Source organism: Heterocephalus glaber, unplaced genomic scaffold, assembly GCF_053883595.1.
Source record: "Heterocephalus glaber isolate CG9 unplaced genomic scaffold, H.glaber_assembly_v1.0 deba00001067, whole genome shotgun sequence".
NCBI lineage: Eukaryota > Metazoa > Chordata > Mammalia > Rodentia > Bathyergidae > Heterocephalus > Heterocephalus glaber.
Window position 1 is genome coordinate 2,597,073 of NW_028258187.1, and position 144,179 is coordinate 2,741,251.

At 44.7% G+C, this 144,179-nt stretch overlaps 1 protein-coding gene and 1 pseudogene across 4 annotated transcripts; one reads left to right on the plus strand and one right to left on the minus strand.

Annotated features, from left to right (window-relative positions):
• Window positions 1–1,892: 1,892 nt before the first annotated feature.
• On the minus strand, window positions 1,893–116,668 carry Mark1 (microtubule affinity regulating kinase 1). 4 transcript variants are annotated; one of them, XM_021246416.2, is made up of 19 exons: window positions 116,166–116,668; window positions 51,203–51,406; window positions 49,611–49,664; window positions 39,844–39,892; window positions 38,720–38,785; window positions 34,993–35,063; window positions 31,585–31,668; window positions 30,371–30,427; window positions 28,921–29,157; window positions 28,714–28,833; window positions 19,517–19,616; window positions 18,309–18,421; window positions 15,888–16,041; window positions 15,478–15,671; window positions 10,770–10,870; window positions 9,451–9,615; window positions 8,181–8,432; window positions 4,666–4,710; window positions 1,893–3,971 (listed from the first exon to the last, which is right to left on the minus strand). In XM_021246416.2, the coding sequence occupies exons 1-19, from the start codon at window positions 116,214–116,216 to the stop codon at window positions 3,617–3,619; spliced, it is 2,472 nt and encodes an 823-aa protein (XP_021102075.1). In that variant the 5' UTR covers window positions 116,217–116,668; the 3' UTR covers window positions 1,893–3,616. The 4 variants fall into 4 exon arrangements, with proteins under 4 accessions (XP_021102075.1, XP_021102073.1, XP_021102076.2 ...); XM_021246414.2 differs by lacking the exon at window positions 116,166–116,668 and adding an exon at window positions 84,662–88,136; XM_021246417.2 differs by lacking the exon at window positions 116,166–116,668 and adding an exon at window positions 52,757–53,268.
• Window positions 53,766–54,491, plus strand: LOC101712246 (small ribosomal subunit protein eS6 pseudogene; annotated as a pseudogene).
• Window positions 116,669–144,179: the final 27,511 nt, after the last annotated feature.

Here is a 144,179-nt window from a genome sequence, read left to right on the forward strand (position 1 = left end):
AGTATACTTCATTGTATATAAATACCACATTTTCTTTATCCACTCATTTATTGATGGGCATATGGGCTGTTCCCAGGATTTAGCTATTATAAATTGTGCTGCATAAACATGGGGTGTGCATATATCACCGTTGTATGATGTCTTTAATGCTTTTGGGAAGATACCTAGAAGGGGAATAACTGGGTCAAATGGAATTTCTAGTTGTAGTTTTTTGAGGAATTGCCATACTGATTTCTATAGTGGTTGTATCAATTTACACTCCCACCAATAGTGGAGGATTCCTTTTTCCCTACAGCCCCACCAGCATTTGTTATTGGTTGATTTCTTGATGATAGTCATTGTTTCTGGAGTGAGATGGAATCTCGGTATTTTAATTTGCATTTCTCAAATGACCAGTGATGCTGAACACTTTTTCATATATTTATTTGCTGTTTGTATTTCTTCATCTGAGAAGTGTCTGTTCATTTCAGAAGCCCAGATTCATCTTTTGAAATGCTTCTCAAACATACCCTTTCCAACTTGTGCTAACTACCTCTATCTGTGCTAAGATGCTTTACTGTTAATAACTTCTGAAAAGATCTCCCTGGCTTTAGTCTTCAAGCTTGCCTGAACATTATATCAGATCTAGATTTTCTTGTTACTGCTGTTTTCCCAAGAATTTAGAATCTGAAGTATATTTGTACTCAACAACTTTGCTAAATAAAAAAATTATAATTCTTTAACACAAATGTATTAGGCTCTTTCTTGGCTTAAAACATTTCTTTGCTCCCCTCTAAACACAGATGAAGTCAAAGCTGAAGCTGCTATTGGTGCTCCATATAATCCGCTATTACTCAGTCTACGTGAGCCCTGCCACACTCTAGAATATACAGTCCCTCTCTACACGTACATTATAGCTGTCACTACCTTTGAGTCTTCCCTCACATGTTCCTTCCACAAGGAGGGTCTTCTCCATTCTGCCTCATGGCCTTTCTGGTTCCTGTAAGAGGCATACTGTTCTCTGAGTTTCATAGTATCTCTTGCCTGTGTTTGAGGCTCACTCCCACTGTTTCCTATTTGTTTTCTCGGTGTGCACGTGCTTACATTTTGTCTTCCCAAATGGATCAGTGTCTTGATGAGACAGGAGCCATCTCTTACAATTCCTTATGTATACTGAGACACAGCAGGTACTCAACAGATATTTTTAAAATGAAGGCATAGATGATCTTGATTACATAGGCTAACAGAATCATGCACGATAAACTGATACCTCATTCATCACATGTTATTTTTGTTGCTCAAATTGAGAAAGGATACTTATGGTGAATATCACCTCATAATAAAGCCTTTTGGGTCTTAAATACCTAGCAGGTCAAGGTTCTGGAATTTATTTCCTCTGATTTTTATTTAGTAAATAAAAAACTGTGCCCCAGTTTCTACAGAATAATTAATTTAATGTAAGGGATGTCATAGCAAATGTATTTCCACAGAAGCCAAGGAAATCCTGCTATCACATAGCCAGTGAATATAAACTGGTATTTATTTATGCAAACATATTTAAAATTCTTTGAAGTCTTCAAAAGAATATTTATGCTGTCATGAACATATAAAATGGAAATATAAAGTGAATATCAAGATTTCATTTGTAGTTCATAAAAACTATTGAAGTAAAATTCCTTGCCACAAAACAGAAGAGCTGGCTAGCAGGAGAAGACATAAAAAACATCAGTTTCTACCTTGAAAAAAGCACGAAGTCTATTTTTTGAAAAGTATTTCAATGATAGGCATGCCTGTAAAAATGAAATTCTCTTGTCATAATGACATTTTGCCAACTAAATTTAGAACACATACCTCCCAACCCATACAGAACACTTTTTTTTTTTTTACTAGAAAACAGGTAATTCACATTCTGATAAAGAGCCAAAGACAAGTGCTTTATTATGAGAACAGCCCAAGTAATGCTGCAGGGTGCACCTGTGAAAGTGCGCCAGGCTGCGTCCATGTCCTGGATGAACAGTAGGTTAAAAAGGGGCTACACAGCTTTGTTCTGCTTTTTTCAAACACCACCCTTTGCTAAGGCAAGAGTACACTTCATTTCAGAACAGAACTGTTACAGAAGAAAGCTACAGCACAGCACGGCACACGACATAGAGTTCACCTTGGGTTGGAAGCCACTTGGCCACGCAGGTCCCCTGTGCTCGGAGCGTCCCACGCAGGGCAGGAGGACAGCATTTATCACAGCCTTATTATTCTTTAAACTGATAACACCTGAATACACTATTTCTCAGAAGTGGGCAGATGGGGTCCATATGCTGATATTACAGTAATTACACATTAAATAACATTGCACAGTCAACCTCCAGGGCTAATTCAGTATAAAATAACAAGTATTAAAATGCACCTTTACTAGTGTCTTCACATAGCATGTGTCACTGATTATGAAAGAAAAGTTGGCAAATGCCCCATTACAAAGCTGCACGTTATAGGCATAACAAGGTGGAATAAATACAAGAAATCTGGCAAAATACTTAGAACAAATGGATTACATGGGAACAAACTGAACAACCACGTACGCTTAAATCCATGATAAACTGTCACCAATGGCGTGTTCTGCTCGCGAGTCCCTCAGTGTCACAGACACGCAGAGGTGGGGTGGACCAAGAGGGCGAGGGCCTGGGGCCAGTGTTCCCAGGGGTGGTAATTCCTGAGGTGGCATTCTCTCTTAACTGACCACTGACCAGCACTGGAGCGAGGCGTCTGTGCCGTGAACAGTCCCGTATTACTGTACATCTGCAGTGACTGCGGGCATCGGAGGCAGCCAGCCTAAGCCATGGTTACAACGAGTCACCGGATGAAGTATCGATGCTTTTCAATTCCGCTGCTGCGATTACTGGGTCAGAAAACTCTTCAAAGTTCAAAGGAAACTTGGTATAGGTTTTAATTTTTTTTCTCCAGTACTTCCTAGTTAGCTCAAGGCAAAGCTATTATTTATTTTCATGTACTTTGTGTAGAAACTCTAAGTGCCAACGCTGTAAACATTTTGTATCTCCTCAATGAAACCTTGTTTCATGACAAGGCTAAGAGCAAAGATAAGCAGGAATAATTCTGTGTATAATAAACAGATCTATTTATCCGCTTCTGGTTGAAATTTAAATATGATTTTAAATAATTTTTTAAAAGTCCATGCTACAGTTGTAAAGACAAGTTCTGTGCACTTTTAATCCTGGACAGTTTTCAAAGTTGTATGATGGAGGTAAGAATTGTAAAAACCCACCAGGACGTAAGTAACAGGGAAAAACATTTCAAGACAGAGCATCAAACATACATTATGTGCAGAAATCTAGACAACTATACAAGTTTTTAAGCAACCATATTTTATTATACAACTCTATGAACAGAAAATGAACAGAAATACACAATATACTTACCTGTACATGTGAACCTACTGTATAAGCTACAGATATTTATTACAGCTCATACGGATTTTAATTGTACAGCTGGTAACTATGTATAACCTTATTGCATCAGGGCAGGTTCTACAGCGGGAGGTTCACAGCAGACCATGCCACCACGGCCAGTACAGTCAGCACTGCCCCGCAGACAGGTGTGTCTTCCCTGATCCGTCAGCATGGACATCTTACAGTTTAAGCTCGTTTGCTATTTTGGATGCGATGTTCTTAAAGGCAATGGACGTCCCCGATATTCGCTTGAAGCGGACGCCATTGAGCGACAGGCGTGGCAGTTTGCACACCTCCATCTCCCACTGCACAAGGCTGTCCTGCCGCGCATCCCCGTGGACACAGAAGAGCAGGAACCTCTCCTTCTGTTCGTAATCGCAGTTATTTGCATCCAGCACTTTGCGGATCTCGCGCATCATGTCGTTGGGGTCCATGGAGCTCGTGGTCTTCATGCTCCATGTGAACCGCAGGGACCGGGGCTTGGAGTCTTTGCTATCTTCCTTGTCTCTTTCTCTTGGTTCCCCAGACACACTTCTGCAAGAAGAGGGTGAAGGGAAAGAAGGAAAGCAAAATTTCGCTCAGAGAAGAGATCAAACACACACAGAAACCTCATGGTCATAGCTCCAGGTCTAGCAAAGCTACGCAGCATGCAGTCCGCCTGACAGGTACCATGCCTCGAGGCCGCTGTGAAGGCAAGACCCAAAGCCATAGGCAGGGCTTCCAGCATCCTCAATAGCACTCGGAGAATTTAGCATATTTCCCTAAACACATTTGTTCGTGGAAAACAAATTTGCAGCCGCAAGTGACAATTTAACACTTTTCCCCTAAGATACACCACTAGTACCACACCGTCCTGCACATGCAGCCCCTGGCAGCCTGTGTACCTGTCTGGTCTGACATAGGCCAGGTTTAGTTACAACCCACTAGTGAGAAAAGGATCAGAACATTTTGATCTATCAACACCTACCATGACGTGTCTTAGCAAACAGAAAGGCTATTCCTTTACCAAGTACGCAACTCCAAATAAGGTTAGGAAAACACAAACTTCAAGTTCATTAGCTTAAATGTCATTAAAGACAGGGCAACACCAGAAACCCACCCCAACGCAATACTTTACGGTGCACACGCTGGCTGGTTGCTAATATCACCACTACGAAGTGCTGATGAACAGGGAGGCCCCTGTGCATGCGTGGGGACCCAGCCTCGGAGAAGGGGCGGGCCTCCTTACCTGGACGGGTCTGTTCTTCCACTGGCTTCGCCTTCACTCGGATCCCTCAAAACAAAGTGAAAGTTGAGATTTTTAATGACAGACGTGAAAATTATACCAAGAAAGCCCACCTCTAAAATGATTTTCACATTAACTTGTTGAGCAGACTTCTACCACAACAGCTTTATTGCCAGTTGGTCTAATACCATTTCACATGATTTCCATTGTGACCCTGTGTGCCTGCCATTGATTGGGCGTGTACTGGGGTTTGTCAGGAGGAGATACCAAGGGAAAGTTTAAGCTTTATTTTTACATGATAGTCCAATTCCCAGCCACGATGTTAATGTCATGATTTACCTTTTGGATTAGTTCAGTATTCTCTGAATTTAAAACTCATACTTACAAACAGCAAGATTAAACTTCACATTGTTATATATGATTTCAGTAGTTGCTCGACTGAGAAAATATATAAATTAACCTTGTAATTAGAAATAAAGCTCAAGGGCTGGGGATTTAGCTCAGTGGTTCCGCTGCTTGCCTTGCAAATGCAAGGACCCGAGTTCAATCCCCAGTACCAAAAAAAAAAAAAAAAGAAAGAAAGCTCAACATGTAGGTATTTCTAACAATAAATATTAACTTTTAAATAAGCAACCAATGTATTTCAGAAGTTCTGCTGACAACCCATGCACAGCCTGTCAGAAAAGTTCAGTCTAAACCATAGATTCAGTCTTAAACACAAACACTGATCTTACCTGTGTATCCACCTGTGGAACGAAACCCAGAAAATGCTACCAGCTGTCCTCATGTTGAAGGTAACTGAAGTCCACCAACAGTTTAATCACTTTGTCATTTTTGAGAGTAATTAATTATCTAGCTAGGAGTATCGAGTTTACATTAATTTGAAACTAATAAGAAACAGCTTTTTTTTTGTAGCAGGGATGGAACTCAGGTCCTTGCGGTTGTGCAGCAGGCGGAAGAACCACTGAGCTAAATCCCCAGTCAAGACATGGCTTTTTGGCAGAGCCAAACACTTTTAAGTAGTGGGGAAAAACCACCAACTCGAACTCTTAGTTTAAAGCTGTCTTCCTGTTTTAAGCGTTCCAGAAAGAATGATAATTTTTTCTCTGTGGGCAGAGAGCTCTGGAAAGCATGAACGGCAGGCACAAAGCCCAGGGGCAGCGTCAAGACCGGAGGACACAACCAGGTGCCCAAGTGTCAGGTGAGGGGACAGCAGAGGAAGTGGGAGAAAAGGAAAGGGCAGCCAGACTCATGAAGGCCACCTCAAGGCCTCTGGACAGCACCCAAGCAAGAAGAACACGGGTGGTTTCTGCGTTTGCTTGTTTTTCGGCCCTGGGACTGAGCCCAGCACCTCACACACACTTGGGGGGCACTCGACTCAGCCCCACCCAGGGTGTACCCTGAGGAGGGACTTGCTCAGACTTCCCAGTACAAAAGTGCAGCCCGGGCAGCAGCAGCAGCAACATGGCGGACAAGTAGGTCCAGGAGTAGTTTCCGCTGCAAAGGCAGTGGTAGGGTGGTGGGAGCTGCTCAGGGCCGGAACTGCCGCAAGGGCGGAGCAAAGGGAGACGATGCGCTTCGGTAAGAGAGCACCCAGGACGAGGCCAAGGCTTTCCTCCTGAGCTGCAGGGACCGCGTCACCGCTTCCACAGGCCCAGAGGGCAGGGGACAGGGGTGGAAGGGCAGGAGGTGAAGTGCGACACATTCTGTTTGGGAGCAGCACAGGGCAGGCGAGGCTGCAGACCGGGGCCACAGACGCGCAACTGGAAGCTGTTACTGAGCAGATCATCCTAGTTTCTGCCTGGGGAGTTCGGCTGACTACTTAAGGCTATTTTTAAAGGCCAGCACTTTCTCAAGCTAAGCCAGCATTCAGCCAGTGAAGAAAAATAGGTTTTGCATTTACTGCTTACTTACGGGCGAGATGCAGCCCAAGACTGGGACCTGGGCATCCTGACATGCAGGGTCCAGGGCGAGGGGACTGAAAAGCACCAGCTGGAAAAACGGAGCTAAGAGAAGACAACAGCCCCGGGCCGAGTGTGCGAGTGTGGGCAGCGGGGTGACACAGCCCCCGGCGGACAGGCGGGGCCGGAGCAACCTCACAGGTGCCCGCGGCACCGGGCACGGTCCCCCGACTCAGGCGTGGAGCCTGTGACTGCCCTTCACCCACGACTCCCAGGCCGCCGGTGGCATCCCCGGCCCGGCCCTCCTGTCCGGGCACTCTTCCCCACCTTCCTCTTGGAGCTAATTCTCATCGAGAAGTAAAGAGAAGCATCTTCCATGAGGCACGATGCACAACCAGCAAGTAAGCATTACATGCCGTCTGCTTGCCTTCACTGGCTGAATGCTGGCTTAGCCTGAGAAAGTGCTGGCCTCTAAAACGGCCTTAAGTAGTCAGCCGAGCTCCCCAGGAGGAAACTAGGATGATCTGACCAGTGACCAGGTGACCAGGTGACTGAGCGGGGCCCGCGGACGGCCAGCAGCCCCCCACCCCCACCCCGACTTCCCGGCGGATGCCAGCTGAGCTTGCGAGGCCTCATGCTGCGCTCGGGACAAAAGTCTTTAACTGAGCCGGGTGGTTCTGGCCAAATGATCTCTGGGCAGATCTGCAAACAGCTCCAGCACAAGGCGGAGACTGGAGCGGCTGCTTCTCTTCCTGCCCACCCGAGACCCTAGGAGCTCTGACAGTGCTGACAGTTCACTCCCTCCAGCACACATGATGGCTTCCTACCCTACTGCAGGCCCAGCTCAACTGGCACGGAGGCCCGGAGCCCCACACCGAACAACTGGCCCCGGCCTGGTCAGCGGGCGGCTGCTGTTCAGCGCTGTCATTGCTTCTCCCAAGGCCGCCAAGCCCGAGGGCACGGGCGCCCCCCCCCCCCGTCGCCTTCACGGCCTAGTCTGTGCCTCCTGTAGGCTCCATGGGCGCCAGAGCAGCCTGCCGGTCACCCGGTCAGGCCCTCGCCCACTGCGCTCTGCGCGGCAGCTGCGTGCTCAGCACAGGGGCACTCGGACGCCGGTGTTTGGGAGAGACGGACAGCTGTACTACTGGATTATATTAGAAACTTATCACATGCGTTTTTGTTCTATTTTTACTGTGTTTTATGTAAAAATTTTCTGAGGCTAAATAAACCTATGTGATTCTAGTATACAGAATTTTTATACAAAGAGGGAAAAAAAGTAGACTACATGTATTACTGGCAGGCAATTTAAAAATATTTTTAAGGTAAGAAACACTATTTGAAAGACTCGTGTAAACTCATGTTTAATTTCTTTTCTTAAGAGCAAGGCTTTTAAGTATGAGTTCACCTTTTGATTGAAGCACATGCTCTTTTTTACCTTAAATTCTTGCTCCTTCCACCCTATTTTACACAATTCTAAAATTCTCATTCTGTCCCTTTTTCTATTACGGAAAAAGTACGTATTTCTCAATTTTTCCTTCCCATTCCTGCAGAAGAGCAGCTCTCAGGAAACCGCTTTGGAAGAAATCACCGAAAGGTGGAAGGCCGCCGGACACTGACCTGCGCACGAACTTGGACGTGAGCTTGCTGATGAGCCCGGTGGACGTGCCCCGCCGCGCGTGCGCGAACGCCCCGGGCTCGTGGGCCGGCGACGCGGGCGGCCCGTTGTGGGCGGCGCTGCGGCGCTCTCGGAGCTGCTCCCCGTGGAAGGTGCTGCGGCTGGAGCTGCCTCGGGGGAAGCGCGTGCGGTCTGGGGTGCTGGCGCTGATGCTGTGCGCAGACGGGGAGGCGGCGGGAGCTCTCGGGGCGGCCCTGCGGGCACAGGGGCGTGGGTCAGAACACACGACGCGCAAGACGCACCGCCCCGCGGAGGGGCTGGGGTTCAGTGCGAAACTGAACACGCGGTACAACAACTGGGGCCCGAAGACTGAGAAATTACTGGGACAGACACGAGGTCAAATGCTGGTCAGGATGGGACACACAGCCACCGTGCTGTGTGGATCTGTGTTTTACTGCAGGTTGCGTGCATTCTTTCACGCTGCCTCCATAATCGGAAAGTGTAAAATCCCAAATGCTCTAAATACAGCACTTTTTCAGTGCCGGATAGGACATCACAAATGGAAAATTCCAAACCTCCTGGACAAGTCACACTCAAAAGAACTCTAAGCTGAGTGTATAGGGCTGGCGGTAGGTGTAAGGTATACACCAAATACATATTCGCATTAATACATTTCACCTTTAGACCTGGTGCCCAAACCCAAGATATCTCATTATGCAAATATTTCAAAATCTGCAAAAGTTCAAAATCCAAAATGCATCTGATCCCAACATTTTCAGATAAGGGTTACTCAGTCTGCATTCTCTTATCCTGCTTAGGAATGTGAACGTGAATGTTGCTGTTCATCAAAAAGTATTTGAATCAAATCTCCTCCCACTTCCAATTTTAGGCCTCAGTGATACCACAAGGCTACACGGCACTAAGAATATGGCTAACAAAAATCTACTTATAAAAAGGTTAAAATGTTCTGAAATTTGAGAACTTCATAGAACAGCGACAGATATTCTTACACCTGCACAAAATCTTGGCGCTCAACCGTGTCATCGCTTCTGAGGGTTACGGAGGAGCCAGGTCTCAGGGCCTGCTGTGTTGTATGTTTCATTAGCAGAAAATTTCAGTTTACTTAAATGATAAATTAGCCAGTAACATTTTGCTTGAAGGACAGATTTGGAATTGTATTTTGCCATTGGATTCTTGCTGCTGTGTGCTGTGTGTTCAAACAGCACGGCAGTCTCTAAAACAACAGAGAAAACGGCTGGAGGAGGACGTTACCCGGGACGGTACGCTTCGGAGCCGTCTTTGATGGTTGGCAGCGTGACCTTGATAGGGTGTCCAGACGCTGACATGGACTTCTGGTGCCGCGGCCGGGCGGAGGGGACAGCAGAGGCCCCAGCGGAGCCCGCAGAGGAAATGCTACTCACAGACATCTCTGTGAGGCTTCATGGAGGCAGGTGAGGAGACACGGAAATGGAAGACAAGAGGCAAAGCAGAGAAAGCGCAGCTTACTAAAGGTGAAGAAATAGATTTTAAAATCTAAATTGACCAACATTTTTCAAGACTGAAACACTTCAAGGAACCTAACGAACATCAGTGGCACAGTTGGTGACTAATGAGACAATATTTGTAATAAAAGTATACAGGGAGCCAGGTGCAGCAGCACATGCCTGTAATCCCAGCTCCTTGGAGGCTCAGGCAGGGGGAGCCCAAGCTTGGGCAATTTAGTGAGACTTTGTCTTTAAATTGTACAAAGCTGGGGGTGGAGCTCAGTGGTAGAGCACTTGCCTAGCATGTCCAAGGCCTTGGATCCAATCTGTAGTACAAAAAGAAAAAGTGTACAGGGAAGATTTATCCCTATCTTCCACTCAGAAGATCTTACACACACTTGCTTGGTATTTCCGTGAGTCTAGAAAAGCAGAAATCGCTTCTGTGCATGTGTGATGTGTTTCTGTGCTGCATGTCCTAGATTATTCATCCGAATCCATCACCATCTCTGGGAACCTGGAAACACGGAGCCCTAGCTTGACTGCTCAGGCACTCAGTACAGGCAGAACTGCTGAGTCTGCCCGGAGTCAGTGTCTGGCTTCTGGCCTGAGGGATTTCCTGGCCAAAGAAGACACTCTGATCTTGGGCGCCTCACCGCACTGCTTCCTCTCAGCAACTCCAGCTGAGAAGGAAGACAGGTGAGATAGTCTAAGAAGTTTATCAGGATAGAGTCCAACCCGGATGTGAAGTTACATTTCTTGAAATAATAAAAATAATATGATTTATCATTATTTAAAATAAAACACTTGAAGATTTCATGGTTCTGACGGACCAGAAAGGATGGCCAATGAAAAGAAGCCACTGAGAAGCACGTGACGCAAGTCAGGAGGAGCAGGGCGGGTCGCAGACCGGCTGAGTTACAGGAAGGCTCTCCTCCCACATCCTATCAGAAATGCACCCGGTTAGGAGATTCACCTCCTGCTTCCCCGTGTCCTCCCACCCTCCATCCCGCTACGGTCTCAGTACTGGGTGCAGTGCCCTACCTATCTACAGGCCGCTCAGCAGGGCACGGAGCGCATCCCGCTCTGCCGCTGGCATGCAACACCCACCTGCTGTCTTTTCCGTTCTGCAGCGCCGCGTAGCGGTCTGTTGTTCTCTCGCAGACGTACGTGTTCCTCCTTGCCATGCTGCCTCCAGGATACACATTGTTCTTTAAGAAAAAGAGCAATTTTAAAATTCTAACTACATGCGTGGAAAGCCGACACGTGTTAGAGCTGTTCTGCTCGTGTAACTGGTTAGAATCTTGCATAAACGCGGCGGATCCTCACCCTTCTCCCTCGGTCTCCTCCTTCCTCCCCTCTTTTCTTCTACCATTTAGATTTGAGGACTGAAAACCACGGGACAGAAAACAGACTCGTCAGTCTTAGTTCACAACCCTGCAGCAGTCGCCAGCGCTCGTCTGGAAGCAACGAGGAAGCAGGGTCTCCCCTCTCCCTCCTCGTGGGTGAAGATGGGGAACTAGGGGAGACTCTGCTCCTGTCCAGCCCTGGCACTGACAGGGGCCTAGGGCAGCGAAGACGGCCCACCTTCCTGGCCTGCCGCTGCACCTGCTTGGGGCAATCAGGACACCAAAGCTCCGGACCGAAGTTGTGCCTGAGAGAGCCAGGCTGAGGGGTCCCGCTGGTCCCGGGGCGAGCCAGGAGGCAGGCCAGGCCCGGGGAGGGGAGGGACAAGGACAGCAGCAGAGAGGCGCTGGGCCTCCCCTACACAGCCCTTGCCCTCTGACCCTGCCCGCCAAGACTGCCTGCCACTTACAGCTAACACCACACAGGAAGGATTTTCAAAAGCCCTGAAATATTCTTCTGTCTCCCCCTGATCCAGCAGAAAAAGTCCCTACTTTTGGCTGATCTAGCTTTCACTATTCTTTAAAATAAATAATTATCCTAAAATTTGTTTAAGAAAGAGGGCTAGAAAGTTAATCGATATTTACTTGAAATCACTTGGAGAAGGAAAAAAATATTAACAAAATTGTGTGAGTGAAAATTTAAAATGTTTCAATAGTGCAGCTTCCTCGGTGGAAGGAGTTTTGTCACCAGTTGTAGGAAAAGCATAAATTAAAAACTGTAAAAGTATGGTAGGAAAGAGGCCAAGATTATTAAGGAGATTTTAGGTAAGACTTGTTCTGTCCCCTGAAGGCAAAAAGAATGACTGTGACTCGTTATGATGCCGACTTGCACCCATAATTCTCTCCAAATTAGAAGCGCCATCTGCATTTCATGGTTTGAAGCATGTTGTCTCACGACCTGCTTTCATTTAACCTGTCATCAACATATGTCCCCGTGAAGCGACAGAACAAGCTTATAGCCCAGAAGATAGGGCTGTGCAAATGAGCCACATTTTGTTGGGACCAGTAGAATCCTAATTTCTGAACATTTAAGTTATTTCTACTTTGCCTTATAAGGTATGAAGGAGGTTAAATCGTCTAGAAGCTTACTGGAAAATTAAAATCTAGAAGAAAAATTCTAGAAATAATAGAAAACAGGGGAAATCTTTGTAACTGACAACATCATTCTGCGAGTCATATGAATTGAACAAGCCGCCCATCTGCCATGCTGCTGTGCACCTGTGTGGTTTCCCAGGACAGGTGTCTCCTCCTCCCCATGTGCTGCTCTCCTGCCTGGACCCTCAGATGCCAGGGTCACCCAGGGTGGGTGGCCAGCCTACCTCACTGAGGTGCATGGTGCAGGGAGCTGAGTGTGTAGTTATTCAGAAGGAAGTGGCAGGAACAGGCGAGGCCCGACTCATCGAAGGTACACACACAAACCAGCTGTCACGGAGGCCGTGCCTCGGTCACAAAACCAGGCTCTGGTGCTTCCTAAGCAGAGAGAGGGGCTCTTCCTGCGGAGGGCTTGGGAACAGTAGAAATAATACTCGCCAGCCTCCTGAAGTCTACTTAGATTCATACCATGATACTGAGATACAGTACCTTGCAATCTCTGTAACATTTTAAATCTGTTTCAGTCTCTCAGAAAGAAGTAATCTGTCCTCTCATTTTTCAGAAAGTTTTTTTTTGGTGGTATTGAGACTCTCCCCACGCTGTCTACCAACTGTCAGCTAAGTATCATCTGTCAGTATCACGCATAGGTCGGTTGGACTGATGTTAAATACTAGTGGCAATGGAATCTTTTACTATCGACTGAAAAACAGTCCTGTTATTTTATAAAGATTAAAAGTATTACTAAACTAACAGGCTTGGTAGGCGCACCTGTAATTCCAGCACTCCTGAGGTAGGAGGGTCACAAGTTTGAGCCCAGCCTGAGCAACTTAGTGACTTAGTGAGACCCTGTCCCAAAATAAAAAATAAGAAAGGGCTGGGGATGCAGCCCAGTGTGAGGGCCCTGGGTTCAATGCTCAGTACTGGGGGAAAAAGTGCTATTAAACTATCACTTACTAAGCTATCTACACGTGCTATGGGTATTACTCTTCTTTTTTTGTGTGTGACAGGGTCTTGCTTTGTACATGTGTACACTGCAGGGACCCACAGCCAGCCGGCCAGGGCCACCCCCAAGAGTGCAGTGGGGTGGTGACCGAGTGGCACAGGGGGTGGGGGACAGCTCCCAGGGCAATGGTGCCACCTGGGTCGGTCCCCAACTCTGCAACGGGGGTGAAGTCAGCACAGAGCACAGCACATGGGCCTCTGAGGATGCACTGAAGAGAAACACACTTGCACCGGAAGTGCATGGGGCTGTGTATGCTGGGAAGTGGAAAATTCTGAGTGCCCCGTGAAGGAAGGCTGAATGGATCATGCGATGGCTGCCTGTGCCTACTAATAATGTGCAGTTACAAAGGCCTCCTGTTATGACCTCGCAGGACCCCGCGGTACCACAAGCAAGAAAAACAAAAATGCAATAGACAAAATATGACCTATTTTTTTTTTAAATCAAAAGCACAATGAAGGGCTGGGGATTTAGCCCAGTGGTTCCGTCACCTGCCTCGTAAGCGCAAGGACCCGAGTTTGATCCCCAGTACCAAAAAAAAAAGCACAATGAAATAATCCCGTAGGCTCACTTACGTTTTCTTTCATAAAGGAAACCTAAGAACTCAACCCAAATCGCTGGCACGAGTCATGTTAAGAGCTGAGAATGTTAGGTAGCAGATAGGAAAGAGGACACTACTAATTTTACTTTAGAAAGTTCTGAACTGCTGAACAAAATTAGTATTTTGTTTTCTCAAATTACCAAAATTAACAGTTAAATTAAAAAATCTAGTGGTTAAGAATAGAATTTCTCTGGACCCGGGGATTTAGCTCAGTGGTTTTGCCACCTGCTGCGCAAGTGCAAGGATCTGAGTTCGATCCCCGGTACCAAAAAAAAAAAAGAATTTCTCTATCAGAACCCTTTTATGTTTTTAAAGACATAACTGTGCATAACTGTGGCAGTGTTAACTGGATTTATCTAATGCTCAAGCACACCTGCTTGTTAGTCAGCAAACTCGTGCACTTTGGCACCAGTGCTTCTGAGTGGACAGAGCTACAGTTTTCATGGGGACCACAGGGTCAGAGCCCGGCAGCACTGAGCACCCCGAGCTGCACAGCAGAAGCAGCTGGGGGAAGGCAGGTGCAAGGGCACCAAATGCAGACAGGGCCGCGCATGTGCAGGGCAGGGTGAGACCTGGCTGAGTGGAAAGACAGGCAACACGGGGAGAGGGGAACACAGCAGCTAAGCCCATTCTTTCTGTTATGTGGGGTGACAGCACTGGACACTGTTCTTTGCCTGGCGGGAAAGTCACAGCTTGCTTAGGAAATCTATTTGTAAAAAGTTAAACCTTTGCATTTCCAAGCAGATAAGTCGGAAGGGAAGCAGTTATATCGAGCAACTTTTAAAGTTGTTGTGTGTCTATTTCAAAGGCTAGGAGGTGATAATCTAATCGCTACTGAAAGAAGGCTGGTTTCCCCTCACTAACGGAAGCAGTGGACCCGGGGAGTCTAACCCACCCACCGAGATGCAGATTTGCGAGGCTTTTTCGTGTGTTGTTCTGGGTCTGCCATTTAAAGCAGTCCCCCTTCCTTCCCACGGGCGTGATCAAGCTTTCCCCTTTCCTTCTCTTGGTCTAAAAGCTGTCACTGTATTTTTGTTCTTCGGTTGTTCACCGTAAGCTCCTGAGCTCTGGTTAGCTCATCACTGATTTCCACGCTTACTCCTCTCAGCTGCCACACAAGGCACACACCGCTCTTCCCCGACTTTCTACCCAGCCTCAGGCTTCCGAATTTTGGCTCTAACATCTACTCTGTATGTGTTAACTGTTGCCACACAGACCCTCACCCCAGTCTGCTTCCTAGATCCTCTTTATCCTCTCCTGTGGCCTCAGCCTCTCCTCTAGCACCCATGCACAACTTCTACAGTGTGCGTTTCCAGTGCGGGATTTGAGGCCACCTCACACGCTGGCTGCTAACTGAGCCCCCCCACACCAAGCCCATGGGGGATTTTATTTTTGCAGCGCTGGGGCTGCAGGTGCAGCAAGCACTCTGCCACTGGGCTGCACCTCGGCTCGGGTCAGTGCTCTGCAAATGCACCAGCATCGCAGGAAGTCACTGCTGCAAACGGGAAAATGAAGCAGGAGAGCTTTCCTTTTGTGATGAGGCTGTGACTCTGAGAGTCCTTTCTGTTGAAATAGTCTTTAAGAGAAGCTTCACCCTTTTTTCATGTCCTTCCCGTTGCGATTCACTTGGCCACATTTAAAGAGACAAAAGACAAAGATCTCAAGAAACGCTCCGGCCACAGGGCGGGCACAGCCTGCAGCAGGCCAGGGTGCACTCACGCCGGCGATGGTGGAGGACTTCCTCCTCTCGGGGCCCGCGACGGGGCTGGCCGTCTCCTCGCCCTTTGAGCCAACCGTGACGCTGCCCAGCTTCCGGGCCATGTCTCTGTCCCACTCTTCCTTCTGCTCGCTTTCCACGCTGTTGGCCTGGGGCCTCTTGGTGTAGGACACGGCGGGGGGGATGGATGGGCCGGCTGGAATTACATAACAGCACAGTGAGCTGAACAATCATGGATATGCTCTCTTCTACAACGAAAACCCTGCTAGAGAGAGCTGTTTGCCCGCTTCATGCTTTGCACTAAGATCCCATGGTCTGGTACAAGTCAGGTCAGCCCTGCCAATGCGGCCGGCTCTGCCCCGCAGCCTGCGGCTCTGGGGAGCTGGTGTGGACAGACCAGCCTGGCCCTCACCATGATCACTGAAGCGCCGCTGCTTCTGATTGGCGGAGATGCTCCGCTGGACCTTCAGGTGCGCGGGGGACTGCAGGGTGCTGTTGTTCAGGTCACTGCTGGGCCGGGACCTCTGACTCAGGTTCCCACTGGACAGCACCTCACCGCCTTCAAACTGCGTGAGAAGGAGACCAGTTTTAAAGCAGAAAAACCCATACACCAACAAAATGCACTCTTGACTTCTACACGACTCAAAACTATGCGAGGGATAACCAGCTCCAAAGGCCAGGTGGCTTTAGGTGGACAACTTCAAGATGGCACGAAGGAAGAGGGGCCTGGGCGAAGGAGCGAGAGAGCTTGTCACCATCTGCTACTCTGTACAAACCCTGCACCAGTTAATAGGGCAGGGCTGGCCCACGCTCTTCCTGTCTGTTACTTTGCTTAATCTTTACAACAAAGCTGCAATGTAGTCACCTGCACCTCACAGATGGGAAAACTGAGGTCAAGAATCAAGGGGCACTGCTGGGATTCAAATTTAGGACAAAAATCTAACACTTTAAACACATATTTATGTGTACAGTGTGTGTGTGTGCACATGCACATGAAAACACTACTAAAATATCTGTATTTCCACGCTTTACCTTTGGCCTGGATTAAACTACTTTATTTGGTTTTCTCCACATTTACAAAACAAAATGAGGCTTACTGGCTCTGATCAGGAAATGACATCTCTTTGAAACTAAGTATGGGAAGCAGAGGTCCATAGACCACCTCTCTTTGCAAGACGAAGTTGCCAAGGGCCAGGAGGGGGCAGCACTGCTGGCATCAGGAAGCAGCGAGAGCCCAGCACAGAAACAGCTGCCTGCCAGCAACTGCCCTAGGACCTTACGAGCGTCAGCAATACAACCCCTCAGCGACCCTAGGAGATAAGCACGACCATGTCCTCATTTTGCAGACAAGCAAACTGAGGCACAAAAAATTAAGTAGGTTGCCCAGGTCACCTGGTTAGAGGCTGTGCCAGGACAAGTGGGGCAGGGAACCCAGGCACAAAGGGCAGGCTCTGACTGACGATGGTGGCTTCATTCATGTATACCCAGTACAACCAGGTCCGTGCTGGGCTTTCTTACAAAATCAGAACTTCTTTTGTCTTTAATAGAAAGTTAAAGATCTCAGGAGTGAAACTTAGTAAATGTGAGCGGAAACAGTTAAAGGTTAGAAATAACCAGCTGCACTCTTGTCTTCTTCGGTACCCACCCAGGTCCCTTCCTCGCCTCTGGCGGTGCTTCGGGGGTCTCTCGGAGGACCGTGGGTCAGTGAGGCCTTAGTGCAGTCCTCGGAAGGGCTCCCAGACACGACTGCTTCGGGGAGGACTCGGCATCTGTTAGTTCTCTTCCCGTCTCTCCCGAGAGTCCTGATCTCGACACCCACACACCCACTGGTCAGCTTCCAGCCCACCCACCCAGGCTGACCTCCGTCACACTTACACATCGGGGTCCACAGGAATCGGAGGGGCTCGGGGCCTCACCCCAGAGGTCCCCAAGGAACACGACCTCACGTCTTGGGGGTCACACGGGCCAATCTGGAGCCCCCTGGCCTGCGGCAGGGCTTGTCCCTCAGCTCCCAAGGCGTCCTCAGGACCCCTGCACCTCGCTGGGGGTGGCTCATCTCCAACTGAGGCATCTGGAGGGACTCGCCTTCCAGGTTCTCCGTTCCCAGATTCACTCGGCCTGATTTCCCATAACACCAGCTGGGACGAGCTGCTTCTCGCAAGCCGCTAGTTATACTTGGGCTTTTCCATAAAGCGCTTCCCACTGATGTGTAATTCTCAACAGTCAGTGCCCAGCCTCCGTTCCTACTCTCCATTTATACCTTTGCTTTCCCAAAGTCCCCTTTACACCCAGGATCACCACTTGTACCCAGTGGTCCCCGGGCCTCTCCCTGTGGTGGCTCCACCGGCCCTGAGCTCACAAAGCCATCCAGCTCCCTACAAGGCAAAGCACACCCAAGCCACCCTCCCTGGGTTCCCCCTGTGGAGATCACGCCCCTCATTGTCTTAGATGCTGCCCTTCCCTGGGCTTCAGTCGCTGTCCTTCCTGCCCACCCGGAACGCTGCTACTGGCGTAGGTGGGGCTGCCACACTCAGATGCACATGCCGTGCACTGAACAACTCCGGACCACCATCTGAAGACGAGGCTGGGAAAGCTGCCTCTTGGGGCCGGGCAGGACAGTGACCTCTGCCCTGTCACACATCTCTCTTGGTACCTGAGATCACATTCGTTTATAACGTAGCACCTCGAGTTCTGAATTCTGATAGATAAGAATATTTGGATCCTTGCATTACTGTTGGCAAAGGACAGAACACATGTAGACAGAATGTGTTTACTTAGCTGTCACCACACTCAAGGAATACTTCACATTCACTTAAAAAGATGAACAACTTACTTCAGGAGGCTTTCTACCCAGAAGGATGTAAGTAGCCATAACTTCATCATACTTCTGATTTATTAAGGCATCATTTATTTCATCTCGGGCAAAGCCCATGGTGACCATAACATCTGAAAAAAAATGCAAATTTTCTCAAAGTGGGTTTATTTTAGTGAACACATCAGCAAAAGTGGGCACATTTCCCAGTACTGGATGTAAAACTTAAGTCCTAAAGCTTTAAAGTCTAGTCCTCATAGTTAAACCCATATGGTACATGTCCCGGATGAACCTGTACATGCTGAATGTCATAGATAACTGCAGCGTCACCTACATCAGGCGCACTCAGCTTCTTGGTTGCTCTTGCCTTACACACTGCCAGGCTGCCTTCCTTGTCCCCGAGGCCGCGTCTGTCTGGGGCTCACTGCCCTCTTCCGTGTCCCCTCTCTCCTCCCCACGCACCCTGGGCCATCAGACAGGCTGTCCTCTCTCCCCGCTTCCCCACGCCTGCTCCCCCTCTGGTCTCCAGCAGACTGAGCTCCTCTGGAAGACCTCAGCTCCACCTGTCCCTCGTGCTCTCCTTCCCTTCCAGTTGGGTGGGAGGAGCCCAGTGAGATGCGGGTGTGGATCAGGCAGAGGGCCAGAGACGGCGACGGGAACAGAGGCCTGGCTGAGGGCGGCAGTGTGAGCCAGGGAGATGCACAGTGCTAGAACATAGGAACGGGAGGAACACTGCAAGCGCTAGACCCCTGTAACTCAGTGATCCTGAGTTCTTGGTAAAAATGCATCGAGAGTTTGCTGATACTCCTCAGTCTGACCAATGCTGAGAGTCACAGGAGTCCTACTCTGGGGACCGGTTGTGGACAGGAGAGAATGCGCTACAACAGGGATAGAGCCGTGCAAGAGACAAGTGATGTACATTAAAGAGAGACATGGAAAGGAAAGAGTAAGAAAATTTCAATGTTTAATACTTATCATTAAGATGATAATGCAAAGCTTTATCAAATAAAAGCTGCTTCCTGTTCTATTTTTAATTTTATTTATTTATTTATTTATTTATTTTTAGGGTACCGGGGATCGAACTCAGGACCTTGCGCTTGCGAGGCAGGTGGCAGAACCACTGAGGTAACTCCCTGGGTCCTGTTCTACTTTTAAACACTGTTTTGGAAGCCTAAAGAGCTCATTCTTGTAGCCTGTGGCAGCACCTCTGCTGACGTTCGAATGCTCACCTATTCTTTTTGTATCATTGAAGTCCGGTTCAGGCTCAGTATATGGCTTTAGTTCTTCTTCTTCGTGACCTACATTCATCCATCGGTCTTTCATTATTTGCTAGGAAATAAAATCTATATTATGTTTGGTCAATCACAACATTCAACCACTTAGCTGTAGACTAGTGATGGTGAACCTTTTAGAGCTTTCAACCACACAAACAGCCCACTGTGGCATGTATGCTGGAGGTTCACTCCACTGCTCTGCAAGCACCTGTGAATGCACTGGCTCCCTCAGTGAGAGCCATGTGGCATTTTCAGATGAAGGGACTGTGGTCAGCAGCACAGCCAGAGGAGTAGGACTTGGGGACACAGCATCCTGTGACCTCTGTGCCCCCAACCCACGCCCTCACCAAATGTACCGACTCAAAGCACGGTCCTCCTATCTCCGTTTAAAAGGAGTATTTTCAAAGGTGAAAGATTTAACATAAGAACCTACTGATTTTAACCTTAGTTGCATATTTTTACATTTAAGATTAATTAAAAGATTCTATTTTTTCCTGTTGTTCAACCAAATACATGCATGCATTCAAAAATCACCACTTATTAAAATATTAGGAAAGAAGAGATTATGAGGAATGGAAAGCAGTAAACACAACTGGGAGCATATGGGAAGGGAAGATAGTTTAAAAATTAAGACTAGAGTAAGAAATAAGGTAAAAGCCAGGGTGGGAACAGCATTGACCTGAATTACCAGAGCCAGAGTTAGGCCGAGGCTGTGGAACAGGGAGGGCTGGGCCGATACCCTAAGACCACCCAGTGGGGTAAGCTAGGAGATAGGAAAATATACTTGCAAACCATACACTGTTTAAGGGTCAATCTCTAGAATATGCAAAGAACACCTACATCTCAGTAACATAAAGATTAACAGCCTGATTTTAAAATGAGCAAAGAAAGTAAACAGACATTTCTCCACAAAAGACACAACAAGGACCAACAGGTACATGAAAAGATGCTTACACGAAACCCTAATCATCAGAGAAAACCACGACTGCACAGAGATACCACCTCTTACCCATTAGGGTGGCTGCTACAAAAACCACTCAAAATAATAAGGGACCACAAGGATGAGGACAGATCAGAGCCCTTGTGCAATGTGAAACAGTGCGGCTTTCATGGAAAATAGTACAAAGTTTCCTCAAAAAATTAACAGAACAACCGCATCACCCAGTAATCCTGCTCCTGGGTATTTATTCAAAAGAACGGGAAACAGGAGATCCAAGAGAGAGCTGCATACCAGTGCTCACTGCAGCGTTCTTCACAATAGCCAAGAGGTAGAAGCAGCCTAAATGCCCACTGGTAGATGACTGGATAAAGAAAATGTCAAGGTCGTGAGTCACGTGGAACGCACCGCATCACCCTGCTGCAGACAGGCAGGTGTGCAGACGCTGTACCAGGTCACGCCGAATCAGCCCCTGCCCCAGCAGCAATCCACTGGACACCCCCCCCACACTCCTCTGGCCTCGTCTCTGTACAGCCACCTGGTTCCACACTACAAAGACGCAGAGGACACCGGACCACCAGACCACTGTACTGGGTAAGTTGGAGTCATCTTCACCTCTCATCAGGACCAGGACTATCTTCAGGGGAAGGGCAGCTGGAACCTGCAGTAGAACTTTGCAGAGTTCAACCCTGCAGGAGGACAGGGAGCTCAACTTGGGACTTGCAGCCCGAAATCTGCCTGAATCTCATGGGTCTGCGACTAGCTTGCTGAGACTCATTGACTTATTTCTGCACACTGCTACATGTTGTCTATTGTGACAGCAGAGACATACCCTGAAAGAGGCCCTTCATCTTCATGGTTATTTTTTATTCCCAAAATTAGTATTATTAGTTTGTTCTTTTTCTCTTTTCCTTTCTTTTGCTCCTCTTATCTTTATTTTTTTCCTACTCTTTGCAAATATGTTTTTCTCTCCTTTTTTTCTTTTCTTTTCTTTTTTCTTTTCTCTTTCCTTTCTCTCTCTCTCTTACACTCACTTTCTTGCTCTCCCACATTGTTCATCTTCCCTTTTTGTCCCTGTCTTGGTCCTCATTCGGAGTTCTTCTTTATTTTCCTAGTATTCTCTTTTTCCTTCTCACCTGTGTCCTCTGGCCACACTGCTACCCTTCCCCTATCCTTCTTCCCATCTGTCCCTCCCTCCCCAACCCCTTCTAACTCCCCATCCCAAAGGGTAAAGTTGTTATATTGAAGAGTTTATTCACTATATGTTGGGTTGGTCCTCAATCTTGATTTAATTCACACAGATAAAGGTGATAGATTAATAACTACCACAAAATGTCATTTTCGAAGATGTACTTGATGCAATGGTGTTGCTGATTGTATCACCTGGGCTAAGGTGTGGGTATTGATCTAGTCAATGAACCTTCCTAGTATAAGGAAAATGAGATAGCCTTAGAGTCATTAGAGACTCAAAACTTAAAGACCACTATATCGGGAAGACACCTCTGAGAAGCAGTCATTCCATAAGGGTTCTAATTACAAGCAACAAAGATACCTACAATAAGCAATTTCAAACTATCAACCCAGGAGTTAAACCAAGGACAGTACCAAAAACAAAACTGAGAAGACATTTAAGCAAGGCACAAACTCAGACTTCCACCCCACCAAGGGTAAATCCTGGGGGAAATGAGATGTAAAAGTCCCATAACCAACCACCTGGATACCCTGAACTGATAGCACAGGAAGTAACAAAACAGATGAATGAGGCTGTAGAAAAATTCAAAGCAGAAATAATCTCCCAGATATCTACAGAGATGGTGAGCAGAGTGAAAGACATGATTAGAGGATCTAGAACAGAAACAGATAAAAAAATAGATGAGCTCAGAAACATGCTGGAAGCCATGAATACCCAGCATAAGAAATAAATGGATAAAGAAAACGTGTTGCATGTATGTAACAGAATGCATCCACCCTTGTGCAGGAAATTCCACTCCAACCCGGAGGAACCCTGAGGACTATGCTGAGTGAAATGAGCCAACCTCAGAAAGGCAAATCGTGTGTGATTCCAATTCTATAAGGGCTCTCAAGTTGCCACAGAAACATAAAGCAGAAGGGTGGTTGAGGGAGGCAGAGGGCAGGAGGATGGGGAGTTGTTTAATGGGTCTAGTGTTTCATCACAAGATGCAGCAGCTCTGGAGAGCTAGTGTATAACAATGTGCATACAGTTAGCCACACCACAACACACACTTAAAAACCGTGAAGCGGGTAAATTTATGTTTGTGTCTTTACTTCCCTCAAAAGGGACAACCTGGTCAGGACATCAGTATAGTCATAGACAATGGAGGACTGGCACCCATGGATAAAGCTAGCATGCATGATGGAAGTCCTGAACTTTCACGTTGAAAGAGAAACATACTGGAATTTGAATAATTCTGCATTAATTACAAATTTTCAACTTTATTACTACAGAATTATACATGTTGTGCAATTGTTTTCTTTGTACTCTAAAGTACATCCTCCAGATCTACACCTTATCTGCCAAGAGTCAACTAATAAGAAAAATAACTTTCCATACACAGGTCTTTGGAAGGCTGACCTGTGACTGCCTGAGTACATTTCCTTCATTTATTAACCCAAAGTTAATCACTAGAAGACAAAACTCTAAGCTGATCTTGAACAACTAGATCTGTGAGAATGCTATAGCATTGGGTGGATGTTCCCAAAGCTCTCAGACCTGTGATAAAAGTTTCACTTAAAGTTTGTAGATAATTCATGTGTTGAAAAATACAACCATGCAGACATGGGCCTCTCAAAAAGATCACCAAGTTCATTTCTTATAACCACTCTGAGCAATGGCAATTTAGTACATTACCCAACTAATTTAAATGAAAGAAGACCAACTACAAATTGTAAAGTAATAATGCTACTGTGCAGTAAGACTTTAGTGATTATTTGTCAATAAAGATAAAGAAATGACAGGCTGAACATGCAGAGGAAAAATAAGGGCAGAGCAGAGCTGCCAATTCCCATCACACAGTTTTCCTCAAATTAAGACACTTCTGTTCTCCTCTGTCCCCTCTCAAACAGTCCATCTGATGACAGCCTATGAAGAATCAGGAACTAGCTCTGTAGAAGTGAATTTTTTTTGTTGGTAGAATTTCATAGGTTGGAAGATGAATACAATCTTTCTCCTTTACCTGTAGTTTTGCTTTCAAATGTGGTCAAACATGTGAAGCAGGAAACTGTGGGGGATCCCCAGACAGCACTCGAACACGGAGTTAGGAGCAAATCGGCTTTAAATGCCGGTGGCTCAGCATGTGACTCCTGACAATCTCAAGAGCTCTGAATAGAAGTTTGTTCTTCTTTATATACCTCTTTTTACATCTATGAGGCTTACTTTCATTGGCATTTTCCTGGGAATATAGCAAGCAGGATTTACACAAAGCAGAGCGGGGGTGGGTGGAGGGTGAGTTGAGTTCGGGCAAGAACTTAGTCCATTATGCTCCTTTGGTGACAGATTACAGAAGCTGTCATGGCTACTCAGGTGCATCATTATACAAAGAGCATAGTTACCTAATTAATCCATAGTTGCCCAATTCCGTACAGAGGGTGGTTTCCTCTCTCACATGGTCCAGCACTGCCACACTATCACCATCAGCCCTATAACCCAGGCAGCTGCTAAGTGCTCGGGGATGGGCAGTGTGTGCAAGGTGGGCACACAGACATCCCACCAGGACAGAAAAGACTGTGGGAGAGCTCAATGGGATTCACTCCACAGATCTCTGGGGGCTCGGTGGTGAGGGTGAAAGTCCCTCAGTGCTGCCTCCAACACCCCTGCCACCCCTTTTCCCCTGTCAGCATGAAGGTGCTGCATCTTCTGGCACCACCGTAAGATGTGTAAGCAGAGTGCAGGAAGATATTCTGCCAGACAGAAAGACAGAGCCCGTTCACGTAACATTTATTTCGGTATGCTACCAATGTTGTATTTTATTGTTGGTTATCATTGTTAACCTCTTACAGGACCTGGTTTACAGATTAAACTTTATCGTGGGTGTGTATGCACAGGAAAATCATGGCACACAGGGCTTGGTACCCCTGGGGGTTCCAGGTGCCCCCTGGGGGCCTTGGGATGTTTCCCCTGAGGATTAGGGGTGGTGACTGTGCCTAAGAGAACAGTTACCAGAGTAAGGGCCAATGCTGAGGACACTCCAGCCCTCCTGCATCACGTGGCCCTGGCCCCACACACGATACGAAATGTACAGTTAAAACAGTCCTTCCCAGGGCCACCGTCCCACACACGTCACCCCCGACAAGTACGGCTGCTCCTTCACCAACACACTAGCTGCTCGTGTGTGTCATTACCACCGTAACAAAAGAGAAGGCAAGGAGGCAAAATGACAAACAAGAGTTGGACAGAAATTTTCCAAGTTGTTCAAACCCACTCAAATTAGTCCTTGGACATTTTGGTGAATTTAAGATTATAATGTTAAGAGTATGAAAATAATAACTATGGAAGGAGACTTGTAAACAGTGGATCCTATGTGACAACTAGAGTTAGAAGGAAAAAGGAAAGGTTAGCAACAAAAGAAAGACTGGAAAGGAGGCAAAAGAAACTGCACTCCAGGAAGAGGAGATCCCAGGTATGAAGAGGCCCAAGGGCCTAACTGGAAAGACAGCCTGGGCCAGCACATTCGGCCTGCAAGTAGCACCTGAGACAGGAAGTGGGCAGGGGAGGCCACGGTTTCTTCCACAAGAGGGGCCATCTTAAAGGTGTGATTTTGAAAAGTCTCTCCTCCCAGTGTGTGGACAGCATATCGGAGGGCTGAAGATGAAAGGATCAGAAGTCAACTGAAGGGCCTTTTAGCTGTAATCTAATGACACTTTGAGTTAAAGGCAGGCAGCAGAAACATTTAAAGAAAGATGCTTTAATGATCTGGCCAGTAAAAATTAACAAAACGTCATGATTGGGTACAGGCAGAGAGGTGGAAAGGAGAAATGGAAGATGACACCCAGGTTTCTGGGTCAGACCAACCAATGGGCTTGGTGCCTACCATTCCTGGGGAGAGAATACGCTGTGCAGGACTCAGAGCTCCCAGAAACAGCTGAGACAGAGACATTGTGGGTTATGGCTCTGCACACTGGTGCGCAGCTCACGACCAGGCTGGCCGGGATCCGCCTTTATGAAGCACTGGCTTCCGGCTGATGATGGGGATGGGGTGGGAGAGACTCTCCAGGAAGAAGGAACAGACTCAGGAGCCCCAGAGGGCTCAGGGAATTAGGTGTTAAAAGTCAAAATTCAGTAAACACTTTTGGGGTGAGGGCCAAGGTGACCAAGAGGATAAGGAGGGGCTATACTTCAGGCTCAAGTTGTGCGGTATTCTGAGGAGTAATACAGCCCCTCTTTGCTAAGAACTGAACTAAAAGGGGCTAGGGAGGCAGGTGAGAGTTGGTGTGCCTGACCTGCAGGCCTGAGGCCCTGGTCCAACCCCTGGCCCTGCCTTGGTAAAGAAAAACAAACAAATTGGAAAAATGAAAGAATATATACTCAAAGAGGAAAAGTAGCAAAGCCTCTCATTTTTTTCCAATAAAAAAAATCTAGACATGCTAATAAATGAGAGGAAAATCCCAATATACCACATAAAACATGAATCCACTCAAAAGCCTGTGTCACCCACCAGCCCCCGACACTATTAGAGCAACTAGGAGCTGACAGCATTCGCGCTGGAACCTGAAGCATTCAGGAAGATGGAGGAGCCCCGCTCATGTCAGCCTGTGCACTGTGAACCTGCGATGCCTGGTAATGTTTCCAATGTGAACTCATGGTTTGGGGTTGAAAAACTTCATCTTGAAAGTCGGAATCGAAGGTTCCGGACTACACTCACTCACGTCAGCCTGAGCTCATGAAGATCAAGCGTCTTCTCAGTAAAGACTGACTTCTGACTCCCACTCAGAGAACTCTAACACTTTTGTACTCAGCCCTTCAATGCTAAGGATGAAAGATGCAATAGTTGGCTACTGAAAATTAATCATCTTTAAGACAAAAGCACATCTTACCTGCTCACGGACATTTGTAAGATGTTCTCCCAAAATAACTTTCGTTTGTTCTTTGTTCTCTGCTTGTTAGTGGAGCTGCTGCCTCTACTCTAGGCATTTGTCACCTGACCATCAGGTAAAGTGCTCCTACGGTAAAACTGGGGCACATAGCCGGATGCGAGAGATCTGTCCTCTACAGCTCTGGACTTTTGGAACTGACAGGAGAGTCAACAACTCTATTCCACATAATTCTCCATGAATAATGGTTGAAAGTTTTGAAAGGCAATGATATATAAACAGGCTCTTAACTATACCTTCTCTACTAAAATATTATTAAAACAATCTTTTACTCCCAAAGGAAAAAGCACTAACATCTTAAGCTTAGAAATAATCACACTTAAACAATGATTCAATAGAAATACCTGCGAATTGACTCACTGGTAGAAAGCATTTAAAGTAATCTCCCAGGGGAACATCACATCCCTTAGCTTCCACCAGACGTGGCATCTTTCATGAATTCTTGGGGGAGTAGAATTCCAAAGGCTGACTAAACTGGGAGCTCCATACAGAAGGAGGATCGAGGTAAGGCCACCTCCTAATCCTGAAAATCCCTCTGCCCTGCTAAAAAGGTACAGTTTCAATGAGGTTAATTCTCTCAATTTTCTACCTTCCTAACTAAGGCAAATAAGGAATATTTTAAAAAGCACGGTATTTGCAAAAGCAAATATTTAAAAAAGCATAAGCATGCTGAACCTCTGAAATTACCTCACCTCAGGCCAAAATATCATTCTTAAAAACAGGTGGACAACACTGTTATGAAATAAGTTATTCTTATTGTCATGCCGGAAGGAAAAAAGAATAGGCATCTGAGGCATCTGACTATGCGAAGCTCCAGCATAACATAGGTGAACCATGCCCATTGGTATGTGTGGAATGTATGCAGGCAACATGACAGCGTGTTAAGAAATGAAAACATTTATTTCCAGTGTGTTCTGTTTGCATATTTGTAAAGTTTTTGTACTGATGTTGAGAGACTTCCATTAAATTTTTTCATATCAGATTCTAATTCCAGATATAGCCTGGATTAGAATTTTCAAGATCTTTTTTTATGCCTGAAATAGTGGTTGAATCTTTACTAAAAAGCAAATTTTTTGTTCTGACCAATTGGTTTTCCTCTTTCTTCATCTAGAAGTCAATTTTACCTCTATCTTCCATTTTAATTTAATCCTTCACTGAAGAGCTAAGAAGTAACTGTGTTTAGACAGAAACCTCTCTTGACAGATTCTGAATAAAGATCAGGCCACTTTTCTTTCCGTAAGTAAAAGGCAAATTAGGGGATCTGGCAATTTTTCCTTGGAAAACACAGGGGAATGAATGGACTTCAGTTCCTAGAGTATCTTTTCTTTTCTTAGTAACTCACATTCTTTAATTCACAAAACAATCCTTTTTAAACACCATTTATAGAAGATAAACTTGAAAAGATCAAGCAAGTTTGCCCAGCTCAGAAGTGCAAGGGTAGAGCTCGAACCTGTGACTCGGGCACCGGCCCTAGGAACACGCCACCTCCTCCTAACATTAGTCTAACTAGGGGAGGAAAGGAAGCTGAATATAATACGCATGTATCTGCTGTCTGGACATCTTGGCTGAATTAAAGCTCAAACTGAACTCCGACACTTGTCCTTAAATCACTGCCATGAAGTATACTTTTATATATATTATGTGTTGAAACTTTAATGTATTTTTTTCTCCCCTCCCGCTGGTACCAGGAATCGAACTTGGGACCTTGCACTTGCCAGGCAGGCGCAGTGGCACTGAGCTACATCCCCGGCTTATCTTCACTATAGTTTTAAAAAAGAAAAACAAAACAAAACAAAACCTCTAAGTATATTTTCCAAGTATATTTTTACTTATAGCATCAAACATGTATTTTTATCCTACCATCAAGCATTCCAGATTGCCTACTATTATCCTGATAGTATTGTGCTTATTCTATGCCAAGAACATCCTGAGTTGATTTTCTCTTTTTACAAGTTAGAGGAATACAGTAAGAAAGGAAATCATTGTGTTTATTTTTTTTCAAAGATAAAAAGAAAACCATTGTATATGCTATCGAACTTCCTCCCTGTTCCTGGAATATCTTAAGCGTTAAACTTTAAATCTGGAAGACCAAAAGATGACCACTCACTTCCAGGCTGCCTCTCTTGACCGGGTTCAGCACCAGCAGCTTCTTGAGCAAGTTCTCGCAGTCCGTGGACATGTAGAAGGGGATGCGGTACTTCCCCCGCAAGACTCGCTCCCGCAGTTCCTTGACAAAGCAGACGAAAGCGCTTACGACTGGCTTCTGAGACCAGCGCGTCTGGGGTGGCAACGCGAGCGTCCCACTGAGCGGTACCTTCAGATTCTGGCCGTCAAAGGGCAAGGAGCCGCTGACCAGCGTGTAGAGAATGACGCCGAGACTCCACACGTCCACCTCGGGCCCCGCGTACTTCTTCCCTTGGAAGAGCTCGGGCGCGGCGTACGGAGGGCTTCCACAAAATGTGTCCAATTTGTTCCCCACTGTGAACTCGTTACTAAAACCAAAGTCAGCAATTTTAATATTCATATCAGCATCAAGGAGAAGGTTTTCAGCCTAAGAGGAAAATAATAAAAAGGACAATGTAAAAAGCATACATAAAATAATCTTTGTTTGCACTTGCTTCAGACCCCTAGCATATATTTTGTCTCTTTTTTTAAAGGAATATCAAATTTAGAAGTCCACTCTGGTACTTCAGCGTGTAACTGCTCAACATGACATCTGTGTGAGGCTGAATTTCATACATGTACGCGGCTGTCACAAAAGGTTACTGAAAACCTGTTTTCTTCTGCAGTTGATCTGAACCTCCTTTCTCTCTTCATGGCAAGGCACATCTTGGAACTATTCCTAACAGGGCCTAGTCTACAGAATGAAGTCAGCACAGTCATCTTCTCCCTCCGATGTGAGCCACACTTGTCCAGAGGGAGCTGACGCAGCAGCCTCAGGGGACGCATCATCTACCCGGCTTCCTCACCCGCGTCCTCCTTCCCCAACAGAGGACTGTGTACGTGGAAGTTAGACGTGTCTCTTTTCAGCTCCTTTCGATGTTCTGAACCTAGTGTTCTCCTGGAGACGCGTTATGTAGAAAGCAGGGAGTTGCCCCTGTGTCTGGAGAGGCTGATTTCCTAATACCCTAAAACAGAATCGTTCAAGGCCAGATCTTAGACAGATTGCTTACATCTTGCGCAGTTCCAAAGAGGGTGCACTCTTGTGCGCATTTGGTTTCTAACTCTGTTCCAACTGATGAACAGACCAAAAAGTCATGGGCTACTTTGTGGAGGTGCAGGCTCCAACAAGGAGTAAAACTTGACCAAAATGAAAACCATCACATCTTTTATTCAGAAGCATGCTGGTTTATACCAGTCTCATGCATTTAATGTTCATAAGCACAGTGAAAATCTTTTGCTACTGTGAGCTCCAAGGTGGAGAATGGATGCTGGCTCTTCCACCTGGCTGACGTGGATTTGTGCCTCTATCTTGCTTCTGTCTGAATGGGACCTTGCACATTTTTATTTGGGGATAAAATTCCACCTTTTTCTATTTGAAACAAGTTAAGTAATGGTGACTCAAGCCTGCTAGTGCTTGCTGCTAGACTGACTTCTCCCCATGTTGTCTTCATTTCCTCAGTGGGCGTGGTCTTTTGTAAAGTTACTGTGAGAATCACATAAAAACTACTTGTCTCGAACAGGTAGGCGACCAAACAGACAGCTCTGACTTTATCGTGAAATGTACATCATTGAGCTTGTCTGTTACGAAGTCAGCAACTTACCTTAAGATCACGGTGAACAATGCATTTTTGATGGCAATACTGCACAGCAGATACAATCTGGAATAAATATTTGGATAAAAGAATCAAAGTTATTTCATAGTAAAAACACTGATTTTCCCACAACCATCAACTCCAATTTAAATAAATTACTCATTTGGATTTCAAAGCAACATTTAGTAATTTCCTTATTTCTTTAGTTCAGAAAACTGTACCTATTCGGGAGGAAACTTTTGCTCTTATACATAGAAACTGTGGCAAAGTGACCCTAAAACACACCAGTATGTCCCCTTGTCTGTGGAGATTTGTGTGGATCATTATGTTTCCCTGTTGCAGGACTGAAAATGTGTCAGGTGTAGTTTTGGTCCAGTGGTGCACTGCAATGCTGAAACAGCTGCTTTGGCACAGGTGAGTTAGCGTTCTGGGATAAGGGCTACAGTTTAAAAAGTAAAACTGTACCCTAGGAACTACATCAGATGTGCTCAAGGCATACTTTCTCAATTTCTTAGGGGGTACACAGCAACACCTTATATTATCTGTCCAGATACAGAGAAATAGGAAATATTTTTAATCTTAAAGACACTCAATCATCAAAGAAAAAAGGGAAAAATGAAATTTAATTTTTGTCACTAATGCAGCTGGGCAAAGAATTCTATACCTGTAACCATGTCTTGCAGGCAGCCATAACTGTTAACCACTGCGTAGTGCTTTTTGAGGACAAGGACTAAACACAAGGAACTCAACAGTTTAAAGGCCAAGATAAAAATGGGAAATAGATTATTAAAAATCTCTCTAAGAGCTCTTTATTCGATACAAAAATGACAAGAATCTGACAGCAACAGATAAAAGTGCTACTTTGTACATTATATGACTAGATCTGATGGATAGGAGCATGACAACTTTAATACACACTATTCAGTTCTGTGGACTCAGCTAAATGTAAATACAGGTGGAATATTGAAGGCTGGTTAGTTATTTACAGATGGAGACAGAAGCAAGATTTTTACAAGATTAAAGATGATGCACAGTATGACCATGGAATACAGGAATATGAGTGGAAAGAAAACTTCAAAGCAGAACTGGTGTTTCAGCACTAAAAATTATTCTAATGCATATTACAATGGTTCAGAGACAGATGGTATGAACTGAAAACAAAATCAACACATAATGAGTAATGTATAATTCAATCAGATTCATTGATTCAGTTTATTGAGTACCTGCGATGTGCAAGAAAATGTGCTGGTGCTACGGGAGAACAAAAATGGACACTTCATGGACCCTGCCGTTCGGGAGTTTATAATCTGATTAAGAAGGGAAACACGTCTGTCATTAGAATTCAAGGCAGAATGACAAAAGCAGAGGTACAAAGAAGTGAGAGAATCACAAAAAATTATGATTTCACTAGGAAACACTTCCTGGAACAGGTGCTGATCTAAGCTGTCCTTGAAGGACGGGAATATCTTCAAATGTTGAGATTTTGAAGTGGGGGTGGGATGCGTTCATGAGGAGGGCACAATGTCTCTGGAAAGCCGATGGGACACCATGGCCCAGTGGGAGTGAAGCCTTGCTAGACAGGCGGGTACAAGACCCTGAGTCCCAAACAAGCAAATCCTGTGGAGCCTCTGAAGTCATGTATGAGGGTGTCTATGAGTGCTTAGGAACCTGCTGAAGTGCGTGACTCTAAAATAACAAATATTTGTGATGTTAGTTTTCTTACGCAATCTGTTTTGAAATTCTAACACTCAATTTTCACTAACTTAATGTTTGTTAGTCACAAGACGTGCACACTTATGTGCCTGTTTTAATGGAGATACTATACAGCTCATAGTGTGTGCGTACTACCAGGCTGCTCTGCACATGGACATGGGAATGCAACGATGGTGGGATGGCCTTTCACAAGTCACACACGTGTATGAGACAGGGGAGCCATGCTGGAGAACAATGTGGTCACCAAGGCAACGGGAGGCCACGTGCTTAAAGCAGACAGCGCTCTATTCCCTACGTCCCGGCCAAGAGCTGGACGGATGGAAAGGTAACGAAGCAGAACGCTCCCTGTGAGGTGTGACTCTCCACACAGTGAGCAAGGGCTCCGTGCTGGCACCGACACGGGGTACCTCACAGTATTTCCACACCTGTCAGCAGGGTGCACTTTCTGCCGCCAAACAGGTGAGAAGTTTTGGCTCCTGAAGCAACCCCGGAGTCCTATATGGCCACGTCTCACCGCGACACTCTGCCTGCAGCTAGGCTCTTGCAAGGACATAGGGGCTGCTCTGTGGCCTGCGCACCAGAGACCCGGGACACAGGATTTATGGGTGGCCCTGCGCTGACATGAGGGCTGCTCCTGCCTATTGTTTCTGGAAAGGGAAGCTGTCTGCTGCCTGGCAATTCCTCCTGAGGGGGCAGGAGTTACGTGCTTTAGTTGAGACTGAGATCAATGCTAAGAGGGCCAATGCAGCCCTCGGTCCCTAGAACACAGAGGCACCATGCAGGGATGGCTGCTCGGCCTTCTCCAGCTGCTGTGGTGCCTGCTGTCCCTAACAGGGGGTCAAGGACATGCATTTGTGTGCCCTTGCTAATGCAGAACATTCTCTCACTGTTAGAAAAAAATTCATAAAATACAGCGAAAACAAAGATGAACACTCAGGTACATGTATTACTTCTTTAAGAATTTAAACCCATAAAGAAAAATAAGCTCCTCAAAAATACTCTTTTTAGTTTTGGGGGAACACATATAAATATTAGGTGTATTTAATGTTTTCAATACATGAGTAATTATCCAGAAAACATTTCCCATTGTTTCACATTAAGTTAATGAGTTATTTTGAGCTGCAGATTGAACCCAGGGCCACTGCACTGAGCTACACTTCCAGTCCTTTGCTAAACTCCACCTTCTGACCCTTCCACCGCAGCCTCCCTGACCACTGGGATCGCAGGCACGCACCACCATGCTTGGCTAGTTTTACATTTTAAATAGCTTTAAGTGGACACTGAACTGCAACATGAAGAACGTCAATGTGAATTCAAAATAATTCATATGTTATTTGAGAAAAAAAGAAGTCCATGTTAGTAATTATTTGATCTACACAAATTTGTTTTCCGATCGGTGATGGGATCACACCAGGGTCCATGTATGCTGGTGAGGAAACACCTTTGCTCCAGCCTCCTGTCCTGTCCACCTGCAAAGGTGGCAAGCTCTTTACAACAGCAGGCTAAGTTCATAGAGCTCCAAGTACAGTACTCCACACTAAGTACGTTTCTGGTAAATAAGGAAAACTAGCAGACTAAAAAGAAAAAGGTTAAGTAGCAATAATCTCCAAAATATACATTAATTAAAATTCCAATGGAAATAATTAATGCCAATTGGAATCTTCTTGCTGGTGTGCTACAAACTCAAACCACTGCGACTAATACTGAAAAAAGACGTTTAAAGTGATGCCTGTAGCTCCCCACATAAGAGCAAGGGTGGACTTCTATGCCCGCAGAGGGAAGCATCTCCCAGCGAAGGGGCTGAACACAATTCAGTTTCTGAGTGTGGTTTTCGCATTACCCATTGCTTCTGAGTTCACAATTTTAATAGGAACCTTCTAGGAATCAAGCCCGAATAAAAGGGCTATGCATGTCTTTGCTATAAAGCATTTCACAAATTTTGTGTCAAAAAGTAAAAATTCTGTAAGACCTCAATAACAGACCTTACAAAACAGTCTCTCCACAATCCACTGGGAAAGTGCACTCTCAAGAAGCTAAACGAATGGCTCCCTCCCTTTCCTCTAGCCTGAGGGCTTCTCTGCTTAATGTGTTCACCTAGACAATTCCCTTAGAGGAAGGTTCTGGAGCCTCTCTAATCACCGAATGGAGGTGGGGAGCAATTTGTAAGGGAGAATTTTAAATTCATGCAGGGATAGTTTAGGATGTTATAAAGTTGTTTGCTGCACTTTACATTAATACATTTTATGAAAAATTTGTAATGAACTAATTAGTCATTTCTATAGTAATCTGAAGTAGGCTTATTTTCACTACTTCAGTCCTAAAAATTAAAAACCCCGGATGATTTAAATTATTTTTATTTTACCATTTCTACTGTCATACTGAAGTTTAATTGCAAATATCAGTAGCTTACCACAGTCTTCTGTCACATTTGCAAGATTCCTTGCCTGAGGCTAAAGTTATCTATATTCTCCAAATCTATAAAATGAGTTTTAATACCAATAGATATTGAATTATAAAAAAAAGTGGCACAATAACCTCTTTAAACAGTACACATGTATGCTTTACACATAACACTAACAATGCTGGATAACAATTATTGGACACAGATGTCCGAAGATTAAATATTTCTTTTCTCTCTTGGTCTGGTGTGTATTTCCAAGACCAGAGTTAACAAGGTGAGTCTCACTTACAGAAATTCATGGTTCCACCTTCTAACAAGAACCACCTGCAACTATTTAAAATTTAAATTCAGGAAAATAGATCTCTGTTTCCAGGAGTTTTCCAATCTTAAAAAGTATACGCAAGCAGGAATTTAACTTTCTAAAATGTTGCATGCTGTGGAAGCCGAGCTTGTGAGCCTGTCCATTGCGCATCACTAAACACAGCGGCAGAACAAAGTTGAAAACCACTTTCCGTACCTGCCTAAATTTTGCACGGGCCTCTTTCTCTTTCATCCTTCCGTGGGCAACTAAGTAATCAAACACTTCACCTGAATCAGAAAGGCAGAGCAGGGAGTAAAATATACACAGATTTTTGGTTAACAATATACACAATGTCAAGTTTTTGTCTCGTTTTTAGAGAAACTTTTGGCCCACAATTTTCTGCTATGTCTATACAAGTCACAAACCAAATACATGAATAGAAAAAAGAAAAAAAATTACACATGGAATTGAATATCTGCAGCAGTTTATGATTTAGCAAAACTCTTCAAACATGTCAGAAAAGCAGTACCAAGAAAACATGTTTTCTGCTTTCAAGTGTTACATACAAATACAGTCAACTCTTTATTATCCATTCTAATAAAGGGAAGCCACAGCACGGGAAATGAAGATCATACTTGGCTTTGTCTTTGGGCCTCCAGTAAAGAAAGACACACTCTCTTTCAGATTCTGCCACACATGGAGTCTTGGGCAATGCCATCTCACTACTGGACTGATTTCCTTCTTTTCCTTCCTATGCCGATGATGCTTAATCTCTCCCTACTTCTGTACTCTGGCAGTTAATACCAATTACCCAAAATTAAATCACACTTGTATACATCTGTTACCCCAAGTGAGCTGCAAACCACTTGCATATTGTCATGGTATCTGTACTTCATTTGTATACTCTTTATGACAGAACACAAGTGGATATGTAATAAATTCATTCAAAGAATTAAAAATAACTAAGTGTTGGAGAAAAAAAAATTTGTTGGTTTTTTGAGACAGGGTCTCACTTTGTAGTTCAGGCTGGCCCTGAACTCACTATGTAGCCCAGGCTGGCCTTGAATTCACAGTGATTCTCCTGCCTCAGCCTCCCAAGTGCTGGGATTGCAGGCGTGTGTCATCACACCTGGCTGAGAAAATTTTTTATTAGATTCATTTATTTACATATTTATGTTTTAAACTTTTCTCTGCTCAGTTTAGTAAAACAAATTAATCTTTAATTACAATATTAGAAATAAAATATCTCAGTATACTTATAATTTGCAACATACAGATATACATGTATATTAAAAACTTACAAAGTGGTTTTTAAAGAATTCCTGTTTAACACAGGAAAGCAATTAAAAACTCAGGCTTTAGGATCAGACCTATTTTGGTACGAATCCAGGTCCAGCCCTAAGCAGCGACTGGGAGATGATAAGAAGGTTTCTTAAATTCCATTAAGACTGAGTTTCTCCCTGCCGCCTGCTCGAGTGGCCACTGTAGGGAACACAGGGAGTAACGGATGTGCTCGGCAGTGACTGGCATACAGTGAGCACTCAATAAATGATACATTTGTACTAGGTGTATCGGTGTATTCCAGATACATCCACAATATCAACCCTAGGATGTAAGCAAAATATTAAAAGTCAAATATGCGATGGAAATACATCAGATGAAACTGATACACCTACATATTGTATCAAGCATACTGATGCGATTAAATGGGATGACGAGAATGGAGAAATGAATAGAAGTCCTAGTTGACTCATCTAAGCAGTTAATTTTAGATCTGTGTTAATAGTTGTTAATTTCTGTTAGCCCATCAGAGCCGCTAATTCCAGATTTGTGGGTTTAGGCTGGGAAAGATATATTTAGGACTTCAAAGATTTGGTTCTGCTCTTAGGTTACACCTAGAATGCTCAGACCCTGGACATGTACTGATCACGTGTGATTTGGTTCCCAACCAGCACGCCATCTCACTCACCCGTGTGCTCCTAGCTCCCAGGGTGCTGCCTGGGAAGCGTTTCATAAATGCTCTTTCCATGAAGGAAAGAAGGGTAAACACACCGTCCAGAGCAGACCGACACCTCCCTGTAATGGGCTCCTTGGATTAAACACAGTTCGAAATCATGAAGGTCTTCCCTGACTTGGGACGGATGAAGAAGACCTTCGCTCCACTGGGGACCAGAACCGACTAAGCAACCCCGGCAAAGGGAGCGCTGTTGGCCTCGGCCCTGCCACACTGGACGCCCAGTGTGCAGGCCGCACTCTACACCTGTATTTCCAACATGACCTTGCCATTTACGGATTGCAAAGGCAAGAAAGATTCCGGACTCGCCACAGGTCGGCTGACTGGCAAGATCCGAGGGAAATCTGTGCCGGGAATCAAAACTGAACAAGGAGGCGCCGGTTTGGGCTGACGGAGCTGCCTCTCCACGCCGCTTCCCGCTCCCCACTAGCCTTGCTGTGTCGGGAGGGCGGCAGCGTCCCCACTGCTGGCCTGGCCACTGCTCCCTTTATTGGCACCAATAGAGAGTTGACTGCACATGCCATCAACACGTCAATCTTCACGCGTGGCACTAGCACGGCCTCGCGGAGGGGCCGTGGCTCTCAGTGCCTAGGATTCCTCACACCTTTCTCTAAACTTTGGATCACTAGCAGGAAAGTAAAAAAAGAGTCAAAGTGAACTGAAAATAACCTTCAGGGTTCCCATGCTGACAGACTGATATGCAAATCTAAAGGACAGAAAAGTAAATAGTTCATTACGTGGTATTTGAAGGTTTATTAATTTTATTACAGACCTATATTTTATGCAAATGTGTCTGGATATTTAATTTTTAAAATCCTATAATAATAAACACTAATGAGCAAGGTTTTCAGATTAAGTTAAAAAAACTAAATTGAAATATTTTCAGGGTAAAAAACGTTTTTGCAAAAATCAAATCTACTAAAACATTTAATCCACATGAATAAAAAACCAGTTAAACATATTCAATGTTTATAATTTTTTGAAATGAGCGACTATATAAAAATATATAGTTTAGATGCTAGAGACTGAAATAAATCCTCTTTACTCCAGTTTTCATAAAATCTCCATCACATAAAAATCTATCAACTTTATTAGTTAAGAGCACTATATTAAGCTCCACACTGTTTTCCTATTGCTTAGCAGAAGGTTAATCAGCCAAATAATTTCAGCTGCCTTCTATTATTTCCAATTTCTTAAATTTGGGGGGCCTTTAAGTATCCTTCTTTACTTATTAAATTCTTTAACTCCAAAACTTTTAAATACCTTTCTGAGAAATACTAACAACAATAATTTTGAGTCAATTTGTCTCTCATTTGAGAGAAAACATGGGAGATAAAACTGATTTTTTTCTTGTATATAAGTTATTTAAGAAATATTTCTGACACTTTGAGAGCCAAAATATAAATTATAGTCTACAACAGAAGTGTCTTGCCATGTCCCTGCCAATTTAGTTCTCCAACTTAAAAAATATGCACATCAATTCTTGTTTACATTTGAACATCTTATGGATTACCTTGAAGATGTAAGTATCTTAAGAATCTGTCATATATGAACACTTAGTGCAACAGACATCTGACCTAGAACACTCTTTCTATGGACTTTATTAAATATATTCTGCATGCGAGATTACCTGCTTATAGCCAAGAGCTCCCAATCAAAATATCATGACATATGATGATTATTATTATATGTAAATAAGCAAACTGAAGTTTTCATAAGGTGACAGAACACATTTAGAGTTTCAAAAATCCCCCTAATTATTTTTTAAACAATCCAAAAGTTCTATTTATAATGGAAGGATCAAAAAGTCTTGAAAGCAAAAACACTGAATCTCCCTAAAGCTATGACGTAAAGGTGTTTTAATAAAATTATATGCATGCCACACAGAACTAGTATTATTAATTCTGCTTCCATCCTCTTCAGCCTTACCGCCACTTGCATATTCCATGATTAAATAGAGGGTCTTCTCTGTCTCAATGACTTCAAACAATTTCACTGGAAAAAGAAATTAGAGATAGAACTCTATAATTGTTAGCACAGAATGGGTGTGTTTTAAATAAACCTAAGGTAACACTAAAGCTAGTGAAAAACTGGAGTATTTGCTAAAAATGATAAATTGTAATCTTAAATTCAAAAAGTTTCTCAAGCATTATTACTCCTATAGAAGAAAAGTATTTCTACAAAGTGACTCAGAATTAAATTCTTGAGTTAAAAAGTTTCTGAGATTCGAAAACCATATATTTTCTAATCAGAATAAGAAAATAAAAAGAGAAATCCTAAAATCAGAGAAACAAAATTTTAAAATGCTTAAAAAGAGACTAGGCTATAATAACATATCATAAAATGTTAAATAATCTTTGATATTAAAGCAAAATATCTCTATATACTATTACAAAAGTTTCCGGTAAAAACAAAATTAGATTCATATAGTTGAAATTATTTACTACTCATAATCACACTAATAGCTATAAACAGACAAAAATTTTAAATATGCAAGAAACAAGTATTTGAAAAAAAAACAGATTTTTAAAGAACTGTTTTTTACTACCAATCAAATGATTTTAAATAATAATGTATCTAATCAATAAATGTATTTGTAATGATGGGGGAAATTAGAAATTACTAAAATTCAACAAATCGAAATCCTCTCTGTTTTCTTTAAAAATGCAGGTAGTTATTTTGCTTATAAACTATGATCAAATTCGAGCACATATTATTAAAATATCTGGAATTCATTTTTTATAAATACCTAAATGAGTACATGCGTACTCTCTATAAGGAGAGATCTACAAGAAGATACAAAGCATTTGAATGCATTAACTCCTAGTTTTAACAATTATTTGGATTGTGAGCAAAATACAGCAAAGTGGTAGAAAACAGCAATTTGTAGCCTTCAGTGAAGTTCCTTATGATCTATTTTTAACCGAAGTGTCACTTACCCAATTTATCACTTTTCTTCTATTTATGCAAAGCATTCTTAAAAGTGTATCTTTTCAAATATCCTCAAATTATAGAAAATAATTCTTCACTAATCATGTATGTAAATTTCATACCTATATTAGGATGATTCAATATCTTCATTATTCGTACTTCTCGAAACAACTGTCAAAGAAAACAGGGAGACACATTTCCATTTAAAAGACAAGACCCAAGCAGAGAGCCACTGAAAGCATCCATATGCTTTAATCACCTGTGCAGAAGACGCAGCAAGATTCTGGCAATGAACTGAAATGAGGCTTGTTTCTCGGCCCCCAATCCATATAAAGATATTGACTTCACTGAGACTGAGTTTCTAGAAGAACCATAACTAGACTAACTCAAGTGGCTCTGTGCCCATGTGGGCTGTGAATGTGCTGATCGTCAGGGAACTGGCACTTTATTCAGTGACCCTTCCTGGCTTCCCGGCCTTTTGGCTAAAATCAAGTGTATTCAGTGACCCTCCATGAGTAGGAACAAAAGACAAACACCGTGGAAATGGAATTAAATGGCCCTCCCTGTGACCTTTACTCAAATGGCCTTCCCTGGGGGTCCAACTCCTTAAAGTCATCTCTTTTGTTTCATTTTCACGAGAGATGCAGGAGCACTGGACTCGTGGAACAGCAGTATGATCTGGCATTTCCCCCTCTATGTTGTCTTTGAGTATATGTCAGATTTGAAATCAAGCAATTTGTTCAAGAAAATAGAAGAACCAAGAGTTGATATTCCAAAAAGTCTATATTAAGACATGTGTTTTGTCAGAATAAAATTTAAAATTAGTGTTTCCAGAAATGATGTTTCTCCAAAGAATATCTATCAATGGCCAAAAAGAACAGGGGAAGATGCTTGACTGTACTGATGTTAGGGAAACACAAGTCAAATCCACAATGAGATACCCCTCGAACTCCGCTGGACGACTATTTTTTTTTAAGCCAGGCACACGACTGTAGTCCCAGCACGCTGCAAGGCTAAGGCCAGAGGGTGGCAAGTGAAAGGGCAGCCTGTGTAACTTAGTGGTTCAGTGAGACCCTGTGTCAAGAAAAAACAAAACAAAACAAAACAAAAAATAGAAGGGTCGGACACAGTGAAATTGGAACCCTTCTGCACTGTTGCTGGGAATGTCAAATGATGAAGCCTGTACTGAAAACCATATTCCTAAAACAGTTAAAAATAGACTTACCATACGACTTAGAAATTCTATTTCTGAGTCCAGTATATAGGGTACTGTCCAGGTTTAAAAAGGAAGGAAATCCTGACACACTGCAACATGAATGACCCTGGTGGACCATATGCTACGTGAAATAACGCAGTCACAGAAGGACAGGCGCTGACTGCCTTGCTATCTGAGGTCCCTGAACAGGGTAGCCAATCAGCTACTAACCAGCATTTAACTTCCTAGCCCCTCCAGGGCTGGGTGGGTGGGAGGGACTGCTTGGTGAGCACACAGCGTCAGCTGGGAAGGAGAGGAGTCTGGATCTGGACAGGCCCGCCTGCCACAGAGCACTCAGCCTCACTGAACTGGGCTTTAAAATGGGTGAAATGGTAAATGTCGTGTATATTTTATCGTACCCTTTAAAAAGATATAAAATATGCAAAAATACATCAATAAAACTCCATCCCAATGGAAAAATCTCCTTAAGGCTTAGCTGCAACAGAGAAGCTTGTCCTATCGGCCCTCAACAATGGCTCCATAAGATCCAGGAAGTACGTAAGTCTCTCTGTGTTTCACGTGCACACATCCATAGAAATACATTTTATGAAGACACAATAATTTAAAAACTGCATGCCAGTAAGAATATAAAAGGTAAGTTCATTCACGTTCAAGACAGCTCCTTCCTAGTCTAACTGTGAAGCGCACTCTTTGTTTAAATTTGGGAATCTCGGGGTGGCCACCCAGGAGTTTTCCCAGGCTCCAACAGCACATCTTCCCACGTGACTGCCCACGTCTTCCTCCCGGCCACAGCACTGCCATTCTGTCTTCTGCCAGATCCTTACCCTCTCCTCAGTGTTTAAACATGGACTTCCTCAGTGCTGAGGTTGTAGCCCCCTAATCTACCTGCTCTTCTTGGGGGCTTTATCATGGTGTCATGGTTTATATCTAAAATGCACCTTTAAAAGTCCCCTGTGTTCAGAGGTGGGGCTTTTGGAAGGTGACTGGATCATGGGGCACTATGCTCATCAGTGGACTCATGCACTGATGAGTTCATAGCTCAATGTGCTGTTAGGAGGTGGGGCCTGGTTGGAGGTGGGTCACGGGGATGTGACCTAGAAGGATGCATTCTTGCCCCTGGCTCCTCCCTTCTCTCTGCTTCCTGGCTGTCATGGATTGAATCTAGCATGGTGTTCCACCATGCTGTTTCTGTCTTGGAGCCAGCTGACCATAGACTAGATCCCCTGAAACATGAGCCAGATTAAACCTCTCCTTTAAGCTGTACTGTCAAGTACTGACACTTAGGGACAGGAAAGCTGACAGATACACAGGGTTTCTGCTGACTGAATCTTAACTCTTCATCCCAAACACGCTTTTATCCTAAAGTTTTGGTCTACGCATCTCCACCCTCTCCAATATTTTCACTTGGTTGTCTCTCAGGAATTCAAGCCCAACACATGATTCTTCATACCAAACTGGTGGTCTCCTTAGGCCACCAGAACAAAATCCATGATCTTTAGCGTGTGTGGCCAGCCCTGAGATCGAAGCCCTTTGCCTCCCTGGTCTGTCAGGATGCTCTTGTTCCTGGATGGACTGCACGCCAGCCGCTCAGCATCTCTCTCAGTCCTTAAACTCACTGAGCTCCTTCCCACCAGGGCCTGGGGTGAAATGTCCCTCTCAGGCTGGAATGAATGTTCTTTTCCCTACTGTAGGGTTATAAACTATTTCATACCAGTTGAAAAGTTTAAAAATCAATATAGCACCTCCGAATCTATCACTTTTAACAAATAATGTTAATATTCTGCTTTAAGTATTTACATTTGCATTTTTGTTTTTAAGAAAAACAATAAATGTTAATAATTGTATTTTCACGAAGTATCACTGGCATCAGCCATTACACTTGTAACGAGGACCTATCCCACCTCTCCCTTCCTTCTCGCCCCAGGCATAACCCTGACCTGAGGTTAGTACACACCATCCATCACACGTACTCCCATAATTTTTCTACACGTATAAGTATGTTACTCATTACTTTTTGTGTTTTAAACTTTAGATAAATGGAATCATGCTGAAAATCTCATTCTAACCCTCTTTTTCATTCGCTGCATCATGTCTGGAGATCCATCCTCATTTAGATAGAGATCTGGTCCATCTATTTTAATTGCAGTGTTCTGTTACATAATATAAAGAAACCATAGTTTATAACTATCCTACCGAGGGTGCTTAAACTTCTTCCACTAAAAACCACGTGACCCATGCTACAGTGAACATTTCTGATTTGCTTCCCTAAAGCAGGTATCCAGAAACTCCTGCTGGGTGGGGTGGTCACATCTGCAGTTCTGTTAGGTCTCGCCAAATTACCAGGCCTCCACCTCACCCTGCATTTGAAGGCCCGTGCAGAAGAAACACTGAGCACGTCCCACACCGCCCCAAGGGCCGCAGCCCTGTGGCTGAGTTGGAAGTCCCATCCCTGAGAGGGAGCCGGCCCTGGCTGTTCTGGACCCCTCACCTCCTAACCAGCCCCACAGGTTGGGAAAGCAACTATTAGCAGGCAGCTGGGCTCCATAGACTGTGAATACTTCAGCTGGAGGGCCGGCCAAGGCCTTCCTCAGGTACAGGAACCAGGGGTTGTTTTACACACACACACACACACACATGCACACACGAACACACACACGAGTACAGAGTTCCCATCTACCTGCTCACCTCTGCCAGACACGCACTGCCCACACCGTCAAAGCCCCAGGCCACAGTGGTGCTTTTGTGACAATCAGCGAACAGCACGGACTCACCGCCACCACAGGCGCCCAGAGCCAGCATCAGCATCGCTCCTGTGGGCATCTTCCACGCATTGGCACAAACGGATGATGACACAGCCACCACCTGCATCGTGCAGAACAGCTCCCACTGTGCTAGACACAGCTGCACACCACCTGCTTGCCCACGGTCCTGCCCCGGCCCCTGAACCACTCATGGTCCTAGCCTCTCCACAGCTCTGCTTTCCACCAGGCCACACACGTGGGCTAATACAGAGTGTGGCCTTCTCAGCTGGGCTTCTTCCGCTCAGGAAAATGCACTTCAGGTGCCTCTACATCTTTTCGTGGCTTGTGACCTCACCTCCTGTCAGGGCTGGGTAATATTCCACCGTTGGTACGCACCACATCTGTTCTCTGGAGGGCAGCCTGGTGGCTCCCAGGTCGTATCCACTAAGAATCATCTGGTATCAACATTTGTGCGCGGGTTTTGATATGGATGCACATTTTCAGCTCCTTTGGTGATGACTCAGGAGTGGGGCTGCCGGATCCCAGGGACTTGGGGTTCAGGGGAGCGGGAAGGAAGCCCATGGCTCCCGAGCCCGAAGGAGGCCCGCTGGTCCAGGCCTCACCTGCTCTGCCGGCGCCGAGGCGTGTCGTCCAGGGCACAAGGTCCCACGCGGTGTTTGTTCAGGTGCTTTGCTCCTGCTTTAGTCAGGTTTTTCAGTTTCAAAATCCTCAGAGTCGGTTTGCGAGGCGCCCGCCCTCACCCACCCGCCTAGCACGAGGGTCCCCGGCTGGCCCCCGCGTCCTCGGAAGCAGGGCGGCTGCCTCCCAGAGGCTGCCGAGGGCCACCAGCCGAGCCGAGCCGAGCCGCACCTCGCACTGTGGAGCCTCTGATTTCTTACTGGGGGGGCTGGGGATTCAGCTCAGTGGTTCCGCCGCCTGCCTCACAAGCAGAAGGACCCAAGTTCGATCCCTCATACCCGCCCCCCCCCAAAAAGTAACTTTGAATTTGGGGCCGGGGATATAGCTCAGTGGTTTCATCGCCTGCTGCCCAAGTGCAAGGACCGGAGTTGGTACCAAAAAAAAATAAAAATTTCAATGATTTCTTACTGGGGCCCAGGGAGTGGACAGCTGTCCGCCCCAGCCGCCTTCCTCCGGCGCCCTACAGGAGGCTCCAGGCGGGGTCTACAGTAGGCTGAGCGAGCCCGAGGGCCAGGGACACCCCGGAGAAGGGAGAGTGGGGATCTCGGAGCCGGCCTGGGCACAGCAAGAAAACAGGTGCCTTGGGCCCACACCAGCATTTGCGTCTCTGATTCTCACCTCCGTTTCTATTTTTCCTTTCGCAGTTTCTTTTCCCTCCCTCCTTCCCTCCCTCTCTCTCTTCCTTCCTTTTTTTTTTTGCGATACTGGGGATCGAACTCAGGACCTTGGGCTGGCCACCCACTGAGCTACATCCCCGGCCCCTCTTGCTCAGTTTCCAACCGGGATGGGGTGACAGTGCTTGCTTAATGTCCACAAGTTCCGTTACCGAGCCAAGTTCACCACCTCCTGCAAAATTGTCTCAGGCTCCTAGGAGCTGGAAATGAAGGCCAAAGTCCATTAAAACCGCGTGTTGCAGGAAGAAGGGAGAGCTGAGTGGAGGCAGGGGCTCTGCCATTTGCACTCGACAGCCCTCACCGCCTCCAGCCCCCACAGCCTCCTTCTTGGTTCTTGGCTCTGTTCCAGATAACTGAGGCTGGTAGGAAATCTTCAGGGGTTTTGTTTTGTTTTGTTTTGTTTTGTACCAGGGATAGAAATCAGATCCTTGCACTTGCAAGCCAGGCGCTGGAACCACTGAGCTGAACCCCCAGCCCCTGGAAATCTTCAGTTTTATGGGCAGTTGCTGTCCAATTTGGGCCTTCCTGGGTAGGAACGAGGTTAGGACTCACCACAGTCCATAGTGTCCATCACTGTGGAGTATTTGCCTTCTCTCCTCTCAACTACCATTTTGGTGGGGAAGTGCTTAACCAAAGTATTTGCCAGAGATTTTGTGACTGGCTTTGCATACTTGGCTCAGGGATATTTTTGCTGAGAGACCTTGAATTCTGAACATGGCGTCTGGGATTCCATTCTCCTCTCTATCTTAAGTGATCAAAGTTTTCCACACCACAGGGATTATTTTGTAGACATTCTGTCTGGCATTATTAGCTTACCAGAGATGTCTGGGCAGTATCTGAAAGCACAAAGTTTAGAAGGTTTGGGCCACTGATACTAGCACTAAAGGGATTATTTGTTCACTAAAATCTAATTTAAGATGTCAGTTGCCGAGTGTTTACACTCCTGCTTCAGCGGAATTGTGTCCTATCACATGGTCCGTAATGTCAGCGCCGGTTCTGTGCCATATAAGGACATAGTGCTGAGTAGTGGTCGGCGTGTCTGTTTTCATTTCACGCCGTCCCAGTTAGGAAATCTTCTGACTTCCGGGCCCCTACATCGTTCTGTAAACTGGGAATGTGGTGCAACCCCGTGAACAGGAGAAAACGCCAGTTGTAAACGATGCACAGGTAGAGAAGGTTCTGGCAGAGATGAAGTGACGCCCATAACGCTGAGGCCCACATGCGTGGCAACGCTGCCAGCTGTGTGTAAGCAGCTGCGTCCGTGTTCACGGGTAGAGGGATTCTGGGAAAAGAACTAATCTTACACTTGAAATTTCCAAGCTATGAGAAAACTGTGCAGTTGCTCTTCTTTCCCTCCATGTTATAGCCTGCTTACGAGAAGACCAAGGTGACTCAGATGGCCATGGACCATTCCCCAAAACCCGCAACATCTGAGCTAGGGCTCAGGCTTCAAGGAACAAGAAAACACAGCACCCACTTCCAACACGTCTAAGGAGCCATCCACGCTGCTGGTGGGAATGTAAACTAGCACAACCATCATGGGAATCAGTATGAGGCGCCTCCAAAAACTAGAACTAGAAATTCCATTCAACCCAGCTATTCTCCTTCCAGGTATCTTCCTGAAAGAGTTAGACATCGCATTACAGCGATCCATGCACATCCATGTTTATAGCAGCACGACTGACAATAGCTAAATCTCGGGAGCAGCCTACATGTCCATCAACAGATGAATGGATAAAGAAAATGTGGTATTTACACACCATGGAGTAGCACTCTGCTATAGAGAAGATTAAATTTGAGTCATTTGTAGGAAAATGGATGCACCTTGAGACCATAATGTGAAGTGAAATAAACCAAACATACAAGCTTAAGTTTTACATGGTTTCTCTTATATGAGAAACCCAAAGTATAAATAAGGAGCAAAATAAAAGACAGATGATCAGAAGGAGGGAGACGGATCTTTCTCAAAGGGGAAGGGACAGAGAGATGGAGGGGGGGTGGGCGGGGAGGGAGAGGGGTGGAATCCCTTATGGGCAGGCACCAGCTCCCCACAGGGAAGGTAATCATCACGTACGAGAACATGTACTAATAAAAATTAAGATTGAGAAAAAAAGCATCCAGGTGGTAAAAAAAAAAACTCATCCAATTGGATTCTATTTATTTAAAATATGCGATGCAAATATATGAGCATATTACGTGAACAGAATAATGTTGAAGATTCTTAGCGATTCCAAAGACAAAACTATTTTTAGAACTTTATATCTTAGTGGTTTTAAACAGTTGGCATCACAAATTTAGATTCTTTTATCTATCACTGATGTTGGTGTCCAGGGCAATATTTCCTGTGTTATACACAGAAGAGAATAAAAGAGTGGGATCAGCTTAAACAGATCAAAGCAGAATAAAATGTAACCAAAACCTTCTGAAAGGGGATTAAAATGAACTCTTAATATCCTATCATCGTGTCTTTAGTGGAAGCATATTTTGCTATTTTTATCTACTCCTTAATTTTCTTTTTCGGTACGGGAAATTAAACTCAAGACCTTACGCTTGCCAGGCAGGCGTGGCGCCACTGAGCTACCTCCACAGCCCTACTATTTTTATCTATAAAACTGAACTGATAATGCTCAGAAAAACAAATGAATTTCACTTCATTACAATTTTTATGCTCCTGACCCAATGGGGGAGCCCAGATGTCAAATGTTCCACCACGATAACCAGTCAAACTTCGATCTATTTCCCCCCAAAAAACCTTTTAAACAGAGAACGTATCTTATGAACATCAACGTAAATTATCTAAAAAACAACAACACATACAAAGCACTGGCTACATTTACTGAATCTGAGTCTTTCCTTTGCTTTTATTTTCATAGGTTACAGTACCATTCTTTATAGCCTGTTTGGAAAAGGCACATTTTGTCTGTGAAGATTAGCAGAATCTGTAACAGAAATTATTTATCAGCCACAAGCAAATCTTTCAGTCATTAAGATAAATGAAACAGGGCCGGGGATTTAGCTCAGTGGTTTTGCCACCTGCTGTGCAAGTGCAAGGACCCAAGTTCGATCCCTGGTACAAAAAAAAAAAGATAAATGAAGCAACACTTAGTGTCATTTCTCATCTCATAAGCAAAATTATGGCTGTGTGATGTCTGTGGCACCCTTGAGAAGGACACGGGTTGGGGTCACACTACTGGGGCCCAAGGGACAAGCTCTGGATGTCGTTAAAGCCACTCTTTCCCAGGTGATGCAGGGCTTAACTCAGGAAAAGCTGAAGCCGAGGTGGGTTGCAGGCAGTGCCCTGGGCACAGCTAGGCAGACTGTGGCTTTTGAAAGGGCTTCCAGCATACAGGAGCGCAAAATTCTGTCCCACTGTGGCTTCAGCCCAGTTTTTTTTTCTTTTTTTTAGGCATCTTTGAGTAATTCTGCAGTTCAGGGAGCATGGCTTTTCATCACTCACACAAATGCATCCCAATCAGCTGAAAGACTGGCTGTAGAACAGCCTTTCTCCAAAAAAGACTGTAATACATTATCTCAATTCACAGAAAAGGAAGAATCCAGAAAACCTGCCATGTCCTCACTGATCAGAAATACCAGGGCTAGGAAAAGTTATATTGGTTGTCAAATTTAAAAAGAATCCCGAGAAAGTACAAAGATCTCTAAAAAGAAATGTATAAAAATACACTGAGTTACCCAGCAGAGCCAAGTGAAAATGAAAGTTTTGATATCACCAACCTAAATTTTTAATCTAATGTTAGAACTATGGCAGATGTAGTTAAACACACCATACTAAAATTTTCTTATGAGATCTCCAGGTTAGGAGCCTGGCCCTTGATGTCACATTTACATACGTGACTGCGATCTCATTTTATTCTTATAAAATCAATGTATTTGTCACTATATAGAAACTTAGCATATATGGCCTAAACACTAAAAGATTTGCTTCATTTTTAAGGTGCTAAAATGTGTATCTGAGAACATTTTCTCATTGAAACAATGAAGTAGAAGGCTTTTGCTTTCTGTGACATTCAATCCTAACTTTCTGCTGTTTTACATTCTGACCTTTGATGAAACATTCCTATCTTTTATACTGAATTGTCTGACAGATGAGTTCTTGTGAAGAGAAGCCAAGAGAAGCAATGAAAGAAAACCCGCCTACGAACAATATTAATTCATAACTTGATTTTTCACTAAGAAGAATCCTGAATACTTCAAAATATTTGACACAAAGATTTATTCTACTTAACTAAAAGAGACAAACTTCTTTCGTATGGTGCATACATTCTAATATAGTCTATGAAAATGTTCCAAATTCCAAAAATCTCTGAAATCTCAAACACTTCTGGTCCCAAACATTTCGGGTAAGAGATACTCAGCCTATAGTAGATATTTTTCAAGCAACTATCTGATCAGTCATAAACAGTGTGTTTATGTCATCCCTAAATCAATATACTGATGAAATGCAGTACTATACCGATGGGAAAGTTTCATATGACTGACTTTATATAATATTAATATGAATAATAAACACATTCTAATTACTTATGAAAGTAATTAAATACCTTTTGTAGACTGGTAGGATTTAGCTGAGTTTTGTCTATTATTTTCACGGCAACCTAAAAAACAGAATCATTATAGTTGAGGCTATATATTTTAATGAATAAAAACCTAGAAAGAAAAATCTATGTTTCATTCCTAATGATATTCAATTTATTTGACCATTCACATACATAATTGGATGGTAAAGTTTTTTTTTGGTACCAGGGATCGAACTCGGGTCCTTGTGCTTGCACAGCAGGCAGTGAAACCACTTAGCTAAAACCCTGGCCCTGGATGGTAAAGTTTTGATAATTGGGCAGCCTCAGAGTATATCCCATTGACCTGTCTTTAACCTATTTGATCCCCAGTCAATAAAATTAACCCTTTGGTACTTCTGAGTTTCCCCTTGTAATGTAAAAATCATCCTGCATTTTGATCTTTTTACTCATGATCTTGATAAGGAGCAAATCTAGGGGAGAGTGGCTTATAAACTTACAATAATTTAAAAATTATGCTAATAAAATAATTACTACATGGGTAGAGCAATTGGATACCCAAACTTCCTTATTGCAAACTGACGATGGATTTGAATATCCTCAATGGTTTTGCTTAGGGTAGCTGTGTCCAAACAGCTCCTGAAGTCTGAATGGAGAAAGGGACTAAATTCAAGCAGAGATGACAATAACATCAGGTATAGACTAAAGAGAAAACATAGTAAAAAAGCATTTTATGGTTGAGATTTTTTAAATAATGCCCTAATCAGGTAAATAAGGCAAAATATTGAACATTTATTTAAATAAAGTCTTTAACTCCAACCCATGGACATAAGTATTCAATGCATGTACAGTAGTGCCTCGGTTCATGAACTTCATTCATTCCACGATTCTGGAAAAGACAGCAAAGTTTCTGTTTGTGTGGGAAAGATGGCTGTGCTCATGTTCATCATCTCATGTGGAGTTCACCAACAAAAAATTTGCAAAATGCTTGTGTTTGCAAACCAAATTGTTCATGAACAAAAGTGTTCATGAACCAAGGTACGTGTATATGTGATTATGTACATTTTTACTCTATAAATACAGATTATTTAAAACACATAGGATTTTAGAAATCCAATTCTCTTAGCACCTGAGAAAACCATCTGTATAGCAATGTGGTTGCTAAACAGATTAAAAATTGGTGAGCGATTTTTCTACATTTTTACACATACTTATACCTAACTTACCTGAGTAATAAATAACTTATCCTAGTGTTGTTCCTGAGACTGAGTAGCAAGGTAATGAGAAATGTTCACAGAAGCCAAATAATAAAACAGAAGCCCGAGGAAAGCTCTTTTTTTTGTACCGGGGATCGAACTCGGGTCCTTGTGCTTGAGAGGCAGGCGGTGGAATCACTAAGCTAAATACACGGCCAGAAAGCTCATTTTTAAGGAACACTAATGTGTTGAAATGATTCCTTCCTAAGTGTTGAAAGGCCAACTTTGATGTCATGAAATAGGCCCATCAGCACGCATCCCAGTGTTCACTGTGTGCACCTGTTGAACGTCAACTATGAGCAGAGCTTTCTCACAGAAAGTTTCTTGGAGAGGCCCAGGCCAAATGCGATCGTGAAAACTTACCTCCCGACCAGTGAGCACGTGTCTGGCCAACTTCACCTTGGCAAAGTTCCCCTTCCCTATTGTTTTCTGTAAACGGTAACTTCCAATGTGAGGCTGCTCGTCCGTTGCCGACGTGATGGAGCTTCTACACCGGGGGATGTTCTGTCTGCTACTTGATTTGGTAGGCGGGATGTGTGGCTCAGTGTATTCATCCACAGACGTATTCTAAGGATAAAGTTACATATTTACTCTTAGTTAAATTACACCTCAAAAAGACAATTGAAAAGACTAATAATTTTCATTAATGGTTCATCTTCAATGAAAGTTAATTGTCCAATACCATCTTAAAGTTTAGGTATTCCATTTATAATGTTTCTTGACTTCCACTCCCTTGACCATGAGGAACAATCATTTAAACTGAAATGTTCTCCATAGCTTTAGGCACACAGTATCTCAGTTCACAAACCTGATTCTCGCCACGATTCTGGTCGCAAACCGATGTGGATGAGAACCAAATCAAATTCAACTGTGAGGATCAGTGTTGACCTTGTGGGGAAATTTGATCCAGTTCTCATCCAGTTCAGTTTGTGACCAGAATCGTGGCGAGAATTGAGTTCGTGAACTGAGATGCCATATGCTTTGATTTTAAAGTGGAAATGAGTAGGCAGTCAGACATCCCGCTCTTCCTATATCCTTTTGGGTGAGAGACTGCACATCCAGGACTGATTCGTTAGAAGGACAGAGTCTTTACTGCTGAGGCAGCCTCCCGAGTACAGCTGGTCTCTCTGATCAGCCCGCCACCTGGGCTAGTACCTCATGTGCTCCTGTTTGCTGGGCACAGCACCTGACCAACAAGGCATCAGGTGCCCGCCTCCAGTGTACCTGAGGCCAGTTCTCGCCGATTCCCACCCGGTGCACCATGACCACGTGACCCTGGCCAGGTCCACGGCCCCGAATCCACTCCATTCCTGCCTGGTGCTATGCTGGAGGCAAAGATGCCACTGTGTCAGCCGCCTCACGGGAGCCTACAAGTGCAGCAAGCAACTTCCTGTTCCCGAGCTCAGGTCCAGCTGTAACCGACTCGGCCTCTCCAGCTGGCACCATTCCTGCCCTTCCAGCTTTGTCTGCATTCAGACAAGCGTAAACTTTCTAGCAGTTTTTGTAAAACAGAAAAGAAAAGGAACAAAATCTCATACAATAAACATAACATTCTTCTCCACCTTCATAAAAATCAGCTAAAGATGAGTAGAACCAATTAGCAAAGGAAAGGCTCTCCTTTATCCAGAAAGTAACTAATTCAAATTCATGTCGTCCTAACCTGTATAAGCAAAAGCCTGCCTACAATATCTTGAGCAGAAATTTCTTAAAGGCAACTTGAGAGATGATTCTATTTCCCAGTCCCATGCAAAGAATGATTTGTGCTCACTTTTCTATTTGTTGCCGCTTTCTGATATTTTATGATAATTTTTTTGCTTTAATTCAGCTCAGGATGAGGGAGGGGTTTTCTCATTCTGAGTTAGCTGCCCTGTCTGTGGAGTGCACACGTTCCGCGTCCCAGCACACACGTCTGCTCACCCGCCTCTGAGGGCAGGAGTGTGTCTCTCTTCCTGTGCTCCCCACCCTGCCACGTGCAGGTGCACAGCAAAGGGTAACGAGTCAGCAGTTCCCGCTCGGAGCATCACCTCCGGACCCGCATTGCCAGCATCCGCCGGGAGCGCGTCACAAACTTGAGGCCTCCAGGTGACAACAGGGCGTACCAAAGTTTGAGAACAATCGCGATGGGTACCAGAAGGAAGGAAGTGCAAAGTTACTCACGACTCGGACAACTGGGCACAAACAAGAGATGTTTAACTACATTCACTACGGCTACAGTATTTCCCACAAATAGGACTCTGAACCTTTCCTGCAGAGAATGCTGGCTCGGCCACCCTGTGGGATTTAATAGGACCCTCTCCTCCCCCACAAAGCATTCTATGTCTTCTCACAAAGCAGAACTGATTGCTTCTTTCTTCTACTGCAACCTTTATATCCCGCAAGCACTTTCGCTATTAGAGCTATCACACCATCTTCTAAATATTTGTCCATGGTCAGCTGCTATGTAGATCGGAAGCTCCTGAAAGCCCCATAACCCAATGAAATCTTTTGCATGAACAGGGAATTCAATGCAAATGAGCCAATGGAGGGAGACTGGAGACTCCTGGCGTGGCGCCTGTGCGGATGACGGATGATGAAGGCGCCAGGTCTGTGATGAGTGAGAGAACCATCCAGTCGCTGCCGGCTGCTCGGCAGGCGGCGCTGTGGGTCCCTCACCCAGCCTCCCTCCACCACACCCCCAGGCTTCCCCAGGCCTCACTCTTGGGGTGCGGCAGAGCACCCATTCTTCACGTTGTCATGGGGTTTTCTTTGGTCAGCAGAATGAGAGGAAAGCAGCAGGATGCGAGACCCGTGCACGTCTTCAGGAGGCCTGCGTGCTCCTGCCTGCTCTCTTAAGATCAGGCCCTGGCAGACAAGCACCATGTGCCCTGGGCTAAGTGGAAGTTGGGCTTCTTTCTCATGGCACTCGGGGACGATCAGTGGCCTCAGGATGACGCTGAACATCTCCTTCTCAGCCAATGGCTGCCAGAAACTCACTGAAGTGGACGATGAACGTGAACTTCATACTGTCTACAGAGGCGGGTGACCACAGAAGTGGCTGCTGACACTCTGGGTGAAGAATGGAAGGGTTCTGTGGTCCGAATCAGTGGTGGGAATGACAAACAGGGTTTCTGCATGAAGCAGGTATCTTCACTCAGGGCCCAGTGTGCCTGCTACCGAGTGAGGGGCGTTCCTGTTACAGACCGAGGAGAACTGGGGAGAGAAAGAGCAAATCTGTTCGGGTGGCATTGTGGATGCCAGTACTCTTACTTTGGTTACTGTAAAAAAAGGAGGGAAGGAAACTCCTGGTTTGACTGATACTACTGTGCCTCTCTGCCTGGGACTCAAAAGAGCGAGCAGAATCCGAAAACTTTTCAGTCTCTCTGAAGAAGATGATGTTACGTTGTCAGAAAGCCCTTAAACAAGAATGGCAAGAACCCAGGGCCCACGCACCTAAGATTCAGGGTCTTGTCACTCCTCCTGTCCTTCAACATAAGCGTGGCCACACTGCTCTAAGGAAGCACTGTGCTAACAAGGATGAGGCTACAGAGTGCGCTAAACTTCTGACCAGGAAAATGAAGGAAGCCCCAGAAAATGCCAGGAACAAATTCCCAAGAGACACAGGCTGTCCTCTCTGAGAGCTTCTACTTTCAAGTCTGAGTCCAGTCAAAAATAAGAAGGCTTAAATGACAAATAAATAAGATCTGACTGCAAAAATAATCTGGCCATGACCACGAGAAGAGCTTTCCCAGGATGACCCTAGAGGAGGATGAGAAAGACAAGGCAGAGCCACTCCCAGCTGAGCCCAGACCAGCTCCGAGGGCGACACTCTGACTCTTAAAAATAACAGGGGCTCTCACTGTGACCCCCAGTGTGGGGACGATTCTTACGCAGGATGTCAGTGGTACACAAGCTACTGTCTTTATGGATTTCGCGGTGCTGAGGAATCCAGCCCAGGGCCCGAGCACTTGAGGCAAGTGCTCTACCACTGAGCCACAGCCCAGCCCCTCTCTCCAGCATTTTTAAATAAAGATAAGCACACGGGCAGAGTTAGGGAAGCCGTTAGGAATGACAGACATTCTTCTCAGGCAAATTCAAATTCTAGCAGAGTCTGGGGGGAAGAAGAAGGCTTAGAATCAGTCACCACGGAGAAAGCCTCGAGTGTTGGTAACCTGCACGGGGCAGAAGACTTGCTTCTTTTATCCCCAGCACTAAGTGTGCTGTAACAGATTCTGGTCAGCAAAGATTCTGGAGTGCATGCTTCCCAGGGGTCCACAGACTGTCACTGGCCTGACCCTGAGGTAAAGCACTGAATTATGGGACAGAGAACTGAATTGTTTCTGGTTGATTTTTACTTTTAAAAAGCTCTAACTCTCAACATTAAGCAGCACCATATTCTCCAACTCATATCAATATATTAATTTGTTATTTAAAGTCATACAGAGCTGGGTGTGGGGCGCACACCTGTAAATGAAGCTCTCTGGAAGGCTGAGGCAGGAGGGTCACAATTTTGAGCCCAGCCCGGGCCACTCAGTGACTTAGTAAGACCCGGGGCGGGGCGGCTGGGGATGTAGCTCAACACAAAGCCCGGTTTCCCCAGTACTCCCCTGATTACAATACACAGTACATAGTATTTTAAGTTCAGATTGTAAGGCATTCATCAAAAGAAAACTTTCTAGCAAATTCTGCCTTTGCTTAGGACTGCACAGCAGAACTCAGGACCTCGTGAGCACTGCAGAGCCGTGCGGGAGAGCTGATCTCTCCTTCCTGACCCACAGCTTCACCCGCAAACAGGAGGCCTGCAAGAACTCTCAACCAGCTCATGCTAGATCCAATAGTGACTTGGCCTGAGGACACCCGCAGCCCAAGGCTGTCAGACACAGAAATTATGTTAGCTTAATTATAGCATTGCTCCGAGTTTAGTTTCCACCTCTAGCTGAAAGGAACAGATGTAAATCCTGTCGTTCCTTCCAGTCACACACGCTACCCAGCAGCTTGGCCTTTCTGGGTTCTTTCCACTCGGGCACCTGGCCCTGCACCCACACTGAGCTGCGGCACGGAGGAGTAACCAAGGTCAAGGAGAGGCTTAGCAGCTCCCCCAGGGCCACCCAAGGGCTACAGGCCTGCAGCTCCCGGGTGAGAACAGAATTCCTCCAGCCTGGAATCCCAACCCCACTATGCGGCCTCCGGCATCCTTAGCTTTCATGCTACTGCTTCTTTATCTGTGCAACAGAGCCAATAATAAAGCCCAGCTCTGCATCTCCATTCTGAGGATTGGATGAAGCAACTGAGGTACAGAAGCCATGTACACCATGTGCATTATGTGTAAGACTTAGTTAATTAAAACTACTGATGCAATTAAGAAACAACAAAAACAAAACCACCTTGCAGGCCAAATCACACAGCCCATTTCCCCTGCTGTCTGTCACTTCAACCACTCCTGGCTCCTATTTCTGTGTCAGTCAGGTTTATTGTCTGCAAGCAACAGAAACAAATCAGACCATCTCAAGCAGAAGACGAAGTTTTAAGTTTGTAAGTAGCTGAAAGAAATTCTAGGTATGAAACTAATTTTCTAGTGAAAAAAGACAACAATGTACAAGTAGCCAAAATAAGATTCTTAGAGTTAATAGTAAAGGCTAAGAGTTAAATAAAACCAGGTGCTGGGACAGAGTGGGTGGAGAGAAGGGTGCTGGACTGAGTCCCACACTACAAAGAAGTGATGGGAGACGTAACAGCAAAAGGACCCACAGATGACAAGGAGCAGACACATGGAGGAGGAGCACCCGGCTAGGGCAGACACAGCAAACAATGTACTTGGTAAGCTCTCCAGGAGCATGCAGAAGCAGATACTAAATTCAACGGGGTGTCTACCACAAAGGCTTACATATTACGGACCCAACTGTCCAAAAGGAGAAAACTACAAATTTATACCACTAGCATCCAAGCAGACTCCAGTTACACACAGACAGCGGTGCCTCGGTTCATGAATTTAATTCATTCCAGGATTCTGGGAAAGATTCTGGCAGGCGTGTTCATCACACAAAGCAGACTTCACAAACGGAAGCAAAATTGTGCAAATCAAACTGTTCACAAACAAAAGTGTTCGTGAACGGAGGTACCACTGTAAATCCCTGCATATTTGACCACACTAAGTCAGATTTAAGAGACCAAAGAAGGTCCGACCTTGCTAATAAATAGGCAAAAAATGAGAAAGTGAACTTAAGAACAAATCAATTAACAATCAACAGACAAGGAAGCACAAAGTCTATGTAAGACAAACCACACCTCCATCTCACTATCTACCACATTTCCCCCCAAAACGACGGGGTCTTATATTGATTTTTGCTCTAAAAGACAAAATAGGGTTCATTTTCAGAGGATGTCTTACTTCTTTGTGTACAACAATCTACATTTATTCATTTACTCATGTACAAGATACAGATACAGTCATGACATCTTCTGGGACATCAGCATAACTCTCCAAGCCCCAAATTCTGTCCTGAATTTCTTGTGACTCCATTTCCTGAAGAAGCACAGGTCCCAACGTCTCGTGGCCAGCCACAGAGCTCTACTTAAACGAGCACTTCTCCATGTAGCCCGCTCAGAGTGCACTGGCAACACAGCTGGCAGTGATTTTATCCCACAAATTCCTCACCCAAGTCATGATCTCTTGCAGACTGGGGTTCACAAAATTTCCATGAAACAGAGTGTTTACTGAAGACTTAAGAACCAGGAGTAGCAACCCAAACGATGACAGTTACGAAAGACGGTCCACACAAGAGCGACGAAAAGTTGCAGGCAGCAAAATTCAGGAAGCCTTTCTTTATTTCACACGAGTGTATTAAATGTGTCTGCCACAACGCACGACCAACCGAATTATGAAGATTCGTATTAGACACAACCACGTCCGTTCGTTATCAAGTGCGCATTATTTGTGCTTTGTGTTTGTGTTCCGATTGGTCATTTGGCAGTAAGCCTCCCATTCATCTGTTGACAGGGGGTTTACCTGTCATGCAAAGGTGCCTGCTTGGGTATTTACAATACTTAATTATAATTTCTATATCATTTACTTTAAGAATTAATGTCAATAATATTATCTACTTATATTTAATTATGTATTAATTCTACCACTTTATAATTCAATATGTTCATCATGTGTTACAACATATGTACTATATGCATCTGTCTGGCTGACCATCTTAACTGGGGATTACTTGGGGAGTAGCACTTATATTGTGAGCATCCTGAAAAATCATGCTAGGATTTGTTTTCTGGCTACAACTTATTTTCGGAAAAATACAGTAATTGTATCCTGGATGATTCCTCTCTCGCTTAAAAAAACTTTGACTAAGATTTCTGCTTTATAATCTTTTCTAGATGAGACCATAATGTTAAGTGAAATCAATCAGTCACACAAACTTAAATATCATGTGGTTTCTCTTATATGAGAAATCCAACCTATAAATAAAGGGCAAAGTAAAGATTGGTAGTAGGACACAGGAAGATAGACCTTACTCAAAAGGGAAAAGGACCAAGAGATGAAAGAAGGAATTAAAACATGTTATGTACCTGTGCCAACTCCACACAAGGAGCATAAACAGGTACTGCACACATGGACTAAAAAAATCAAAATAATCTTTAAACTAAAAAGGAACAGCAATATCCTAGTTATCAAGAAGGAAAACTGTAATAAAAATTACACATCTCCACATTTGTGCTAGGAGCTGTGTTTCGAGCTTTATGTGCATGCCCTCTTTAATCTCCACAGTACTCCACTGAGGAGTACATAGCAGCGATCCTCATTTTACCAAGGAGGAAAACACACCTCAGAGAGCTTCTGGACCAGCTCACACAGGCCCTGCATGAACACCGCTACCTCGCACATGGTGGTACCTGGGGCAGGTCCTGTTCCCCATGGGTTTACATGTCCATGTCCTGTCCTGGGTAAAAAAGTCCAAACCTCAAACTACCGGGCATAAGCAGCACAGAAGAAGGGGGTTAAAGGGCCGGGCAGCTGGGCGAGACCTGTCAAACACGAGCCCCTCTGCCTGGAATTCAGGACACGCGTGCAGAACACGCCCAAGCCCTGCACCTGATACCAATCAGGGAGTGCTGAGTTCTTCTGGCTCAGGATGTTCACAAGGTCGACTAGAGCCCTGCACCTGATACCGATCTTCCAGCATGAGGCCAAGCAGGCTTAGACCTGCTGTCAGAGCGGGGTGTAAAGACAGTGGTCCTTACGCTTGAGGCTGCTGTTCTAAACCTGCAATACCTGGAGTTACGACCTGATCACCTGTTACTAACCTCCGAGAAAAAACAAGTAGAGCTGGGCACAGAGCTAGAATTTTGAGGGAACGGAAATGGTGGTCCTGTTTTCTAAAAATCAGGGCAGATTATCCCAACAATGCAAGAAAAAAAGAGTGTACTCAGTGTTTTGTTTTGGTTGAAGCTGGTTCAGTGGATGACCTCTCTGGAATGTGTTTTTAAAGTCAGAAGGTAGCCTGAGGACTAAAGGTTTGGGGCAACTAAACCTTTACAAAGCTCACAAAATCAAAGAAAAACATACAAGCAACCAGGCCACGCTCCCATAGCTCTGCTCACCATATTCAGGTCTGGCGTGAATCCCACAAAATCAGGCCCCAACTGTAACTGCCAAAGTCCAGCCTCCCTGAGGACACATCGGACATAATCCTTGTAGGAACCAGCATTCTCTTGCACTCACTGCCTCAGGAGCATGGCTGAGGTTCATTTGTTTGTGTCTTTTCACTGCCCATTGATTGGTGCCACACCAGACAGTAGAGGAGCACGCTCCGTCCTTCCACATGCGGCTTGGGAGCGGCTTTGAACTGGGCGAGGTCCCCAGTGGCTCCTGTCCCCAGCACGGCTTCTCAGAGGCCCCCGGAGCTGCCTGCTGCATCCTATTTGCTTTCAGCTTTTATTTTTATTCGTGCATGTGTGCAGTACACGATGATCGCATTCCTCACAGGGAGTCGGTGCACGGACAGAACACACTTTCATTGGTTTTACTTCCACTCTCCCCATCTCTTCCTCCTTGAGAAAGATCTACCTCCCTCCTTCCTATTATCTGTCTTTTATTTTGCTCTTTATTTATACTTTGAGTTTCTCGTGTAAGAGAAACCGTGTGATATTTAAGTTTGTGGGCCTGATTTATTTCGCTTAACTAATGGTCTCAGGATGCCTCCATTTTCCTACAAATAACTTGAGCTTATCCTTCTTTATGGCAGAGCAGTGCTCCACGGCGTACAACACCACAGTTTCTTTATCCCTTCAGCTGTTGTTGGACATAGGCTGCTTCCAAGACGTAGCTGGTGTGAACGGTGCTGCTGCGAACATGTGTGGAGGGAACACACACTCCCTCCACCTCACATTCAGTGACCCCTTCCCATCCCATCAGCATAAATTCATGCTGACCTACTGTGTGCCTGGCACCGTCCTGCACAGCAGAGGAATGAGAGAAAGTGACACAGGAAAAGCCCCTGTCTTCACGAGGTTCACGTTTCCAAGAGGAAGGCGGAGGGAAGCAGGATGACAAGCTGTGGAGCCATGAGGGACAAAGTTACCACGCAAATCTGCAGTGCAGACTGAGCCCCGGGCAGTTGGGGCAAGAAGGCGCTGGAGGGGCAAACGCGTGTCCCAGAGGGTGAGGAAACCCACTACTTGCAAACTGAGAAAGCTCCTGGCCACTCTGCAACAGTGACACTGCCCAAAGGAGATACGAACCCAAGAAAGCAATCCTTCCCCGAGCGGCCCAGCCCTGAAGGGACACGGCTCGCCGCCCTGTCTGGCAGTGCTGGACACCAGCAACTCGAAGCTGCATCCGTTTACAGCAGCGACTCGGCTGGGGTGCAGCTGGTGATGGAGCACTTGCCCATTATGCATGAGGCATAAACACAGGAAAGGGACTCCGATACCCAAAGTAAGTCCTGACGTTTCTGGGCAGCCATGGAACCTGCTTAGGGACTGACGAGTCAAGTGTTCCTGAGAAATGCGATCAAGCAGTGTTGGCCCGAAGCCTCGCTGCCACACTCCGGCCCTGGCACGAGGCCTGGCGCCACTTCTGCATGTCGGCTACTCTTGGGTCAGAGGCCATCAGCACCAATGCCATCCCTGGCGACTGAGAGACAACCACCAAACACTCATTTCCCCAAGTCATTTTCATAAAGAGTAGGGAAGCTCTGCTTCCAATCACAGACAAATTGCTTGTATCTGACTAAAGCTGCCACCAGGTAGAATGTAATCTCTGGACAAAATATCAGAGACGATTACGCGAAGGCTCTGAAGAGCCACAAAGAGCAGGAAAACCTGGAGGAAGGTGAGGGTGTTAGAAGGAAAACGTCACCAGGTGACACGCCATTTCTGTGTGCATCTGGGGACAAACCCCAGTCCACTCTGCACCAGATAAATTCAATTCAGGAAGAAACCGACAGTTTAACTAGCTGGAGTCCAAGGATGGAGTTGAAGGCTAACAAAATGCCAGGAAAGTGAGAGAAAATCTTGATGAGATGAAGTCACAGAGAACTGTGGAAGTTCTGAATCAACTGTGGGTCCTCTGTTGAGCCTAAGTCTGAGCAAGAGGACCTCCAAGAAATGTGTCAAAAGCAGTAGCCAGATGTCTAAGGAAACTGAAGGATGTTCCACCTGCTTCACACCATCTGGAAGGCTGAATCTGAAGTCTGAAATAACAGTGCAACCCAAAAATTCTTTATCCAGTGAAAACAGTATTCAAACAAGGCAAACAATGACATGTTCTGATGAAGAAGAACTGAAAGAATCTGTTGCCAGTGGACATGCACTGTAAGAAATGATAAGAAAGTGACCACACGGGGTGAACTGAATCTGTATAAAGGAGTCAAGGGCTCAGGAGGAAGTGGGTATGGGGCAACACAGAGGGCACATCCTGCTGTCTCTAGCCTCTTTAACAGACATGTGACCATTGAAAGCAAAACATTATAACACCATACGGTACACTCATGGGCTGTAAATAAGTGTATGTGAAAACAACAGTCAGGAGTCACAAGACTCAATATTACCTCCAGGGAGACTATAACAAGATACGGAAGCACTGTGCAATCTCTAGGGCCCTGAAAAAATGCACAGGTATAGGTAAGAAGCTGGGAGAGGAATTAAAGTTGGACACTAAGAAAATGTTTGACTAACTCAAAAGCAGGCAAGAAAGGAAGTAGAGAAAAGATACCAGAGATAACAAGAGAACAAAAGAAAATCAAAAGAGCAAAGTTTCAGACATATAGCCAACCACTTCGAAAATTATATTCAATGTACACAGACTAAAAACTTCAAACCAGAGGTAAGCGGATTTTTAATAAAAGCCCCACTGTGTGCCGTCTCTGAAAGATGCACTTTCAGTGTGAAGACAAGACAGGCTGAAAGTGAAATGAGGGAGAAGGCATGCTCCGCAGACGTGAGTGCAGCAGAGCCAGGGATGCTGTGGGGCAGCAGCCAGCATGGGCTGCTCGGCAGCCAGGAGCACGGGTGAAAGGCATTCACACCACACCGAAGAGGAAACGATCCCACACATCACACCACGGAGCAGCGCTCCCCGCTTCCCCCATGTGATATTCCAAGGTGAATCTGCGCTTTACACAGCATAATGATGCCTGGGTCACTGACAATAGTAGCTGTATGAGTGTGAAAACTTTTGCACGACGGGAAATGAACGTTTACTGAAAACAGAAGAGGCAGGACTCTCCTGCTTTGTTCCTACAGAGCTCAGTATTGCTTTTCTGTGTACTTAAAACCTTCCAATACACCTGCGGTCACCATCTTTCTCTTTCCTTCGTGTGCTCTCATCCTCTTTTTAATACAGTCAAACTTCCAACTCAAAAGTACTGAGTTTACCTCCTATGACTTCTACAAGTTGAGTCGTGGGCAGCCGAGCAGCATATTATGATGCTTCATCAAACATTCTTTCATCACTTTCAGGTGGCATAACTACCACGCAACAGAAATCACCAAATTTAGATAGATAACCGGATGGAAGGTGGCAAACATGCTCAGGCATGAAGAACCACAAGTTAAGATGTAAAATGTTTCATCAACCCAAAAAGCCCTGAGTCCCTTTGCTGTTGCTGCAGCCTCTCAGGGACTTGCTTTCCATCATAATTTTTCCTTTCCTGGGATGAACCCACAGATGACACCAAAGATGGTACTTCGTAACTGGCTTCTTTCACCAGGCAGGGTGGGAGGATTCTAAGATTTGTTCATGTTGCCACATGGAGTTCACTCCTAGTTCACTCCTTCGTGGTACTAAGCAGCGTTCCATTGCGTGAATGGATCAGAATCTGTCCATTCTACCAGCTGGATTTTTCTTTGTGCTCCCCCATACCCCCAGCCCAGCACTGAGGCTTGAACTCGGGGCCCTAAGAGTGCCAGGTAAGGGCCTTGTCACTGAGACACATCTCTGACACACCCTGCCAACTGTTTACCATTATGTTTGTTTGTTTGTTTGTTTTTTGGTACTGGGGATTGAACTCAGGACCTTGCGCTTGCAAGGCAGGCACCGGAACCACTGAGCTAAATCCCTGGCTGTTTACCATTATGAATAAAGCTTCCGTGAGCATTTCAGAAGACATATATTTTCATTTTTATATTTGTGTGCACAAACATTTTCATTTCTCTTGGCTAAATATTAAGGTATGGAATTGCTGAATCATATGATAAATATATTTAATTTTTAAAATTTCCTCCTGAATGGAATAACGGTTTGCTTAGTTTTGTCCATATTTGCACCCAAAGCTTCATTCCGTGACCTCCGCTTTCCTTTATTCCTATGCTGGGCCCCATGTGATCTGACCAAATTCTGACCAATGGAATCTAAACATAATTGTTAACACGACTCTCCAGAAATCTTATTTAAAAAATCAGCTAACCCTCTTCTATTGTTTGTCTCTGTCTTTTTGTTACTTATTTTTGGGAGATTCCTCTCTGAGGATTATTTCCCAAAGCCTAGAAACAGTGTCTGACAAAAAAAGAACTCAAAAAATATTCCCAATTGGGGGTAACAAGAAAAAGGGTACCTTTAGGTTTAAAGTTCAAAATGCATATTAAATTTTAAGGATCACCAACAAAAGTACAGAAATTGAATATACAAATTCCAAATTAATAGAAGGAAAGAAACACAAACAAGGAAAATCAACCAAGACAACAAAAGGCAAAAGAATTGCCGAATAGGCTCAAGAACAGAAAAGGCATTTAGATACACAGAAACCACCAAATAACACGGCAGAAATAAATGTAAAAGATTACATGTACCATTTAAGAGTCAAGTATTTCCAAAATGAATTTTAAAAATACAGCCAAGCGTTGTTTAAAAGTGATATCTAAGACTGTCAGTAAACATTAGGGAAAATCTTTTATGAAAATAGATAAAAGACACAAACAGATGGTTGGCAGAAAGAGAGAGTATGGATGAAACCCGGACATGCAAGAAGTTCCAGAAACTGAGAAAAACACAGTGAGAAACTAGTTTTGCTCTGTTAGATCAGTGAGGCTCAAACACTGATGCACGGTGGACAGCGTTTGCCAGGGATGCACAGAATCCAGCGGCCAAAGGACCCATACGAAAACAAAGCCCAGCGTTCAGCTTTCCCCGAAGGAGAGCAACAGGCACAAACTTTAAAATCTTTTAACCCTCCCCAATAATCAGGGAAAATATTAAATGGATAATATTTTTTGCCCTATCAGACATAAAGCTAAAAATTGCAACAATATCAAACATTTTAGTGTAAGTTTTAGGAGCATAATGTTTATGCACTGTTAGCAGGAATGTTAATTCATAGCCATTTTGTGAGGTGACTGCGGGTAAAGGTGAAAATGCACATCTCAGAAGACGCGGGAGCTTCCGGGCTAGAGATAGGCGCTCACACACAGGGTAACACGCCCATCAGCAGTCATGCTGTACCCTTGTAAGAGTCAAAGCTGGTGGAGTGATGAATAGCACCAATTCGGGCTCTCTGAGATTTGGAATCCAGATACCGGTAAATAACAACTTGAGGAAGAGGGGCTCGGGGGAGAGACGGAGACAGAGAGAGACAGAGGGAGGCAGAGACGGAGAGAGAGGGAGAGACAGAGAGAGACGGACAGAGAGAGGCAGAGACGGAGACAGAGGGAGAGACAGAGACAGAGACAGAGATAGAGACCAAGACAGAGAGACAGAGACGGAGAGAGGCAGAGATAGAGCCCGAGACAGAGACAGAGACAGGAGAGAGCCAAAGAGAGAGAGAGAGTCGGAAGAAGAGAGGCAGAGAGACTGAGACAGAGACTATGACTGCGAGTGAATTCCCAGAACCGAGAAGGACCTGACAGACACAACACGGAGAAAGGAGCGGGACCGCCGGGACCCTCGCCACGGCTGCAGCCCGAGGCTCGCGGAGCGGGCGCCGGAGCCCAAGGACGCACAGTGCCCCTGGGGACTCGGCGAGGGGAAGCGGGGCGCACGCACCCGAGGCCGCTGTGACGCGCAGAGGCAGCCCGCGGCTCCGCTCCCACAGTTGCTCCTCCACCCGAAGCAGCCGGTCGCCGACGCAGGCCTCCGCCACGGCCCCAGAGCCCGCCTGGGCCTGGGCGCCATTCCGGGAAGGTCTGGGGCTCCGAGCCGGGGCGGCTTCATGTAGGGGTCCCCTGCGCCGCCGCCCCACAGTGAGTGGGGGAGACGCAGCCGCGGGAGGCAGCTGCGGGCCTGGCCCCGGACGGCCGGAGGGCCGAGCGCTATAAAGGCAGGGCCGCCCCAGGGCCGAGGCCGCGGATCCCTGCCCGGAGGTGGGAGGTACCGCAGCCCGGCCCGGCCCGGCCCAGCCGGCCCTGCCCTGCCCTGCCCTGCCCTGCCCTGCCCTGCCCTGCGGCCCGCTGGCGCCTGCAGGCTCCCGCCCGAGGCCCTATCTGCCGCTGAGCAGGGACACGTCCGTCCCGACGGGGACCCCGCAGGGCCCGGAAGGCGAGCCCAGGAGCCCCGATTTTGGGATCCAGGGAGAAGACAGGACTCTGAGACGTCCACATTCAAAATCACAGAAAAGTCTCACTGAAAAGTTCCTTTAACCTTTTATTTTTTTATTTCCTTTCCTCGTTCTTCACTGGTTTGTTGGGGTTTGGGGAATTTTCTTTTGTCCTTGGTCCATGCTTTTTCTCCCTATCTCTTTTTCTTCCTGTTTAAGTTTTTTTCTTCTGTCTTTTTCTCCTCTTCTTCTTTTAATTTTTGCTCTTTGTTATTTTATTCTTCAAATAATTTTTTCTTCCTTTTAACTTTATCTCCTATTTCTCATTTTCTGTTACCTTTACTTATAAATAGCCTTCTATTTCTCAAATCAATCCTTTGTCTTATTTTTCTCTCCTCTCTCATATGCTATAGTTTAAGTTTCAAATTTTTCTTACATTCTCTTGTCCCCAACCCCCTACATCTTGTTTTTTTGGGGGGAGGGGAGGTGAGACAGAGTCTCAGTATGTACCCTAGGCTGGCCTCAAACTCACAGTACTCCTCCTACCTCAGACTCCCCAGTGCTGCCCCTATATCTTTAATAGTATAACCATAGGGCCCAGGATTTAGCTCAGTGGTTATGGTGCCTGCCTCACAAGCACAAGGTCCTGAATTCGATCCCTGGTACCCCCCCAAAACAAACCAATAGTATAACCATAAAGCTTTATTAATGTTTAGCTAGTAAGTCATCTCTGTACAATTACTTTTAAATTCTTTTCTACATTAACAGAAATATAGCTGTCACGTATAGGACATATTAGCTATAAGTTAATACCTTGGTTGTCTCAGTGTTTATACTATAATTGTGGATTTCATCTCTTGTTTAAAGGTGGTACATAATTGGTTCTTATATTAATATTCAACTTGTATTGGATGGTAATACTCTGATTTGCTTGATACTGCCAAGATCACATAATTATTGCTATTAATGCATATTCCGTGTAAGGCAACACCTAGGTTACTTTGAGACACTAACAATACTGGAGTACAATACCAGAGAACTCGTTGACTGCTCAATTGCATTGCATCTTCCTCTCCCAAATGAAAGAAGGTGTCAGATTTTGGGGCAGGGGCAAAAGAACCAGTTAGCCATGCCTAAGGTACATCACTGACAAGTAAACTAACTGAAAAGATCTCTATACCAGCAACAAAGTCTTGCTGGCGCCCACAAACTTCAGCATAAAACAAATAACAAAAACATGAGAAGATGAGGCAATAAAATACCTCCCAAAACTCCCAACTCCTTCTAAGCCAATCCAGGAGGCATGGGTGGAGGGAGGAGGTACAGCAAAAGCCATATACCTGAATTACTTGAAAAGATAGCAGAGGAGGTTAGAAAACAAATCAAAGAGGTGCTTGACAGAATAACAGAACATATAACTAAACAGATAATGGAAATAATAAAATAATGAAGGAGATTTCAGAAGAACATTAATAAAAAGCTAGCTGAGCTAAATAAAATGTTACAAAATGTGAATGGCCAGATTAGCAAAGAACTAGAGTCCATGAAAAGGTTTCAATCAGAAATCCAGGAAATTAAAAACTATATTGAAAGCATGGGCAGCAGAAGTGACCAGTGTGAGGACAGAACTTCAGAATTAGAAGACAGGGATGGTTTCAAAGATCAGCTACTCAAAGACACTTTAAAAGCAATAAGAGAACAAGGAAAATGGATCATGAGCTGTTAGATGACATAAAAAGGATTAATCTAGGGGTAACTGAAATAAGTAATAAATCAGAAGCCAGCATGAATGGCTTAAAAAAGGTGTTTACAAAAATAATAGCTAAAACTTTCTCATAGAGAAATAAACATACAGATAAGCAAGGCATATAGAACCCCAAACAGCCACAACCAAAAGAGAACTTATCCACGCCACATCATAGTCAAAAACCAGAAGTCCATTACAGGACAAAAATCTTAAAAGCTGTTAGAAAAAAACAATGAAACACATGTAAAGGTAAAGCCATTAGAATCACAGCAGTCTTCTCAACACAAACTTTAAATGCTGGGATCGGGGAGTGAAGCATTTCACACCCAAAAAAATAACAACTTCCAGTCCCAACTTACATATCCTGCAGAACATTCTTTCAAAATTGATGGAGAAATAAGTCATTTCCATGATAAGGAGCACCTCAAGAAATTCAAGATCATTAAACCTGCACTCCAAAATACTCTCCAGGACATCCTAGAAAGAAACATTTACACTAACAATGTCAGTAAGTCAGGTATAATGAATACACCAGGCAGAATGAGCAGCTAAGCAGAAGGGGAAAAATAAAGAAATCAGCAACAAGTAAATAATACAATGACAGGACAAAGCCAGTACCTCTTAGTAATAACTCCCAATGTGAATGGTTTCAATTCCCAAATCAAAATACACAGGCTGTCAGAATAGATCAACAAATGAAGGTCAACAGTATGCAATATAGTGTACAAGAAACATGTTTCATTAAAAAAGAAACTCACACTTTAAACATCAAATGATGGAAAACAGCATTCTGTGTAACAGGAACCCAGAAAAAACAGGAGTTGCCATCCTAGCTTTAGATAAAATGAATTTCAAGCCAAAACTGATCTGAAGAAACAAAGAACATCACTACATATTGGTTAAAGGAACAATTCAACAGGAAGATATAACAATTATAAACATATATGCACCAAACACTGGCCCATGCAACTTTCTAAAACAAACTCTAGTGGACATAAAAAAATCAACTAAAGACCAACACAATTATAATAGAGGACCTCAATACCCTACTGACAGATCAACTAGACAAAAATTCAACAAAGAAATAACAGAGCTGAACTAAATCTTCAAACAAGTGGACTTAACAGATACCTAAAATATGTTCTACCTAAAAAAGAACACACATTCTTCTCCACAGCACATGAAACTTTCTCCAAAACGGATCATATGCTAGCTCATAAAGTATGCTTAAGTAAATGCAAAAGAATCAAAATTATCTCATGCATTTTAATCACATCACAATGCAATGAAACTAGATATCAATGGCAAAAGAAACCACAGAATCTATCAAATACATGGAAATTAAACAACACTTTTTTGATCAATAGGTCACAGAAGAAATGAAGGAAGAAATCAGACAGTTCCTAGAATCAAATAGTAATGCCAGTACAACATATTGGAACCTATCATACACAATGAAAGCATTCCTAAGAAGGAAGTTTATAGTGCCCACATCAAAAAAACAGAGCAAACTCAAATAACCTAATGATGTACCTCAAGGTCCTGAAAAAAAGAGAAGAATCTAAATCCAAATCTAGTACAAGGAAGGAAATTATAAATATCAGAGAACAAATTAATGAAATTGAGACTTAAAAAACAACACAAGGAATGAATGAATCAAAGAGTTTGTTGTTTGAAAGAATACACAAAATTGGCAAAACCCTAGCCAATTTTACCACAAAAAGGAAAGATCCAAATCTATGCAATTGTTAATAAAAAAGGTGAAGCCACAACATATTCTACCAAAATCCAGAAGATCATTGGTAACTACTTTTTGAGAGATTATACTTTAATAAAATGAAGAATTCAAAAGATATGAATATATTTCTAGATACATATGAACTAGCAAATCTGAACCAAGAAGGTATAAAAACCCCGAATAATATACAATATCAGCCAAAGAATTAGAAGAAAAAATACTACCAACTAAGAAAATCCAGGTCCCAATAGATTTACTGCCAAATTCTCCAGAAACTTTATCTAATACCAGTACTCATCCAAATCTTTAACGAAGTCAAAAGGTAAGCAGTACTCCCAAAGTCATTTCTGGAAGCAAGCGTTACCCTGACTCCACAACCAGAAAAGGACTCAGTCAAAAAAGAGAACTACAGGCCAATCTCCCTAATGGACACAGATGCAAAAGGCCTCAACAAGATACTGGCAAACAGAATGTAACAAATCATGAAAATGACCATACATCATGATCAAGTAAGATTCATCCCACAGATGGTCAAAATACGTAAATCAATAAATATAATATACCACGTAAACAGAAGCAAAGACCAAAATAACATGATCATCTGAATAAACATAGAAAAATCATTTGACAAACTCCAACATCCATTCATGATTTTTTTTAAAAACCTAAAGAAAATAGGTATAGAAGGATTTTCTGTCAATCTTATGAAAAAACATCTATGACAAACCAAAGACTAACATCATACTAAATGGGAAGAAGCTGAAAGCTTTCCTTCTAAATTAAGAAAAAGATAAAGATGTCCACCATCACCACTACTGTTCAATATAGCTCTTAAAATATTACAGCAGTCAGGCAAGAAAAAGAAATACAAGGAATATGGAAAGGATGAAGTTAAATTATTATTATTTGCAGATGACATGATTCTCTACATAGAAGATCTGAAAAACTCCACCAAAAAGACTCCTAGAATTAATAACCAAATTCAGTAGCATAGAAGGGTATAAAATCAATCCACAAAAATCAATAATGTTTCTGTATATCAATAATAAAATCACCAAGAAAGAAATAGGGAAGCATCACCTTTCACAATAGCATCAAGAAAAATAAAATACTTAGTAATTAACTTAACCAAGGAAGTGAAAGACCTCTACAACAAATACTATAGTATTCTCAAACAGGAGATTGAAGAGGATGTCAGAAAATAGATACCTGCTATTCCTGGATAAGAGAACTAATACAGTCAAAATGGCCATACTTTGAAAACTTTTATGCAAATTTAATGCAATTCCAACTAAATTACTAATAGCATTCTTCACAGAACTAGAGAAAACTATGCTTAAATTCATATGGAACCAGAAGAGATCTAGAATAGTGAAAGCAATTCAGGGCAACAAGAGAAAGGCAGGAAAAAATCACATTCCCAGACTTAAATTATACTACAAAGTTACAGTGAATAAAAACAGCATGGTACTGGAAAAAAAAAAATAAACAAACAAAATAGACATGTGAATCAATGGAATAAAGGATTCAGAATCAACTCCAAGCACATTCTGCTACTTCTTTATCTTTGACTAGGGGGCCAAATACTTTCACAGAAGAAAAGATAGCCTCTTTAACAAATGGTACTGGGAAAACTGGCTATCCACATGTGGAAGAATGAACGTAGACCCTATCTGTCACCATATGCAAAAGTAAAATGAAAATGGATCAAAAAATCTAAATTTTAAAACAGAAACACATAATACACTGGAAGAAAAAAAAGGAAAACTCTTTAAGCCACAGATGTAGACAAAGGCTTTCTGAACAGAACCCCAGTTACACAAGAAATAATACCCAAAATCCACAAGTGAGATCACATCAAATTAAAAAGTTTCTGCACAGCAAAGGAAACCACTAACAGAGAGAAGAGACAATCTACAGAACAGGAAAAAATTGTGACCAGCTACCCTTCAAAGGACTAATATCTAGAATATATAAAGAGCTCAAAAAAAATTAGACCCTCCAAACTTAAAGACCCAATTAAAAAATGGGCGTCTGAAATAAACAGATATTCCTCAGATGACAAAGTACAGTCAATACATACATGAAAAAATGTTCAACATCACTGTCCATTTGAGAAATGCAAATTCAAACAACGTTGAGATTTCATCTCACTCCAAGAAGAATGGCTATCTTCAAGAAATCAAATAATAACAAATGCTGGTGGGGCTGTAGGGAAAAAGGAATCCTTCTCCATTGTTGGTGGGAGTGTAAACTGGTAAAACCACTATGGAAATCAGTGTGGAGAGTCCTCAAACACTACAATTAGAAATTCTATTCAACTCAGCTATTCCCCTTCTAGGTATCTTCCTGGAAGAATTAAAGATATCACATTACAGTGATATGTGCCTACGCATGTTTATGGCAGCACAATTTATAATAGCTAAACCTTGGGAGTAGCCTATATGCCCATCATAAATGGATAAAGAAAATTTGATATTTGTAAACAAATGGAGTAGTACTCTGCCACAAGAAAGACAAACTTGAGTCATTTGCAGGAAAGTGGATGCACCTCGAGAATATAATGTTAAGAGAAATAAATCAGACACATTGTTTCTCTTATATGAGAAATGCAAAATATAAGTAAAATGAAAAATAAGGGTAGACAATAAGAAAGAGCAAGATGGATTTTTAGCACATGGGAAGAGACCCAAAAGATGGAAGAAGAGGGAGGGTGGAGAGGGAAATGAGATTTTTTTAAAGGAGGGAACTGTGAAGTGTACGTGTACCACATCCCTATAAGGAACATGATAATCATGTACTACAAACATGTGCCAAATATACAAGGGATCCAAGAGATGCAGGGAGGTGGATGAGATTTTAAAAATAATGAAGATATGTCATGCACATGTACCAGCTCCCCATGATGAATGTAATCATGTATTATACACATGTACCAATTAAAAAACACCATTTGGAATTGGCCTCCAAGTCCAACCATAAGAGACTGGTTAGAAACAGTTAAGATTGGCACAGGTCAATGCACAGAAATTTAACTGGTAAATATTTTGCTACGCTAATACAACGTCTAAACTGTTAGTGGCTCGCTGCATCTGAATTGTTGAAGGACGACGTGGCTTATGGGGAACACCTGCCCTTCCTCCCGGTGTGGGGAAGTCTGGCTGTGCTGGAGCTCCCTGCAGCAGGGCCCCACAGCTGTGCGGATGTGGCGCGTCCTGTGAGATGCCACTGCGAGAGGACCCATGGGCGCCTGCTCCTGCTTCCCGCCGTCCCTTCCCTTTGCTGAGTGTCCCTTTCACTATAGTGAGTCGTAGCTGTATGTACAACCACAGCCTGAGCCCTGCAGGTGGTTCTGGGGACCCTGATGGAGAAGGGGAACCAGTCACAAGAGGGGTGCATGGGGCTCTTCATCACGCTTCTTTCCGTTACAGATTCAGATCTGTGCACTGGGTGGTAAAGCAAAGGCCATGGTCGGCTCCAGCGATGCCGCTGGTTTCTAGGCGGGCGGCACCTTTACCAGGCTGAGCTGTCCCTTTCTGTCCGGTTTGTGCTTATCATCGTAAATTCTGGTTTGATGCTGACACTGCTGTTCTTAATTTTGATTTTCCTGGTATATCTTTCTCTAGTATTTATTTCCCAGCTTTATTCACTCTTTGGTGTAGGTCTCTGTCGTGGGGAAGATCACACACCTGCATCTCATGTGGACACACATGAGAAGGCAGGTATTTGAGGGTTTTTTTAAATTGAGTTTAACCTGTTACCTGCATTGTAATTACTGTTCTATTTGGCCTTGTTTCTGCATTTTTATTTGTGTTTTATTTTAAGTGTTTTTTCTCTTTTCCCTATTTTTTGTTCCCTTTTTCTCCTGTGACCTAGAAGCTCTATCTCTTGTTTCTGGAAATTATTTTAAAAGTGTAAGGATAAAAGTCAAGATGCAGTGGAAGGGGGAACCCTGGAATTGCCTGGCTCTGAAGAAGAGGCAGCAGAACAGCAGCCTGGTAAGAAAGAGGGATGAAAGGGAGGGAGGTCCCTGTCTATCTGCTTTTTCAAAATGAGAGAGACTGAATACATTTAAGGATTCAGAACCCTGATGGAGAAACTGCCCTGAAGCTGAAAGAAAGACTTCTCTCCTGCTGTGACCAGCAGGGAGGAGGAGAAATCAAGTCCACATGTAGGATGGCGACTGCATTTACCGTGGGAAGTGCAGCGAGTTCCAGTCTGGAGGTTCTTACGTCCCTGAGTGACAGAGGTAAGGTCACCTGCTAGACTGAGGATGGGCCACCAAGGTCTGCAGAGAATAGAGAAGGCTTGGAACGACAGGAATAGTCACTGAGCTTGGTGACCATGAATGTACTGTGGCTCTAATCTCCTCAACTGTAGTATTTCTTTAACATCCCCAGAGACTCGTCACTGAGAAAACCGAGTACAGGATTTCATCCTGGACTGGAGGCTGTTAAACAGGTGCCAACAAAGAGAAAGGAGCAAGATAATTAATGGCAAGTTACTGAAAGGATGGATAATAAATTCTATACAGTTAAGGAAAAGAAGATAAAAATAAAGCTAATGGATAAGGAGAAGTAAAGATGTGTACATTGGAGGGTTCAAAGGGATCAAAGAATTATAGCAAGATGAGCTGAGAAAGCAGCAGATGGCCAGAAGCAGAGGAAAGGGCAATTAAGATGTGCTGGCTACACATACCAACTCCCCATGAGGAATGTAATCACTGTGGATTGCAAACGTGTACTAATAAAAATAATTTTTTTTAAAGTAAAAAAGTTAAAAACTCCTGAAATGAATGGCACAAAAAGGAAGAATTGGGAGATAAAAGGGAATGGGACCCAAACCCAGCAGGGCAAACATTAAATCCTATAGTTCCATGCTGAGCATCCAAGGCGTGATGGGGTGCAATGTGAGCCCAAAGGACATGGGCAGCCCCCACCATGGCACTGCCAGCTGCAGCCCTCAGGGCCTCAATCTTGGGGTGGTTCTGCCCACTGCCCCTAGCTTTCTTCAGCAGATCTTCCCCATTCTTGACATCTCCAACGTTCTGGGGTCTCCACTGTTCTTTTGTCTTCACTCTCTCATTTTCACATACTGGTTTCTTAGGGGCATGCTGACCAGCCTCCCACACCTTCCTCTGAAATCTGGGTGGAAGCCTCCAGAATCTCATGACTCTTGCATTCTGCAAGCCTGTAAAACCAGCACCACACAGATGACGTCATCTGCCACCAGTTCAATCAGCAGCCTGAGTCCCTTGCATCATGGCTGCAGAGAGCTCTCAGTGCCCGGATGACTGAGCATTGTGAAACAAATCCCAGGGAACTAATTCCCTCTGTGGTGCCTGCAGGGAGCCCTGGGGCTCTCTTCAAAAAGCAAAGTCTTTCAAAGTTTACTTTTACCTTTTTATACCTTTTATACCCTTGAGCCTGGGAAGAGAGTGGGCTTGTTGATTCCTCCGATGCCCACAAGGCATCTTTCCTATTGTCCTGATACAAAGTTCTTGGTTTCTTTTTATTGCTAATATTTTCAGCAACTGTGCTCTCCAAGGTCCCAACTTTCCAGGTACTTCCATTCTGGTAAAACTCTAAACTTTTCAAATCGGCTTTTTGCTCCTGATTTTCACCATAAACCTGCTGAAAGCAGCCAGAAGTACCCAGGTCACAGCCTGAACACTGGGCCACCTTGAAATTTCCTCCACCAGATTAATTAGTCCAGCACTCTTAATTTCAGCCTCCTGCAAAGTCTCAAGATATGGGCAAAATGTAGACAAATATTTTGCCAAAGCATAACATACATGGATGGCTTCAAGTCCAAAAGCCAGTGGAGTCCATGTCCCTAGACTTTATTGTCTACACTCCTTTCAGTATTCTGGACATCTGAGCTCCAATCAGAATCTCCCACCAAGCTCAGTGCACAATATTTTATTTTCACTAGCCAGCACCTCCAAACCTTTCCAAACTCCTCTCACAAGCCACTCCCAAAGGCTTCTGAATCACATGGTCAAATGCAGTCATGCAAACAACCTCACTTCTCCAGTACCAAAATCTGACCTCGTCTCTTTCTTGATGCTGAGACACACACCTGACACCCACAACTTAAAGGAGGGAGGTTTATTTTGGCTCACAGTTCAGTCCATGGTTGGCCAGCTCCCAGGGAGAAAGGGCATTGCAGAGGGGCAGAGCAGAGGAAAAGTTCGAACATCATGGCAGCCAAGAACCGGACAGGGAAGGGAGGAACCAGAGAGGGACATATGTCCTCCCAGGTCACACCCCTAGGGACCTACCCGTGACCACAACCCACCTCCTAACAGCACAGTCAGATGCTGAACTCACTTGTGGATGAGCCAGAGTTGAGTACAACCCCCAACCAGTCACTCCAAAAGCCCTGCCTCTGAACACATGAAGAGCTTGGTGGACATTCTAGATTCTAACCATAACAATATCAAAGGGAAAATAATAGGTTATTTAACAATTAGAACTACAAATATATAGTTGGATCTCTATGGGTGAAATAACACTCTTTACTTAAAATGAATTCATCATGGATTAAGGATGTAAATGTAAAAGCAAACACAAAGAAGCCATAAAAGTAAGCACTAGAGGAGTAAATGACAGGCTAGCAAGTAGCGTTTTTGTTTTTGTTGTTGTTGTTGTAGTTGTTGTCACTGTTGTCTCAGCATGGGAAATGCTTTTTAAAGTACAAAATAAAGCAGAAGCCATATAAAATTTTGATAAATATGAAATAATAAAATTTAATATACTGGATTAAAAAAAATTCTCCTTAAATCAAAGTTAAAGGATAAATAATAAAGTGAGGAAAAATTGTAACACAGCAGGCAAATGGTTAATTTTTAACACTAAAACCTTCACAAATTAATAAAAGGAAAACAATGGGCAAATGAGAACAAGCAAAAGCCATGTGTTAATAATTCACAGAAGGGCCAGGGATTTAGCTCAGTGGTTTCGCCGCCTGCTGTGCAAGTGCAAGAACCCGAGTTCAATCCCCCATACCAAAATAGTAATAATAATAATAATAATAATAATTCACAGAAAAGAATATATGCATGACCTGGAATCATAAGAGGAGAGTCGTTTGTCACAAGTGCAATACGAATTAAAGCTACAATAAAATATTTTTCATTTGTTAGGTTACAAAAATTATAGTATTAGTTGTTGAAGGCATAGTACAACAAGGCACACTCATATCATTGATCAGAATGAAAATTGATACAAATTTTATGTAAAAGAGTTGAGAGACATTTTTTTTTTAAAAAAAAGAGTAGGGGTGTAGCCCAGTTCTACAAAGGATGCTTTGAATACATGCAGCGCTCGATTCAATTCCCAGACTCCTTCCCCACGAAATTACTTAAGTCTTTGGATTAGAAACTTGACTTCTAGTAATTTGTACTACAGAGTCATAGATGAGCTTAAAGAGAAATGCACATACAGATATATACTGCAGCAGAGTCTGTAACACAAAACACAGAGACAAACATAAATATTCACCAATAGGGGACTCATTCTGCACATATGGTATGTTCTTGGTAAATGTGTGCACATGTGTGCACATATCTCCCTGCACATGTTCCTGTAAGCACGAAATATCTCCAGGTTACATGGGGGATACAAGTGTGAGTGCTGACTTCCAGGGAGGGGAGCTAGGAGATAGCAAAGGGACACAAAAGAATACAAGGAACACTTTCTTCTTCTGATACAGCTTTCAAAATAGGTGAAATGTGTTCTAGACGCACATTTATTAACTAATCAGTGTAATGAAAACAGTAATTTTTAAAATGTGTCTAAAAGAAAGGTCAAAGGGAAAGGAGAACCAGCATTTACTGACGTTCACTATTACCATACATTGTGTTAAGTAATTTATCCAGATTCAATCCGGTCATTAATCACCTCCTTGGAATTCAGACTCTAATGCTTGTTGCTATAGACACAGTTGGAGATGTGGTTTTTTTTGCGGGGCGGGGGGACGCGGCACTGGGGATTGAACTCTCGGGTTCTTGCACTTGCGGGGCAGGCACTGGAAGCACTGAGCTAAATCCCCAGCGCTGAAGATGTGTTTTTAAAACTTAAAATTTAAAGTAGTGCCTATTAGGCAAATGGTAGAATGACAGCATATCTGCATAACGCCTTCTTGCAGAACTCATTGATTAGTAAAGCTGGGGAAAAAAACAACCACTAGAAGAAGGCGACTACAACCCCATTCCTCAAAGTGCAAATTAAATAAAAACTAGTAGGTGAGTGGTTTCAGAGCCCTACATAATAATCCCACATAGGAGGGATGATGGCCATGTGCACAGGGTGCAGCAGAAATGGCCGGGGGCTGGGGCACCGAAACATGCACCCCATGGTCAGGTCACCCTGCCTTGCTCCAACCTCACTTCCGCTCACTCTGGAAAACAGTAAGGTCCCGAGGCCCAGGCGCCTTCCCCTAACACCCTAACACCCTTCAGTGAGACCCGAAGAGATGTACCTTAACTGAGGCCAGCTCAGCCTCCCACCCCACCCAAATCGGTCCTGTCCCCACCTCTTGTCACGCCCCCCCCCCCGCCACTGCAGCAGTGAGCAGAGGCGAGGACCCTGTCACCCCCACCCAGCTGCCAGCTCAGGTTCTGTCTCCACGTGATGGGGAGGTGAACCAGGGAGAATCCACCTACTCTATCCTTGAGCAAACTGCAGATCGAGATAAAATTCCTTATTGAAAGGATTAATTAATGGGAAAGATCTGAACCTCTTACCCATGGAAAGACTGAGTGGGGGAGAGAGGGAGGACTAAATGAAAAGAAAAATCATTCTGGAGGAACAACCCCAGAAAACAGACAAGGGGAAAACCCCACTTTACATAAACCTTCCCCACAGCACATATGCATGTTTGCTTGCATTTGCAAAAAGAAACACTAGGAAGATAAACTGAAAGCTAATGAAAATTGTTACCATGGGAGCGGACCAGAGACAGGAAGGGAAGTCAGGCTTCCCTGAATGAACCTTGTCATATAGCTTCAACTTAGAAAGCTCATGTTTTAAACATTCAAAAACTAAAATCAAAACTAAAGAAAAAATCAACTTACTTCAATTAAAATGACACAAATTAAAACTAGATGCCAAATTGATGAGATAACTGGAAGGAAAAATACTCAGATTCAGTGGTCCCCAACCTCGTCGGCACCAGGGACTGATTTCTTGGTTGAAGACCATTTTCTCATGGACCGAGTGGGCTTGGGAGGGTGGTTTCAGGAGGACTCAAAGGGGAGTGTGCAGTTCCGGAGGGGTCTGGGCTCCCCTGAGAATCCAGTGCCTGATGAACCCACTGGGGTGGACCTCAGGAGGCACGCAGGCAGTGGGAGCTGCTGTACCTAAGATGCAGCCTCCCTGCCGCTCACGCCCTGCTAGGTAACCCTGTCCCGAACCACTAAGGACCCATACTGGTCTGTGACCTGGGCCTGGGGACCCCTCTCTGAATGACTTTAGAACCCTCTTGTGAATGTAGGTCCTAAGAATATATTTTTTAGACCAAGAACTCTTAACTTGTCATTTCATAGCCTCAGTAATAGTGAGATCATCAATTGGAGATGATCTTTTATATACATATGTATCTACATCTATAAGATAAAGCTAAGGAATTATATATTAGTGTTATAAGAACTGTCAGTATGCTAAAACTTCTGTGATATTAAATTCAAAGAAATATCAACATGAACTCATGTATTTTTATTTTAACTAAATGCCTATTTCCTTCTTGTAATATTGTACAGCACAATAGATAACTGTGGTTGGCAGCAATTAATTGAGATTTCTGAATGTTTCTAATGCAAAGAAATGGCAAGAGTGTGAGGTGGGAGATGCATCAGAAAGGCCTTGCCTATACCTGTGACTTCAAGAGTTTTACCTATTTTATCTGCCAGTAGGTTAAGTGTTTCTGTTTTAATATTTACATCTGTGATCCATTTTGCTTTTAATTTAGTACATGGTGAGCAACATGGGTCTAGCTTCAGTCTTCTGCATATGGACAGCCACTTTTCCCAGCAACATTTGTTAAAGAGGTTATCTTCCCCACAACGTATGTTTTTGGCCCCTTTGTCAAAGATTACAAAGATGAATGTATTCGGGTTGTTTCTGTATCATCCATTCCATTCCATTGATCCATATGTCTATTTATGTGCCAGCACCATGCTGATTTTATCATTCTATAGCCTTGTAGTATAACTTGAAGACTGGTATGTGATGCCTCCTACCATGCTTCTGTTGCCCAGGACTGCTTTTGCTGCTCTGGATATCTTGTGGTTCCGTATGAATTTTAGGATTGTTTTCTCTAGTTTTGTGAGAAATGTTGCAGGTATATTGATTGGGACAGCAATAATTCCATGTATCACTTTGGGAAATATGGCTATTTTGATGGTATTGTTTCTGTCTATCCAGGTACAGGGGACATCTTTCCATTTTCTGATAACCTCTCCAATCACTTTTTTCAGAGTGCTGTAGTTTTCACTGCAGAAGTCTTTCATTTCCTTGGTTAGGTTAATTCCTAAGCATTTAATTTTTCTTGTTGCTATTGTGAATGGTATTGTTTTCCTAATTTCTTTCTCAATGAGTGCATTATTGGTGTACAGGAAAACTGCTGATTTTTGTGTGTTGATTTTGTATCCTGCTAGGCTACTGAATTTGGTTATTAATTCTTCTGGTGGAGTTTTTTGGGTGTCTTCTATGTAGAGGATTATATCATCTGCAAATAATGATAAATTGACTTTCTTCCTTTCCTATATGTATCCCTTTTATTTTTGTCTCTTGCCTGATTGCTGTGGCTAATGTTTCGTGTACTATGTTAAACAGGAGTAGTAAGAGTGTGTGGGAGACACATATCCCCAAAGCATATGTCCTGGCTCCCTGTTTTCTGTCTCTCTTAGTTTTGTCTTTTAGGCTTTTTCCCTCAGGCTTGCATTGTACACTGAGCAGGAGACTGGAGCCTACTGTAGAGGTTTCTAGTAACATTTCAGGGGTTTCTAGTAAGAGTGGGCATCCTTGCCTTGTTCCTGATTTCACATGGAAAGCTTTTAGGTTCTGGATTGAGGTAAGGTCCTTCATATTTTCTTTAGGGTTTTTATCATGAATGGGTGTTGGATTTTCTCAAAAGGTTTTTTTTTTGCATATATTGATATGATAACATGGTTTTTGTCTTTGCTTCTGTTTATGCAGTGAATATTTATCTGTGTATGTTGAACCATTCTAGGATGAAACCTAGTTCATCACAATGTACGATGCTTTTGATGATTTGTTGCATTGTTTGCCAATATCTTACTGAGAATTTTTGTACCTGTGCAGATTGGTCTGTAGTTTTGTTTCTTTTTTCTTCTTCTTCTTTAAAGCTGGACCTTTGTCTGGTTTGGGGATCAGACTGACGCTGGCTTCCAGAAATGAGTCTGGAAGTATTCCTTCCCTTTTAATTTCATGAACAGTTTGAGGAATATTGGTATTATAACCTCCTTAAAGGTCTTGTAGAATTCAGCAGTAAATCCATCAGGGCTTCAGCTTTTCTTAGTTGGTAGATTTTATATTACTGCTTGTTGTGGCTTGTATTCAGATGACTCCCAAAGCCTTATGTGGGCATAGGTGGAGATTTTTGGAGCTGGTTGGATCTAGGGTTTGGGGTACTGGATTAAGGGTGCATGCCACTACATTAGTCAACTGACTGGAATTAGCATAGTTCTGGGTGTGGCTGAATGGATTTACTGGATGTGGGTGCACCACTCAAAAGGCTCATAGCCTGAATGGGACAAAAGAGAAAGGTAGGCTTGCTGCTCACTGCTGTCGCTGCTTGCTGCCTCCTGTCTGCCATGCCATGGACTGTCTCTCCTCTGCAATCCCCCTCTGCCATGTCACCCTACGTTGGATCCAGCTGACTATGGACTGAACCTTTAACTTTGCTTCACTCCAGGGTCTACTAGCCTTTCAAATTCATATTGAGAAATCTCCTGTGATCCTGATGGGTTTACCTTTATACAAGATTTTTTCCCTTTACTCTGTTACTTTTAAGATTCTTTTTGTTGGCTATCTTAGATTTTTTACTAAGATGTGTTGTAGGGAGCTTCTTTATCATAGTCAGTGTTCTGAATGCCTCACATACCTGTATGTTGAACTCTCTCCTCATACTAGGAAAGTTTTCTATTATGATTTTTGTGAACAGATTTTTTATTCTATGTATCCTGTCTTCCAGTTTTTCTCCAACTCCAATTAGCCTTAGTTTCATCTTATTAGCACTGTCTAGTAGGTGTCCTCTTGTCATTTTTAAGGCCTCTTTGACTAATTTTTCATGATTTACCATTTTGTTCTCAATTTCAGAAAACCTGTCTCAATACTGGTCATTTCTGCAATTGGTGTATTCAACAAAAGTTTTTATTTCTGACAACTTTTTGTGAAATTTGTGTTTTTGGTAAATTTGTCATTCATGTTTCAAATCATTTTGTTCGGCACTTTCAATTTTGTATGTGTTTCTTCCATACCCACATTGGTCAGTCTATATGATAGTCTCATGAACTTTTGGGTCCTTTCCCTTTGAACTCACCATGTTTATTAACTTATTTAATCAATTCCTAGTGTTTGTGAGGTCAAACAGAGGGAAGAGGAATTGCAGTTGATAGGATGATCTCTTTAGTTTAAGATTCTGCCTTCCAGGGATATGTCCACGGCTCTCTTTGTTCAAAGATAATGTTCACCCCTTCACCTGTTCAATTTAAATAGTTTGGACCCTGTCACAGTGTGGAGAGGAGAGAATCACTACTGGTTATAACAGCATCAACAGATGCACTCATACATCACTTTTATGTTCAAACCTTGCATTTGCACTTTCCCCTTTATCAGCACCTACCACAGCCTGCACTGTGCTGTCATTAGGAATTCATCTGTGATGAGGAAGAAGACGGGAAGGGAAGAGGTGGAGTGCTGGGTAAAAGAGGGATGTAAGTCCACAGGAGGAGAGGGAGGAGCAAAAATAATCATAATAACAGGTAAAGAATGGACGGGTCACACTCCGGCGGTCTTTTACAGTTAGAGTAAAGGTTAGCACTGAGGACTTGGGAAGACAGTGCTGGGGGCAGGTGGGCTGTAGGAGGAGAGAGGCACAATTCTGGATGGAGGAAAGCCAGAACCTGTTGATATATCTGTGTACCTGAAAGGTGGAGAAGAGATAAAGGAAGACCAGGGGCCAGGTAAGAGAAGGAAGAGCAAAAAGAATAGAATAGAGAGACAAAAGGTCAGTACAAGAGAAGCTAGGAAAGACAGAGAACAGAATATAGGGAAAAAATATGAAAAGAGAAATTTAAAAAGGGGGAGGAACATGTAAATAATAAGAAAATAATGTTGATACAGAACCTAAAATTGAAGAAGAAAAGATGGGAGAAGAGAAGATAAACAACAAGTACATCAAAGGAAAACAGAATCCAGCAGGAACCCAGAAAAGCCAGCTCACCAAGAGCAACTGCATAGCCACACAACTCCCACGGGACTGCAGCTGTGTCCCAAGTCTCTGAAAAGTGCGTACCTGGAGAAGTCCTAAAAAGGTCCAAATAAAATAACTAAACAGAACTCAGCATACTTATCATTTTATTGAGCACAAACAGGTTACAGCAACATGGTTAAAACATGAAGAGGCATACTAAATTAACTGTGCTACCTGAAAGAGTCCTCTAAGACAAAATTAAAAACTTTTAAAAAGTAACAGAATGTACCAAAACATGCCAAGTAAATACAAGTGGATAGAAAACAGGGGCTCCTTTGATAATTAAGAGGATATATTCTTTGTTTGCTTGCTTTTTATTGCAAGTTGTCCAGGCTAGGCTCAATTTTCTGATCCCCCTGCCTCAGCCTCCCACAGGCTAGGACTACAGAGCACACCATTATGTCCAGTAAAAAGGATTAGTTTGAACACTACATAGATCTAGGATCAAATAAGTGGCTATGCCACTCAGCCATGTGACCTTGGGAAGTGACCTTTTTGAGCCTCAGCTTACTCATCCATAAAATGGTGACAACTACCAATAGGGCACAGAATTTTTAATGAGAACTGTATGAAAGAGAGCACTTCATCACGCCTGGGACACGCTCCACACCAGGACCCGCTGTACTTATGGTTCTTGTTCTGGGCCAGAACAGAGCAATGCCTTTCAATATTTCTGATATCAGAAAAATAACAGGAGAAAGAAACTGGCTTTCTCATACGTTCAGTATCTAAGGCAGTGGAAGCACACGTGTTATTTGTAAGACAAAAGATGTTAATGTTTGAGTAGTTTTTTCTAAACTAAAACTGCAGTATTCAGGCTTAATTGCAGCGTTGGCACTTTGTGATAAATAAGGGGACTTTGGGGAGCAGTTCGGGCATTGTCTCTAAAAGGTTCGCCATCACTGATCTCAGGAAACCTGAGGTAGACTTAAATGTTAAAAGGTTTACCGTGGCTATCCTGTGTGTCCCCTTCCCTCTGATGCAAATCAAAACACACCTAGCAGAGGACTCTTAAGTATTTATTTTATGAGCCAAAAACCCCACTTCTAAGAATTCAGCCTACAGACTCCCACAGTGGGAATGTGAAATGACTTATGTTTAAGTCAGATTCACTGCAGCACAACTCTTGTCATAACAAAAGTCCAGGAACAAGCTAAACAGCCGCAGTAGGAAAGCTGGTTCGATGGACCCATACAGTAGAATATGAGGTGATGTAAAAATAAGATATTCAGTGATATGAAAGCATCTCTAAGATAAAAAAATTAGAGGGAATCAAAAGTCTCAAATGCTGCCATCGGTGTAAAGAGGGATCTACATTTGCTTGTACAGTTGTCTCTTGGTAACTGGGCGGAGGGGCAAGGAGAAAATTCCAGGACCCCCACACACTCCAAACCAAGTGTACACTCAAGTCCCACATAAAAAAGGATGCAGTGTTTGCATCTAACTCATCCACATCCTCCTGCCTTTAAATCGAGATTCCTTTTAAAACTTAATACAAGGTAAACCCATATAAATAGTTGTCACACTATAGAGTGGATCCTTGAGTTACGACCAACCTCACATACAACTTGGATTACAACCAGAATTTTAGTTTTACCTTACCACCAAAGACTTGAATTACAACCCAAATGCTGTCTGCTGGTGCAAATGTAAACAAAGACTCCCAGTGCCAGAAGAGCATGTGTAGGCAGGTGTAAGTGTCAGTCTGAGCCTAGATGAGTGTGTTTGTGAACGCAATTTCTGTCACTGCTTTATATAGTTGCTATGATTATATCAAAATGCCCCCCAAAAAGTGAGGAAAAAGCTAAGGAGAGAAAGGAAAGGAAGCAAACAAGACAGAAAAGAATAAAGGAATCATAGAGAAATATGAGAGTGATGTTCATGTGACCGACCTCACTACAGCAGAGTCCACAGGCTTGCAGGTGACAGTGGTGATGTTGAGGAACCAGCGGAGGAACACTCAGAGGAACTGTCCTCAGAGGAACTCCAGCGACTTCTGGCTGAGCCACAGAGAGTGGCAGCAGAGGAGCTTTCTGAAGAGGAGGGGGAATATCAATAATCAGTGCAGCAAAGTTCTTTTTCTGAAAGAAAGGAAATCCTGGAAAAATGGGCAGAGCCACAAACATTTGTAGAGAAGACCCACCCAGCCAGAGAAATAGGCAATCGTTGCATTCACTTGCTTAATGACAATGTCACATCATACTAAAGAACAGTGTTAAAGAAAAGACAGAAACGGACAACCTTAGACTAGTTTTCAGTTCTGAAAAGGTCGAGACCTAGTGAGCCAGAAGCAGGTCCGAGTGGGCTACAGAATCTCCCAAGGAGAGAAAGGACACCAGAGAGCCAGATTCCAGACAGTCTCATGGAAGGGGCCTCTCCTTCCAAACAATGACCACCTTCCATTCATCCTCCCTTCCTGCAAGCCAAAGACGTCAACTTGAATGGTGAGTACAGTATGAAATTGTTGTTTCTGGTAAACCAGGCACATTTCATAACTTTCTGGTGAGTACCCTAGGAAAATGACTGGCGTTTCTGGTGAATCACGCACATTGCCACCCTTTTTTTATTATGAAGAGGTGAGTTATGGGGTGCTTTGGGAGGTTTGAGACGCATTACAGATATTTCCATTATTTCTTATGGGAAAAAATAGTCTTCACTTAAACCACTTTGAGTTACAACCAGCCCTCGAGAACGAATTGAGTTCATAAGTCAAGGGTCCATTGTATTTCTGAGGGAACAATAAGGTGTTCAGTACGGGCGTTCTTTGTTTCCTTAGGAATAGTCTCAGCTGGGCATGGTGGCCCGTGTCTGTGACTCCAGCACTCTGGAAGGAGGCTGAAGCAGGAGGATCACAAGCTCTAGCCCAGCCAAGTTCTAGGCTGTTAGGGTCTAGATCAGAATGAGCTCCCGAGGTCTCACGCACTCACAGGTGTGGGTATTGGGAAGCGAATGAACCGCAGGGCCACGCAGCTGCTCTGCTGGGAGGAATCCGGGCCTGGTCGGAGGGGGCGGGGCACAGGTCCTCCCCAGCTCCTCCCTTCAGTCCCTGCTCCCTGGCCACTGTGGCATGAGCAGCTTTCCTCCACGCCATTCCCATGTGCACGCCTGCCAAACGCAGACTGAAGCTTTTCAAACTGTGAGTCAAAATAAACCGCTCCTCTAAGTTCCAGGTGTCAAGCATCTTGTCTCAGTGACCAGAAAGTGACTAAGACAGCAACGTAGCAAGATCTTGTCTCAAAATAAAAAATACAAAGGGCTGGGGATGTAGCTCAGCAAGAAGGGCCCTGGGTTCCATCTACGGTACAGGAATAAAAGACAACATTCAACTCACACACAATCAGGTGGATCTGAGGCCAGAGAGTCCGTAAAACATCTCTTCCCCAGAACTCCAGGCCGGGAAGAAACTTTCTCCCTGACACACCCTTTCTAAAGTTCTCAAACTTTCACCTGTTTCCATGTATCACCTGTCATCAAAAATAAGCAAGTAATCAGTTCCTATCTAAATAGTTACTTTCTGGGTAAAGGTAAATCATGCCTGAATTTATCCAGCAGGTGCTAACTGGAAACTCACTATATTTTGGCTTTTTTTCTTCAGTCTCATGATGGACTCCACAGGTGCATGCTGCTGTCACTCCGCACCTACACACCCACTCAAATCACATTCACTGAGCCTGGCAAGGACAGACTGTTTCATCCACTCACATCACCAGTGTCCACACAGTAGGGCCCGTAGGCAGGTCGTCTCTTTCTACTGCTTCCTGCCTTTGGCACTCAGTCTCGGGCCACCTGATCTGTAACCCAGTAGATCTCTGCATTTGTGTTATGGCTGTGCCCAGATGTCCCATAAAGCCTCACGCAGTCATAGGCAGGGCTTTTCAGAGGTGGCTGGATCTAGAGTGTGTGACCCTGGGACTGATTCATGGTGCAGTGCTAGGCTCAAGGGCACTAGGATAAGGGTGTGAGTGCTGCCCGCCCTAGGTAGCCTGGATAAAGTAAAAGGGACAGAAAGAGCTGTGGTTGTCCCTTGTTGCTTTTGTTGTCTTCTTTGTGCAAATGGACTGTTTCTACTCTGTAACGCCCCTCTGCCATGCCACTCTGTCTTGGAGCCACCCAAGTATGGTCCTCTACAAACTGTGGACTAAATAAACCTTTCTTCCTTAAACTTTGGGTGATGGGTATTTTGTCTCAGCAACTAGAGAAAAGTAACTAACACAAGATACATCTGGGCTTTCACTTTTTAAATTTCTCTTAGCAATATCAATATAATTAAATACCTAATCATGTGTCTACAAAGAGCAGAAAAGGCCAGGCATCGTGGCACACACCAGCAATTCTAGCACTCAGGAGTCTGAGGCAGGAGGATCCTCATGAGTTTGAGGACAGCCTGAATTAGAGAGAGAGACCCTGTCTCAAAAACAACAACACCAAGAAATATAAAGGGCAGAAAAAGTGCAGATCCACTTGTCTCACACCAAGTATATACCATGGTCCAAGATATGTAGCTACACCAGGTCTCCCATGTGGAATGAACAGCTGAGCATGCAACTGTGTGGACCAAGCACTGCACCTCCTGGTGCAATATCTTATAATCATTAGACCACAACAGCCCTAAGCTAACAAACACTGTTCCAATCCCAGCCACAAAACAGACAGAACAAACACAAAACAAAAAAGCTGTTATTTGTATTAAATGAAAAGCGTAGAGAACAGAGAGAAATTAAATCTACAGACTGTTTAAAAGCCATTTAATGCAATGGTTCCCACCTTGGCTCTCACTCCAGTAATGTCCCTAATGAGTAAGTGTGGAATCCGCCATCCCAGCAACCCCTCCCTTCTGCCTGCCGCCATCCACTAATAGAAGTGCTGATTTCCAATGAAATGCTCAAATCGAGCATCCACAATGAAGAAGGAGGCTCTAGGTATAAACTAGATTATCAGAGGTTTTTTTAAAGCAAAAAAAGTGACTGGGTTTGAAGAAAATGTTTCCATTAAAATACGTTTTGATTATTCATTTCCACAGACAGTAGCAAAGTGGCCAGGAGAAAAACATCTGGAATCAGGCCAGCTGCAGTGAGTCAGGACCCTGAAGCGTACTGTGTGCAACTCTGGGTGACGTATTTTACTGGTGTCCCTAGGTCAGCAGAGGTGGGAAACCCCACTGACAGCACCTGCCTCAGAGACTGGCACTAGGGCGCTCCCGGTGCACACGGCCCTTTCTCTCCATCCTTTAACTCCCTTGTATTTTCTCTGCATCACAGACTTCCTAACTATATATATAGTATCTCATATTATGCATAATTTCCATAGCACTTTCATAGTACACATAATTCTTCATATGGCTTATTTCATATTATACACCATTTTCATATTATATAATATTGAAAATGAGTATATTTCATATTATGCACAATATTTTACAGTACACATCATCTTTCATATAATTTTCATAGCCAATATAATTTTTCATAGCCAATAGATTTTCATATTATACATAACTTCACATCACATTTTCATATCATATATATTTCATACATTTTTTCATATATTTCATTTTGTAATTTATAAATTGCACGTAACTTTCATATATATGACTTGTCACACATGTATGAAATTTCATACCATGCATATTTCATATCATATACAATATCCTATATCAACATATTTCATACTGTATATGTATTTCATATATATACTATTTCAAATCAAATATATAATCTTTCATATCAAATAATTTATCATATCATATATTTCACATGCACGACTTTTCATTTCACTTATAACATTTCACATCACATGAATTTCCATGTCATATATATTTCATATACTATGAAAAGATACATGTAATTCTTCACGTTAAACATAATATGGATTATTACATATGGAAAGTCACATAAAATTTCACAATATTTAATGTTATGCATTTTTATACTATATGTAAATTTTCATATTTCATAATTTTTCATATCACATATTTCACATTGCATGATTTTTCATACTGTATATAATTTTTGTAACATATTTCACATCATATGATGTTACCTATCATATATCTTTTGTATCACGTATAATATTCTATATCATATATATAATATCCTACATCATACACAATTTTCATATTATATGTAATAATTATTACCACATAATTTTCATATCATACATGACATATATTATATTTGACATTTTGTATGTAGTTTTCAAATTGCACATGATATATCACATTGTGTATATTTCATATTGTATAATTTTTCATATCATAATATTTCATACCATATATTTTTCATGTCATATGTAATTTTTGTGTCATACATTTCATGCCAGATGTAAAATCTCATATCACATATAATTTTCACATCATAAATATTTCAGATCATATATTCCATGTTACATGTAATATTTCACAGCATTTAATTTCTCATATCCTACATATTTCATATCATACAATATTTCATAGCATATATAATCTTCCACATCATGCATAATTTATCATGTCATATATATTTCATATCTTACATAATTTTGCATATATGTAATATTTCTCATATATTTTTCATATTTTACATGTCATATATAATGTGAAAAATATTTATCTTCATATTACATATATTTCATATCACATATATTTCATATCATACAATTGTTCATATTATACACAATATGAACAACTGCAAATAAATTTTCATGTTATATATAATATTTCATATCATATATTTCATCTCATATATTTTTATAGCATATAATATTCCATATCAATGCACATATCATTTAATTTTTCATATCATATGTTCCATAACATGTGTAATCTTTCATATCATACTTGATATTTCACATCAGGTATAATAGTTCATATCATATACAGTATTTCTTATATGATCTTTCATATTATGTATAACATTCCATATTATATATAATGTGAAAATTTATATATAACTTTTCACATTACATGTATCTCACATTTTACATATTTCATATAATTTTTCATAGTACATATAGTATCTCATATAATTAGAATATTTTGTATCAAATATATTTTATATCACATATATTTCATATACAATATTTCATATATGTAATGCTATATCATATGTTTTGTATCCTATATTTTCTATCATATATATTTCACATTGTATATAATATTTCATAAAATATTTTCACTTATTTTCATCTACATCCCTGACATGTAGGGAATTGAATGAGGAGAGGTACTATGTTACTATTCAATAGATGTCAGCCATTATCATTCAGGTAATTAGCGTCTTTGGCTTTTCTTTTATCTCTAAGTAATTTCCTTCAATATCTTTACAGGTTTCATTTACTATTCACCCAAGTAAGACTTATAGTAATTTACTGGCTGAAAGGGTTTTTGCTTCCAGGGCGAAGAGCTGCCGCTGGGATAGATGATTTAAGTTCACTTATGTTCGGAAAGCTGCACACTCGGGACGGCCCAGCAGTGCGGAGGCCTGGCCGAGCCCCTGCATCAATCCAGCGTGAGGAGAGACAGGAAGATCGCCAGACGGTCACTGGGCTGAGGGATGCAGGAGTTGCTTCAGGGTCCTGAACATTCACCGGAAATCCTCATCAATTCCATGGTTCTTTGGGAACCTTGAAATTCCTTAACTCCTTAAGGCTGAAGTTCTCCCTTAGCTGCTGTTTTGTTGATAATTATAGAATACCCCAAGGCCAACTCAGCTACCATCTAGATTCTCACATAAGCAAGGTTTGGAATTTCCACAATAGCCCCAGATAGATGGAAGTTCACACGAGTCCTCAGCAAAATAAGGGAGATATATTTGTGTGTATGTAAATGCATACACAGATGTTAGCATCAGGCTGCCACACGTTCTCCCTTAAAAGCACCATTCTTTATTTTGAAACCGTGTCCTCAAACCAGTTTGATGTTAGGCTGTCTTTTCTTTTAAGTAATTACATTGATAGTTTATGATGAGTTTTTTCCCTACTTATTTTACAAACAGAAAGTTGGCAATATCATTCCAGAGCCAAACGTTATTATTTTTTTTTACAAATCTTATCAATCCAGAAAACTGGAATCTAGAACATCTAGAAGTAAAAGGAACACAATTAACAGCCACCTGGCCAAATTCCAACTGCATAATAACTGATCTTTTATTAGTTAGCATAGTGTTTCTTCGTTCACCCAAGCCCAATTTTCATTAACTTCCTAGTCCAGCAGATCCTAATGATAACTCAGGCCACATGATCAACATTTTTCTGATCACGTATCTGAAATGGCCCGGGCTTTTCCAGGAAGTGCCTAGATCTTGTCATGGCCGCTGGAAACTATTATCCAACCTCACGCCACTCTGCTCTCCGTGGCTCTTTACTGCGCTCCTGCCCCTCTGCCTCCTGACTCGGGCAGCTGAGAGCACAGGCAGTGTTTACCGGACGCATCCACCGTATCTGCAGCACCTGCTCCTGGAGCACCCAAAGCCTTCTTCACATTCAGCACTGCTGACGACAGGCCCTTGTTCTGTCTCCATCGTCCCCGTCCCGTCCTCTCCGATTTCCTTACGTGTTATCCACACGCCAGGACGCATACTGCCTCACAAGCACCCCTAGCTCCCCTGTTCCCACTCCCCTGTATCTGCTTGGCAAGCCAACCCCTCCCCTCCCTCGCTCCACTCCTCTTCCCTCTTTCCTTTTCTCCCTCTCTCCCTCCTTCCATTCCTCCCTTGCACACTGGACTTCAAGCCCAGAGGGCTCTGCCACGGGGCTATATCCCCAGCTCCACCCACACACCCTTTTGAGATAGAGTCTCTCTAAGTCTCTCTAAATTGCCCAGGCTGGCTCACACTTGGCAATCCTCCTACCTCAGCCTCTGGAGTAACTGGGATTACAGGCATGCGCTGTCACACCAGGCAAATTCCCACCATTTTGAAACCCATCCATCGCTGAACTGCACATCTGCCTGGAAGCTCAGCCCCATCAGACACAGACTACCTGGCTGCACTTCAAAGACTCAGCCACACTCCCCAAGGAGGGCTCCATACACCGTCCAGTCTCGCATACTTGAAGAACTCGCACTTGGCCCTTGCTGGACCTTCCATTTCACACCCACCCATCGCTTCTCGAACATCCCACTCGCCCACCTGTACCTCTGCTTTATGGTTCATTAATAACACCGAAAACACCAGAAGCCACCAATCCCCAGTGCACATGTGCCACAGCCTGCCCACAAGCCCTATCCCTGCTGCCACCACATCCAGGGAGGGCACAGAGCGGATGTCTAGAGTAGGGAAAGAGGTCATCTGTGTCAGGATGGAGCAGAGCTGGGGACCCTGAGGGACCCTGGGTCCTGTGAGACTGTGGAGACAAAGCTGCTTGGTGTGGGCTGAGCCAAAGGCTAGGAAGCTATGGCCTCGACTTAGGGTCAACTGCAAAGACTTGGGACAGTGTCTATGAGGTTGGAAGGGGACACCTAGTCTCTGAATACAGGCGCAGACACGCTGACGCCCACTGGATGGAGTCCGTCCCAGAGGGCGTGGGTGATGGCTCAGAACAGTGAGGCCAAACGCCAGAGCCCGTGAAAAGGAGGCAGAATGGTGCGCGCAGCACCCAAGCTGATGACGCGGCTGGGGACGGAGCATGCAGAGCTACCTGGTCTAGATACACAGGAAGACAGCACAGCACAGAGAGCCATCTATACAGACTTCGAGCTATATTTTAGGGTGAAGGGTATAGCATACTCAGATGCATTTCAGTTGCTATTTTGAACAGTGTTTGAAATTTACAGAGAAAAATATCCCGAGTGTTTTCTAAAAAACAAAAATAATACAATATGACTCACTTGCATGAGTGGTTATCAAGAACCACCTCCTTCTAGATGCATATTTATTAATGTTTTGATGAAAAAAGATCTTACACTCTCAGAAGCCAGGAATAACTTGCTCATGTGCTGGTCACGTGGTGTTGCATACTAACCGGGTCAGGCTTCTGCTGGGCAACTTCAGGCACAGATGCCACATTCTACCTATATAGATGGTGTCCCCTGGGCACGCACGTAGCTCATGCAGGGGTTCGGTGGCCCTTACCTCCACTATTCCACATGGTGAACTGAGGCAGCAGTTGAGATGACTATTTCAGCAACAGATCAGCTTAAAAAGTTAATTCCCATAGGCGATATGAGTGGGAGGATGATCGTGCTGGTTCCGTGCTATGGAGTTAGTTCAGCTGCAATGATGTTTCCCCAAATTCCCTTCCCTATATGGTTCTGGGTCAGCATTTGTTTGCCACAAGCAAAACTGGTGTGAGACTCCGGAGACAAATGTAATGCTCTAGGTGTAGGTCAGGGGCAGATCATGCTATGACTTAAATAAAACATAGCATCACAGGCCTCCACACAGTCCTCGGAACTGAACTACTTCAAAGACCCAGAGTCCCTTGCATGAAGCAAAGGCTAGGGATCCTTGAAGAAAGACACTGCTACGTGTCCCCAGATGCACACTAAATCTACCTCCTAGCTTTCCCCAAAGGGAACTCAACAACTCCCGAGGGCAATTATGCCATGGGGATGGAGCAGAAAATCCAAGCAGTCTCCAAAATGAAAGTAACTCCTGGAGACCCAGAACCCAGACGTCAGAAACTGACGACCAACGAGCTCCTGGACCAGGTCTAACTCCCAGGAGACCAGTGGGTCCCCAACTTATCCTGGGTCTACCTCTCCAGTGCCGGAACACCCACGGTGCCTGCCAGGACCCAACACTCCATTCCTGGCCAGTGAATTCGGGGCTGGGACACTGGGAAAGGGCAGGTGGAAGCCATCAGAGGGACTTGGGTTTAGTGAAACAGTAAGCCGGGAATGATACTGCTTCCTGGGGAGGCTGCAGAAGTCAGTGCCTCCACGCAGAACAGAAAAGACACTGACAGGAATCCCTAATACGGCTCCATCAGCTCACCTGTCTGGCCTGTGCAGAGCACAGATGAATCTCTGATAACTACAATATTTCTCAAAACTTAATCCACTGTAATTCCCAGTACAGCTGCTATTTTAGATGGCATTTTCTTGCTAGGTCAGATCAACACCCACCACCTCCCAGCACAGCTCACTGCTATTGGCCTGATGAATGCTTTCTATCCAACTTGGTAGTGAAACCATCTAAAGCAGTGTGTCGCTTCTTTCACCATCCTGCCCCAGTCCAGCTACGTCACACTCTGGGGCAGAGCCAACAAGGCTGCTCACAGGAGACCGTGGCGCGTCTGAGGATGTTTAACAGAACCTTTGGCCCCCACTCGCCAGCTGCCAGGAGCTCCCCAAGTCCCACTTGTAATAACACAAGCTTCTCCAATCCCTGGCAAATGTCCCCTGGGGGCAGAATTTAATCACCTGTCCTTCCACCGGGTATCACACTGGTCCTCGTATACAGGGACGTTGGAGCTCTGGGCAGCAGGAAGTAACAACTGCTCCAGACACTGTAATAAGGCACAGCAGCCAGAGGCGGAAAGGCAGCCCCGAGGAATTCAGGGCCTGTCTCCTCAGCGAGGCTCCCAGGCCTCGTGGTCTGGAAGATCTCAAAATAGCTCTTCCAAGGACGAAGAACAAGCTGCCGCCTCTGGGCCCCCTTTCCTGAGGAAAAAGGCATCGCTGGCTTTGAAGGTGACCTAAACTTCAGTGCCCTCACAGGAAGTCCCCACGCCTGCCAGCAGCGCACGGGGCCAGAACAGCAGGGCTCCGCCACAGGCTGGGGTGTCACCGAAGCCGCTCTGCCAGTGGAGCCCAGAGCCCTCAGCGGCCCTCAGAGAAGTGTCTGCACCCCTGGCGGCCCAGCTGAGGGGTCCCAGCACAGCTTCGGAACATCAGTGCTGAGGTCCACCGCCCTCTGTTCCCTTTGGGCAAACAGGTACCAGAGTATGGGCCACGGTCCTTAAAAATGCAGTCCTCAGTGTCATAACCCAGAATTTTCAAATACTCAATGACTGGAATCTCTAAAGTCTAAATTCCTGAAAGGTTAAAATCCCACTATATAATTCAGGAAAATAATTTTTAAAAAATTCTTATTTGCATGTTTTAAAAGGGATTTATTTGAAAACCTTTTTTAAAATGACAGAATACTTCACAGACCACTTTACACGTACAACAGGCAATAATAATAATGTAAATATACATTTTTTTGCGGGGGGGTAGGTTACTGGGATCAAACTCAGGACCTTGCGCTTGCCAGGCAGGCGCAGCGCCACTGAGCTACATCCCCAGCTTTAGTGTAAATATTTTTGCAAGTGTAAACACCGGTATACTAACCATAGCTGCACAGGTCTAACACTTAGGAGCAGACAAACCATGTTCACTGAGAAATAGTTCAAAAATCAAGGTGTATAACACCCATCATGATGGCTGATAATTGCATGCCTCAAGCATTACCTCCATGACCACAGGAAATACTCAATGTGCAGCCTACGCCTTCTGATGAGATCAAGTCCCAGCGACCCCAGGTCACCAACACATGCCCAGTCAGCAAACAGCCCAGGTCTCCATAAATTTTATCTTTCACAAATGCAGATGTACGAAAAGGACATTGCTGCATTTATTGAGGAAGATTGGATATTTTTATGTATACACCTGGCTTACATACAAGTCAACACTGTGATGATGTATCCTTATGGACGCAAATTTACAAAAAGTGTACAAAATGACTCAGAACCCTGTAAGAGCCTTTATACAATGTACACATTTAATACTGGAAATGATGTGATGATGCAATATCTAGCATGTGAATTGTAAAAAAAAAAATAACACTGACAATGTAAAATAGTGGGGGAGAAAAACCTCACAAGAAGAAAACTAAGAAAGAAACTTAGCCCACGTAAAGTACATCACAGCAACAGATTGCAGGCAAGGGCATGGAAGAAGTTCGTAAGAGCTGGCTGGTCTTTACAACAATTATACTTTGAAGTTTTCCACTGCAATGAACAATGCCTTTTTTCTTTTAGGCACGGCCTCTTCCCAGAGTCTACGCTCCATCTGTTTCTTACATGGGTGTGCTCTTTTGAAATTCGCCTGAGATTCCATGCACAGCGACATGAGCTGTCCCTGTTCAGTATGCCTGTCTTCTGAGCTCTGTGTCATTTTGGGGTCTGGGGGGTCCACTCCCCACATGCTCAGGTGCAGACGACAGACTCGGGGGAAACAGTACTGTGTGTCTTCTCATCCGACCTTGCACCTACTTACTTTCCGACCAGCGTCCCAGCTTCTTCAAGCCTTATGCAGCTGGGATTCATTAGGAGCTCTCAGAAGGCCAGCGCAGGCAGATGACAGTTTCCAACAACCAGATCTGTAAAGACTGTTCTGCCAGCGTGGTGTGACTATCCTGCTACAACCCAAGCGCACCAGTCTCTTCCCCAGAGTGTGTTCCCATCCTTTCCTTTCTTCCCCCAATGCAAACTGTGCCTTCCAAGATTTCAACATTCAGGATTTTAACGTTTCAGGTTTGTGACTTCTGGTATTTTTAGATGTTAGAGATTCCAACATTGGAGATTATAGCATTCATGACTGATGGTGTCTTTCGGGATCATGACTGGCATCACTACTGGCCACCAAGTTACAATGCAACACAAGCTTCGAGTTATATAACCCAGGGGTTGCCTGACTCATCGAGCAAAGAGCTGGGCCTCCAGAGCACCATCGCACTGCCAAAGGAAGTGGTATGTTAGTTAAGGGGTGAGCAGGTCCTGAAGACATGAGTCATGTGCTGTGAGATGCCGCCACCCCTCCTACATTCCTTAGTCTGTCGAGACGCACACACATGTGAGGTAGCTGTGTCCCACCTGAACTGGTCCTCACAAAGGACAGCTTGTGCGGTGCACACCTCTCAGCCTCTCCCAGGCCACCCACCCTGAACAACGGCCTCGTGAGTTAGGGAACCACCTTAGCAAGGAGGGAGGCTCCTTGGGGCCTAGTGGCCTGCGCTAGCATCCCAGGGCTCATCAGTCCCCTGCACAGAGCACCGAGCCCCCGATGGCACCGTCCTGAGGGCAGGGGTGAGGGTGCGGCCCGTGACAGGCTGGGGTAGGCTGACTACACGCACCGCTTCATCACAGAAGGCGCAGTGCTTTGTCCTTACGAACAGACACCAGCTGTAGAGAGATTCACCTTCTCTGTCCACAATGTTTACTGCAAAGCACCCAGCAGACTTACACAATAACCATTTGCCACTCCACATAGCATTGCTTCTAGGCAAAGAACTCATTTTATAGTATATGAAGCATGAACGTGGGCTTGTGCTTGGGAAACGCACCAGTCTTACTACAGGCTCCAGTACTCCGCAGACACTACATGGCCTTTGGAAGATTTTGCAACCTCGCCCAGGATGCAGCATATACCCTAAATCGGTGCCATTCCCCACAGCAGGCTTCACAGGCCCGGGAACCAAGAGATAGGCAGAACAGGGAGTAGCTCCTTTCATTAATAACCTTCGGGACTCATTAGTGAATTTTTTTCTAGTCCCTGCAACCTTGGATCTTCCTGTTTCTAGAAGTCTTAGTGCCTAAGGAGAGAGGGATGCTTCTCCGAGGTATCACAGTAATGGCCTTTCAAACTGCAAGCTGAGATTTCCTCAGGACAGTGAATCAATAGGCAGAGAAGGAGGCTGCCATAAGGCTGGGTGGTCAGTCCAACTCTCCAGGGAAAAGTGGACTGCCGTTAGGTAAATCACTGCAGGGAGGTGGATGTCTAAAACGGGGGAGCCCCCTGGGGCACCTCTCCCCATGCTCCTGTCATGAGATAACTCAGTGGAAAATCATGCTGACCCAGTGGACACAACGACCCTTCTGTAGGCCCAGGCTCTTCAGGAATGAGGTCTGGGTTACCACGATGGGCAAGGAATTATAATCACATAAGATGTGTGCTGAGGGCGAAGGGAATGTGGAATCACTATTAGAAGGTAATTACAAATACCACCCAGACCACGTGACCAGCTGCAGAAATAAAGAGTCTGACGCTTCTTCATTTTGGTATGAATACGTCCAGGTACATAGCGACCAATTCCTTGTCTCTCTTGTTACTTTCCTTCCCGTTCCCTCAGCCACCATTAACGGTTAATACTAATATTTTTAAAGTTAACATTGATGCTAATAATATAGGGCATAAAAAGAGAGTATGACTGAGAAGTGAACATCACCCAAAGGTGGATACCGGGATTTCATATTTTCTTTTGAGGAGAGAATTAGGATGTTTTTGGTATATCTAGGATAGCTGCAACACATTAGGCAAAGAATAATTCTGCTATTATCTTTAACTGGAAATTAAACGTGGCTAGGAAAAGTGTGGGGACATCCTACCCTTTACGAGGGACAAGAGATAGGCTGTGATGTTTCTAGGGCCCCGAATCCCTTTCTCCTTGTGGTCCTCAGTCAGAACTGGCCACACAAGGGGAAAAGGGCCCAAGATGTGGAGGGCAGAAATGAAGACAGCAGCCATCTGTGTGCGCCGAGGGTCAGCACAAGGCCAGAGCCAGCTGCCACTCGTGGCTGACGCGCCGACACATCTGTGGGCTCCTGCAGTCACCAGCCACAGCTGCTCTGAATCCGGGCCCGGGCGCACAGGCAACTCTCCGATGAAGGGCACGGCTCAGCCCGCAGGGCAGCGCTTTGAGAACGTGGAAAGCCGAGAGGCAGACACGAGTTCTGGGTGTCCTTGCAGGTTCCAAGATGCACGCCCCTCACGTCATGTGTATCGCCCTTCCCTCCTGACTCCAGGCCCTGTGCATTCCGGCCCCTGGCCCCATCCAACTCCCGCAGAGGAGGAACAATCCCACAGTGACTCCCCTATCCAGACCGCTCCCAGCACCTGCCCCTGCCCCAGCGGTGATCCAGCAAGTTCAAGTACCATGTTCTTACTTTGAAAAGGTAGTTGAACATGAAACTGAATTTCTAATTTAAGTCACCATTATGTAAACTTGATGAAAGTGAAATTAATTCCTCTGAATAAAAAGCCCCATACCTAGCAAGCATTATTTTTAGAAACTTAAAGAGAAATATGTTTCCTTAGAGAGAAGCAATACAAAAACGAATCAGGCAAACTTCTCATAATCCCACCAAAACTGTGCTCAGGAAACCATTACCTATAATTTCTAAGGGGCAAAAATATAAGCACTGTGATTCAGAAAAGAACATTAGATTCCAGCATACACAATATTATCAAATTATCTTCAACCCTTAAGTCCCTAACATAAGACTCGCCTTTGTATTTAAATCCGCTGAAGTCAGTGCAGTCTGGAGAGCACCCAGGAACATGTTTAAAGTTCTCATCAACCCGAGTGTATCTGCACGCAGTCTCAGGAATGAAGGCGTCGACCCGGAGGACGTGCTAAGCACGCGGAAGCCCGACGCGCATGCATCTGGTTGTGTGTTTTCGTGAGCGTGGACAGGAGGCAGATGTGATCGGCAAGTGGGCCTTCTCACCACCTTGGGCTTGGTGCAGTTAGGGAGCGCCTACGCCTGCAAAGTCTGTTAGGTAACCCGTAACTTCGACTCGACACGCATCCAACCAGACACGTCTGTCCTCGTTTCACAGAGGAGGAAACGGCCCAAAGTTTCGCACCTTAGAAATGTCTTCTCTACAGTACGTCTGGGCTCTCACCCGCTGCACGGGCCCGGATCCGACCCTTCCGAAGAGCGAGGATGTCACTGAGCGCCTCCCCTGACCTGTCCCCTGCTCTAATCCCTGTTCCCCGGGCCGGCTGCAGGTGACGCAGCCTCCAGCCCGGCTCTCTGACACGTAGTGCAAGCAACTCGGTAAGCCAGAAAGCTGGACATTGCAGATTCCATCTCGGAATAAAAAGGAATGTTGACCCATGGCTGAAAACCCAGAAATTTTAACAAATGCAAAGCATGTATAATCTTGAAATGCACTTAAAACTCTGACATATTTGCATCTATCAACATTTACATAAGTGTAATAACAATAATAATAATAATATCCGCAGCCGTTAGCACTTAGCTCCTGCAGGTTCCAGCACTGACAGGCATGGCGAGTGCCCCATTTTTAACCCTCCCCACAACCCCATACAGGAGGTGCTTCCGTTGCTGCCTTGCAAAGATAAGGAACCTGAAGCCTAAAGAGGTGAAGTGGCTTCTCAAGGGCACAACTGACAAACAGCAGAGCTGGGATTTGAACCTAGAGCCCAGCATCCGAACACAGGCTCCTAGGCTGGGAGCTGCACGCCCTGTATCTGAGTTGTGGTTCCTGAAAAGCCTTTGCCCCTGCTCCCTACACAAACACTACCCGAGGGCTGAGACGCAGAGGGAGACGGGGAGTGGCTGAGCTGTGTTTTTATCTCAGAGGCACCCTGCCTAAAATACTCGCCTGCACATGGAACAGCCCCTGGGGAGCCTTGCTCTCCAGCCTGCCAGCGACATCACAGCTACTGCCACAGAGCCCCGGAGAATGAAGCAAACATCTGCCCAAATCATATCTAAAATACGGTGTTCAATTCTTTTTGAAACTTCCTACTTCTTTCATTCCCACAACTACAAAAGTGGAACAGCAAAGTCGTACCAGAAATCACAATAGATGTTTCCTCTTCAAATCATTACATTTGATTTAACACCCAACTAGTCAGTCAGTCTTGCTCTAAGGTCTTCAGCTCAGCTATATTAAGTAAAATCTAACCAAACCCAGTTATCATCGCCTGACAGAAGCTAAGGAGCATACCAACTTAAATGTCAATACACTTTCTAAATACACTTTCACTTTTACATACACTGAATTTTTAGCTGAAGGCTTTAACCTGTGAACATGAACATGGGGAGAGAAATCTCTGACCGGGACACCTCAGAAGTTCATTAATAATGACCAGAGTTTAAAAAGCAAATGCGCTGTCCACTTAACACTACCTCAGATTTTCAAGGCACTTCATTAATTCCAGAGAACAAGTGTGTTTTGACTGTAAATGTTTACCAAACACCGAGTGGCCACTGATGAGTGCCTGGCACTGTGCTGAGATACCGAGCATGGGGCTGCATTTTAAGCTGTCTTTAACCTCACTCAGCAGGCACTTCTGCAGACTCCAGGCACTGATGCTCGCCTAATGCCTGCCTCACGCAGCATCAGTTAGAGTTCTTGGTCTCCAGGAGATTGCAGCATTACAACAGGTTTAAGAAAATTACGGTGCATTTAGAAAGCACTGTCACAAAGTGCATACAGAGGAGAATTAGCAACATGCAAACACTGGGTTCTGCAGGAAGAGTGGAATCTCCTTGACACTGCTCTCTCCTTGCTTGGCCTTTCTGCCCATCTGGAGAGGAAGGCAGAAGCAAAAGGTGTAAGTGACTTGTGTGTATGGCAGAGGGACACCAACCTCTACGGAAGCCCATCCTCCTCGGGATGCCCTGGGAGGTGGGAGCTAAAAATTCCCTAGAGGGCTGGGGGTAGGGCACAGGTCTGATCTAAAGTACTGGCCTAGCCTGCTCAGGGCCTCAGGTTCAGCTCCCTGAAACACACACAGACACACAGACAGACAGACAGACAGACACACACACACACACACACACACACACATGGCCACTTTATTTCCTTATTTACAGCACACAAGCAGTAAACAGAAATAACTTAGCCAGAAGGGATCAATGCCATGACTTAACAGTGCGGCTCAGTTTAATAATTTTTATCTAGAAAAATATGCAAGACAGTTTGTAAGTACCAAAATGAGATTTACCGTGAAGAGCCATGAAGCAGCCAGGCTAAGTGACTTATCCAAGATAAACTAGCTAGCAACTCATTACCACCCAAGCCTTCTGACTTCTACCGCCACTCCTGCCCTTTTCATTACAGACAGGTTAGAGACAGATTAGAGACTATCTTCAAACAGCAGTAATACCCCTCTTCAAGTCACTGAAGTTAACAAATGGTAACAGAGGGCCGGGGATTTAGCTCAGTGGTTCCGGCACCGGCCTCGAAAGTGCAAGGTCCCGAGTTCGATCCCCGGTACCAAAAAAAAAAAAGATGGTAGTAGATAAAACTAAACTGGGAATACGGCAGCAGCTAAATAATCAACTGTATTCACCCCTAATTAAAACCACAAAGACAAAATGCCCTGCAAGGACAGTGAGCCATCAGTTCTAGCATTTGCGGCTACCAAGCGACTGCTTCTTGGTCAGCGTGGCCTTCTCATCCGGACTCCGAGCACACGGCGCCGAGGTCACTGTGTGCGATGTGAGGCTCAGCGGAAGGCAGAGAAAACTGCCGGCTCTGTCTCAGGAAGGCCCTCCCCACAGCTGCGGTGGGAGGGCTACGCGGAAAGAAGGCCAGGCTCAATTCCGCATTGCAGAGAGGCTGGGCACGCAGGGCCATGGGCCAGAGGGGCTGAGTCGTGCCACGTGACTAAAGGGAGCGCCGCAAGTGAGAAACGAAGAGTTCAATGGAGAGCGATCAGATTCCAAGAGCGGTCTCTCCACGATGCCTTCGCAAGAGTCTGCCAGACCCAGACGGGCCTCCCGGGACAGATGGACACAGCGGCCAGGGTGGACGCCCAGCGAGGAGCAGCTCCGTCCGAGCCTCACTAAGCGCTGGCCGCGCCTTGCTCGCCGCCACCACCAGCACTCCCTCGCCAGGCCCTTCCTCCCCAGGCCCGCGGCGGAGCAGCCCCTGAACGTAAAAACTGACCGATCCCGATCCCCAGACACGCAGCCCACCGGGAATCCAGACCCAGCTCTGCCCCTGCACGCGGGGCCTGCGTCCCTCGGCCATCCGGGTCTCCCCACCCGCTCAGCCTGGGCGGAGCCACCTGGAAAGGGTGCTTATCCTTCAACCCTAGGTCCCCGGGCCTCTGGAGCACCCCGTCTTTGTTCCTGTTCCGATCTGATCTGTGGGGTAACAAGGGGCGGTCTCTTTCTACTTCACTGTGCTGTTTGTCCCCAGGCCTGTCTCCCTCTCAGGCCGAGTCACGGCAGAACAGGGACCAGGTTTCACTTGCCTTTGTATCCCCGTCCGCGCAGTCGTCTTCAATGTGATGGAGTGAATGAAAAGGAAAGAAAAGTAACTCTTCTTCTCAAGCTGTGGAACCTGCCCTCGATCCCGGAGCGGAGCCTGCTGCCGTACCCTGCCCCTGCACCTCACTAACCTTTCGGACTGCTGTCACCTCCCGTGGCTGTCTGAACTACACTGAGAAGGAGCCTAAAGAGGTGTCCATCGGTTTCCCAGGAGGAAGAGTCAGCTATAACGAAGGCAGGTCGTGGCGAATCCCTCTTTTAGTGCCACCCGCTTCCCTGCAGAGTTAGCCGCGCAGATGTGGGAGACGAGGAAGATGTGGAAGAACCGGGGCTCCTGGTCACCTACACTCTCTCACCGCGCCTCACACGTGGGCCCTGCCAGCTCCAAACTGGACACGTCCCTGGCATTTCCACTGCGGCACCACCTAGGAAAGGACCGGGTCGTCGTCTCTCTGCCCCACTTTCTGTAACCATCAACTGTGATCCTCACGACCTTCCAACTGATAGGACTCATGAAAATGCTGTCCCCATCACCACATAAATCGGGGCTTTGCAAAGCCTAGGCAGGAGGTTCCTGCATCTGAAGGTTTGGGGAAGGAGAGATCCTGGACTTGACCCTGGAGAACTTGAGGGACAACTTGTGTGGCCAGGAGAGGGGCCAGGGAAGGGCCTGGAAAGTCTTCCCCACGGACTTGCTCTGCTGAGAACAAATAAGTAAAATAGACCTTGATTTACTAAATCATTAAAACCAAAGACATGGCCAATTCGATGGCAGGTAATTTAGGATCTACAGAAGTGATGTTGGAAGCAGTCTGTATCCTCAAAGTATTTTCAATTTAGTTAGGAAGAAAAAGTGTAACCATAAACAATTGGAGAACAATGCGAACTGCAGTACAGAATGCTCTCTGAACTTGATTGAGGCCAAGCACCTCTATATTCAAAAATTTTATGGATGGAACCTCTACAGGACTACTGACTACTTTATAAATAGATTATACATGCACATTAAACACAAAATAAAAAGATGAAAAATTGTGAAAATATATTAAATCATAATAGCACAAAATTTTCAGCAATTAGTAAAACACTTTTAATATTCTACAGTATAAATAAATGTTTCTTGATGTTTGAGATCTTGACTTAAGAATTTGTGATACTATGAAGTGAATGATTATAAATTCAGCTTATGTTGATATCTGATTTCAATAACTGTTGTGGCTAAAGAAAGTACTGTGCACAAGTGGAAGTAGTGGGCCATCTTATTTATTTAATTATGCCCTTATTTAAGAACAATGCTCATATGGGCCGGGGATTTAGCTCAGTGGTTTCACCGCCTGCCATGCAGGCACAAGGACCCAAGTTCAATCCTCGGTACCAAAAAAAAAAAAAAAAAAAGAACAATGATCATATTTTAATCTACCTACCAATTATATGAAAATTTTTATAAAAGTTCTATTAGCAAATGTTCACCTTCCCTGATGACAACTAGCAGCCCTTGAAAACTACTCATTTTAATAATTGTAAAAAATGGTTTCCAAAACCAACTACAGGTTTCGAAATGGAAAACTTACAAACTGAAATTCACACACATTTTTAGATGTGGAGACAGTGACACGGTCTAGAGCAGTAGGATCCCATTAAGCATGGACTTTCTGAACACCTATTTCCAAAGAGCACAGTATAGTATATACTGTATAGTCTTTCTTCAGTAGGGTAGATGTGCCCTTGTGAGAGGTTTTCTAGAGGGAAAACACATTTTTTAATTTATTGTGAGACCGGAAGAAAGAAGAGAAACATCCAAGGACAAAACAAAAACAAACATAAAAACAAAGACACAAATGCCAGCTGAAAGTGACCACAAAAGCTGAGTTACCCTGGGATCAAATTCTAAGCCCAGAACCCACCCCGAAGTGCAAAAGCTGACCCCAACGTCTCTCCCTGGGCAGTCTGACTGGGGTTACTAAGGGTCCCAGGGCAGCAGATTCCTAGCAGGAGCAAACAGAAACCTCTCCAGGAACGCAGCCTTGGTTATCAGGCCCTCAGGCTGCACACGGATGAAATCAGACCAAGGGCAGTTCACCACCACAGACCAGCACAAGGAGCGGCCACCCAGATGAAAAGGAATCCACAGGCACCAACAACCTGTCTCTCCAGGGACGGGAAACAACAGAATTACCACAGACAGAGTGCAAATAACTACGTATTCAATGTTTAAGGAAATGAAGACAAAATCATAAAAAAATAAGCAAGTATCAAGAGAACATTTTCAACAGCCAGAGTGGTTTGAGGAAAACCTTGGAACTTTTAGAATTTAAAAGAAGAATCGATAAAATAAAGAATTCAACGGACAAGGAACGAGAAGAGTGAGGTGTGTGCCAATGCCCCGGTTTTGGGCTCTCGTAGAAAGACTCGTTTTCCACTGAAGACAGACCCCAGCAGACAGACTCCGGACGCCACTAAAAATCAAGGAAACACAGGAAGGGTGCAAGAGAGGACAGGACAGACAAAAGAACCACAAGATGGTCGCTGAGCAGAGGAGCAACGTGTGTCCATCTCCATCATCAGCTCCACTAAACGCACAGGACTGGAGACCACAACTGAAATCACAACGTGACTGAGTGGGCTCAAGATCCAACTCAAAGCTCTCTGTGTGGGAATCTGGATTTCAGGACACATGCAGGCTGAAAGTGAAAGGACAGGAAGGGCAGTTTCAGGTGAACAGTAACCGAAAGGTAGCAGGGGGCGTATTTATATTAGAAAATAGACATTAACTCAGAGACTGCCAGAGACCAAGAAAGATGGATGTCACATATTGACAGAGGGTCAATGCACTAGGAAGATACCACTGTAAATGTATCTGCACCAACAGCAGAGGGCCAAATGCAGGAGCACACAGCAACACAATAATGGGTTTCAACAGTGGCTAGACAAACGTCCAGGCAGACGATCAATAAGGAAACCAGAGGACTTGAGCAACATTATAGACCAAATGGACCCAAAAGACAACATAACATTTCGCCCAAGAGCAGCACAATACACATTCTCCTCAGGCACCATACACATTCTTCAGGGCAGATAACATGTCTTGTCACACACACAAAAATCTTAACAAACTTAAGATTGAAAGCATTCCAAGTATCTTCTCAGACTACAATGGAATGGGAAATCCACAAACGTGCTGAAATTAAACAACACACTCCTGAACAACCAATGGGTCAAAGAAAAATATCAAAGAGGAGATAAGAAAATACCTTAAAACAAATGAAAAAAGAAAAAAGAAAATATATCAACGTGTATGGGCAACAACAAACATAGTTCTAAAGGGAAAATTTCTGTCATTTAAAAACCTACATTAAAAAGGAAAGAAGTGCTAAAATAACCTAACTATACTTCAAGAATTAGAAAAAGAATAAATCTAAAATAAAAGAAAAAAAATAAAATAATAGAGCAGAAATCAATGCAAGAGAAAATAGAAAAAAAAACAAAACTTTTAAGAGTTTTCTTTAAAGATCAACAAAATTTCTAAACTTTTTCCTAGATTAAGAAAAAAGAGGGCCGGGGATTTAGCTCAGTGATTTCGCTGCCTGCTGCGCAAGTGCAAGGACCCGAGTTCAATCCCTGGTACAAAAAAAAAAAAAAAGAAAGAAAGAAAAGAAAAAGAGAAGGTTCAAATAAATAAAATCAGGGAAAAAAAGAGAATATTACAACTGATTATAGAGAAACAAAAGGGATTAGGAGACACTACCATGAATAATTGTATGCCAACAAATTGAGTGACACAGAAGAAATGGATAAATGCGGACAAATGCACACCCTGCTGAGTGGGTTAGTTCAGACTGAGGCTGAGGCCACACTTCACTGTGTCTGTGAGGGTTCTAGAAGAGACCAGCACTCAACAGCAGAGTGGGCAGAGACAATGCCTCGCCAGTGCAGGGCATCATCCACCCACCGAGTGCCAGGATACAACTCAGAGGAGTGGGAAGGGAGGACTTCCTCTCTACCTGAGCTGGGACATCCGTCCTTGACTGCTGGACAGGGGAGCTCCTACTCCTCTGGACTTTGGATTCGGACTGAACTACGCCACTGGGCTTCCTGTGTCTCCAGCCTGCACAGTATTCTCTTTTAAGCATGCAGTCAGATTTTTCAGCCTCCAAAATAGCATCAAGCCATCCTCATAATAAATCATAATAAATATTCTCTTATATATGTCTATAAATCCAATTGTTGTGTTTTCCTGGAGAATCCTAACAAACCTACCAAGACTGAAGTACAAAGAAACAGAAAATTTAAGCCGATCTAGTAAAGAGATTGAATCAGTATTCACAGATCTAACAAAGAAAAACATAAGACCAGATGGCTTCCCTAATGAATTCTACCAAACATTTAAAGAAGAATGAACACTAATCTTTTTCAACCTCTTACAAAAATCGAAGAGAACACCACTAACTCATTTGGTAATGCCGGTATTACTCTGATACCAAAGCCTAAAAATGATATTACCAAAAAAAAAAGGAAACTACAGGCCAATATTCTTAATGAATTCAGATGCAAAAGTCCTGAAAACAAACAAATAAAGAAAAACCTAGCAAAGCAAAATCAACACTATTTGAAAAGGATTACGCACCATGACTAATTGAGATTTATGTTTGGGACACAAGAGCAGTGCAATATACAAAGGTCAATATGATGTATAGCACACTAACAGAAGATTAAAATTCCATGATTACCCTAACAGATGAAGGAAAAGCAGCTGACAGGACCTAACACCCTTTCACAATAACAACACTCAACAAATACGAATGAAGACAAGTTAGCCCAGCATAATAAAGACCACAGGAAAAGCCCACAGCAAACAACATATTTAATGGTGGGAAAAACTCTCCTCCACCATCAGGAACAAGGCCAAGCAGCCATTCTCACCTCTTCTATTCAACACAGTACTGGGAGTCCTAGCTATGGCAATAAAGAAGAAATCAAAATAAACAGTATCCAAATCAGCAAGTAACAAATAAGATTGTTTGCTTATAAAACTTTATAGATGAGATGGTCATTTACATAGAAAACCCTAAAGATTACACAAATACACACAATTGGAATTAATAAATTCAGGAAAGTTTAAGAATACAAAAAAAATCTACATAGAAAAATCAGTTGCATGTCTACACACTGACAAGGAACTACTAAAAAAGGAAAGTAAGAAAAGAATCCCACTTACAAAAACATCAGACAGAATAAAATACTTACTAATAAATGTAAACAAGCCAGGGAAAGACTTGCACATGGAAAACTATAAAACACTGTTAAAGAAATTAAAGATAAAACAAACAAATGGAAAGACAGCCCAGAATCATACATTGGAAGAATTAATATTGTTAATGTGTTCATACTACTCAAAATCACCTATAGGTTCAGTACAATCCAATGGTAGTTTTTATAGAAATAGAAAAAATTCAAAATTCATACATAACCACAATAGGTCATGAATAGCCTAAACAATCCTGAGAAAGAAGCTGGAGGTCTCATGCTTCCAGACTCCAAAACACATATACAAATCTACAGTAGTCAAAACAGTATAGTACTGACATAAAGACAGACATATAGACCAAGGGAATAGTGTAGAGGGCCCACAAATATGACCATCTAGATACAGTCAAATTTCATCAAGGGCATTGTGGTGGATTAACTAATGGTCAACTTGAAGCGCCCAGCCGAACTGAGTCAGCGTGGTTCTGGGTGTGGAGGACCCACCTGAGGATTGCTGCCAATGGCATAAAAGGAGAACTGGAGGGGAAGATGAGGGACTGTTGATTTTCTTGGAGTGGCCTGCTACAGCTGGTTTTCCTGAGGCCACTTAGCTGTTCTTGTTGTTGGAGGAGTTCAGGTCCTCACTGTCACTGGAAATGGCTGCTGTTCTCAGGGGAGCTCTGGTCTTCACCTGGAGCATCACTTCCTGGATCCAGTGTAGATCCCTCAGTGTGGCATAGATCCTTCATCCCACTGGCACAGGCTCTCTAGCTTCCACCACTGGCCTTTGGGCCTTTCCGGTGCAGATCCTCAATACGGATTTGCATGAGACATTGCCATGGGCTCTAGGCCTCTGGCTGGACTCCTGGAGGACATTGCCTTGGGCTCTAGGCCTTCAGCTGGACTTGTGCAGGATATTGCCGGGGGATCCTCGGCTGGATTCTTTGGGTCTCTAGCACGTGTGGACAGATCTCTTGCATTCCTCTGCATTTGACTTTTTGGGTGAATATTATAAAATAATCCTATGAGTTATGTGTCCTGTATTAAATCTATTCCCTTGTAATCCTCAACTACAAAAGGCATCAAGAAAACACAATGGAGAAAGGTCAGTTCTCAACAGACAGTTCTGGGGAAACTGAATAGATCCATACAAAAGAATTATATTTGACCCTCATCTTACATCATACACAAAAACCAGTGCAAAATGGATTAAAGGTTTAAAAGTAAGACCCAAACTAAGAACTAGAAGAAAACTCAGGAAAAGCTGCATGGCATTGTCCTTGGTAATTATTTCTTGGACATGAGACTAAAAGCTCAGGCAACAAAAGTAAAAATAGATGACTACATTAAACTAAAAGGCTGCTGCAAAGAAAGCAACAGGGTGAAACAGTAGCCTGCAGAATGGGAGAAGGTATCTGCAATCCATATATATGATGAGTTAATATCCAAAGCACATAAGACACTCCTCTATTTCAACAGCAAATGCATAAATGACCTGACTTAGACATGAGCAAATGACTTGAACAGACTTTTCTTCAAAGATGACACACATAGCTGATAGATATATGAAGCAATGGCCACCATCACTAATTATCAAGAAAATGCAAAACTACAATGAGATAGCACTTCACATCTCTTAGGATGGCTATTATCAAAAACTAAAAACAAAATAACACAAGCTGACAAGAATACTGCAACCCTTATGCACTGTTTCTGAGAATGTAAAATTGGCACTCGTTATCAAAAAACAATACGGAGGATCCTCAACAAATTACAAACACAACTAACATGTGATCCAGCAATTCCACTTCTGGACATTTACCCAAAACAATTAAAATAGAATCTTAAAAATATTTACCCTCCCATATTTGCTGCATCATTATTCACAAATAAAAAGATATAATGTAATAAAAAATGTCAAGTTTGAGACAGGAGGATCGCCACAAGTTTAAGCTCGGCCTGATCTCACAGTGAAACCCTGTCTCAAAAGAAAAAGAAAAGAAAATGAGCAGTATGAAAAGAAGTCTGACCTTCATGCTATCATTAACTCATATTACACTGTAATATAATCTTATTATACTTTACTATGGTAATATAATAAAAATATAGTGTGTTTAAATAAAAAATTTATCACAATAAAAGACATATTGCCATTGATTCCCTTCAAGATGCTCCTGCTATTTTCAGCACATTGATCCCATCATTCTTGACACTTTCCTTGTTTTCCGATTAATTTCATTGGTACACTTTTGACATACATAATGAACACATTCATCACAAGGAATCTGCACATGTACATAATATTGTAATTCTTTTTTTCCCATTGCCATTCCCCCCTTCCCTTCTGAAGTAGTTCTGGAATCCTCTTTCCTGGGTGTCTTTAGTTGCACTGTCATGCAATGTCATTTAGGACATTGCTTTAGTGTCCTGAATCAATTTAAAATGTTTATTTTTCATGGTCATTTAGCCTTTGGGGAAGAGCCAGAAGCCACAGGATGCCAGATCTGGTGAGTAAGGTGGGTGAGGACACACTGTAGTCTGTTTATGATCCTGCCTTCTGTTGGGTGGTGCTTGGCAGCAGCATTCACCATATTTCTGATCACACTTGTAAAGACCCTTATGGAAGAGGGTCCATAAATGTTTCAGAAAGTGGCAGGAAGGATGGGATGAGAGTGTTTGAAAGGAGAAGGAATATTTTGAGGGGGGTTAATAGCCACAGGTCTTTTACTGTAGTAATTTTTAAAATGTAAACATTCACCATTATCTTTTCATCATCCCTTGTACAATAGCCAAGAAGTAGAAACAACCCAACAGTCCATCAGGAGATACTTGGGTAAACAAACGGGTAGATATACACAATGGGATATTATTCAGTCATAAAAAAGAAACTCTGACATGTGTTAAAACACGGATAAACCTGAGTACACTATACTATGTGAAGTGGAATAAATACTGCATGATTCCACGTATATATCTAACATAGTCAAACACATCAAAGCAGAAAGTAAGAATAGTGGTTGCTGGGGCTGAAGGGAAAAGGAAGTGGAGAGTTACTATTAACACGCACAAAGTCACGCAAGATGAAGAAATTCTAAGTATCTATGCTGGGCCGGGGATTTAGCTCAGTGGTTCTGCCAGCTGCCTCACAAGTGCAAGGTCCTGAGTTCGATCCCCGGTGCCAAAAAAACCTACAAAAAACATCTCCACTAAATATGTATGCCTTCAGATAACCATACTGTACTGTACATCTAAAGATTTGTTGAGGGCTCATCAGGTTAAGTTTTTTATCACAATTAAAAAATTCTACAGATGGATTAAGAGAGATTTAAATACAACTACTGAAAGACAGATCTAAACATATTACCTATGTAGTGCAGATTGTACTACAGATTGCAATACAGAGAAACAGTGAAATAGGAGAAAAATGAGAATGAGAAGTGAAGACATATGGAGGATAGAACAAGAAATTTTAGCATGTGTCATCAGAGTACCAGAAGCACAGAGAGAGCAGAGGCTGAGACTATTCAAAGAGAATGCTGGTGGATGCACTTCCAGGGTTGACGAAAGATACACATCCACAGACCACAGATCTTAACAAATTAGAGAGTGCGTCACTGAGCGGGAAAATGAACTGGTGGAAAAAATGAAGGAGATGCTCAGGTATATGGAGGAGTTAGGTCTAATGTAATGTAATTAGAGCACAAAAAAGGAAAACACCAGAAGCAAGGTAGTAATCAAAAAGATAACCACTGATGAGTACGCAGAAGTTATAAAAAATGTGAATACAGAAAACAAGCAGAGCAGGCATGGCGGTGCACACCTGTAACCTCAGCACTCAGGAGGCCGAGGCAGAAGGACTGTCATAAGTCTGAGGCCAGCCTGGGTCACATAATGAGTTCAAGGCCAGCCTGAACCTCATAGCAAGACCTGTCTCAAAAAAAAGAAAACTAGCAGGATGAAAAGAAGCCCACAACTAAATGTAGTACAATGAAACTACAACAAAACCAAAAGACCCTTAAAAGAGATGGACACAAAAGGCAACCTGGCAGTTAGCAGATGACTCCCAAATAGCAACAATGGAGCCCACAGACAATGGAATGCTATTTTCTGAGTAGTGAAAGAAATTAAGCTATCAACCTATAGTCACAGAGTGAGCAAAGTTGTCTTTCAAAAATAAGAGCAATCGGGCCAAGGATTTAGCTCAGTGGTTCCGCAGCCTGCCTCTCAAGTGCAAGGTCCCGAGTTTGATCCCCAGTACCAAAAAAAAAGAGTAAGTGTGTTTTGAGATTTTAAAAAATAAAGTTTATGACTGATAATCCTCCTCCAGATGAACTTCTAAAGGTATTCACCAGAAAAAAAGAAAATGACTCCCAAAGGAAAAGGAAAATGGAAAAAGAAATAATAACAATAACAATTTAGGCTTTTAAAAAAAGAAGAATTAATGACAGCATGTAGGTCAGAGCCAAGTGACAGACATAAAAGATGTTCCTTCCCCAGCGTGCAGTCCCGGACGCCCTGTGGAGCCTCTGGAACCTGCCCTGCACATACACAGTGCTCAGCTACAAGGGAGAGATGCTGGCTGCAGTCACCTGGGCTGCTGTTAAATTCACGAGCCACGTAACAAAGGATTTGTAATTCGGGGATGAAAGGGAAAGGACAGAGGAAACAGTAAAGGCTCAGAAGCACAGATCAGGAAAGCATAACCTGTCCTTCCTCTTAAAAAGCACATTATACGTATGTGCTTTTGAAATGTCTAAGCCAAAGATAAACAAACAAAGCACTTCCTTGAAGCAAGAGCACAGCACAGCAATAGTGGGAGATACCCTTGGACAGGTCACTCGCCAGCCTGAAGCTACAGCCTCCTAGGTTGTAATAAGCAGCATCTCCCCTTTCCTACATCACCACAGACCACAGAAGGGAATGCTGTGGCCCTCATCAAATTCAATTCTAAATATCCCAAGAAGTTGTCAAATCCACTTTCTTCATACTGATCAAAATTTCATCATAAGAAACTAGGAGGGCAATTGTGAACTATAAAAAGTATAATCAGAGTTTTTCCAAAACACTACAATATTGGGGATTTTTGTCCCACTGAAAAGTACACGAAAAAATAGAAATACATTAGCATAACAGTAACATTATCTACATCCACGCTGAAATTATCCAAGAATTGTCTACCAGAAAAATAATTTTTCAAGCATAAATTATTTTTTCTAGATTTACTTTACAACCTAAAATCAAACACATTTTGCATGGATTCTATGGTCTGCAACATATGTTTTCTATTTCACTATGAAGCATTTATTTCCTTAAAAGTTCATTATTGGTTGTTCAGTTGTGTTTAGCCAGTTGAGGCCTATCAACAAGGCACATGCAAATCCTTTATCTAAGAAAATATTCCTGAAGTAGCACACACAGAATGTTCTCAAAGCAAAGTCATTCTTCTCACTCAACTATATACAGCAGTAGTATGTAAGAGATCACTATTACAATGTTCCCTTTTTGGGTTTTTTAATTTTCCTGAATATATATTAGTGACCTTGGGTGGGGTAGATATTACATATTCCCAAGGACATGAAATCTAAATATGTTATACCTATGAAGAAATTTTTGTATTAACTGCAAATGACAATAAAATACCAAGATAGTTCTTTAAATTATTGTATTAATTTTATTTCTATGGGTCATAAAATGTTTTAGGTTACCATCTTAATATAACAAAAGACTTACAAGCCTTTAACATAACATATAATTTTCAGAAACATTCTAAAAAATATGTCACTTGGTTGAAAATGACTACAAACAAATGTACATTTTGCCTGCCACACTGGCATTAATTTACTGGCTAACAAGGAGGTCTGTTGGTTTATTTCACCGAGGAGAGGTAAATAAGAATGGCTAAAACCACTTAATACTAAGCAGAGACTGAGGAACAGCCAACGGTGATTTAAATAGCCAGTGGTGCCCCTTTACACACACCTAGAACACTTACAGACCAACTCGGCCCTATGACACACTCTTCTACACGCTACTCGGCTGGGATTGCGTCTTCTGTAAGCCACTTGAGGGGAGAGGCCTCATCATAAATACTTCTGCACCCCCTTCCAGCTCAAAAACGGAGTCGAGCGCATGCTTATTACAGGCGACAGTATAATAGATATTTTCCATGGCAATTAGGAGATAATGAGGATGTGGGCTAAGCAAGCTAAGTGGAGATACAGTTCTGTACCACACAGTGAGGAACAAGGGCATACGAGTGACTTGGAAATAACATGTTTGGAAACACAGCAAATGGGCATCTACAGCACATTTTCAGAGGTACTCCCAACAAAATTCATCATTCCATCAATGCTTAGCTTTAAGTTCCTTTTTGTTGTTGCTGTTGACACCTGCGATGCTGCATTCTGTCCCAGCCCTTAATGGCTATTTCTACAATGCATCTCAAATCTGTAGAGTACCATATTCATACAGCCTGTAGTATTCAAACTCCAAGACAAATAAAAACAATGTATTTTTCCACTCCTAGCTTCACACACACAGTATTTTGTTAATAAAAACAAAGGTCATCAGCTGTTTGATACTCACACTCCAGAATGATGGGAATTTTCTAAGAATTCCTCTTAGAAAAACCCTGTAGTAACTTGGTTTTAAAATCAACTTTAACCCAATTCTTCATTTTTCTCTCAAACCTCCTTCAAAATTATCCACTGACCAGGGACTGGGAACAGGGGACAGAGGCAGGGGACAGATTTTTTCAAACAATGACCATAATGCAAATTAAGCTATAGCGCATGAACACAGCACTTCTATATTGTTTACCGTCTTAAATGCACATCACTGAGAAACAAAAGCACACTCTCCAATATCCTCCAACCATGAGCTCTTGCGAGATTTGTCCTCCCTTCCCACCACTGCACAAAGTTTCTGCACTCCCCTCCTCTCTGAGGCTAAGCAGTCGGTGCCCCTCCAACACCTCCCAAGTGCGCCTGCATCTCTCCTCTCTCCCACCTTTTGTCTGAGGACGCCAGAGCACTTCACGATGCTATCTTTCAAGTCTTGAAGTCGCTGGTACAGAGTGTGCTGGAGGGCTGAAGAGTTCACTAGACAGCTGAGAGGCCTGGACAGCTGAGAAAAGCTACTGCCCTCCGGCTCCTCAACCTCCTCAGAAAGAGGCAGGGCTCTGTTTACTGGCCATGGGGATTTTATTTAAACAAAACAAAACACACAGAGAAAGAACCCCTTTCTCACAAAGGAACTTGGGCACACACAACTGTACTTTTCAGAGATGGAAATACGACTGGTCTTGTTCTCTGTTCTCGAAGTTCCCAAGTTTCCACACCCAGGATGTCTGCATCTTGATAGAAACTCCGGAGGGCAATCTGATCAGACCCAGAGCCTCTCCTTCAAGCAGGGCACCCTGACACTCCCGAGAGGCAGGAGAGGCTGCTTAAGTCAAACCTACCCTGAATCACCACACTGACTTGGGAGGGACAAAGTCCCTGGCGTCCCGGCTTCTATACACCTGGCTGCAGCCCGGGCCACAGGAGCCCTCTTGACATGAAGTGTCACAGGGCCCAGCTCTAGGGACTAGCTTGTCTCCATCTGGCCCCCTCCTGCTGCCTTTGGTGCCCATGGCCCACAGTGTGGGCACAGTGTTGCAAAAAGCAAAGTCATGGGCAATGGGGGGGGGGGGTGCGTGGACTGAAGGACCAGAGAAGCAGGGTGTGGAGGTGGCTGCCGGGGGTCGTCAGAGCTGTGGGGATGCGATGCCCACTCTGTCCCTCCTGCCCCGGCCCTCCAGGGGCAGGACTCTGCCGGAGGGCCAGCCGCGGACAGAGCCGCAGAACCGGGCCAGAGCCCTAGCCCGGGGTCAGAAGGAACAGAACACAGCGGCCGGGGGGGGGGGGGGGCGCGGGCTTCCGGCACCAGAAGCAGGGGACCAGGGATCCAGGGGTGGGGACAGGGGGTGACAGGGGACGGGAACGGGGGACAAGGGACAGACGACAAGGGACTGGGGACGATGACCAGGGACAGGGAACTGGGAACAGGAGACACAGGAGACAGGGGACTGGGACTGCGGACGGGAACGGGGGACGGGGACTGGGAACAGGGGACGGGGGCAGGGATCGGGGCCGGGGATCGGGGCAGGGGACAGCGGACGGCGGACAGGAACGGAGGACGGGGCCGGGGCCGGGCGAGGACGGCCGGCGCACTCACGTTCTCGGCGTCGCGCTCGTTCACCGTGGGCAATGGCGTCCGCGCCGACATCTTGCGGCGGGGCCGGGCCGGGGTCCCGGGCGGCGGCCGGGGAGGAGCGGGTGGCGCGGGCGGCGGAGGAGGGGACGCGGCGGCTCCCCGCCCGGCCCCTGCGCCCGCCCAGCCTCAGGTGCGCGCCGCCGCCCGGCCCCGCCGCATCCGCGCGCCCGCCGCGGTCTCCCACCGGGTCCGCGCCCAGCCGGCGCCCGCAGTCTCCCTCCCGGTCCGCGGCGAGGCCTGGATGGGGTGGGCCGGGATGTGGCCCCTCCCTTCCCTTCCCCCGGCCCACTCGTCCCCCTGCACGCGGCGCCTGCTCCGCCTGTGCAGCCGCTCTCGCGGGGCGGCGGGGCCAGGGGACAGCGGTGCACACGGGGACCCTGCACTGGGGACACCGGGGCTCGACCCCACGCGGGCTCGCGCCTGCCCCTCGGGCCGCCTCCCTGCGGGGACAAAGGCGCGGGCGCCACCCGGTGGGCGGGGTGCGGGTCCCCGGCCCGCCGCGAGCCCGAGCCCGCGGCCGCCGCGCCCCGCGTCACTTCCTGGGGGCGGGAGCGTCCCCGAGGGGAGAGCGCGCGGGACGGGGCTCCGGGCCGAGGCCGACCACCTGCCCTCCCGTGCGTCCGCCGACCGCGCCGGCTTCCGGGCCCGAGGCCGGCCGCCCTCTCCCGCCGACTCCGACCCCGTCCTGCACATCTCGTCCTGCACATCTCGTCCCGGACCGGCAGGAGGAGAAGGGAGCCCCAGACCCGCTTCCGAGCAACTTTCCCGAGCCCCCGGGGGGTGTCCCAGGGTGGTGGGAAATTCCTCCTCTGCTGAATTCAGCCATTTGGAGGAAAACGTCCTGCACCCGATGGTTCTTGTCCTGACTCATTAAAGGTCGTTTCTGAAAAGTTAACCCTTGACCCGTAAAACATGCGCCCAAAGACCTAAAAATAGCGAACAGCGATCCTCGGAGGCGAAACAACCCTCACCCAGTGTCACTTGGAGAACACAGCCTGCGTGTTTCTCTGGCGCTTCACATTGCAGGCACTAACAGATCCCACAGAGCAAAGGGAGCCACAAGACCCTTGGTGGTCGCCTCAACCCGCAAGCAGCCTGCAGGGCTTCGGTACCCCAGGGGTGCCGGGCGACATGCGGGGGGCCACTGGGAAGCCTGGGTCACCGCGGGTCACCGGCTGTGCCGCGCCAGAGCTTGGGTTTCCTGTCGTCTAGAGCAATGCAGGCTAAGGGACTGCTCGCACTGCGGCCAGCGGCACCAGGAAAGTGTACGAAGGGGTCGTGCTGTCTTCATCCTACGGGGACCCTGGCGACGTGTTTATTTCCATTTTGCAGAATTCCTCAGCACTGACTCCGGATCATGCTACCTCAGGAGGAGATGCTCTTGATGACGGTTCACCCAATCTGGTTAGCTGGACACAGAGCTCTAAGGAGAAACCAGGATTCCGGCACAACAGCATCCCAGACTTTGCCACGTGCCCTAAAAGTCACCGACAGCCTCTGGGAGGCTGAGTCAAAAGGCTCACAAGCTCAAGCCCAGCCAACGCAACTTAGCAACTGTAGAGAGACGCCGCCTCAAAATAAAACTTAAAAGGGCTGGCTGTAGCTCAGTACAAAGGCCATGGGTTCAATCCCCACTCCTGGGGAAGAAAAGTCATATACATCTCTTTCAGCTGTATTTTCTACACTGTGCTCTCATACTGAAATTTACTGAGTATTACATAATAATAAGGAAGACTTATTTTCTCTGTTTTATAACAAAGGAACTGCCTTCAAAGGGAATCACTCTTGGGTAACTCAAATGAATAACGCTGTCTAACAAAATAGATCAGACACAACTCTACCTGCACAAAAGGGCGACATTTAAATCACCCATATTAATACCCACAGCCTTCGGCTTGGTGTGTAATGAAAATGCACATCACGTGGGTTTTTTAAAAAAGTTATTGTGTATTGTAAAGGAGGCCTTGAGTCGTACTGTGTGATCTCTCCTCTCTTAAGAAGGGGTAAGGCAGGGTTGTGATGAAATCAGAACTGCTGAGCCCTCATCCTTGATGGGGAAAATGCTTTTGAGCAAAAGGTTCCTCTCTGGCCTCTCATCTCTAGTCCTATAGAGAAATAGCATATGTTAAGGCTTTGAGTAATTTTCTTTAGGGTTATTAACTGATTGTGGAATGTTCAATTTAGAGGCATTAGGGTAATAAAAGTTGCAGGGGAAAAGGGAAGTCATGACAAAAGAGAATTAAAGATCAGCAAGGTGCAAAGCCTGCACTGAAACACACAAGTGCATTTTACACCGGACTGACGGGTAACTTCCAAGAACACGCTATCCGATCCCACGGGCTGAGCCTCACAAGGCTTCTGAGCAGATAAGATACATTGACATGTTGCTTGAATTTTTAATTTCTTTTCATTTTAAATAATTTAAGTTTAAAAACTGATTCAGTGTTTGGAAAATTTTAAGGTATGTTTGAAAAAAACTTAAGTGTCTGAGTCTACCTTAAAACTATGAATTTCCTGACATCTAAATGCAGATCAAGCATTTCTAATGAAAACTGATCAGGTGCATTAAGTATAAAGTCACACCAGATTTTTAAGGCCTTGGTAAGAAAAAAGAGAATGGAAGATATTCATAAACATGATGTGGATTATATATTCAGATGCCAATTTTTATAGATTGAGATAAATAAACATTAAAATTAATTTCATGTTAGGGCTGGGGATTTAGCTCAGTGGTTCCGGCACCTGCCTCTCAAGAGCAAGGTCCTGAGTTGGATCCTGGTACCAAAAAAAAATTAATTTCATGTTTTTAAACTTTTTCAAGTGTAAATACTGAGAAGCATGAACTTACACAGTATCTCTGTTGGACAGCGCTTCTCTGAGGTCAGAATTGAGACTAAAGAAGATCTGAAACTGAAGAATCAAAGGCCTTGAGGGGAAGCTATGAGCAATCGGTTCTGGAGGGTGGCACCCAGCTCTACCCTGCCAACATGTGCTCTGCAAAGGGAAAGGCCCTCTTCCCCTTCGTCCATCAGCTGGCAGCGGCTACATTCTCATCCTGTTAAAAAGCTAAGTGAAAGGCATACTGAAATCACACAAATGTGTGTCAACAGATCGCAGTCATTTGTGAACACAAAATTTATCAAATGTGACAGTTTCCCCAGTTAATGGTGAATTCATAAATTCTTATCCCTTATGCTTCACATACATCTACTGTCTAATAGACTTGGCCAGTCAGTAACTATTTCATTGAGGGCACATTTTGTTTCAGATGTGCCCGGCCAGTTAAGACTTTCACTTAGCCACACAGGAAAACTTGCAGGCTGGACAGTTCTGCCGGGCAACAAAGAGCTGCCGGAACTAAGAAAGGCTGGTGAGGAAGAGGCCTCTGGTGCTCAGCCAGGTGCTCCTCACAGAGTGTCCACCATTACCACCACTGACGCAGAATCTCGGGCATGAAGGGGCCTCAGGAGATAAGATACATTGTGTCCCCAAACCTCCAAGACCACTGTCATTCATGTCATGCATATGGTCACAGGACTGGGAAATGACTATGATTATTCGACACCACTTATCCTGGTGGCCTTCAGTATCTACAGAGCCACACCTGCCTGGGAGGCAGTTCTGTGTGTTTTTGGGTTGCCCCACTGCGTGCACACGCGTGCGCGCACACACACACACACACATACACACACACACACACACAGAGTCTGTGCCTCACGATAGTCACTCTCCTTCCAACCTGTCACTCTCCGCCCGGATGCCGCACTGTGTGGAATTCCCCAAGCGCATTGTGCTGCTGGCTCCTCTTGCCTGGTGATATCGGCTCTGTGTCCTGAAAGTCCTCCACCTGCCTCTGGACAGCCTCGAGCTGATCTCTAGATCCTTCTGTTGGAAGCCTTCCCTGCTGCTCCTCCCCTCCCCACACCCAGGGAGTTCATCACTCACCCTAACCCTGCCCGCCCACATCCCCTGACCATGCTTCCCCTCTGGCCTCGGCCCCTGTACCTGGCCATTCCCCTGCCCTGCTGCAGCAGGGTGATGTGTCTTCCTTCTTCCACTGCCAGGCCTGGTGCCTAGCAATCAGTAGACACCCGATTTCCCAAATGGCCTTATTGACTTGCCCCATGTTGTAGATTCCCCTGCGCTTCCACATTCTATTGAATTTCTAAGAAGCATCTTGGAAGGAATTGAAAATATAAGAAGAATAAAGTTTACAACCAGGGGCTATTGGAGTGGATAAGGAAGAGTTCATACCGTTTACAGAATAACTTTCCAGTGAATGCTATTGACTAGGTAGCGAAGTGACTGTCTCCTGCAGAGTAGCAGCAGCTTAACACAGAGCTGTCAATGCACTGCTGTGTGATTTTGTTGTAATCACTCATTTTTATCCATAGAGAGAAACTACTGATCCTGTATATTTCAATAGAACCATTTTAAATGACTACCTGCATAAACCGAGGTTGACTGATACCAAGTCTTGGTCAGGAAAAAGCACTTTAAAAGTAAATTGAGATATATAGAAGGGAATATCATGGTGCTGGAATACTAGAAACCACCGAGCAGGAAGATCAACCTCAGAGAGGAGTCACTGCATGGCTCTTCCTAAGCAAAAGCTGTTAAACACCACCACATGGCAGTGCAGAACTGGAAGAGAAATACAAAAGACAGGACGTGCGAAGGTGACATTCAATGGTGAGTTCCACACCGGTCTTTTCCATCGATAGTTGGAAAAATCAGTTGAAAATGAACATCAATAGTGTCATCTTCAAAGGAAAGGACACCGCTTGCATAAGCGTTTGCAGATTTATGGGTGTGGATACACCCATATTATTGTAGCTTCCAAATGGGGGTTTGTAATGTGACATAGAAAGCAAAACAATCCTTTGAAAGTCCCCAACATAGGAGTGTGGTTATCTTTCACTTGGCATTTGTGAGTATACACGGAACACAATGTAATTCGATAGCCTTTAAACAGCCTTGTAGTTGAACCATTTGATTTCATGGACAAGATACTCAGTGAACTGTTTTTACACTTTGTTTTGTTGGTATAAAAACATTAGCTTTGTAGTTTCCTTCCATAAACTTAATTTATTCAATACCCTCAAATTATTTTTCCATGCTGTGTTACATCACTTACATTTTGACACTTTTCTTCCTTTTTAAATCAATGCTGACACCATTTGTTACTTTCTTTTCATTCATTCATTCATTCATTCCCAGGCACAATGCTGAGCACTTCAAAAAGAGCAGCAGATGAAATTGATAAAAAAATCCCCACCCACAGGAAACGGACTTTTTGATCAGCTCTTTTCGTGTCTAGACAGTTCAAAACCTGAGGCTTCCATAATGCAAATAATATTTTATGTTGTTATTGATCGTTTTTTCTTTTAGCAAATACAACCACTCAGATTAATTTTTTTTTAATTAATGAATCACAGTAGCTAGAACTTTTCTCCAATCCCAAAGTAGCTGTAATTGTTTTCACTCTTAATATCTTGGCCTTTCTCCAATAAGCTTTTGTGTAAACTGCTTTAACTGGTTCCACCAGAAGCTTGAGTACTTTAAAACCATAATACAGATGCCTTCCTAGCAGGTGACTTGTAATATTACCTCAGCTTTATTATGTCGACACCACTATACTTAGTGTGTTTCATCATTATGAACTGCTTTACCTTCAATCACTGCTAGTTTTCTTCTTCCTATTTCCATTAGCTTCAGATAAACTGTTAATATTTTAGTAGCCCAGCAAGAATCATATAGTAAGTAAGGAACTACTCATAACCATCCTAGCAGTGCTTTTCTTTCAGATAAAGAAACAGTCTCAGAACGTTCCCCCTGCCATTCCTGAAAAGGTTAAGCCCCGTTCTTCCCTTGGTATGAAGTAATACGTTCCACTTTTGATTCCCAGTCCCGCAATAAGGACCAGCAGGGACTACTGTGCATGTCCTGCCCACTACTGGGTACATAGCACCTGGCACAGCAGCAGGGTTACCTAATTCACTGATTAGAGGAAAGAAGAGTAGATTTAATCCTTTCTATGAATTTGAACGTGTTTTCAGATCAAAGATTTCCTTCAGATGAACTTAGTGCACTGCCACTTATTGGCAAAAGGCCTTTCATTTTCCCCTGGCTCCCCATGGTCACCTCTTGGGTGCTTGCTTATCCTTGAAGAGCTCAACCGCTAAGGCTCCCAGATTATCTTGTTCTACCACTTTCCAATATCAGCCTTTTCTAGCTCAAAAATAAGGATCTAAATTCCTAAACATGTCTTTTGGAAAGCATTACCGTCATGGAAGAGGCATCTCAGAAGGCTGCTAATCTGGAGTTCAGATTTACATGCTTACCTGTAAGAAATATAATTCCTTTGGAATCCTTTTAATTGGTCATTTTCTATTCATCTTCCATCAAACTTTCCACACAAAGCCACCATCGATCACACGCTCTTGAGTAGTCTACTATGTGCTCAGATCTGAGGGAGCTGGATACAGCCTGGCTTGCTTACAGGTTGCAATTACTCTTCACATAAATACACTAAGGCTCATACAATAAAAATGGAAGTGGAATGTGTATTTTACCTGAGGGAATATTTATTTTACCCAAGGATGGGACGACCTTAGGAAGTCCTCTTTGGAAAGCACCTCTCGAAAGCACAATCTTTCCTATATTCTCGGTGGTAGGAAATCTTTGCCTTTGGATAGTTTGTTTTTAATGACTCATTCAGAAACGTCTTCCATACGTATCATAGATGATTAAATTGTATAGTTCCATATTTGTTGAGCAACAAAAATGTAATAATAGTACAAATAATATTTTCTTGGATTTGTCAGGCTGGATGGATCTTTAAAGAAGGATTTAAGACATTGAAAGAAGATAGTCTCTTTCCAAACCTTGAAAAAGTGAATGTTTTAATGGAGCACTACTCTGCTATAAAGAAGGATAAACTTGAGTCATTTGCAGGAAAATGGATGCACCTTGAGACCGTAATGTTACATGAAATCAATCAGATACACAAGCTTAACTATCTCATATAAGAAACCCAAAGTATAAATAGATTAAACAGAAAAAATGAAAGATAAGTAATAGGAAACAGGGAGATAGATCTTTCGCAAATCGAAAGGGAGAGCAACAGATAGAGGGAGAGGGAGGGAGGCAGAGAAGGAGACGTAAGAAGAATGAAGATGTGTCAAGCCTGTGCGCCAGCTCCCCAGGAGGAATGGGGCCATTAGGGACTCCAAACATGCACTGATAAGAGTAAACATTTAAAAAAAGAAAAGTGAGTGTCTTAAGATATGCGCTGACCGGTTCATAATCACACGCGGGCAAGCGGTCCATCTTGTGCAGCTTTAAGGGAGTGGCAAGAAAATCTAAAGAACAAAATATGGTGTTCGCTTCTGAGTGTGCCCTGGGCTCTGGAGGCCAGGAGGGCTGAGCAGAGGCTCCGGCCGGGAGCATTGATGCGCACCATGCCCTTGTCCATGAGGGGCTGAGGACAGCCTCACTCCGTCCTCTCCAGGGAGCTGCAGAGAACCTCACACACACAGTTGTTCTCAGTTCACTCCCCAAAGAAGAAACAAGCTCGAAAGTGCTGCAGCCTGTGCGGCAGCGCATCTGTCACGGTGGACTGGCCCGGAAACCCGCGTCCCAGCCTGGACGCCGGTGCCTGTCCCATTCATTCCTGCGTCTCTCACGTGTGCACCGGCCCCTGCCTGAGGCCCCGACACCCACTGCTCGTGTCCCTCAACCTTTTCACGCTTGCTGCCAACCTGGTCCTCCTCCTCTTCCTCCTCCTCCACTTCCTCCTTTTCTTTCTCTTCCTCCTCCTCTTCCTCCTCCTCCTTGTCTCCTCTTCTTCCTCGTCTTTCTTCTCTTCCTCTTCTTCCTCCCCTTCTCCTCCTCCTCTACTCCTTCTTTCTTCTGGTTGTGATACTAGGGCTTGATGAAACCCAGGCCCTCCACACGAGGTAAATCTGCAGCCCTTTTTATTCACTTACTTATTGTGAGACAGGTTCTCACCAAGTTGCTCAGGCTGAGCTCAACCTTGGAGTCCTCCTGCCTCAGCCTCCAGAGCTGGGACTACAGGCATGTCTGCCTTCTTACTATGAAAACGTAAGTGCGACACAGAATGTTGAGAACATTGAAATATACAAATCATTTTTGTGAACTTGTTCTGCTATAAATGAGAAATAAAATCAGCTCTGCCCCTAGAGGCAGGATCCAGGCCAGGCTGCATTATGTAGCTTGCCTGATGTTTTTATATGGATGAAATCAGATTAGAATGAAAACCACCAGCAAACTAGAATTAGGAAAGAAACAATAAAAACGTGTAACTGGCAGCTTGGAGAGCATGTGTGGAAAGGAAGAGTAAAGGAGAAGAAGTAGAAAACACTTTGGCCGCTGGATGGCTAGGGGAGAGCTTGCGGGCTTTTCTGTTGCTAGAGGCCTTGGGCTTCTCTCTTGGCGGAGGCAGGCCAAGTCACATAAGCAGCTTGCCGGCCAGGAGCGACTCCAAGTGATCTGGTGTGGACTGGAGGACAACAGGCTCTCACACAGCAAGGCCAGGCATCTGAAACCCAGCCGGGCTACTTCACAGTTCAGGGTGTGCTCACTTGAGAAAACACAGGAAACCTGGGCATTGCAGAGATGGCGGTGGCTGGGCTAGCTCCGGGAGACTAGGGAGCCAGCATTTCGGGACTGTTCTAGCTAAGAACTGGACTTTCCTGTAGGCAGGGCTGGCTTCCTGGGTGTGTGGCCTGGGTGGTCACACGGAGCTCTGCCCTCAGAGGGCTCTGAGCTTGCTTCAGTGCTCTGCTGTAGCTGATTGGAAATCCTGAATAATTTTTAAAGAAAGCATCCTACCTCAGGCCCTCAGCTTTATGTAGCCTCCCTATTTGCAGTGTTGTCCCAAGGGTTAAGTGAATTAATACACATCAAATGCATGAAATGGTTGCAGGGACCATAATCAGTTCTCTGTGTTGTTGGTTATTGCTGTTTTATTTTTTCCTTTTTTATGTTTTGCTTATTGTTATTGTGTTGTTACCCATGTCTGCTTCAGAAAACTCGGAGTATGGAAGCATCACGAACTCCACAACCCCACCCAAGGAGGATAAGCAGTTGGTGAAAGGCAAGGTAAGGTGTGTCACAATGCCAGTGTCAGTCAGTGACCGCCTAGCTCAGAAGAATACATGCGGTCCATCGTGTTGTCACCACGACAGCAAAGACAACTAAAAACAATCCGACTTCATCTGCTGAGCCTCATGCTGGAATCATATACAAACACAGAAGCCTCCTGCTACTTCACACCACCCCAGTGCCCTGCAGTTCACAGTGATGGCCGTGTTTCAATCCTGTGGCCATCTTGGGATGTGCTCAAGGCACACACCCTCACCACACCTGATGCCACCAGAGGGGATTGTCCCTGCTCTCAAGGGGTACAGAGCCATGTCAGACCAGATTCCTACAAACCACCTTTCACCACTCCACCACCAGAACCTGACCACACACCCACACCCACACACACACACACACACATATATCGCCAAAAGGACCAACAAAACAACATAAATGCAACAAAATATAGAATTAAAATGCACAGATTAAGGCCACAAGGAGACCACTGAGAGTCAGAGTCACCTGGGGTTAATTGGGAAAGACTTTGTCAGAGCAGAGCTTTCAGCTATGTTTTAAAAGGTGAAAAGGACAAATATAAGTGGGGTGAATCAGGCATTCTCTGAAGAGGATGTAAGGGACAAGGACAGAGAGGCAAGAATGAGTGTCACCGCTTATATCTACATGTCTCTCCAAAGCCTCATGTGCTCATAGGTGGGGCTTTTCAGAGGTGGCTGGCTCTGAAGCTTGTGAATATGGATTAAGGGTGTGAGGTACTGGGTTAGTGCACTAATTGGTTTATCATAGTTCTGAGTGTGGAAAATGGGAAGGCCCACCTTGGGTGTGGATGGCACCACCCAAAAGACTTGTAGCCTGGATGAGACAAAAGAGAAAGAGAGGCTTTGCTGCCTCCTGCCTACTCTGCCATGGACTGTTTCTCCTCTGCAATGCCCCTCTGCCCTGCCACCCTGCCTTGGAAGCAGCTGACTATGGACTGAAACCTCTACAAACTGTGAGCCAATAAACCTTTACTCATTTAACTGTGGGTGTTGAGTATTTTGCGTCAGCAACAAAAAAGTAACTAAGACAGTGAGCATACTGGGGACTGAAGGTGACATGCTACCCTGTGTGACTGGAACATGGTTTTAAGCAGTCCAGAAAAAACATTCATGTGAACAAACACTTAAGGACTCAAGTATGTGTGCTTCCATGTGAAAGGCATCTTTCCAGATAGAATGTCACTACTGGTGGTGGAACCATTATCATCTACTGAGCTGGCTGAAAAGTGATGCTGGGAGCCATCTCCCCGTCCTTTTGCTGCCTTAATAATTCTCTCCCATGGGACTGCTCAATTCTCCTTGCCTTCGAGCTTCTCTGAGTTCTAGCTGCATTCTTGGGTCTATAGGTAACAGTTTGAAAAAAATATTATAATTATCACGAACTTTCCATTTCCTTCACTGCAGAATTCAGCCTTATCCATCCTGGAAATGCATCATCATGAACTCCCTGACATTCCTTCCCAAAAACAGGCCACAGCTACTTGCAGGGAAGAATATTTTGCAGTCCAACATGTTGAAACTTGATTTTGGATGATGCTTTAGTGCACTTCTAGAGAAATATGCTTGCTTTGCTCTGCTGCCTGTTATTTTTACAGACTGTTTGTTTGTGAGCTTTAAACAATAAGCAAATGTGATCCTGGCCCCCTCAACTCCCCTGGCATCTCCTCTGGGGAGGGAAGTGGGGTTAGAATGCTGAGCCTCCACCAAATGATGGATCAACTCATGGTTCACATGTGTCTTGCTTGTGTTCCTTGCTGTGCCTCAGTTTCTCTGTCTGTTCAAGGGACTCAACATTCTTACACCACAGGAGCCACTTAGAAGATGTGTGCAAAGCCCCTGTGGGTGAAAACAGGCTAAAATGGACTTGCTTCCTCTTCTTTGTGATGAAAACAAAGACTGTGTGCTATAATCAGAATTGGTCACTCACCTGAGACGCCTCACTCAGGGACTCAAACGCCACCCAAACACTGCATTAACGACAGGGCCCTGTTGAGAGAGAGGGTGGCAGTTCCTGTCCTCGACCACGTTCCTGGGCTTCCAAATGCACCCACATGGCTCCAGAGCATCGCTTCGAAAACTGAAGCGAAGGGCTGGGTCTCCCCTCTCCAATCCCAAATCTGTCAAAAGGCTAATGCTTTCAAAAGATGCAGTAGGAATAAATTCATAGAAAACGTAATGTAAATATACAAAACAATATGAAATGTATTATTAGATTCACCAGACAAAGATTCTCTCTGTCTAGCTCTGTCTGTTTCTAAACGTTCACTCTCCGTCTGTGTGAGCCCATAGGGAAACAGTCAGGAACCCAGGGCTAGCGCGGTGTGGACCCCGGGGCCCGCAAGGCCCCGGCTCTCCTGCTGTGGCCTCTGGGTGTCCCTGCGGTGGCTCGGCCTGGGTCCTGATGTGGTGTGTGCGTGCTCAGGTGTGGTCCCCGCCCGGAGGGCCCGGATGTCTCCTGTCTCAGGGCGTTCCCCAAGCTTCACCTCCACTTCCAGGCCAGAGAGGAATCCGCAGACCTTCATCTCGGACCGTGCAGCCTTGTGGTGAGGCGGGCACCCAGAGTGGCCCTCCCTCAGGGTGTCGGACCTGGATTGCGACTTCAATAAGGTGTGTTCAGGAGAACTGAATTTTTTTTCCCAACATCAGATTCATTTATTCATTTTATAAGTCCTTATCAAGTTAACTTTCATAAAGACAGATTAACAGCCGGACTTACAGGTCAAAAACTATAAGACATTACCCAAAATCAAGGTACACTTTTAGATACATTATCCATGCTGGATTAAAATAACTTTTTTCCTGTTATCTATCTTTTACTTTGCACTTTATTTATATTTTGGGTTTCTCATATAAAAGAAACCATGTAATATTTATATTTGTGTGTGATTTACTTTGCTTAACATTATGGTCTGAAGGTTCCTACAAATGACTCAAGTTTAACCTTCTTTATGGCAGAGTACTACTCCATTGTGTGTAAAGACCACATTTTCTTTATCCAGGCCACTTCTCAGATTTAGCTGTCATGAATGCTGCCATAAACTGGTCTGTGTGTGTCACTGTAATATGATGTTTTAAACTGCTTCAGGAAGATTCCTAGAAGGGGAATAGCTAGATCAAATGGAATTTCCAGTTTTAGTTTTTGGAATCCATACTGATTTCCATAGTGGTCATACCTGTTTACACTCCTACCACGTATGGAGAAGGGTCCTCTTTCCCCACACCCTCTCCATCATTTGTTTTTGGTTGATTTCATGATGACAGCCATTCTTTCTGGAATAAAATGGAATCTTGGTATTGTTTTAATTTGCATTTCTCAAGTGGCCAGTGATGTTGTTGAACATTTTTTCATGTATTTGTTGGCCAAGAAACTGTACTTTTTAACCAACATTAACCTCACATCCACGGTCAGTCCTCACACAATCATTCTGCTTCTACTTTTACTGCCATATCCAGGGGACTGCATGAGATGTTCCACACCCAGTGTGATGTTCTGAGCGTGCTTAAGGGGACCAGGTAAGCTATGGTGTTTGGTAAGTTAGGTGTGCTCGATGCAGTTTTGACTTAAGATATTTTCGACATACGGTGGGTTTTCCAGATGTGGCCATATTGGAAGTCGAGGAGTATCTGTCTCCTAAGCTCCCTGAAACAGCTCCACTGCATACAGAGCTCTGGACTCTCTGGGACAATCCAGAGCTCTGCTGAGGCTGTCGTTAAGTCAGACTCAGTACATCCAAGTGGAAAGCCAGGTCCTTCCTCGTGTCCCAGCTCCTGTTCCAGTCTGAGGACCACAGGAGTTGGGGCCTCCAGAGGCGCACCTGTCCTCCTGCCCATTAGCAACATCTGCTTCCTCCAACACTGCTTCCAGGCCTCATCCTTGCCCTCTGGCATCCTTTCCTCTAATGACCGCAGTCCTGTGATACCAAATAAGTGGAAAATAAAGAGCAGCCAGTGGGTATCAGGTCATGACTTTAAGGCTAAAAAGAAACACCTTCCCGAAACTTGGGTAAACTCCTATGTCCTCCCCACCCTCTGTCCCCTGATGTAGAGATGTACGAGGCTGCTGGCTGGTGACTGCTGCTCCCATCGTTGAACCATCATTGAACCGAGGATGGTGTATCTGGAGAGTATCTGGAGTCTGGAGAAGAAGGAGATGAAGAAACCCTATGGAAGGTACAGAAAACTGTGTGTACATGTGAAGTTTTCTACAAAAAGAGGCCCTCATTTGAAATCAGACTTTCAGAAGAGGTCCTCTGTTTAAGAAGTTAAAACCCTCCTCTGGGGATGCCAAATGGAAGTGTGCACCCCTCCCACTTTCTCTGCCTTAGTTCTCCAGGGTTTCGTAGTGTTTCTTCGCCTTCTAACACTGTGCTATTCAGACTGTGTTTTCGATCCATACTGCGCATCACCTGGCACTCAATACATGAGTTAGGAGAGCATGAAACAACCCCTATGGCTTCGTGCATGGCAAAGGTGACTACTGTGTCAGGACACTTTTGTTGTGTGTGTACTGGGTCTTGATGCAAGCTGAATTTCTTTCTTGAGTTGTGGCTCAAAAGGGATGAAGCTACTGACGTACAGCTTTAGCTCACAAACTTGTGTGTATGTGAGAATTGTCTAGGCAGTAAAAATGCTGATTCCCAGGCTCTGGTTGCAGATTCCTGCCCATTAAACATCTGCACGTGCCTGAGCTCCTCCGTGAACCTGATGTGGGCAGACTGTGAAGACACAGGGTAATCCCCTGCCTGGCAGCACCCACTGGGCATACGCTTGGGAGCTGCACACAACAGAGCAGAAAGACCACATCAGGCAGGGTTAAGATCTCGGTGAATTTCTCTGTGAGTGCCAATTTCCTTACCTGCAAAATGACTTTGATTGTCCTCCGGTAGAGAGTAAGCCATCAGCCTTACAGATCATCAGCTGGCCATCAGCTGGCCATCAGCTGGCCTGTGCGCAAGGCCAGCTACACAGTGGGACCTTGTGCTAAAAGACAATGGAGGCCCCTTGCTTAAAAATCACTCAGAATTTCAATATGGCGACAGCAGAGCACTCAACCAAGGGCAGAGCCTTTCTGTACCGGGTCCTGCGCAGGCGCGCAGCTGCAGGCCAGACCAGTGAGCGGAAAGCTCCTGACTCAGTGTGTAAGCGCTCAGGAAAGGGCAGCTGCACCTCGTGAGGGCATCCATACGCACAAATCAGAGGCAACCTGGGTAAAAAGCATTCCAGACAGAAGCACTCAATGGTAAACAGAGCGAGTTATTCACAGGATTAGAGGTATTACAGTGGTGCTCTGAGCTGCTCTGAACTTTCTCTGGGGATGCTCCTTCTCCAGTCTGGTGGTTTGAAAGAAGAACTATTCTGCAAGTACAACTGTAGGGTTGTTTTCTGGCATATCCAAGCCTTACCACTCTGACCTGCGCCTGGCAGCAGGGCTCGAAGTTGGACAAGCCCCCACTCCCAGCAGTGCCCTGAGGGTGGGCTGAAAGCAGCCCCCTGCCCTGGCCTTAATACCTTTCAGCATAAGTTCAATCTCTTTTTGTTTGCTGCAGTCTTGAGCTGCCAAGTGCAATGACCAATCCCCCCAACACACACACTTAGGGGCACTTACCGGGAATGTCAATTTGTAATCCTTTTGTTCCTATTTGATAGGGTTGAGGTATATAGTACTTCTTCCTCCATTGGGTAACAAGGCAATGCTTGTTAACAGTACTTACCCTAAATCATTCTTGTGATGGTTAAGCTTAACTGTTAACTTGATTGGCTTGGGAACGAACTAAGGGATTAGTAAAGCATACTCTGTGTGTGTCTACGTGAGTCACAGAAGAGTGACCTTGGGGAGTAACCTTGGGGTCTACATCTGGTCCCCCACCACTTCCTTGCTGGAGCTGTTCCCCTGCTTTCTGGCCACTGTGAACGAAGCAAATTTGCTCTGCTAGGCCCTTCCTCCATGATACTCCCACCTTGGAAAGAGCCGATCATGGACTCCATTCTCTGAAATCGTGAGCCTAATTAAATTTCTCCTTCTGTAAGTTAATCCTGTTGATGGATTGTGATCAATCTAGCATGATAGGTCAGGTCCCAACTCACTAGTACAGAGCGTAATTCTTGACTTCAAGCCTCTGAAATTTGAGTAGAGGATGCTGCCTGTGAAATTAGGAACAAATAAAAGAGTATTAATGTTGTATAACTGGCTATAAATTTCAGAGATGTTACAAAGTTATCAGATACATGTGTTTATGGATGATGGAAAGTGGGCTTCAGGGTGGGGCTTGAGCTTTGAAGGTAGAGAGGGGTTGGAATGAATAGAAGGGAGAGAAAGGAGGACAGCTGGGGAAATAGCAAAGATTACATGAGGTGAGCCTGATTTTAGCACACTTGAGAGGTCAAAAAACAAGAAAGTAGAAAATCAAGCTGGGCTAGGATCAGAGTCCGTACGTGAGAATAGCAGTGCCTGAGTTTGTGCACTTCGGCAGGCCTGGAATATGAGTCTTATAACAATGAAAGTGCTTTGAACTTCACCTGATATCCAATAGAAAGCGACCACACACTCCCTTTGAGGAAGGGACAGGAAGAGTCTGGGCATGTGACTCTGTCGTTGGTGCATGCGATGATTTAGGAGGACAAGGACTGTGGGTGGCACATGATGGGTCTTTGCCATCAGCCCTGTGAGAAGCTGACCAGCCAGAGGTAAGGACAGCAAGGGAAATGCTGCAGAGACGTGCTGTGGGTGGTAATGTCCAATGGACATGTGTTACACAGAACAGCTTTGGCTGCTCCTGGGGAGGTGAGTGGCCGACAAGATACATGTGGCCCAGATGCTGCAGAGTTTGCCTTTTGGCCAGGGAGCAGTTGATCAAAGAAGCAGTCAGCCCAGTGCCATGGTTTTCTGTTGGAAAAACTGGGGAGGATTCTGCATGGACACCTCAGAATGATGCCCAACCCAAGTGCAGGGGCCGAGAGCTGGGGAAGATGTCCGAACACAGTGACCTCTAACATAAGAGGATGGGGTCAAGGGAGAAAAGTGTTCAGCGCATGCAACAAGATGGAAACAAATTCACCAACACAACCCAACACACAGAAAACATGAGCAGCTTAGAGGCAGCTCCCAACCTTCAAATCAATGCCCCTTGACAAACAGAAGAGCCCTGGGTTTATGTCTTAGAGACTGGGAGACACTGCAAGCAGGTCACATTTGTGTTCTGCTTTATTTTTCTGGAAATACAGCTTTAAAGTACAGGAGGAGAGTGTCACAATCCTTGCTCTAGGCAGCTGCCAGGCGAAGCAGGAGCATGGTACTCCTCAGTGTGAACAGAGAGTAAAGGGCTTTGCAGAACACTACGCGCCTGCTGTCTATATCAGCAGTTACACCCTACGGCCTGCTTCAGGGAGTGAAGTTGTTTTCCCATTGACAAAGACCTGCTTGGAAGGACGAAGGGGAGAATGGGTGTGCTATCCTGGGCCCTCGTGGGGCACGGTGACGAGACAGGTGTACAGACCCTGGTGCTGACCACAGCCTTCTTCTTTCATAAAGGGAACACGAGGAGAGAAGCTGACTTGGGGGGAGGTGGCAGTTCCCTTCTTAACACCCTGAGTCTGCAGCCCCTATGCGGCATCAAAGGGAGATATCAAATTTGCAGATGAACATGGGGCTCAGAGGAGAGGTCAAGACACCCTGGATAATGAGCACTTTCTTTAAAAAGGAAAGAAGACCTGAAGCAAATGTTGGAAAATATTAACATCTCTGAAGCCTTATTAGTGAAGAAATAGGAGACCGAGTCACCGAAAGAACCACCTTCTTGAGCTAATTTTATTGCAGAATTATCTTTTTATTAAATGAAATATTCCAAACAAATATTCCAACAAGGAAATGTTAAGGGAATCACTTAGCAAGCACACCTGTCAATCACCAGCAGCCCTGAGCCCTTGAATCAATTTACCCAGAACCCACAGAGGCCCCTGGATGGTGCCATCTACTCCTGCCCTCCTTGCCTTTCCTGATTTCCTGTCCATCAAGTCATCGTCATTGTTCACTCAGCATCTAACAAGCTTAAGTTCACCATATCTTCCTCTGTGTCACCCAGTTTTCCAAAGCCCACATGGCACGTGTGGAAATGGCAGTGATGGATCACAGAACCCACGTCCCCAGGGGAGGAAGCGGCTTCCAGAAACCACTCACGAACACAGGGCTACCCCTCACTTGAGGTCCTCTCCCCAGTTTCAGTCAAATGTGATGTTACTGTGTCGTCTCACTTTGGGGCTGGGGTGAGAGGCCCCGGGTTCCACCCCCAGCACTAAATAAATAAATATGTAAATAAACGTCATCACAAGACAAGTGAGTACAGTACAATAAGATATTCTGTATGTGACAGAGTTCACATAGCTTTTATTACAGCATATTGTTACAACTGTTCTATAAGACATGATCAAATACACTGAATGTTGAAATTCATTATTTTATTTTATTTTTTAAATAAATTTTATTTTATCCCATCTTCTCCTCAAGGCCCCTCCCTTCCCTATGTACAAAGCTTTGTTTCCATTTTTCCTTCTATTTTCACTTTTTTCTCATCCCCTCCTTCCTCTCTCCCTCCCTCCTCCCTGTTCCCCTTCCTATGTGAACACTTTCTTCCCATTTCCCAACATCCATTTTACATCTCAGTCCTTATTTCCACATTCAATTTCCTATACAGAGAAACAATGCAGTATTTAAACATGCGTGTCCGATTTATTTCACCTAAAGAAATTGGAAACAATTTATTACAGTAAAAGACACATTGTTTCCCCCTTAAAATCCTCCCCCTCACTTCCGGCACACTCATCCTACCATTCCTGCCACTGTCTGGAGCGGCTGTGGAAGTTCCCTTTCCCGAGTGTCTTTAAATGCGCTGTCCTGGCTGCACAATGTCCTGAATCGATTCAAATCTTCTCCCTTTCATGACCATTTTGACTGTGGGGAGGAGCCAGAGGTTTCCAGGCACCAGATCTGCTGAACAAGGTGGCTGAGGACACAGCGTCAGGTGTTTACAAGCCTGCTTTTCCACCGGAGGGCATCTCATAAAGACACTTAAAAAAGAGGACTTCCAGACCTGCTTCAGAAAGTAGCGAGATGATGGGATAAGCGTATTCGAAGCAAGAGAAAGTATTTTAAGGGTGATTAATGACAGCGTGTCTTTTACTATAATAAATATTTTTATTTAAGCATTCATCCTATTTTTTATCACACCTCATTTTTTTTAGTCATTGTTGATGTCTTGCAGCATCTGATTTACAAGTTGAACTTGATCACAGATCCATGTGGGAGAAAACAGTCTCTACAGGGCCTGGCACCACCTGCAGATGTGGGTGTCCACTGGGGTCACGGATTGTAGCTCCAAGGTGCTGGCTCCACTGCCACACCAACGAGCTTCCCAGCAGAGGCAGGCCGTGTCACACCTGAGCCTGCTCTGCCCGCTGCACTCGCCTTCCCTCTCCTCCTTGGCATCGGAGCTGCATGGAAGCCACTCCCTGCGACCACAGCAGAGCAGACATTATGACCCACGCTGGATCTCTTGACAGTGAAACCCTGGGATACATCATTTTAATCCTCCATAGCTAGGAGCAGGGTGACCCAGCGACTGAATTTGGAGCCCTACCTTTTAGTCCCTGTTCAAACTCTACATGACTTCTCCTCACCCTCTACCCTCACTCACCTTATATCCAAGTCCTTCCTGCAGCCTCCCTGACCTCTAACTCGCCCTGTTATTTCTCTTTGCCCAGTGACCCTCCTGTTCCTATTACGCCAACACAAGTGCAAAGTTTTGACGATGGTGCATTGTGACTGTGTTCTTTCACTGAGACTTTTGTCTCTTCTGGGTTCCAGCACAGTGGAAATCAGATTGTAGTTTGAGTGAAAAAATAGGAGTCCACAGGGAAGAGAGAAGTCGGGCGTGAAGGGCCAGCTGCAGTGCCAGCCTGTTTTCACAGGGCACGGGTGGGACAGGAAGGGACTTGCCCCACCAGCTGTCCGTGGGGCTTCACTGCCACGGCCTCACGAGCAGAGCCGAGCCGTCTGCGTCCCAGGCCGTCTCATCCTCAGAAAGGATGCGGCCAGGAAGAGGAGGGTGGGTAGCACCGTTTTACAAGGCCCAGTATTTCCCATGCTAGGGTTTATCTCCCAGGTCCTCGTTTCTCACAGAAGAAGCTATAGTAAAACAGCAAGGGCAGAGTTGCAAACTCTGATCGTTCACAGGGCAGAAGGCCTCAGTGAAGAATTGTTCTTGCTTGGCGCTTCATGTGTAAAAATGTCCTGGGTCCCCTGGAGCTGCCGCAGATGCCAGGTGCCCTGGGGACCAGGGTCTGAGCTCCCTGAGGCCGAGAAGGGAGCGCAGGCTTGCTTCTCACTCCACTCTCGCACGAGGCTTTCTTGCCACGTATTTTCTTAGCGAGGGAGTGAGATTTTGGTCCAAGGTCATCCATGTGACTCTGCTGGACCAGGAATTCAGGCTGTCTGAGCTCTCTCCCACCAGCTGATTCCAACTCCGCCTTTAGGATGAGCTAAGGCTGCCTTCTCCGAGGAGCCTGCGGGGACCGCTTCCCCGGCCTGCTTAAACGCCTCCTGTGTCTCACTGCCCTTCTCGTTCTCAGCCGTGGCACTTGTCACCGAGCTCAGAGAGGGGCTGATGAACTTGTCTGTTGTCTACCAGGCTGGAGGCCTCCGAGGCCGGAGCCAGGGCTCAAGCCCAGTGCCAAGCTCTGTGCCGCACAAGCAGACCCTCGTGTCACTGCTCCCCATTTCTTCCTCGTTGAGGGGTGAGGGCTTAGCATCCTCCGAGGTCCGTCTCTGCTCTGGTGGCCTTTGCTTTGGTGACATCCGTGATTGCATGTCCCACTCCTGTAGGCACCAGGGAGAAAGATTGCAGCGAGACAAAGACTGGTCGTGAAAGTAACCCAGAGACACTCCAGAGCCCTCCCAGCGCCACACATCAGCAGTGCAGTCCCGTGAGTGCAGCCTCTCTCTCCTCACCCAAGGAACATTAGAGAACCAGCTCTGCCCTAAAAGGACCAGCTGCCTGGCGCCTGTCACAAAGGCTCCTGGGACTCTGTCACTGTTGGGGGCTCAGCTGCTGCTGATTTAAAGCCAAGCCTGGCTGCCGACCTGGGCTCACGTGCCACAGGGTAAAGATGCTGAAACAAGCGGGTGGATTCCCCTGGCAGACCGGGTGCAGCTGATAACTGGTGTGGACATCTGCGAGCTCTCCAGTGAGTGGGAGAAAGCTCCCTGTGTCCGTAATAGCAGCCTCTGCCCAAGCAGGCTAATAGCCTCCAGAAGGCTAGTTTGGAAGATAGATCCGCATGGGGAGAAAGTCTAAGTCACCTCTAAATAGCAGCTGATGGCCTTTTAGAAGCAAGTGCTTAATGAGACTGAAGGATTTCTCTTTCAAAGATTCTTTGGGACCAATTGACATAGCCAAATACTGTATCTGGTTTTACCAGGAAGTGAATTACCTAATTTACAAATAAGCCAAAGTCATTAGTGGGTATTTTTAGTAAGGAACATGTTTCTTAGTGGAGCAGAGAGAGGAGAGAGAAGTTAGCTTTTTTCCCTTGGCTGTAAATGACCTCAAAAGATACTGTTAAATAATAAATGTCCATTAACTAGTCTTGGAATAATTGCATCTAAACCAATTTTATGATCATATAGAGCCACATTTTACATCAGAGTGCTGCAAGGTAAAAGTGGTCCATCCTGCAGATACAAGCCAATGACAGGCACTCCTGTGAGAAGGACTGACTTTCAGGGCCTCTGAAGACCTCCAGGGTCCCCCAGATATGGCTGTCACTGCTGGTGACATCCATCTCCTCTTCTCCCATCAAGAGACACGCAAGGATCCAGATCCTAAAGGCGAAAACCTTGCTCAGAATGCACTCTGAAAAGCGAAACACGTGGTGTGATGGAGGAGGGAAGCTCCCATATCTTCTCCACTACAAACGTATGTAAGTTTTCCCAGTTGGCTATTTGCCACCATAGAAGGTAGAGGAAGGCTGCTAGTATTTATTGACCCTCTGGAGTGGCCAAGAAAGTGATGCAAGCTGTCATGTTATCACCGGTAGGCAGCTAGAGTCTTCTCAGTGTACACAGCCTGCTGTGTATCATCACCATCAGAGTTTTGATGTACCTGTGAAAGTTTTCCAACACAATGATGTCACTTCAGACAAAGAAATAGAGAATTCTACCCTTCTCCTTCACTTCTGTACTCTAAGGAGGCAATTTTTTCTGAAAATGAAGAATTTATATAACTACTATTCAGTAAGTGAGTTATTACCCTTTTTAGAAGAATCGGGGAAAAATTCTTTAGCGTGCCATGATACCATAGGCAGTGCTACAATGAATTCCAAAGGAAGAACTTACAGCAGGTCTGGCCAAATAAGGACACAAGTTCAAAAGCATCTGTTGCCTTGGTAACAGCCCTGCTGGGTATACAACATGACTGTGCTGCACACTCAGCCTTAATGGGGTAGCTCGGGGCAGAGGTTCCTGTGTGTGCCCTGCTGGGAGATAAAGGTGCACCACTGGCGAAGAGCACCAATGGTTCGCAGGGAAATGTGCTCCTTGCTTAGTGAAGACAGTCTTCCTTCCTTATTGGTAATTCCAAACCTCAGAAACAGTCAGGGAAAGTAGATGTCCAGCCAGGGGCCAAACCAAGAAAAGCTAATCTGTTAGTTAGCGCTCCCTTTCTTATGTTCAAACTTTCCTTACCCGCCCCCAGACGTATAGGGCTTACAGACTGAGAGGTGTGGATTTGTATTTCTTAGTATTTTCTTCAACCCCAGAAAGGGGTTCTCGATAGTAACAGGGAGATTCCAACGAGCTATCAGTGAATAGTGACATGAATGAGAGTCGCTTTGGCCCTGTGTCTATGAGGCTTGAGTTACAGGGGGAACCCAACAGCCCCCAGCCCACCATCTGTGTTAGGCAGCTTTCTAGCGCGGACGAACCCTCCGAGGTAATCAGCTTCCCAAGAGGAAAGTCTGCTTTGGCCCTCGGCTCAGAGTCTAACTCAGGGCCCACCAGCCTTGGCACCCTGGGCTGCGATGAAGCAGAGCAGGACCTCAGTCGCTGTGGCCCTCAAGTCCCACCACACCCCCTGCTACACCTTTGACTCGGACCTTGGGGCACTCTCCAATCTCTACCCCCCCAAGCGCCCCCAGGGGGCCTGTCCCACCCACCAGCCTGGTGAACACAAGGAGAAGGGAAGGGCCAAGCAGCCCCTGCCCAGAAGCACGGCTCCCTAGCTGGCAGAGTCCCCTGCTGGCACCAGCCCAGGTTGGAGTAACCCAAGGCTGTCACCCACATCGCGCGTTCTTTTCCTACCGTAGCGTACTTTGAGGAGGCTGCATGCTTTCCTGCTGTGAACGCAGCTAACGAGTGGCCTCCACCCGTGCCATGGTCACAGCCACCACACGTGTAGACCAGCTCGGCCTTTGGTTCCTGGGCCAGGCCTCACGCTGCCAGTCACGAGGGCTGAGGATGGTTATTTGACTTAACTTGGCAGATTTTTCAAAATCCAGTTTCCTGGGCCTCTTCCCTCAATAGATTTGACTCAGGGTACTTTCCAAAACCTAGAGCACCATGATAGACATCCCAGGTGGAGAACAAGGAAGTATCCGGGAAGATGTCAGCAGTCTTGGGTAACAAGAGACCCAGGATGGAGCCGTCCAGCTCCAGCACTCAGAAGTAGCTGCTGGAGTCGCTGAGGTCCTGAGCAGTGGTGAGGGTGCAACGAGGAGTGACAGCCCCTGAACCTTGGGTACCCCAGGCTGCACACCATGGGGTGCAGATGGCGGCAGTGCCTGCCTCCTGTGTAACCATGAGGACGAAGGGAGCAAGTGGAGCAAAGGGCTCAGAACTGGTACACTGTGGATAGATATTAGCTGCTGCCATCTAATGGGGCCTATACAAAGGCAACAAACTTTCTAACTCCTCTAAAACCCAGAGCAGAGCTGGGCACTCTTGTGGGTTCGGTCAGTTTTGGGGTATTAGTGTTTTGCCATTTTACCTTGAAAGGACCAACTTACAGAGCAGTCATTTGACACCTTTGACTCATCACCTTGTCACCCAAAGGAGCCACCATTTACCCAAAGGGAAAAGAGAAGAACATCTTACCAGCAATTCAGATCTTACTGATAAGCCCCTAGCTTTACAAACATTCCTAGTAAAAGCTGCAAACTTCTCAGCATTGATATCTAAACTGTCGCTGACAGCCTAGGTTAGGGGTAGGGGATTGGTCCCCAAGGGTTCATGTGCTGCCACCTTGGTAGTCAGGGTGGTGGGAAGGTGGTAAGAGCTTAGGAGGTGGAGCCTAGTACATGATGGTTAGGTCCTCGGGTTGCTGGCCTTGGACGAGAGTAAGTTCGTTCTCACGGGACCCTGTTATTCCCAAGTAAGGGAGTTGTTAAAAAGAGTGAGCAGACCTCCGAGTCTCTCTGGCTTCCTGTCTTGCCATGCGATCTCTCCCTGTTACACAGGCTTACACAGCAAAGCAGTCAAGACACCTCGCCAGATCTGAGCAGAAGCAGGTACCATGTGTTTGGACTTTCAAAACAGAGATAACTAAGCTTCTCTTATAAAGTACCCAGCTTTGGGGACTCTGTTACAGCAAAAGGAAAGAGGCCAGTGCAGATAGTTGTTATTTATTATTGTGAAACAAATAACCATGAGCTCAGTGGCTCTTAGCAACACCCAGCAATAATCTAATTTCCTCTTCCAGCTGAGAATCCAGGCACAGCCTGATTGGATACTCTGCTTCCAGATGTCTCACAAGACCGCAGTCAAGGTGCCTGCCACAGCTGGGGTCTTACACAAAGGCGCAGCTGGGGAAAGATTTGCTCCCAAACATGTGTGGCTGTGGGCAGACTTCAGTTCCTCATTGGCTTACCCCTCTCCTTGCCATTTGGGCCTCTTCAACATGGCAAGCAGCAAGGGAGAGAGTGGAGTGGCTGGACACAGTCACTGTCTTGTGTCCTATTCCCAGAGTGACATATGTGTCCCTCTGCTAAGTCACAGACACCCCAACACACACACATACACGCTTAGGGGAGAAGGTTACACAAGGCATGAACACCAAGGAGCAAGGGTCATTGAGTATCATCCTAGAGCTGGCCTGCCGCAGCTGGCATCTCCCAAACGGGGTTCTGTGGAACACTACCGTGCTTCAGAACATGAACTGACAATCTAGAAAACACACAAAAGAGCCAATTCCAATTACTGTCTTTCATCTAAAAGTTCTTAGAAGGAGAAATGCAAAATATATATTAAGACCCCAAATATTATGAGCCAATCTGCCCTGGCCAAGAAGACTTTCTGTGAAAGATCATTGCTGCCTGCAAGGCTGCAGAATAGCCACTGTGTACAGCAATGGGCACCGGCATTGATTTCAGGTGGATCCCTGTCATTTATTCGATGACTGCTGCTGGAGTTATGCATCTTGTCTTACAATTTCAACATGAATTAATATTTAATGTTTCTTATATATTAAATATTTATACTCTACAAACTCATTCTCCACAGATCTGTGACTCAAAGAAGGATGCTTTCAAAATTAGAAAAAAGATTGCCCAACTGTCACAATTGAATAAGCAGAAGGTGATCAAACACCCCTTATCAAAGTGAAGGTTAAAAGATTTATTTTTTTAAAGAGCCTGGGCCAAAGTGAAACAATAAGTTATTCTGGGATAATCTAAGTCAAAAGTACCAATTTTTTTTGTAAAATGCACAATCTTTTCCCCTCCAATATAAAATTTTTCATATTCCTTTGCAATTAGAAGGAAACGTAGATTAAATGCTATACTTCACATTTAGGTTGTGACTTAACAATATTACTCTGCAAATTAAGAAGATTAATGGAAAAAGGGACAAAAGCACTGTTTTGACTGAAAATGTTTGTACATTTTGATGTCATATTTTATACTAACATGTAATATAAGATTTATGTTTTCTTTTAAATAATCCACTGTTACAATTTTTCTTGTGACAAATTTATAAAAAGGGCAAAAAATTCAACTGCAGATATTAGATCCTCTCTCTCCTGTACCTGCTGAAGAATGCTCTATTTTGCAGTAAGGTTCTGGTACTTTTGTGGTGATGTTGGGAGAAAAAGACGAACTAGACGTCACGAGAAACTGTGAGAAGGTCAGAGGTCACAGAGGAGAAAGCCAGGTCCCCAGAGTTTGGGAAGCCTGAGGATGGGGCAGGCAGCAGCACCCGAGAGTAATGCAGCTGGGTCCACAGAACGAGAAAACTGGTTTTCCCCCTGCTTGCACAAAGTGTGATTGAAAACTAAGGTGAATGCTTCATTTTTAAACATTCATTCCAGAAAAAGACACATTGCCACTAATCCCCCTGGAAACCCTCTCCTCTGCCTCAAACACACTTAGCCCATCATTCTTCCCGCTGTCTGAAGCAGCCCTGCACCTTCTGTCGTGCGTGTCACTAGCTGTGCTGTCGTGGCTGCCTTGACGTCTTGAATCAGTTCAAAACTTCTCCCTTTCGTGGTCATCTTATCTCTAGGGAAGAAGTAGAAGTCACTTGGTGCCAGACCCAGCGAATAAGGTGGATGAGGACTCGGCGTCATGTCCTCACGAGCCTGTTTCCTGCTGGACGGCGCTCAGCAGCAGCGTTCACGGCATCTTCACTCGTAAAGACATTCACCAAAGAGGCCTTGCAGAATGGCTACAGAAAGTGGCAAGAAGCATTAGTGTGTCTGAAGTGAGGGGAACGATTTTGAGGGGGATTCATGGCAATGTTTCCTTTATTGTAATATATTTTTAAAAATTTAAATGTTCACCCTGTATTTCGATCACACCCCATGTGACTGTCCTTGCTGCCTCCTCAGGAGTGGCCATCTCTTCTGGTTACGGTGTTTGAAGCAGGTGTCTCCTTCCGATTGTCACCGAGCTGAGGTGGGTCTCCCATGGGCACCTGGTACCTTTCCTGTCTCCACAACCTCCTCCTGTCTGCCCTGTGCTGATCTGGGCAGTTCCACAACAGGCTCCACAACAGAAAATCCACCCCACAGGGCAGGAACATGCAAGGTACATTTTGCTTAACGTCACAGTGCACCCTGCAGGGATGACTTCTGGGCAGTTTCCCAAGACGCTGTCCTGGTGTGCCAGCTGCCAGATGTGTTTGTTCCCGCTTCTCCATCTCCCTCTCTCTCTTTCACCGCTCAGCCTCCAGCTGTCCCAGACTTGCCTAACGTCACCCAAGCCCAACACCCCTCATGGTAAACCACAGGCTCTCCCTAGAAATCCGTGCAGCACAATGTGTAAATGCTTTCAGCATCATAAAGTTCAGAAAAAGAAAACTGATCATATTTTATTTATTTACAGCAGCAATTGATTTATCATTGCCCTGGCGTGGCTACAAACCAAGTCCCCCTTACTCCTCTGGAGCCCTGTCAATGTTGGTAGTATATTCTCATTTGAGAAGTTGTGATGTCCAAAGGGCTTGGGAAATTTTGCAGTCAGACCTATGGCTGGGGGTGGCCTACTGAAATCTAAATTAGCTAGGAAGCTCCAGGCAAAACTTGGACAAAGTGGTCAGTTCCAAAGATAAGTCATATGTGAGGAGGAAGCCAATGGCTTACCCCTAAGTGTAGTACACCCCCAGGAGCCACTCATTATCTGCATCTGCATGCCAGGGCCCCAGGAAGAAAGGAGGTGCAGGAGGTCCCTGCCCAAATGCAGCCTGTGGGCTGTGGGTGAGACAGCAATTAAGCAAGCAACTCGAATAGCATGTGCTCTCGGGGCAGCAGAAGGGCACCACGGAGCAGGACAGTGTCCAAACTTCTCCCCCCATCTGTCCACCATAACCACAAGAGGCCTGGAGAGGGGGCAGGAAGGTCTTTAAAGAGCAGTGCAGGGGTGGGGAAAGAGAGGACAGACGGCGGCCTTTGGGGCCGGGGTGTGGGTTTGGGAGCAGCGGGCAGGAAGGGCCCAGGCAGAGGCTCAAGAGGAAATTTCTCTGGGTTTCTATCTTTGGTGATGAATCCATTTCCCTCCTGTTCTTCACCTTCCTTTGTCTCTGGGGCCCCAGGGTTCCCAGGTCCCAGGTGGCCCCACATCCTCTCTGGGGCTCCTGTGCCCCACTGACAGCAGCACTCTGCAGCTGAGGGGAGAAATCAAGCCATAGCTCAATTCGGTGTACCTCATCTTCGTCAGGCTGTCAATCCAGCAAAACTAGAAAGTCTTACAAAATATAGCTTTGGATTGCTATACATAAAAATAAATCTTACCCTAAGAACTACACAGAGATTTTCTTGACCAATCTTCAAAATAATAATAATATGCTGGTACATTAAACATTGAATTTGAAATCCTTTTCCTGGATCTGAATATTTGCAGTTTGGAGACAACAATAATAAATAAGCAATTGATTGAATAGCTACATCCTGGAGTGATATAAAGAAGAAAAGAGCTCTCCACCAGATCAACACTGCTCAGGAAGCATCTGCTCAGTGACATGGACGTGTGCAGAGCTGTGTACAATGACAGAGTGGGGACAGGACCCTTCATCAGGCCAGGCTGAGCGCATCACAAATTAGCTCAACATCGCATGGCTGTGCTTTGTTATTTTTTTTCCATTAAGTTTATTGGTACATTTTATTTATTTATTTATTTATTTATTTATTTATTTATTTGGTACCGGGGATTGAACTCGGGTCCTTGCACTTGCGCAGCAGGCGGCAAAACCACCGAGCTAAATCCCCGGCCCTGTTGGTACATTTTAGGTATACAATACAGTTACATTTATCATTGGGATCTTGTACCTTTACAT

What these genes read in the sequence shown, in the direction of transcription:
- Mark1 (XM_021246414.2), bottom strand. Translation starts at nt 84,895, where the DNA reads ATGTTTGTGGCTCTGCCCATTTTTCCAGGATTTCCTTTCTTTCAGAAA. An exon ending in ATTGAATCATCCTAATATAG is followed by an intron (nt 38,786 to 39,843) that starts GTATGAAATTTA and finishes TTCTTTTTCCAG; the next exon opens with TGAAATTGTTTGAAGTCATT. An exon ending in CATGGAATATGCAAGTGGCG is followed by an intron (nt 35,064 to 38,719) that starts GTAAGGCTGAAG and finishes TTTCTGATTCAG; the next exon opens with GTGAAGTGTTTGATTACTTA.